The 112,306-nt window shown below is 44.3% G+C and overlaps 4 protein-coding genes across 26 annotated transcripts in view; 2 read left to right on the forward strand and 2 right to left on the reverse strand.

The window, feature by feature from the left end:
- Positions 1-4,583: 4,583 nt before the first annotated feature.
- On the forward strand, positions 4,584-9,686 carry LOC112837197 (uncharacterized). The gene is made up of 2 exons (XM_073880957.1): positions 4,584-4,757; positions 8,383-9,686. Exons 1-2 carry the CDS (start codon positions 4,625-4,627, stop codon positions 8,466-8,468), a joined length of 219 nt encoding a protein of 72 aa, XP_073737058.1. The 5' UTR covers positions 4,584-4,624; the 3' UTR covers positions 8,469-9,686.
- A 2,276-nt stretch (positions 9,687-11,962) lies between these two features.
- On the reverse strand, positions 11,963-45,250 carry ANKRD13A (ankyrin repeat domain 13A). Of its 4 annotated transcripts, none has more exons than XM_073880959.1 (16): positions 44,887-45,250; positions 41,885-41,947; positions 33,827-33,959; positions 32,915-33,039; positions 30,249-30,294; positions 28,925-29,068; positions 27,850-28,039; positions 24,003-24,069; positions 22,555-22,636; positions 21,647-21,705; positions 20,810-20,940; positions 20,143-20,300; positions 18,977-19,090; positions 16,368-16,528; positions 14,609-14,676; positions 11,963-13,983 (listed from the first exon to the last, which is right to left on the reverse strand). In XM_073880959.1, exons 1-16 carry the CDS (start codon positions 44,980-44,982, stop codon positions 13,788-13,790), a joined length of 1,833 nt encoding a protein of 610 aa, XP_073737060.1. In that variant the 5' UTR covers positions 44,983-45,250; the 3' UTR covers positions 11,963-13,787. The 4 variants fall into 4 exon arrangements, with proteins under 4 accessions (XP_073737060.1, XP_073737059.1, XP_025745079.1 ...); XM_073880958.1 differs by having other exon boundaries at positions 21,647-21,708; XM_025889294.2 differs by lacking the exon at positions 41,885-41,947 and having other exon boundaries at positions 21,647-21,708.
- Positions 45,251-47,653: 2,403 nt separating this feature from the next.
- Positions 47,654-97,994, forward strand: GIT2 (GIT ArfGAP 2). 18 transcript variants are annotated; one of them, XR_003211651.2, is made up of 22 exons: positions 47,654-47,828; positions 51,926-52,059; positions 53,558-53,670; positions 54,313-54,418; positions 57,024-57,110; positions 57,223-57,353; positions 59,376-59,470; positions 67,305-67,350; positions 68,482-68,533; positions 71,754-71,826; positions 72,021-72,118; positions 73,870-73,981; positions 76,878-77,020; positions 79,006-79,155; positions 82,727-82,975; positions 84,592-84,681; positions 88,687-88,769; positions 89,362-89,550; positions 93,900-93,963; positions 94,712-95,927; positions 96,168-96,222; positions 96,710-97,994. XR_003211651.2 is itself a non-coding variant. In XM_025889350.2 (20 exons), exons 1-20 carry the CDS (start codon positions 47,777-47,779, stop codon positions 94,922-94,924), a joined length of 2,280 nt encoding a protein of 759 aa, XP_025745135.1. In that variant the 5' UTR covers positions 47,654-47,776; the 3' UTR covers positions 94,925-97,994. The 18 variants fall into 18 exon arrangements, 14 of the variants coding, with proteins under 14 accessions (XP_025745135.1, XP_025745137.1, XP_025745136.1 ...); XR_003211650.2 differs by having other exon boundaries at positions 94,712-96,222; XR_003211649.2 differs by having other exon boundaries at positions 96,168-97,994.
- Positions 97,995-107,790: 9,796 nt separating this feature from the next.
- TCHP (trichoplein keratin filament binding) overlaps positions 107,791-112,306 on the reverse strand; it is a 14,648-nt gene continuing 10,132 nt past the window's right edge. Inside the window, exons 11-14 of one of the 3 annotated variants that reach the window (XR_003211658.2) lie at positions 111,027-111,212; positions 110,287-110,430; positions 109,011-109,098; positions 107,791-108,121 (exon numbers count right to left, since the gene is read on the reverse strand). Coding sequence is in view for 2 of the 3 variants with exons in the window: in XM_025889371.2 (XP_025745156.1) it covers positions 109,066-109,098; positions 110,287-110,430; positions 111,027-111,212 (363 nt within the window). In the remaining variant the exon portion in view is untranslated. Of the gene's footprint in view, positions 109,099-110,286; positions 110,431-111,026; positions 111,213-112,306 lie in introns of all 3 variants that reach the window. The other 2 variants (XM_025889371.2, XM_025889370.2) reach the window with 2 other exon arrangements.

Below are 112,306 nucleotides of genomic sequence, written 5' to 3' on the forward strand. Positions count from 1 at the left end.
GTCAGAGGGGGAGACGAGCCATGAGAGATGATGGACTCTGAAAAACAAACTGAGGGTTCTAGAGGGGAGGGGGTGGGGGGATGGGTTAGCCTGGTGATGGGTATTAAAGAGGGCAAGTTCTGCATAGAGCACTGGGTGTTATGGACAAACAATGAATCATGGAACACTATATTAAAAACTAATGATGTAATGTATGGTGATTAACATACCAATAAAAAAATTTTAAAAAACCTACTAGGATGGAGGTGCCTGGGTGACTCAGTCATTTGAGCGTTGGACTCTTCATTTCAGCTTGGTTCCTGATATCAGGGTTGTGGGATCAAGCCCCATGTTGGGTGTAGGGATTACTTAAATCAATAAAACTTAAAAAAAGAAATATATATAATGGAATATTACCCAGCCACACAAAGGAATGAAACTTTGAAACATGTGATCCTATGAATGGACCTTGAAAACATTATTTGGTGGAATGAGCCAGACACAGAAGGACACATATTAGATGATTTATTTACATGAGGTATCCAGAAGAGTTAAGTTCATAGGGAGAGAAAGTAGAATAGAGTGCCTGGGGGAGGGTAGACGGGAGAGTTATTGTCTGATGGGTAGAACGTTTTAGTGGAAGATGATGAATAAGTTTTGGATATGGATAACAGTAATTGTAATTATACAACAGTATTAATGTATTTAATGCCACTGAATTGTACATTTATGAATGGTAAAAATGATAAATATTATGTTATGTATATTTAACCACAATATTAATTAGTTGATTGGTTAATTGGCAACTCCCAAAATTTTGTCATTTTTGCTTTTGTTGATGCTTTTACAGGAAAAAACTATAACTAGAAATGTACTCCCTGAAATGTAGGGTCTTGGATATCACAGATAAATACTACAATCTGTGATCATGCAAGTATTCATTACACAAGCATTTATTGCTCACCTACTGTGTGCAAAGCACACACCATATCAGGAACTTGGGGAAGAAGGGTACAAAAACAAATGAGTTTCAGACTGTGCTCTGAAGGTAGAATGGTCAGATTTAGCAAATAAAAACACAGGATTGCCCAGTTAACATTTGAATTTCAGTAAACAACAAATATTATATCCCATGCAATGTTAGGAGTGTCCTCTTATTAAATGTTATTTCTTGTTTCTGTGAAATTAAAATTAAACGAATGTCCTGCACCCCTGATGGAAGAAATTTATAGTCCAGTTAGAGAAATAAGATATTCACAAGTCACCAGAGAACAAAGTACAATGAGCTGAGCATCAGCAGGTCAAGGGTGGGTTGCCTGGGTGGCTCAGTCAGTAAGGGTCTGCCTTCAGCTCAGGGCATGATCCCAGGGTCCTGGGATTGAGTCCGGCATCGGGCTCCTTGCTCAGTGGGGAGTCTGCCTCTTTCTCTCCCTCTGCCTGCCACTCTCCCTGCTTGTGTTTTCTCTCTCTCTCTCTCTCTGCCAAATAGATAAATAAAATCTTTTTTAAAAAGTCAAGGGCTGTGAGAATTTGGAGGTAGAAATTGTTAGATTTAATTGTAAGTGGTCTGCTATTTTAGTACTGTACGAATATATGTGAAGTTGCTAAGTGGAGAAAACAGGCTATTTTCAATACTTTTATCGTTTTTCTTCCTCCCCTCCAGCCTTTTTGCTTACTCCACATTATTGCTCTACAACCACCCGCCAGACATTTGAGAAAACGTTCCTGTTTTCAGGACTGTTCCAGGCACCAGGGGCAGATTGGTGATTGTCCTGCCTTCATGGGGTTCACAGGCATCAATGCGGAAAGGTCAAAGGACAGAATCACTTGCGATAGCAATGACAATGATAGGAGAAGGGTGGCTGAGTGTGGAGGCTGTGTCGGGGGCTCCGGAAAGGGCATGCTGAAGAATGGACACTTGGGCGGAGGCCTCAGTGGTGTATAGCTGCCTGCCAGGCACATGCCCCAGGGAAAAGCATTGCAGGCAAAGGGAACAGTAAAAATCCTGAAGCAGAGACCAAAATGAGGCCAAAGTGCCTGGGGCGTAATTATGCACGGTACATTCTCATTAAATATTTGTTTATTCTCCTTTTTCTCCCCCTAATCCTTTTACTGAAAAGTGTATATGTTTCAATCGAAATGGTTAAATGATAAGTAGCCAAAGAAAGAACGTATAGCTAGGCATTGCAGTAAGCCACAAACTATTAGGTAGACTACAATGATTTTTAGGGTACTTTATAAGCCCACTTTTCTAAGGCATATTTTCCAGACTAATAACAGATTAATCCAAAATAACAGAATACTTCCTGAATAATCTCAATCACTTATAATGTATCATGTCATTTACATGCATTATCTCATTCAACCATCTACCAATGCAGAAGCAAATGCTCTTATTATCATCCCCATTTTATTTTTTTAAAAGATTTTATTTATTCATGAGAGACAGAGAGAGAGAGAGAGATCGAGAAGGAGAAGCAGAGGGAGAAGCAGGCTCCCCGCTGAGCAGGGAGCCCGATGCGGGACTCGATCCCAGGACCCTGGGATCATGACCTGAGCCAAAGGCAGACGTTTAACCATCTGAGCCACCCATGCACCCTATCATCCCCATTTTATAGATGCAGACACTGAGACCCAGAGAGTTGATCTAGTGGGCAGCAAGACTGAGATTGGAGGCCTTGTCACTATGCTGTACTACTTCTTTCTTTTTTTAAAGATTTTATTTATTTATTTGAGAGAGAGAGATAGCACAAGCCAGGGAGAGGGAGAAGCAGGCTCTTCGCCAAGCAGAGAGCCCAACACTGGGGCTTGATCCCAGAACCCCGGGATCATGACCTGAGCTGAAGGCTGATGCTTAACTGACTGAGCCACCCAGGCACCCCGGCTTCTTCCTACTTTTGAAGGCAGCAGGAACCCACGGATATTAGGATGCGCTGACTGACCCACCATGAAAAATGAGTCAGGTCCCTGATCTTGGCTAAAGAGAAGTTTTCTCCTTCCTTCTTTGTTGCATGCCCTCCATTCCAGCAATTCCCAGGCAGATCTCTACAAAAGAACTTTGCCAGCCTAACGGCAATATTCCTTGCAGATGCCTAAACTCAGTATTACTATTGTTGATTATTATTGTATTGTATTACTATTGTTGATTATTATTATTGTTATTTCTTATGTCATCTATCCCAATTTTGAATTATGTAACTCTGTGTGATTGTTGAATATCTGTCTTTCTAACTAGCATGAAAGTTATATGAGATCAGGGGCCTGAGAGGCATCTATTATATATTTTTTTAAATAAATCAAGACAGTCCCCCTTGGGACTTCCTGTTAAGGTTTAAAAAAAAAATCAGATATTTGACCAGCAAAATTGCATTTATTTGGGATTAATAGAGATTGCAATTCAGGACCTGCAAGCTATGGCAAAACCATAGACAAGTTCAACAAACAAAGGAGAGGGACTTATTTTATGGCAAAGAAGGAGGAAGTTGGGAGAGGTTGTTTTGAAGGAAAGTCCATTGGAGAAAAGCAAGAATGAAGGGGTTGTCTGGGTTGCAGGGGTCGTCAATTTCTTGTAGGACATGGAATGTGCATCTTTTCCTGCTGGGCCCTGTAATTGATGATTCCTTCCTGTTGAGGATTCTTCGTTGGCTCTGTAGTTGACAGTCCTTCCTATAGCTGACATTGAGTGCTGTGACTGTCCCTTCCAGCCTTCCCTTCTAGCATGTCAAGTCCACACTGACAAGGCTTCTCTTTATTTTCACAAGCTAGGACCATATCGAGAGTTGAGAGAATGCTTTTCCATCTCTTTGCCTCACACATACACTGTGAGGGAAACAGTGTTAACCCCACTATAAATTAGCCTTAAAAATGAGGTGTAGCCTTAAGCCAAACACTTAACTAAGCTCTGTTTGCTCATTTAGTCAGCAACCCTTCCCTGCACCTATTATGTTATCATTCTAGGCTCTGGGACAGAGCAGTGAGCAAGAACGAAAACGCTGCCTTGGAGGACCTTACATTCTAGGGAGGATAGCAGGTACTCAGAAAATAACCAAGTGTACATTAATTGTATAAGGTAAATGGGGATGAGTTAAGAGGGATGGGGGATGAAAGAGGGAACAAGGGTAGGGAGAGTCTATGTATTTCGAGCGAGTGGGAGGGTTGCAATTTTAGAAAAGGATGTGCAGGCAAGGGCTTTCTGAGAAGGTGGCTTTTGTCAAATGGCAATACAGTGTCTATTTCTTGGGCCTGTAGCGAAGATCTAATAAGAAAATACACGGATTAAAAAAAAAGAAAAGAAAATACACGGATTTATTAAAAAATCTTCGATAGGCCCAAAATCGGACCCAAAAGGCCTCTATGGAAAGAGGCCCGCCTGGTGCTCACAAAAAGGGGAACGTTGGTCACAGCGGAATGGTGATCGAGATGGACATTTGTCCCAGACGAACCGGTGATCCAGCTGAAAACTGGCCCGGGCGGAAACGTTGGCCTGGGAGGAATGTCAATCCCGAAGGAACCTCGCGCGACAGGGCAAACGCTGCCCGGGCGTATGGTTACCCTGGCAACGCCCACGCCGGAAGGCGTCACGAGGGCGGGGACGGAGGCGGGGCTTTTGGCGGAAGTGAGCTCTCCGCTGCTGCGGCAGGAAAAGATGTCGCGTCATCTGTGCTGGTGGCTGTGCTTCGGCCTGGGCAGCCTCCTGCCGCGGCAGGCGGAGGCCCCAAGCCCCGTGGAGCCGCCGGAGCGGAGCCGGCCGTACGCCGTGCTGCGTGGGCAGAACCTGGGTGAGCGGCCGCGGGCCGGCTGGCGGCGGGCAGACGGGACGTGGGAGAGGAGGGGACGTGGGGGGCTGGGGGTGCAGGTGCGGCCGGCCTGAGCCCGTCCCACTCCGCGCCAGGCCTGGTGCAAGATAGGCTCCGCTTGTGTCCTGCCTGCCGAATGAGCTGGGAGTCGGGCCCCGTCTTTGGCTTAGTGGGCCCGGGCTAGGCAACAAGGGTAGCTTAATGAGAGAGCTGAGAATTACAGCCCCGTTTTCCGGATGAAAATGAAACTCAGAGAGGTGAAGTTATTTGTCCACGTTTACACAGCTAGGATAGCGGTGGGAGCCAGTACTGGTACCCCACCCCCCACTCTGCTTTTCGAAAGTTCTCGTTATGCCCTTTCACTCTTAGGAAAAACCCAAATTAGTATCTGTTTTCGCTAACCTGAAGAAATCTGAAGAGGATTTTTCCTTTTTACGAAAAATGGCAAAAAGTGAAAAGAGCGCTCAGCAGGTTTTTTAGCAGTGCATGCCCCGAGCTGCGAGAGTGACACCACCAAACTCCGTCCCCGGAACTGCACTCCTCGTATTAGCATCATGCCCCTATAGCTTTGAAATGTGTCTGTGAGTATCTGCGTGTCCTCGATTTATTTTGTGTATCCCTTAGCTAAAATGTGTCTCAAGGTGTAGGAAAGATTAAGACGGGTTATTTTTGGGGTCTGGGAAGCTCAGAATTTTTTCCATGTAAATTAATGGCAACTTTTTTCGCTTTATGCTGTGTCTGCTTACTAAAGGTTTCATGGGCACAGGACTTTCCGAGAGCATAGGAAACCAGCACTGGAACCTAGGTTTTGTGGAGCTTGAAACATACCTTTTGGGAGGAGCTCTCAAAGACATATAAATACACGCATAGGTACATATGGTGTACATGGCTTTGGAAGGGGTCCGGGAGCTAAACGCTTGACAGGATTCACAGTAACTCCTCCTCTTCTGCCAAACCCCTTTCTTTCCACTATACCTCAGTGATGCATCTGTGTCTCTGTGCCGCGTAGTATCATTTTTGGATTCTCTTGTCTCTACATGAATTTCTGTATTGAATTTATGTATTGGCCTCTTATTGTGTACCTAGCACTCTGCTGAGTGGTTTCACGTGTTCTGCTGCTTAGTCCTTTGGAACAGAGTTTCTCCACCTGGGTACTATGACATGGTGGACCTGATGGTTCTTTGTGGGGGAGGTGAGGCACACTCTCCTGAGCACTGTAAGATGTTGGGTGGCATTCCCAGCCTTTACCCACTAGGTGCCAGTAGCACACCTGATTCCAGTCTGGATAATCAGAATCTCTCTGGACATTACCAGCTGTCCACTGGGGCAAAATCCCCCTGGTTGAGAACCATTACTGTACAATAATACTATTCAAAGAGAATAATACTATTCAAGCAGACCATTGGGGTCTCCAAACTATTTATCTGCAGAGAGGACTCCAGAAATGTAGTGTTTAGGAATTTAACAATTTGACCCTGTTGCAACATCCAAGCAAATAGAGACCGGTCCTAGGTGTGCCTGGACTGACATGCTTCGTAGGTAGAGGGAGCTGCTTACTAGTAAGCACATAGTAATGGCCTGGGACAGGCTACAAATTATAAAAACTAGTCCTTTACCACAGGACTAGTTTGGAAAACACTACCCTAAACAATCTTGTGCAGTGGGTATTTTTGTCTCCTTTCAGAGGAGGAAACAGAGAGATTGTGTAACTTATTTGAGAACACATAACCTGTCAGTGAAGAGGGGAGCCCAGACGGTCTGACCCCAGACCCTGGATTCTTGACCACTGTGCCATCTGTGTTGCCTGTTTTGGTCATCAGCTTTCATTTACCGTCTGCATGTTCTGTGTCCTCACTCTATTGAGTGCTTTTCATAGGCTACCATAATTAGGTTTCAGGAAACCCTCTTGAGGTGGGTTTCACTTGCCACATTTTATAGCTGTAGGAAACGAAGCTCAGCAGTGGGAAGTGACCAGTAAGGAAGGGCCTAAATAGTCTTAGGTTCTGCCTGAGCCTACCATTCAGGCAACTAGTAACTATGTGCAAAGTGCAGGAGAGGTAAAAAGATGAAGAATGGGAGAATTGATCAAGCCTCCAATGGATAGCTATCCAAATGGACATTATGTACCTAACAACCCATGATTTTAAACCTTTTCAAATGCCTTTTGAGATTCCATTCTCCACTTCCAGCCCCCTGCATTCCTGCTTTGGGAGTTGGGGGGGGGTTGTTTTGTCTTTGAGAGTCCTTTCAGAATGTCAAATGCAAGAAAATGGTTTAAATGGAGTAAGGCTACTTGAGGTCCAATTGCAGTGAGAACCTTAGAAATTCGTGGAATTCAAGACTTTGAAAATAAGAGCAAGTATTTAGGTAACAAGGCCTGTTTTGAGATAGGACATTTAGCTTATATGGGTAGTAGGTTGTCTTTGTCACCCACGTTCTTTCTTCCCCTTCCTCACCGAAGAAAGTGTTTCTATATGGGTTCCATGTGGGGGCATTTTGTAGGGGTCACAAATACACCCAGATTACTGATTTACATAAAACTGTGGTCAAATCTTGTTTTTTTTCCAGTAGCCACACTGGAGAACAGCCATGGTTAGGCTCCCACTGGAACCTGGGATGGGCCCACATCCTTACAAAGAAATGTACACTTGCTTGGTAAAGGTAACATTTGGAACTCTCCTAAGAGCTCTGAGGTAGTCACACAAATGGGAATGCCCTTCCCTTCAGTGGGTTGCTGGTTATGTTAAAGCCTCAGGTCTAGTCCTATACCAGAGCTCAACCTGAGCGATCAGTGGAGGCCCCATTTCTCACCTTAGCACCCTGGAGATTTTAGACGTGAAATTGACTCCAAAATGGAAGAGGTTTGTGAAGTTAGTTCATTGCTTGGCCTTTGTCTCTTCTAGAGATTGAAATGCTTTACTCTTTTCATCTCCAGTTATTATGAATGGCTTTAAAGACGTTGGGCTCCCTGCTTCTGTTCTTGTCCCCTACAATCGGATGGTTCTCCGTACAGCCAGACGGATCTGTTTTCCCAACTGAATCAGATCATGTCACTCTTTGCCTTTGGCCCTCCCTTTAAACCTACAGTAAACCCATGCTGCCTTCATGGGTACGAGGCCCTGCATGAACTGGCTGCAGCCTTGCTCTCTGGCTTCATTTCCTGCCTTGCTTCTTCCCCCCTCAGCCATGTTTGCCTCTCTCTCTCTGTTCATTGGTTTTCTTGGCTTGTCTGGCTCCGAGGGCTTGCTCTTGCTGACCCTCAGGGCCACAGTGCTCTCCCTGCAGATCTTCATGGGGCTGGCTTCCTCCATTCATCGCGGTCTCAGCTTGCGTGTCCCCTCCTCAGATGCTTTCTCTACTCCCCTACCTACTGTTTCCCCCAGGCCCCTGCCCCCATCACTGTCACATTTCTTCAAACCCCGTGAGATGCTCTTACGTGTTTACATTTCCTCCCCCGAAACATCCCAAGAGAGAATCTGTTGGCTGTTTCTCACACACCTGGCACAGTGCCTGGCACTGAGTGGTACTTGACAAATTATCGTCAAAGAATGGATGAATGACAGAACGTGGAGCTGCCGTTAGGAGGTAACCTGTTTTCCTTTTGCAGTGTTGATGGGAACCATTTTCAGCATCCTGCTGGTGACCATGATCCTTATGGCACTTTGTGTCTACAAGCCCATTCGGCGTCGGTGACAGCCAAGCGAACAAGTTCTTCCACGAGTATTGGGGAAAAGAATAAATTGTGTCGCACATGGGTCATTGGAGAAGTTGGAATCAGAACTTTGCCACTTGGAAATGACCTTCAGTCTGGGCAGTTGGTAAACTTGAAATGATTTAGAAAAAACATCTTGCAGTTATTTTTTCCTAATGCTGTAATGTAAATAACAGAGTCTGCTTCTTGGTGTTTCTTTGTATATCTGGCTGCACTTAACACTTGTTACAAGACCTGAAGCTCCAAGGTTCACTATAAAGATGGGAAAACAGTTAACTATGCGAGTGGTGGGAAAACCATACTGGAAGGGACTAATCCTGAATGTTTGAAAATATTCATAAGGGGAAGACTTAACATGTAGATGTTCTGTCCTTGAGAACCATTTGGCCACAGTGGGGTTAAGAATCACGCCTGTGTTTAGTTAGATTGCCTTGGCCTGGACTGCCTTGGTTGCAGAGCAGTGTCAGCTCCGGGGAACTTAGGCCATCACTCCTCATGCCACATTGGGCTCTGCACTCGCGTGCCCCCCCCCCCCCGAATTCAGGGTCACATCAGCTAGGCCTGTAACCAGGAACAGCCTGGGGCTGGAAGGCTCAGAGTTGGGCTGGAAATGTTACTGGTTGGCCCATCTGAAAAAGCGCTCCATCCTGCTGAGGCACATGGATCTCCCAGGGGCTGCACTCAAGCCTTTCCAGCCCCTGGCCTCAAACTTGTGTCAGCTTTTCAGATTTGGAATCTAAAAGAAACTCAGCAGGAGCCCTTTTTAGCCCTGGGTGGGCAGGTCCTCAACCCACAGAAGTGTGTGTTCCTGGTAGGAGGCTGAGTGGCAGCTGGATGTGTGTTTACACAGATTTCATCTCAACCTTGAAAATGCTATTTTGCACTGTTGAACTGGATTTTTTTTTCCTATTGAAAAGATACTTTTGTACTTACAAAGTGGTTATCGGTATTTATTTTAAAGGTGCTAGGCTTAATTTTGTTATTAAACTGAAATGCTTGTCTTGTATTCCAGTCACTGCACTGATGTGTTTTGTTGTTTTGTTTTTTTAACAACCCACACCGAATGTGAAATAATAATGTGGGATACTGTAACTGTTGGATTTAAGGATTTTGTGTGTAACCCTAACATTGAGCCTCTGAACTGTTCACCATTCTGTGCTTTTGAGCAAAGTGTCAATTAAAATTAAAGTAAAATCTTACATGCTGTTTGACTCCTAGTGATTATTTTCTAAGCATCTGAAATGCAGGTGTGTGTTTGCATCTGATCTACTCAGGGAAGCTCCATGAAGTTGCATTTTAAAATTTGTATGTGAAGTAAGACAGTTGCCCCAAGACAAGGTATTATTTCGGGAGACTGAGCCGTAAGTTCTCCTTCAGGCCAGGCCAGGGGTCTGAAGACCTGAATTTGTGTCCCTGCTTCTCCAGAGCCTCGGTTTTTTCCATCTGCAAAGTGGTGCTGTACACACCTTATCTTTCTTAATTATGATGAAGATCAAACACTGAAACCAGTACCGACAAGGGTGGGGTCACCACCTTGGGCCTGTCCCATAAACAGGGTTATTGATGGACTGCAGGGAGAAGCAGGTGGGATTCTGAGAGGCTGGCACTGACAGCTATGTCCCAGGAGGTTACATCCCCACCTCATCTGGAACACCATCTTTGGATACACTGCCTAAAAAATTCTTGGCATTTTAGGACTTTAGAGGAAAACAGTAAAACCTTGGTAGGCCCCTTAACCAACCTGATAAACTGCCCTTTGCTCAGTAATCACTAGGCAGCTTACAGGAGAATCATGTTCGTTTTCTGAAACAACCTTGCAATAGTTATCCATGTACAAATCCAAAACCCAGCCTACGTCTTCATTTCAACAATACCATCTGTTCAGCATGAAATTTCAAGCTAAAGTCGGACAGAGTAATCTTTGTAGAAAGAGGCTTAGTACAGAGATGAGTAAGGATACAAACAATTCTGGGAGACAGAACATATAACTCTACTGAAAACTTTTATGCACCAAGACTAACCACTAGTACTTTTCCAAGTGGCATTATTTCCTTTACCTGCATCTCTGGGAATATGGGGAGGGGAGGCAGCCTAAGCCTCCTGAATTGAACTGTGCTCAGAATACCTACTGTGTACCCAAATGAACATATTCACTTCATTTATACCAATCATAAAAATGGCTTATCTTAATCAACTTTAAAATTGAGATTAATAAATATGTAAGTGCTGCTTGGGATTTGGGGTCTCTGGAAGTCTTAACATTTTTTTCAGCTGGACCTCAATCTGAAATCCATACATTTCCAGATGTGGGCCTAGTTTGGACTTTGAACCCCATCACTTAACTGCACTGAGAATCGTCCCGTGAGGCGGCTGTCTTGCAGCTCGTGTTCCTTGAGGTCTTTGGCACTCAGCAGGAAACCGGTGGGTACAGTGAGTCTGTCTCTTTCTGGTCATTATGTGGAGCGGACTTCGCTTCCTTGAGAAGCAGACACCTCACGTTACATAGTGTCAGGCTTGCTCGTGGAGAATGTCTAAAGCACCTTGTTATACTTAGTTCCTGGCACTGTCTTCCATGCAGAAGTGGTTCAGTTTCCTGCTGGTATTGAACTGCCTAAGCTTTAATGAACCTAAAGGTGAAGAAACTATTAGTTTTTTCATTAAGTAATCCACAGGTATTGCACCTCTTGGCCTAAGGCGATGGAGTTTTCTTCATAGTGCCCCACTGGCTCAGAGTATTGTCTACTTTCCCTCAAAGCGAAGCAGCTCCTTCACATCTTCCTGGAAATAACAAGCCTCGTTTCTGGAGCCCAAATGTTTTTCACTGGTCACTGCCTCCATTTGCATTTTTATGTGTTTTAAGATTTTATTTATTTGAGAGAGAAACAACACAAGCAGGGGGTAAGGGCAGGGGGAGAGGAAGAAGCAGGTTCCACGCTGAGCAAGGATCCTGATACAGGGACTCGGTCCCAGCACCCTGGGATCATGACCTAGACCAGAGGCAGACGCTTACCCAACTGAGCCACTCAGGTGCCCACCCTCCACCACGTTTTTTAATACCAATGTAACTGGGTATAGGCTAAATCTGGAAGCCCAAATTATTACCTGACCTTCTACGAACAGCCTCACCGAGCACTTCCGCCTCGGAGCATCTTCAGTCCCACGAGCGACCTGATGTTGGCATGGCTTCCTGGACTCCACAAGAGCCAGCCCACCTCCTGCAGGACGACGGCAGTGTCTCCGGCAGCCCCAGCGCTGACTGGCTTTTAGTTCCCGTGTGAAACGAGTAGCGTGGGGCGTGCGGACTGTACGACCCTGGGTGGGAAGGCTGAGAGGAGCAGATCACCTTTGAAACAGACGCCGAGTGTCGCGAGGCATTGCCCTGTGCCAGTCACACACACAAAACAGGAAGCGTGGGGACATTCAGCCACTGGAGAAACCACGTGGAAAGGAAAAAAGACCCAAAGGCTGGCTAGGATACTGTATGAGCACCCTGCCAGGGAGCAGTCTTTATTTGCATTTTCAGAGAGTGAACACATAGATGGAAAGCGCTGCAACTGATTGACACAAGGCTCGGTCCCTTTTGAACCGACTTCCCGGGGAGTCGTCTTCCTCAGGAAGCAGGACAATGGAATGCAAACACGGATATTACTGAGATTCACCTCAGTAAGCGATGCGGCCTGACTGCAGCCGTTCCCAACCCGCGTCTTCACTCAGGGTGAACATGGAGTCAACGGGACACCGAGCTGCGTGTTTGAAACACGCATGACGCCGCGGGACCCTGGCCTTGTGTGCGCAACAGAAGGAATTCGGGTGGGACTGTGACAAAAACGGCAGGCGGTTGTGTGCAATCCAAAGCACGATTCTGTGACCGAGAGCATTTTGCTGGCAACGCTAACTGCAACGTAGTTTCTGTCTCTCTCCCTATCCTGAAAGCAGCGCAGCAGAGAGGAGACAGATGCAGAGCTGAGGAGGCCATTGTGACCAGGTTATGTCAGTGCAGCCTGTGGGGACGAAGAGACGGGCCAGAGTGAGGGCCCCCTCAGCTCTCCTCCCTGGGGTTCTTCTGCGTGGTGTGCGGTGGTGCTTTACAGAAGGGTCAGATAAACTGGTTAAACTACTAAGGTATCCAAAAAAGGCCTGAGAAGATCTGGTGAAAATGTATACCCTTGTATTGCTACCGATGGGGGTAGTTGTTTTTATATCTTTTAAAAATAATAAAAAGATTCTGTTACAAAATATATTTATCCAGAAAGATGTTGAACTCTAAAAAGCTATGCGGAATCCTCATTTTCCCTTTTGAATACGGAGCTATTGAGTTCCGCTCGTAGCTCCACTCCGAACTGCAAGGCCACCCCTTCCTCTCTAGTGAGCCTAGGCCTGGAGCGGGGTCTCCCTTGGCCTCCCCATGGCGGTCTGTCCTAGGGAAGGCACGGAACACACTTGGTTTGGTTCCATGATGTCCAATGATTTGGCCAGCCTGCCTCAGGCTCTTCTCCTTGCTCCTTTGGGGCCAGGATTAGCTGCCTTCGATTTAGCCTGGAGGATCCTGCTCTCAAAGGAGCTGCCTTTAGAAATTCAAATCAGACCCCTCAGTGTGGAGTGAGGTGGTTTGAAACTACTGGTAATTTTTAAGGCTAAGGCAACATCCGTGGTCATTTGTATATCCTGATGTGATGCTGCAAAGAGTTAAGCCTAATCTAAACCACAGCCTGTACATGTCTCCTCTTGAACTCTGGCTGGGGGTGGGAGGGAGCAATAACGTGGAGATGGAGGAGGAGCAGGGATAGTGTCCTAGAAACCCGGTATAAAGGTAAAAACAAAGGACTAGATCTGCACAGATGATCCGTTTCTTTGGTGAACTGTGAAGAAGTCTCATAAATTCTCATAAACCACGCTCTACAAAGGCTGCTGCTGTCATATATAAAAGCACCCTGACTCTGCAGTAACTTGTTTTGTTATCACTCCTTGATAAAAATTAATCTACAAACTTGCGGGGATTGGGGTTTTTGTCTAAAGCTGGTAGTAAAAACGTGACCTGCAAGCCAACACAGCCAATGGAAAGTGCCAATGCTATCCTCCCCTTAGCCTGGAGATGGGGCCTGAGGGTCCCCAGCCCCTCCCCGGGGGAGTGTCGGGGATGGGCCTGGGAGCCCCTGGTCTGGCACCTCTGTGGAAAGGAAGGGCAGCTGCTGTGGGCCGCATCCATGCGAGGTGCAGTCCCTCGGCCCCGGGGCACTGGCAATGCCGCACTTGCATGCAGCCCAGAACCTCTGCTTTGTGCAGCCCGTGAGCAGGAAGGTCTATTTCTCAGTGAGAGACAGCTGTAAGACTTGCTGGAGCTCCTCCTCCTCCTCCCGGAGCCGGAGCTCCCGCTCCTCCAGCTCTTTGGCAGACAGCTCCATGGCCAGCTGCAAGTCGCTATCAAAACGGCTCGTCTCACTTGAGGCCCCGGGGCCCAGGCCTTCTGAGCTGGTGAGGAGGCTCTCCTGGATGGCCCTGTGCGGGGAAAAGAGGTGGAAAAAAGAAACCGATGACCAGCATCATCAGGGCAGCGGCAGCATCTACATTTAACTGCCTCCGGAGAGCGCAGCCTGCCGGGCACTTTATATACGCCCCACGGGCACGTTGCCATTTAACCCCCTATAACCCTGGAGACACGGGTGCTGTGTACACGTGAGAAACCTGAGGCTCAGACAGGCGAACAAAGCTGCCCAGGATCACCCAGCTACTAGGTGATGGGGTCAGGAACTGAATTTGGATCTGTTTTAAAGCAAAACCTATGTTTTCCTTCAGTAGGGTTTCACAGATGCCTGGAGTACCTGAAAATACTCCATAAAACACATCTTTGCAGTCTTTAACCCCTCCTTTAAAAAGATAATCTACTCATCTCCAGATCTATTCCCCAAAGGCTCCTCATTCTTAAAATCGCATATACTTTTCCCACTGAGGACATCTAGACCCTGTGCGAGTATACATTCTTTGTAGAAGATCAGACCACTGAAAAAGCATTTACTGGGTGCCTGTCTGCCAATGGCACTGGCCTGTGAGCTAGTCAACAACCGTATCAACACTAGGTGCCTGTGTCGGCCTCAGTTTCATCCTTAAGAGTCACGCCAGTCACCTCTCATACTGGGCGTCATAGGCATGTGTCTGGCTGATCCCTCCATTCGAAGCTGGTCCTGAAAGTTCCTGCGAAGAACAAACATGATGGACGTGAAGCCCTCCTGGAAGGAACAGGCGTCATACCAATAAGGAGATGAAAGCAGCAAGAACAAAATTTTAAATGTTTCCATGTCCATGTCTGATAACACCGCGTGAAAAATGAATAGGGACTTGGGCGATCTCAAAACCGACACCTAAGTGTCAGGTAGAATGTGGTACACTACCTTGCTTAACGGCCACGGTCTCTCACACTTGACCCAGAATCTGTCCAGAACAGCCCCGGGCAAAGTTTAAAGGAACAAGGAGGTCATTCTTGTAAAGCAAGATGACAATACATAATGCAACATTTGTTGTCTTTGACTTTGGCCCTTCCCCTTTGCAAAATTTATGGTCAGCAAGGTTTATGCAGTCATCAGGGGGTGGGGGGAATAAGCTAACTTACAGAAGGGGCAGGAAGGCGCACTGGAGGGACAGTGAGGTCCGGGAGCTGGGCTTCTCCCAAAGGGAATATGCTGGCTCTGGGTGTGGCCCTTGGCCCAGCAGCTTCAGAAAACTGAATCAATCAAAGAATGGATCGATGAGGAATGGAGGAGGTGATGGGCGCACGTTGTCTAGCCTCGGTGTTTCAAGAACAAAACCAGAATGCCAAAAACCTGAGCTTGGATGCCGGAGTGTGGGTGCCACCGTCAAAGCTTAGGGGGCCTGTGAGTGCAGGGGCTGGGGCTGCTTCACCAAAGAATCCCCACTCTGCAAACATGTGCCGAACGAGTGATGGAAGGAAACAAGAAACCAAGGAACAAACAGCAGAGCCCAGGACATTGAAAGGTGGGGGACACACAAAGAGCCCCCACCCCAGCAGAATCGGGAAGCCACAGGAGAGCAGGGATGGAAGGAGTTGACGTTGGGGGAGGAGGAGCTCAGGCTCGGCACGGTCCCAGGCAGGTGACACCGGAGGAAGAACCACCTGAGGAGACCAAGGGCAGCTGTTCCTACCCTGGTCTGCCCTACTCTTAGCTCTACCCTTAGCTCGAGGCTCTTGACAGTTTGGGATTACATCCTTGCAACAGAATAAAACACAGGAGTAAAAAACAAACTTAACAGAGAACCAACCACCATTTTCATCCCACACTGAGCAACCACAACACAGTGACTGGTTTTCCTTTGGGAGGAAGCTGGGATTAAATCCACATGCCTTCTTACAAGACGGCCGACACGTGGACAATATTCCAGAAAAAAACGGGATGGTGTACGCTAGCGTGGACCTACGCTTTCAGTACTGGCAAATCAGACAGCATGCTCTGAAAAATACGTGATTGTGGGCTGCGTGGGTGAACTAAGGAGAAGGAAAGTCTGTTGGGAGACATCCTGTGAATGATGCTGACTGGGGCTGTGCACATGGTGTCACATAAGAAGCTTTTGGGAAAGACCAGGTGCAGAAAATAGAATCTCTGTAAACACTGTGAATATGCCCAACTTGTGATGTACAGGGAGTCTCACATGGGTTAGCCTGGTGATGGGTATTAAAGAGGGCACATTCTGCGTGGAGCACTGGGTGTTATGCACAAACAATGAATCATGGAACACTACATCAAAAATTAATGATGTAATGTGTGGTGATTAACATAACAATAAAAAATTATAAAAAAAGAAAGGGAGTCTCACAAGTCAGCTACAACTTGAACCCTCCCATGCCCTGCCGTCTGTCCCGCCAAGTGCACCTGACTCCTGCTGGACTCCAGTAAACTCTGCTGGATGGCAAACTGCATTATCTCATAATCTTCGTCTTGTAAATGCACATTTCTGCCATCGTCTTGAACGTGGTAAGAGTCTGGAATTTCAAATACAGACTGATCCACCTCAAAGTTTGCAACCTGGGAAGCTGAGACACAAAGGGTAACAGTCCAGTGCCGGAATCAGCAAAATAAATTTCTACTTCAAACTTAGAATTTAAAATGTATAAAAATTTGATTAAAAAGCAAAAGGATTAAAATGATTAAAACCAAGGTTTGCTACTATGTGAGAGATTTTGAGGAACAATAACCTTGACAGAGAAAGGTACCAAAATACTGCCTTTTTCTTTTGGTCTTGGGGTTTTTTTGTTTGTTTGTTTGTTTGTTTAGTAATAAAATTAACTCATGGTCATAAAAAAATAAAGATCTCTCTCCCTACACCCTTTCTCTTATCTCCAAAGTCCAGAGGTAACCAGTATTTCCTTGTATGTCTTTTGAGAAATGCGATGTATGTACACAGTCACACCAAGGTCTCTTCTGTATTTTTCCCTTTTATTATGAAATGCAGTAAACACGTAAAAGAAAGTATGTAAGATGTCTGTAAATTAAATAAAATAAAAATGATAATAAAACAGGGCACCTGGGTGGCTCAGTCAGTTGGACATCCGACTCTTGGTTTTGGCTCAGGGTCATGATCTTGGGGTCATGGAATCAAGTTCCACATTGAGCCCCACGTCGGGCTCCATGCTCAGCATGGAGTCTACTTGAGATTCTCTCTCTCCCTCTATCCCTCCCTGCTACCGGCTCATACATGCTCTCCCTTCCCTCTCTTTCAAAAAATAGTGATAAAACACAGGGCGCCTGGGTGGCTCAGTCATTGGGCGTCTGCCTTCAGCTCAGGTCATGATCCCAGGGTCCTGGGACCGAGCCCCGCATCGGGCTCCCTGCTCAGTGGGAAGCCTGCTTCTCCCTCTCCCACTCCCCCTGCTTGTGTTCCCTCTCTCGCTATATCTCTGTCAAATAAATAAATAAAATCTTTAAAAAATAATAATAAAACAAATAAATGCCTGTGTATCCTTCAACTAGTCCAAGATACAGAACAGCATTTTACCACAGTAAAACAAATAGCTAAAAAAAATTCAGTTGCACTACTGGGTATTTACCACAAAGATACAAATGTAGGGACCCGAAGGGGTACGTGTACCCCAATGTTTATAGCAGCAATGTCCACAATAGCCAAACTGTGGAAAGAACCAAGATGCCCATCGACAGATGAATGGATAAAGAAGATGTGGTATATATACACAATGGAATATTATGCAGCCATCAAAAGGAATGAGATCTTGCCATTTGCAGCGACGTGGATGGAACTGGAGGGTGTTATGCTGAGTGAAATAAGTCAATCAGAGAAAGACATGTATCACATGACCTCACTGATATGAGGAATTCTTAATCTCAGGAAACAAACTGAGTGTTACTGGAGTGGTTGGGGGTGGGAGGGATGGGATGGCTGGGTGATAGACATTGGGGAGGGTATGTGCTACGGTGAGCGCTGTGAATTGTGCAAGACTGTTGAATCACAGATCTGTACTTCTGAAACAAATAACCAACATATTATAAGAAAAAAGGAAAAGAAGAAGATAACAGGAGAGGAAGAAAAGGGGAGTATGTCAGAGGGGGAGACGAACCATGAGAGATGATGGACTCTGAAAAACAAACTGAGGGTTCTAGAGGGTAGGGGGGTGGGGGGATGGGTTAGCCTGGTGATGGGTATTGAGGAGGGCACGTTCTGCATGGAGCACTGGGTGTTATGAACAAACAATGAATCATGGAACACTGCATCAAAAACTAATGATGTAATATATGGTGATTAACATAACAATAAAAAAATTTAAAAAAAAATAAAAATTCAGTTGTTTCTATATATTACCAAAGAGTAACGGGAAAACAAGTAAATAATCCACTTAGAGTAGCATCCAAAAGATAATTTGGATGGATGGCAAGGGAGCCTGAGGAAATTTTGTGGGATGACAGAAATGCTCTACATCTCGATTGTGGTGGTGGTTACGTGGGCACACACATTTGTCGAAATGCACTGAACTATCGCACTGAAAGCAAGAGCATTTTCTTATATATTCAGTACACCTCAATAAAGTTGGTTTTTAAAGCTATGCCATTTTTTTTCAATACAAGTGGGGTCATACTCTTTTTTTTTTTAATATTTTATTTATTTATTTATGTGAGAAAGATAATGAGAGAGAAAGAGCATGAGAGCGGGGACGGTCAGAGGGAGAAGCAGGCTCCCTGCTGAGCAGGGAGCCCGACGTGGGACTTGATCCCGGGACTCCAGGATCATGACCTGAGCCTAAGGCAGTCGCTTAACCAACTGAGCCACCCAGGTGCCCCAAGTGGGGTCATATTCTTCAAGCTGTTTTTACACTGACGCTAAACAAAATCTAAAATTTTTTCATTCAGTGCAGAAATTTACTTCATAAGATACTCCAATGTCAAACTGAATAATTAGTACATTAACTGGATGTGTGTGTGTGTTTAAACCACAAAGCCCAACTTTTTTTTTTTTTTTTTTTTTTTTTTACCTGAATCGGCCTGGGTCCCTTCCACGTTTTGAGATCCAGTTTCTTCAGCAGTGCTACAGCCGTTAACATTTCCAAATGTAATCCGTGCATTTAAGACATGAAACAAGGGAATTTCTAACAAAATAAAAGCTTTCATAAATAAACTTTACAAGAATAGCCACCGTTTACTGAGTGCCTACTGTGCTAGTACCATGTCAAAAGCATTAACATAACTATCCTTCCCAATATACAGATGGGAAAACTGAGATCCAGAGAGGCTAAGCAGCTTTTCCAAGACCCCAGTGAGTAAGTGATCAAGTCCACACTGAAAACCGTGTTGCAAATATGCAATTATACAAATTCTAAATTCCTCACAAGTTCTACGTATTGTGTATGGGATTATTCATTCCCTAAAACATGCAGGCCCTAAAACATACTTACATATCAAAGAATCTTGGTGTCAGTGGTCTTCCTCAAAAACAATCTAATTTGTTGCTTTAGTTTGACATGAAAACAATGAATGTGTCGCATTTTTATGCCTTTTTACATCTGTTAGCACCATTTGTAAATAGAACTGATGATTGGGGGATCTCTTAATTTTGATATGGAAAGTGAACTAAAAACCACAACACTTTTTTCTTTTATAGATTTGTTTATTTGAGAGAGTAAGAGCTAGAGAAAGAAAGCACAAGCAGGGAGGAGAGGGAGAAGCAGGCTCCCCTCTAAGCAGAGAGCCCGATGTGGGGCTTGATCCCAGGACCCTGGGATCATGATCTGAGCCGAAGGCAGACGCTCAACCGACTGAGCCACCCAGGCGCCCCAACAACACTTCTTTAAACCATATTAAGCTAAAGGATCATTGTGACCTCCTCCATTATATCTACTATCTTCTGCTTTTGCCTAAAATATTCCAGTGCCAGGGCACCTGGGTGGCTCGGTAGGTTAAGCGTCTGCCTTTGGCTCAGGTCATGATCCCAGGGGCCTGGGATAGAGTCCCACATCGGGTTCCTTGCTCAGCGGGAAGCCTGCTTCTCCCTCTCCCTGCCCCGCACTTGTGCTCTCTCTTGCTCTCTCTCAAATAAATAAAATCTTAAAAAAAAAAAATGTTTCAGTGCCCTGAAGCACATTCTGTCACCCACAGAAACGGGCAGAACCTGCAGGTGCTCCTGTGGTTTAGTGGGCAGTACCTATTTTGACAGGAAATCCGGGTGGGAATTCCAATTTGATGAAATCTCTCAGCCGTGCAAAATGAGCGCTGGTTCGGGCCATGAGGTCAATGATGGGAATGACCTGCTCCACAAGAGAGAGTGGGAAGTCCTCACACATCCACAGCATCGCTTTAAACCTGCAAGATGGACCAAGACAAGAGTGAGGCCGTTGCCCCCAGACAGGAAAACTGAATGACTCCTATGCAGCTGGTAGACAGCACCAGCCTCCTCCTTACTGCAGCCTTCCCAGCCACCGTACTTCTCTTAATGTGGAGCGGGGAAGGGACTAGACCCGTGAATTCAGATGACCATGCGATCTGGCCATCAGGAGAAATGCCCTGCACGCTGACCTCACCCTGCAGCAGCCAGAATTAACAGCAAGCATGAAAGAATTGATAGCTGGCAGATCATGGCTTTGGATCAGCTGAAGCTTGCTGGCAGTAAAAAATGCAAGGAATTCTTATATCCCATCTCAACTCCATTTGGAGAAGGGCTAAGAAGAAAGTGGGCAACCTATTTGCTTTTCTCAGATAAAGTAACTTCCAAATTATGTTCAATGGAAAGGGACAGAAAAATGACAACACGACCCCAAGAAACAGCACAACTTCTGAAACAAGAACCCGTGTGGCCACTGAGTCTCTCTTACTTTTGTGTTCTAATCGTCAGCTCTTTCGGCCTTCCAATGTCCCGGTCCTTCAAATCAAACTCTTCATTAAAGTACTCCTCAGGCGTGATGGCCGTGGGGTTGTTGGCGGTGGCACATTCCGTAGTGAGGTCCTGCCGAGCCAGAACTCAGGGGAATCAGAAATGCCAAGTGGTGCTCACAAGTGGAGGCCTACGCACTCAGCCTCTGAGATGGATGCATTAACCAGCTACAGATCAGGAAGTTCTAGTCACCCCCCACCTTTTTTTTTAACCAAGTTACTGCACAGAACAAGAAAATCTACAAAGGTGTGAGGAAAGGACACAGGAAACCTAACGCGTCTCTCCATGTCAAACGTTTCCCCACTCTCTTTAGCATGTATATCTCCTGACTGTAAAAAAGAAAAAAAGAGAAATAGCTGAAAGCACGTAAGATCTGGGAGACCTGGAGTTTATGTTCCAGCTCTGTCAGGCTCTCGCTCGGGACACCGGAAAGGGAACCTTACTTTTCTGACCCTCTGATAGCCATTATATTAACTCCACATAGTTCTCGTAAGGACCAAGTAAGAAAATGTTCAGGTGCTCGGTTAAAGTACAAAGTCCTGAATCCTTTTTAAGTTTACAGATGAGAAAGCACCTAATTTGCATAGTCACGATCCTCCTCTAAAATCTTTATTTGTGAGACTCTCTATTTCTCTTCCAAAAGAGTATCTCAGATTTCAGCTTGGAAGTGCTCTTCAGCCTTGCAGACAAAGAGGCCTGGTCAGATTCAGTAAATGCCATCACAGCACAGAAAAGTCATGTCCTTTTGTGAACGTGAGAGCTCGCTGCTTCCACTTACCCCTTGAGCACCAAACTGGTGTTCCACAGTTCCCAGCAAAGATTCCAGTGGGTTCCTGTCTGCTACAGAGGGGGGGTGGAAAGTTTAATGTCTAACATTATACCTTACTTGTGACTGCAGAAAGAGATTCTCAACCTATTTTAAAGTTCTGGATCCCAGCTACCTACATTAGTAAGTCCATTTATGGGCAGGCAGACTGGTAAAATCATCTACAATAACCATCAGCTAATTTACCCTTACAGAATATTTTTTATTAGGGTCTCTAACCTAGATTAGCAACAGTTACAAGAACTAAAGCAGAAAGAGTTTGGGTTTGGGAATGAGCCGGGGGGGGGGGGGCACAGAGTCCTCATCTGCCAAAACGGAGTCCTAGTTAACAGCGCTGGTGGTGGTGGAGGTGGCCAGCAATGACCACATGCTTGCCGCACTCTGCCGGAAGCTACCAAAGGTTAGTTAGCGTGAGGCAACTCATCCCATCCTCCCAAGCACTGCCATCTCACTGCTGATGAACCTGAGCCACAGGCCACTGGTGGGGCTGAGATATAAACACCACGTATTGGCAGTATTTGGGCTCAGAGCCCGGGTTCTGTCCAGATCTTTCATGGTGCGAGTTTGGACCGAATCGCTCATTCCAGCGAGAACTAGTCTCCAATACCCTTATCTACCTTTTTGGTCAGATCCAGCAATTGTTCTTCAGAAGACAAAAACAAACCCTCCTGTGTGGCTTTAATTCCGCTTGAAGCCAACTATGGGTAACACCTTCAAGAATGGGCCAGAATAAGGACATTTTTGTAAAAAGGAAGTTAGGGTTAGGACGAGCCTGACCTGACCACATTCACCCCAAAACTTAACGAAGCCAACAAAGGGTCTCTCTCTCTCTCTAGGCTAAACAAAAGAGGGAGGATTACCTTTATATCTCTTTTTTTCTTCCTCGGTCAGATGTTCTGTCCGGATTTTGGTTATCACACTCACATTGTTTACTGTGTAAACCTTGAGAGATGTGTGCAAAAGAAAACAGTGACACAGGGAATCAAAACTCAAAAAATAAGCATAGCAAGAGCAAGAATGCTGAAGCCAAAATATAAAAAGAAAGAAAAAAAAGAAAATTTCAGCAAAATAAAAATGAGAAATGGTTGACAATCATTAGGATCCTTCAGAGAAAATATACAAGCTATCAACTTAGAAATGCATCAGCAGTTAATTTGCATCTCTGACAGTTTTAAATACCGAGGAGTGAAAAGGGATGGCTGCATCTTCCCGCCTGCCCTTTGTGTTGCTAAATACCCTCAAACAAAGGTCCTGATATTTAGGTCTCCCAGCTGGATTCCTATCATGCTATCCTATCGTGCTATTCCTACCCCAAAGCTGCGTCATGGGCTTCTGTACTTATCTGTGGTGATCTTATAACAGGACTGACTTAAGACAGCCATCTGCTGGGCAGAAGGAAAACAGAACGAACACAAGGTTCTCTATACCCATAAAAGACTTACGAGGAAACCAGCAAGTCACTATTTAAAAAGCTATGCCATCTACGGACAAAAATTATTCTCACCACCAGAGTCAGGGCTCTGTTCTCAAGGCCGCCTGAGGAATGTGGGGGTCTGGAAGATTGAATCTCACGGTAAGCAGAATTAACTGTGCCATACGTGGATTCCCCACGATCAGAGACTCGAGGAAGCCCACACAGCACTGGAGCGACTGTGTCTAAATGCATCCCGTGGAGCATGATGTAAGTGTCTTTGCCCACTCAGAGGTCACCAGAGGATCCTGCGGTGCCTGGCTCCGGCATCAGGAGCCAGCAATCCCTGCTGGACTGCAGGGCTATGGAAAAGCCAGCAAGCAGAGTGCTCCAGCTGACAAGACGCCGGAGGACCCGACTGACAGCTGTCTCCACTCTTGACAACTGTATTCTTAATGCACTGATGTCATGCGAGTGGGCTGTCAAGCCGCTGGTTACAATTAGACTGACTATGAAAATGGAGGCTCATTAGAGCTACTTTTTTTCTTTAAACCCACTCAGGTTATAAAAAAGATCGACATGCAGGTTTGAGTCTAATCCTTTCTTTTCCTCCTTAAAGAATTAAAGGAACAGTCACTGCTATGGGGACGAGACTGGCACCCGGACTCACTTCTCTACACCACTGTTTCTCTTTGGCATACTAGGGGCCTCCTCGGGATGTGCTATTCTATTTTCTGAAAGTCAGATAAGATACAAATCCAAGTGAGAGATGCTAAGCAGTACTTTATTCCCCAGAGCATCTCCATGGCACAGAGGCATGAAAAAATCTGAACAGACTCCTCATTTGCATAGAAGCTAAATAGCTATATTAAATCTTATTTAAGAGTTTCCTTTTACCTTTGCTTCGTAACCATTAACAACTTCTGCTTTATCTGTCCTCCAGCCCCAGAATCCGGATTTAGTTCTGATAAAAAGTGAACACCACAAATTTCTACATGTACAATATGCCATTCAGATTTATCCCTGCAGCCTTTATAGTTTATTTCCCCCAGCTTAAAGTGGTGAAGGACACTTGATGATTATGGTCCTATTGTCCATAAAACGATGCTCTTGGTGACAGATGGCTTAAGGATCCCCACCCCCTCCCACGGTTATTAATCAACTGGCCTCACCCCTGGCACAGAAAGCCTCCGTTCTTGGCTTCTTTACAAAAACTGCCAGCATAGGCAACAAAGGTGGTGACATTCACTGGACAGCTGTCCTAAACACATGAATGAAGAGAACCAGCGTCCAAGGGCTCGCTACGAGGTGGTATCTGGGTCAGAGCATTTATCTGGATCATTGTAACTGTGGGCATGGACGTCAGCGGCTCTGTCCCCATGAGCGGCCGCATCTCAATCGAGGAATTCTTAGAACAACGGGGCAGACCGTCCTGCTCCTCAGGAGAGAGCGGGTGGGGCAGGAACTCATCACTGTGGCAAGCCACTTGGAGAAGCCATTAATGCCTGCAAAACGGCTTAGGAGTCACATGTTTTATCAGGTCTGGTGCAGCAGAGGAAAGTATGTTCTGTTAAAAGCAGTTTTTCAGCCCAGGCATTCATTCCAGGTCTGTGGAACTGCTTTTAAAGTAGCCCAGCATTGCAGTGGCAGCTACGGCGTTGGTAAAGTGCCGAAAACCCAGTTATTCCACTCAACATACTTCTGGGAAGAAATGCATTTAGAGCCCAGAGCGGCCAAGAGGCTCTGGTTCATTTTCAAAGCAGCTCACCCTGGGAAATACCACCACTCACAGGGGAGCCCTGACCAGCCTGGTCTGCCCTTTTGTCTAGGACATCACATCCTAGCTCCGCTGTGACTGCTGCACTTGGCCCCACAGAGAACAACAGCTTGCCCTCTGCCCTGACCCCAGAGGGAAGTGGGGCATCACGCAGGAAGCTCCAGGAACTGGAAGGTTAGCCAACCCACAAAGAAGATACAGGTCATTTGCATCTCATGTTTCCAGACAGCTTCATTAGTCCAGATGGGGTATATAGGGTTTTATGTGTATGTTATAGCCCATCAGAGAAAGGAGGGACCAGAACTTTACCTTTCTGATTAGTCGTCCACAATTAGGCAGCATGACCCATGGAGGGAGAGAGAAGAGAAACCCTAAAGGAATTACACCAGATGCTAGCTATCTCCACTTCACATTTCAGAAACAAACCCAAAATCCGGGGGGGCAAGGGGTTAGGGTCCCCACTGATTCATAAACCAGAGTCCCCTTTGAGTCATCAATAAGTGAAAATCGAGAGAGTCCTTTTAGTTAACAGATTCAGTCCTCAGTTCCTTGTCTTTCACCAAGTCACTTGATATTTTGGCCTGGGAGGGAACTGTTTTCTGGCACACAGTCTTCCGAGGTACCAAAGGATGACTCCGTCTGCTCTCCTTCATCCTGCGGGCCTGCTGGGGAGACGGAGCTGCGTGGCTCTCCCTGGGGACCGCTGTGCAGCCCACTGCTCTGCATCTGCTCAGCTGGCAACCCTAGCTGCTGCACCCCCCTTTCCAGCCCCGCTCTGACAGCTTGATGATTAAATTCAGCGACCTAATTTAAAACCAAAATTCTAATAACTCCTTGGCCCTTGATCAACATCACACGCAGAGGCATCTGAAAATGACAGGAGGACACCCAGCTCCCCCTCTTGCCATTTTCACCTCTGCCCGTGTCCGCCGAGACTGCCACACCAGGAGCCACTGGGCCAGTGGCCTGGATGCTGCTGAGCCATTCAGAGGAAGGCTCTGAGAGTGGCAGGGAACGTTCTGTTTCAGGCTAGCAGAGCCTAATCTTTCAGAGAAGAGACAAACCCAGACTGCGGCCAGAGGGTACACACTGGCAGGCTGAAAACTCACGCAGGAAGCAAGCCTCAGGCTCTCCGTAACAGATCAGAGGAAAGAGATGGGCGAGAATGACTATCACAAGAGAGCACACCTTCCCGATTCAATCAAACACACACTCCCACCTCCAGTAGGAAGGACGTGTGCACACCTTTTCTACCACTCAAGTGGCTCAATCCTTGCTTGATGCACAAGAAACTCACTGACTGCATATCTAATTCCGAGCACCACCATAAAAAGCATCCGTCTACCAGAAACCCTGTCTCTGAGACCCACTGTCAGTTGCAAAAGGAGGCTAGCTTGAACCTTCTTAAGACCTCGTGGCCATACGAATACCAGATACACCTTAGTCCTCCATACAAATGGAACGTGCCATCACATACCATCTACCCTCCGCAGGGCAGCCGCCAGTAATTGGCGTGCCCTTTGTAAGTTACACTTAAGAACACTGACCAGAGTAACTGCCAATGAATCAGGGAATAGCAGCTCTTCTCATGACATCTTAGGGTCGTGGGGACTTTAGCAACGTCATCTCGAGATTCATTCCTTTGTTTCTTTCAAGGACACGGGAACCCGGAGAGACCGAGCCACCTCCCCAAAGCCACACAGTCATTCAGCGGCCCTGCCAGTGGCACTCAGTTCTTCCCACCCCCGTCTCCACAGCTGGGCTGCAGCGGTGACAGCAGGCTCCTCTATTCCCAGCTTTAGCAACAGAGCCCTAGCCGAAGGTGCTCTCCCCGTCTGCAGAGGTGTGTGCCAAGCTTCAGGGGCCTTCCCAGGACCCTCTCAGGTAAAGCCACAGAGAGTCCCTGGTAGACAGCCATCACCTGGCAAGGCTGGCGATGGAGGACTGACCCTGCCTCACAGGGGTACCACTACCCAAGCAGCAGCAGTATCAGGACACCACACTGACTGGTATTTGGGTTTTCTCTTCTGCTACTAACAGATGTCCTAATTCCACTGCTCTATCTAAATTAGAAGAAAAGGGCACTTCAGTCTTACATTTGACTCAACAGAAAATTCTCAGTCTTAAGAACTAATTTTATGGAAACACAGAAAAGAAAAAGAGAGGAAAGTTAGTATATTCATTAAGAGTAAAGAAAGCCTAAATCCAGGATAATATGTATCCACATTAGCTCAGGCTATGCTGCTTTGGTTTACAGAGAGTTGGATGTGACATCCTAGGCAAACACTCAGGGCTCTTGCAGACTCCCTCAGCTCAGTGTGTTCTGAGGTAAAAACACTCAGGCCAATAGCTCTGACAGCCTCTACTTCCCCTACACTCAAAAGCTCTCCATGCCTCTGCAAGGCCCAGAGGCAGATGACCAGAGACACTGTTCTCCTCCTGGTTAACCAAGGCACAAACCTCTCCAGAAGTTTCTTCTTGTAGAATCTGGAATAGAACTGAAAACTCCTCCAGACTCTTGCTCGAAACTATTAGGCCTCACAGGGGGAAAGGACCACATTAAAACTATAGGTAAGTGTGAATTTGACTAATATTAGTACAACCACAATCAATACTGGGTCAATTCTAGCTTCCAGAAACTCAAAGCTCCATGGTTTGGGACTAGGGAATCTTCTGGATCCCCAAACACCAAAACAAAAAATTCAAATAAAATCCGATCGAAAGGAAAAGAATATGAAGACATTTCTCCAAGACATAACCAACGTGCTATAAAAATGATCTATGAAAGAAGATGTCAGCTATGGCTTCTACTTGGTTAGAACAGAAAGCAACATTAAAACCCACTACTGTTTATTATGCCATATTAGAAAAATCCCAATCCACCCGTAATTTCCGATTCATATCTACATGCCACTAAGGACGGCAGTAAAGGGATTAGACGTTAAAATACAGAACCTAAATGCGTACCTTTCAAAAGCAATATTTTTAGTATCGAGGCTGGTGTTAATGACTGGGCTTGTGAGCCGCCTCTCAACTTCCCTGCCTTTTGGCTTCATCAAGTCCAGAGTGAGGCGCTCCATTTCCTGGGAAAGGTCAAAGTGCTCAGTGGTGACCACTCTGTCATCGTGGTTGACTTCCATCAGCTCCGCCCGGTTGTCTGTTAATGCGAACAAGAACATAACTAAGCGCCACGCAAGGAAGACACAAAAACAAGGAAGCCTCAAAAGTTAAAATGCATCATCTTTCACATTTTCTTCCCCAAGTGCTATCAGATAAAACCCAAAGACTATTGATTATTGACTACCTACTTACACGGGGATTATCTGGCCAGTTTCCACAGCCCAAAGGCCATCTTCCCCAGAGTTGCACGCATTTAAAACAATTTGCTTTCGGGGCGCCTGGGTGGCTCAGTCGGTTAAGCGGCTGCCTTCGGCTCAGGTCATGATCCCAGGGTCCTGGGATCGAGCCCCATGTCCGGCTCCCTGCTCAGCAGAGAGCCTGCTTCTCCCTCTCCCTCTGCCTGCCACTCTGCCTACTTGTGCTCTCTATCTCTCTGTCAAATAAATAAAATCTTTAAAAAAAAAAAAACAAGAAACAATTTGCTTTCTTCATTGGCAATACATCTGTGTACTTTTTAAAATATATGGTTTATATAATTACTGTAAATTGTTTACGCACAACGCTGGGCTGGCAATACCATTTTCTCACCCTCCATTTGGAGGATCACGCCTGCTTATGGAAGGAATGTAAGGAGATACAAGACAGAGTCTCAAACTCAAACGCTCAGGAATGTGGGACAGACACATGTCAAAAGGGTAACAGTGTTGAGTGGTAGGTAAATGAAACGGGCAAGAGAATTAAGAGAACTATCCAAAAAAGAAATGAAATTGAGGAATTGGGAGCTGAAAAGTTAACAAGAATAACCAAAAAAGGAAAAGAAAAAAAAAAAAGCCCCAGAGAGGGTCAGATAAAGCATAAGAATGCGAGCACATTTTGATGGTTAAAAATCACTCTAACTTGAAAACAGAATAGAATCACTCACCTTCTCCCTTAAATATAAAACTACGCCTCCCTCTTATCCAGCTCATGTTCTCAAATCCCAGCAATGTGATATCCACACGTAGTTTGGCACCACTTTTCCAAATGCGACAGACGTCATTCGGGCATATTCTAGAAACCAAGGGCACTAGAGAAGAGAAACGTACTACTGAAAAAAAACCTGAGGGCCAAGCAGAACACACAGGCCCAAGAAATCAGGAGTGGGACTTCAATAAAAGAAGAGCAGTGGCATGACGGTGACCATCAGACAGAACTGGGCTTGGCTCCCACACTGAGGATCCAGGAAGTCACTTCTAAAAAATAAAAGTGGACCTTCTGTTCTATAGCTCTTTATAAAAGGGCAGGTGTATGTCTCGTCCAGAGAAAACTCTAAATGACTCTCCCAAGGGTAGTCTCAATCCCAAAACTGAACCTCTCTCTGTGACCGTTGACCACCATCAGGGTTATGGAGCGTGTCCGTCTGGACTTGTCGCTCACATCTGCTGCTCCGGCTGCGTGGTCATGGCCTGCCTGCCACATTGCCACATCCACCCTTCAAAATATGAAACCTAAAACAGCTAAGATCTGCGGCTGCGTCACCTGCATGTATTGGCGTTGGAAAAGAACTCATAAGGTTTCCAGAAGAACCTGAAGTTCTCTTCTGTTACATACTTTTTACTTCATTTAAATGTTTCATTACAAATATGACGTCTTGCCTGATAGAGAAGTCAGAGTGAAATGGCTGGGAACCTGGGAATTAAGAGCTGTCATTAACTGATCTACAAGAAATAAAATTGGAACATCTATGAAAATTACTGTCAGTCAATTTGTCTTACAGAAGATTTTAGAGAAATACATCCATTTTGTAAAACACCAACCTATCCCGACATTTGTCTCATCTTCTTCCTTAAAATAACAAGTTTAAACAAAGCAAGTTGAACCACATAAGGAAATGAGGAATAAATTATGATAAATCTACTTACTAAAATTTTAGCTCTTTAAAGTGATGTTTTAAAAAAAACTAATAATATAGATAGGTATCAGCTCTAAGTGACAAAAGGAGGAGACCAAATTGTCTATATATTATATTTACAGATGCTCGGGAGAAAAATCCCTATACATGAAGGAAAAAACTAGAAGGAAAATATCCAAAGCATTAACAGTAGTTGTGCTTACGTGGGATTATAGGTGACTGTTTTTCCTTATTCTTTTCTATGCAATTTAGATTAAAAATATATATATATTCAGTTTTTATAAAGGAAAAATAAACTTATATTCAGGCTCGGTAAATGTGGAAACAAATAAATTACAAGCCCAGAGCCACTCACCCCAGCTGGTGAATTCCCATTTCATCTGCACATAGAAATCCGGAGCCTGAGGGACAAAGATTTATAGTAAATGACCCTTAGCACTATTAACTGAACACAAACATGGTAAGGGTTAATGAGGTTTTAAAGGGGGAGAAGGAGGAAAGAACACAGAAAATAAGAAACATAAAATGCAAACCCATCAAAGTAAATGTTTATTTTATATGCAGGCTGTTATTTTATCTCGATATAAAATATGTCTAGACGGTTAATAAAGTTAACTGAGAGCAACAAGGTTAGACAGGGATAAAATCAAATCTGATTTAGGACTCAGTCTGGTTCCTAACAGTCGCAGAAAGATTAGCCTGGAAGGTGGGCCTAAGCACCGCCATGCAATGTGGGTAACAGGCTATTCTGAACAAAAAGAAAGAAACATCAATTCCATCTATTCTATGGGGGAGCTGGACTGTAACAGGTTTTGTGTGCTGGAAGTGCTTCATATTTACTGGATCTCGAAACCAGAAGAGGCTGCCAGACATCACCTCCCCAGGAAGCTGATGTTCCCTCCAGTTAACAGACTTTTGCCCTTATTTTCCTCTTCAATTTTTAGAATTTGACTTTATAAAAGTTTACACCACCAGAGCAGCCCTGTTTAGGACGACTTTCTGACCTGCCCCAAATTCTTACAGCAGGTTCTTGGAGAGCTACTTAAGAAATCCAACAGTTACCATCCAGTAAGAGAAATACTAGAAATTCCAGGTGTTGTTCTGTTCCCTGCCTCCCCCCAGCCCCCGCCATGGCTTTCTCGTGGTTTTTACAGAAGCACAGGAAAGGAAGACCAAGAATCTACCCTAGAATGAAACCAGGATTCCAGTGATGGACAAAAGGCTCTCCAAAGGGCAACAGATAAGAAAGGGGGGCTTGTTTTAAGGAGAAAATGTTGAAAGACAAAACGTGAGCGTCAAAAAAATATATTTTTTAAAGAGTGCTCAGATAATGAGCAGTGATTGTCTTACAGCAAAGTTGTTCCTTTTCTCAATAGAGCCGTTAATTTTTCTCAAGAAACATGTTGACTTAAGTGAAAAGCGGATTTATCTAGCAAATATCTTTGGAGATATTTCGGGAAGCTCACTTATGTGCTTAAGAATAAATGACACAAAAATTGAAGCATGGTACTTTCTTGTCTCCCGTGGCCCTGAGAACATTGCACGACTGGCTCATAAGATGGTTCTTGCAGGTAACAGAGACTTTCTGGAGAATGGCAACCATCATGCAAAACAGTCCATGAGCCTACAAGTAAATTTTCATAAAAATGACTCCAAGTGTCAAGAGTCCATACACTTTAATTCACAGATAGATAACTGTCTTCACTGGCCCAAAGCCAATGGCTGTAAATAAACTAAGCCAATAGATTAGAAGTCACGAAAGGCTAATGGCTAGAGTCAACACAAGTGGCAAGGAGAAGGTGCATACACACTTCAGAGCCTCAGCAGGCCCTGGAAATCTCTGTACAGTAACCAATGCTCATCACAATTTCCTCAAGATGACCTATGCTCAGGGGTGCCTGGGTGGCTCAGTCAGGTAAGTGTCCGACTCTTGATTTCAGCTCAGGTCATGATCTCTGGGTTGTGAGATTGAGCCCTGTCTCAGGCTTCACACTGGGTGTGGAGCCTGCTGAAGAGTCTCTCTCCCTCTGCCCCTCCCCCACCCCCCTGCCCTCACTCGCATGTGTGTACTCTCTCTCTCAAAAAAAAGATGACCGGGCGCCTGGGTGGCTCAGTTGGTTAAGCGACTGCCTTCGGCTCAGGTCATGATCCCGGAGTCCCGGGATCGAGTCCCGCATCCGGCTCCCTGCTGAACAGGGAGTCTGCTTCTCCCTCTGACCCTCCCCCCCTCTCATGTACTCTCGCTATCTCATTCTCTCTCTTAAATAAATGAATAAATAAATAAAATATTAAAAAAAAAAAAAAGATGACCTATGGGGGCGCCTGAATGGCTCAGTTGGTTAAGTGACTGCCTTCAGCTCGGGTCATGATCCTGGAGTCCCGGGATCAAGTCCCACATCGGGGGGGGGGGTCCCTGCTCAGCGGGGAGTCTGCTTCTCCCTCTGACCCTCCCCCTTCTCATGCTCTCTCTAATAAATAAAAATCTTTAACAACAACAAAAAGACCTATGTTCAGAAGGCCACTGTTAAGAAAACAGGCACCTAGACAAACTGTTTGATGTCCATTTGTCTTAAGTTATTTTTAAGCAGCACTTGAAAGGATAGGTCTAGGGGCGCCTGGGTGGCTCAGTTGGTTAAGCGACTGCCTTCGGCTCAGGTCATGATCCCGGGGTCCTGGGATCGAACCCCGCATCAGACTCCCTGCTTGGCTGGAAGCCTGCTTCTCCCTCTCCCACTCCCCCTGCTTGTGTTCCCTCTCACGCTGTCTCTCTCTCTCTCTCTCTCTGTCAATTAAATAAATAAATAAAATCTTAAGAAAGGATAGGTCTAGTGACATAGAAACATAATTGGTGAAAGACCTCATACGTCTAATAGATAAGGAATAATGCTCTTTGGTACTAAACGATTGTATTTACAATTCATTAAACTCTTAGGAAGGTACAAGTGGATGTCTAACCATGTCTCCAGCTATGTTGTCAGCATTTAACTCAAATTATGGCATTGCCACATTTTTTTTGGATACCTCGAGAATTTTCTGGAGCAGCTCAGGAACTCCTTCAAGGGCCATGGATGTGTTGTGGTAGTCCCGATGTTGAAGAACGGTGTACACCATCTCGGGGTCACCGGTGCTCACAGCCTCATGTAAAACTGGAAACCAAGGAGGTGAAACTTCATCACCCAGTAGTCTCAGACTGTGACAAACTCCTAAGCTAGTTTGAAAAGAGTCTGTAGATCAAAGACCAACATTTTCTTCAAAGAGGGGGAGAGGCTACATCCCAACTTACTTTTATGACCATGATTGCTATCGCTAGCTCTTAACTGAGTGAAAAGAAAATAGAGCGCTCGTAGCCTCTCGAGCAAACCAACTTCCATCCTCCCCCCGCACCCCCTCTCTTACCACTGGTTCTGAAATCCTGACAGTGTCTTCAGAGAGCAGGCTTTACCTGTGTGATCACACAACCGTGGTTACATGTGGATCGGGCAGGTAGGGCTTAGGTGTATCTTTGCTCAGCCAACACAGAATTACTCTGACCAACAGTTCATTGCTTGCAAGCAAGTGAAGTGCCCGGATTTCACCGGAAAAGGCTACTTTTAGTCATAATTTCGTTTTGATTTTGGCTATCCCAACAGATTCACTGGAGTTACCATCACATTCCTCAGGAGGAATCTGGCCTCCACACTCATATGTGGTGGAAGGGTTTGAACTGAGAGCTGCTTTCTGGATAGGAGTCGCCCTTCACTGAGGGCTTCTGGCCAGGACACAGTTTGGACCATTGTGCTGCAGGCCCGCATCTCCTCGCCCCGGCCCCTACTCCCAGGAGAGAAAGAGTCTTAAGAAAAAGATAACTTGAGGACAATTATAATTGAGACTGGTCTTTATTCAGAAAGAGATACCGAAACAAAAGGCTTTCAGATATTTTAAAAGCATACTTGCCTGTCCATCCCTCACGATTTTCTTTTGTAACATCTGCTTTATGTCGGAGCAAGACTCTAGCAGATTCCAAATGTCCCAAAGAAACAGCAAGGTGCAATAAGGTTCGACCTCGTGGATCCAGAGCCTCCACATTCTGTTAAGTAAACACTGGCGTTTATAAGATTGTATATATTATATCAAAACATGGAAATGTGTGTGAGAGATAAAATTTAGTATAAAGTGGAAAATTACACATTAATTACAACACTATATGGAAGAAAGAATGCTTGCGTGTGGGAGTGGTTGAAATATTAATTTGAGGGCCATAATAAAGATGATCACTACTGAGTTCCTTTTTCTATAAAGTGAAGTGCCCAATAAGTTAACGTGGACTGTAGGCCTCGATCATCAGGCATGTCTTATGCTCGCAACAGCACTCAAATGAAGTCTAAATGGGGCTAGGGGCTTTCATGAATGCAACCACCCTCTGACACCGAACATTGGGGATTTCTCAAGCGTCTATCAGCACCCAGGTCTAGACCAGGAAGTGGAGGACTTTAAGCAAAACTCAAAGTACAGAAGGTCATTTGGGTCAGAATAAAATCACATTCTCCAGCTGGGTCCCCCTCAGAACGCCACTCTCATTACTGTGTATGGAGTTCTGAGCACCGTGAAGCAGCAGCATCCACAGGTCCTGCAATGAGTGTGATCCGCCAGACGTGGATGTGGGCATGTTTCTAGGTAAATGTGAGAACAAACACATGCCACTGTGGTCTCTTTCCCCTCGGAGGTTTTCTTCCCCATGCTGGGCAGAGCCATTTGGCTTTCACTCTTCATTCGTAGCCCGGCCCTCCTTCCGCCACCTGCACTGGGTGGAGAGCCAAGTGGCAGTTTCTCTGGTGGTGTGAGCCCAGCCTGAATGACCGAATGCTGCCTTCCAAACAGGATTCTGAACGTTCTTCCAAGGACACAAGAAACTACCATGGGACTTCTGGGATGTAAAACGTTTTAAGTGCTCAAATACTTCTCAGGAAATGTGCTTTTATCTTGATTTGAGATGCTAGTTGTTGTGCAGGCTTTAACTGCAGCCTCCAAAGATATCCAGAATGTTCCACTTACTGGCCACAGGGGAGAAAGGTAAGCAGAGCTAAATAGCTACTGCCCAACAGCTACTGAACCTCCCTGTTTTGCAAAGTGCATCATGGCTGGCATGCAGTGAAGACAGGAACTGTTCTCAAGGAATGACAGCAGTGGCCGAAGACATTCTGCTAAGCGAGCACATGTCCTCCTGGACCAATCCCAGGCCTCAGCGTTCTCTCCGGCGCTGGAATACCAACGCATCTCCTGGAATGGGGCCCACACCACCTCCCAGGATTCCCTGGCTTTCCCCAAGGGTATGGCTTTTGTCTCTCTCACTAGAGACACTGATATTCTTCCAAAAGGCCGGATCCAAGTCTCGTATTTCCTAGCTTCCACCACCCTGGTCTCTAATCTGCAGTAAACCATTGTTTTTAAAACAGTAATCTAGCTAAAGATTGAAGTTTAGCAAGAGAGAAATAATTAGCAAATTCATTGCCTCTTTACTTATCTGTTATATAAACTGTTTCCTCACCTAACAAGTTCAGTTTGCGGGAAAGGTGCTGGGTTTAGCACACTGCCTGATATAGAGGAGATGTTTAACAATACTTGTCACACAAAAAAGGGAAATTCTATTTAATGTAATTCACACCCCAAAACAAAACATCTCAGACCAAGGACTGACACTCAAGCTCCTGGGCAACCACTAGAAATGATGTGTAAAATCAAAGCCAAATACATTAAGTAGCTGACTTTTTCCTAGTTTGGACCACAGGGAAAAAAAGTACGTATGAGCCCGACAGCAGCACATTTTGCAATGCTGACTGTAGCTCTTCAGAGCCTCCTGCACCTCTTTCTCATGTGAAAAGAGAGAAGGGAGGAAAAATACTGTATTACGGTGACTGGGATTAAAAATAGTGGATGATTAAAGTGGAAATCAGCAAAACAGAGAGCAGCAAATCAATACAGAAAAATCAACAAAACCAAAAATTTGTTCTTGGTAAATATCAACAAAATTGATAAACTTTCAGCTAGATTGACCAGGAAAGAAAGAGAGAACACTCCAGTTACCAAAAGCGGAAATGAAAGAAGGGATATCACTACCAACTCTACAGAAATACAAAGTGTTTAAAAGGAATACTGTGGGGCGCCCGGGTGGCTCAGTCGGTTAAGCGTCTGCCTTCGGGTCAGGTCATGATCCCAAGGTCCTGGGATCAAGTCCCGCATCAGGCTCCCTGCTCTGCAGGGAGTCTGCTTCTCCCTCTGCCCCTCCTCCCACTTGTTCTCTCAATCTCTCTCTTTCTCTCTCAAATAAATAAAATCTTTAAAAAAAATAAAAGGAATACTGTGAACTGTATGCCAACAGAGACTTAAATGAAAGGCACATATTCTTAGACAGACATAAACTAGCAAAACTGACTTAAGAAAAAACAGAAAATCTGAATAAAGTTGTAACAAGAGATTGAATCAGTAATTTTTAAACTTTAAAAAATGCTCAGGCCCAGATGGCTTCACTGGTGAATTCTGCCAAACATTCAAAGAATTAATATCAATTCTTCACAAACTTCCAAAAATAAAAAAAATAGAAGATAAAGGAAAAATTCCCAACTTGTTTTATGAGCCCAGTATTATCCTGATAACAAACACATTACCAAAGAAAGAAAACCACAGACCAATACCTCTAATGAATATAGGTGCAAAATCCTCAACAATATATTAGCAAAACAAATTTAGCAACCCATAAAAAGGATTATTAAACACCAAGTAAGATTTATCTCAAATGCAAAGGTGGTTTAACATCTGATAATTAATAACACAGCATATTAATAGAATAAAATAAAATAACACATGATTATCTCAATAGATGCATGCTGTGGTCTAACTGTAGTCTACACTCTTTTTTTTTTTTTTTTAAAGATTTTTTATTTATTTATTTGACACAGAGAGAGACACAGCAAGAGCAGGAACACAAGCAGGGGGAGCAGGAGAAGGAGAAGCAGGCTTCTTGCGGAGCAGGGAGACCGATGTGGGGCTCGATCCCAGGACCCTGGGATCATGACCCGAGCCGAAGGCAGACGCCCAATGACTGAGCCACCCAGGCGCCCCACTGTAGTCTACATTCTTATGTTGAAATCCTAACTTTCAAAGATGATGGTAAAGTGGGGCCTTTGCGGGGGGGCACTTAGGTCATGAGTGTGAGGCTCTCATGAATGGAGTTAGTGTCTTAATAAAAGAGGCCCCAGAGAGCTTGCTAGACCCACTTTTACCATGGAGGACACAGCTGGAAAGCTCCTGCTATGAACCAGGAAGAGAGCCCTCTCCAGCCACCACACTAAATCTTGTGAGCCTCCTGAACTTTAAGAAATAAATTTCTATTATTTATAAACTACCCAGTCTATGGTATTTTGTTACAGAGACCCAAACAAGGCTAAGACAATGGAGAAAAAGCATTTGACAAAATCCAACACCCCTTCATGATACAAAATAAAAATAAAAAACAGGAAACACTCAACAAACTAGAAATAGAAGGGAATTTCCTCAAAGAGCACCCAATTATGAACACCCACAGCTAACATTATCTTAATGGTGAAAGACTGGATGCCTTCCCCCTAAGATAAGGAACAAGACAAGGATGTTCTCTTCCGTCTCTTCTATTCAGTACCGTACTAGACGTTCTAACCAGGGCAATATGGCAAGAAAAAGAAAGAAAAGGCATCCAGATTAGAAAGGAAGAAGTAAATCTCTATTCACAGATGACATGATCTTATATATAGAAAATCCTAAGGTATCCACTAAAGGGTTAGAACAAACAAAGGAGTTCAGCAAGGTTGGAAGATACAAGATCAATAATTAAAATCAATTCTATTGCTCAGAGAACAAACTGGTTGTTGTCAGAGGGGAAGTAAGTGGAGAGATGGGTAAAACAGATAAAGGGGACTAAAATATACAAACTTCCAGTTATAAAATAAGTAAGGCACAAAGATTTTGTGCCATATTCCATATGGAACGGTGGTCAATAATGGAATATGGAATATGGTCAATAATATTGTAATAACGTTGTTTGGTGACAGATGGTGACTACACTTATCATGGTGAGCACTGAAAATGTACAGGACTGTTGAATCAATATGTTGTACACCTGAAATTAATACAACATTGTGTGTTAATTATACTTAGTTTTAAAAAATGAAACAAAATCAACTGTCTCTCTATACACTAACAACTGAAAATGAAATTATGAAAACAATTCTATTTACAATAGCACCAAAAAGAATAAAACATTTTGGAATAAATAACAAAAGTATAAAACATAAACTCTGAAAACGGTAAGGCATCGTTGAAAGAAATTAAGACCTAAATAAATGGAAAAACATCGCATGTTCATGGTTCAGAAGACTTAATATTTAAGATGTCCCTACTCCCCAAACTGAGGGCGCCTGGGTGGCTCTGTTGGTTAGGCGTCTGCTTTTGGCTTAGGTCATGATCCCAGGGTCCTGGGATCGAGTTCCACATTGGGCTCTCTGCTCGGCGGGAAGCCTGCTTCTCCCTCTCCCACACCCCCTGCTTGTGTTCCCTCTCTCACTGTCTCTCTCTCTGTCAAATAAATAAAATCTTTAAAAATAAAAATAAAAATCTTTTCAGCAAGTGGTGCTTGAACAACTGGATATCCACATACAAAAGAATGAAGTCTTATATATATGATACATGAAAATTAGCTCTAAATTGATCATAAACCCAAATGGAAGAGCTAAAACGATAAAACTCTTAGAAGAAAACAGAGTTCATCTTTGTGACCTTGGGTTGGGCAAAACGTTCTTAGATATAACACCAAAAACATAAGAGACAAAAGAAAATACAGATAAACTGCACTTCATCAGAATTGAAAATTTTTGTACTTCACGTGATACCATGAAGTAAAAAGACATCCCACAGAAGGGGAAAAAATATTTGCAAGTCATTTATCTGATAAGGGGCTAGTTAGTATCCAGAATGTATGAAGAACTTTAACTTCTCAAGAATAAATAGACAACCCAATTTTTAAATGGGCAAAGGATTTGGAATAGATATTTCTTCAAAGACGATATGCCAATGCCAAGGAGTACATTAAAAGAGGCTCAATTTCACTCATCACTAGGGAAATGTCAGTCAAAACCACAATGAGATACCACTTCACACCCACTAGGATGACTACAATCAAAAAGAATAACAAATGTGGACAAAGATGTGGAGAAATGGAACCCTCATTCTGGTGGGAATGTAAAATGGTGCAGCCAATTTGAAAAACGGTTGGCAGGGCCTCGAAAAGTCAAACATAGAGTGACCATATGACCCAGCAATTCCCTCATGGGTATTTACCCGAGAGAAATAAAAACATACACCCATATGAAAACTTGTACACGAATATGCATACAGCATTATTCATATAACAAAAAAGGGGGGCGGGGACAAATATCCATCAACTGGTAAATGGATAAACAAAATGAGGTACACCCAGACAGGGGAATACTATTCGGCCATAAAAAGGAATGAAGGACTGATATGTGCCACAGTGTGGATGAACCTCACAAACATGGTAAGTAAAAGAAGCCAGACACAAAAGACCACATATCATAGGACTCCATCTATAGGAAATGTCCAGAATAGGCAAATCTAGAGAGACAGCAAGTAGATTAGCGATAGCCTGGAGCTGAAGGGGTGGAGGGGAAATGGAGAGTGACTACAGGGCCCGGGGTTTCTTTCTGGGGAGATGAAAATGTCTGGAATTTGATGGTGGTGATGGTTGCACAACTCAGTGAAGACGCTAAAAACCACTGAGTGAGGGCGCCTGGGTGGCTCGGTTGGTTAAGCGACTGCCTTCGGCTCAGGTCATGATCCCGGAGTCCTGGGATCAAGTCCCACATCAGGCTCCCGGCTCAGTGGGGAGCCTGCTTCTCCCTCTGACCTTCTCCCCTCTCATGCTGTTTCTCTCTTTCTCTCTCTCAAATAAATAAATAAAATCTTTAAAAAAAAAAAACCACTGAGTGATATACTTTAATGGGTGAATTGTATGATTAGTGAATTACAGCTTAATAAAGATGTTTGAAAAAAACCTATCTATGTATGTGCTTTATGTAATACATAAAATGAATCTATCATCTATATACTGTTTGATGAGTTGTTTAATTTCTCCAGAGCTTCAGTCTGCTCCCTTGTAAACTGGGAATAAAAAACCCCGACCTTACAGAGTTCTTACAAGAGTAAAGGCATAATACTAACCCTGTTAAGAAGCACTAAGAAGAAATAGCTCTTATTATCATACACCCACATTATGGAGTGCATATAAGCGGTCAGTTTCTTCCTAAAAGGGATCTGTTCAGATTTCATTACAGTTTATAGTAGGGCTTAGGGTCTCTAACCAATGACATTAGTTCAGTGAGCAAGAGCGTTCAGAGTTAAACTGGAATTCACATTGGAAGCTGATCATTTCAGTTTTTCCTTTATGTTTCTTCAGTCATGAACTATACCAAATTAAAAACACCCACCCCTTCAAACTATAATAGTGCCCCCAAAGAAAAAAAGCAGTGAGATTTCTGCATGTCCCCATCCTAATTGCTAATTTAAGCCCACTGACTTTGCTTGCTCAAAGCCTTGTTTTCATCCTGCTGCCCTCCTGAGGCAGTAAAAGGCCAAGCTTTGAGTGCAGGCTGCAGAGCCAGACAACAGGCCCACGTCCAGGCCCCTGACTAGCCTCAGGTGCATTAACCAACCCTTCTGTGCCTCCAAACCCAACACAATGTAAGTCCTTCATCAACCATCACTGTTACCTCTGGCAGGGGGCGGGGGGGGGGGGGCCTCCAGCAAGAGGCTGCTAACTGGCCTTCCATTCTCTCCAGAAGTCCACCCTCATTCCTGTGCATCTCAGGCTGCCCTGGTCCTCTGCAGCTGTGGCCCAAACTGACCACCCCCACCCCCCGCCCCTGCCAAGTCAGGCAGGAAATGGTATCCATAGGCATAGTTCCTTCAAGTGAGCCTGAGCCCCCGAGGGCCAAGGGGGAGTACGTGAGAGCAGGCTCTAGCTCTTCATCTTGGATGCTTGGCCCCTGGCTCCTGGAAGGCCTCCAGCCAACAGGCACCAACCTGAATGTGTGCCCAGTGCCCCACTTGGCCTGCTGTAGACCGGGGCAACAACCCCAGGGTAGCTCCCCGTCAAGCTCTGAGGACTGCTGCCGCCTAGAACACCCTCTTCCTCTTTGCCTGATGGTACACTCTCACCTGCTGGCTTCCTCACTGGGGCCTGGCCCTAGAGTCAGGCCTCATCTGCCACCCTCCACTCTACTCAGTCCTGGGTCTCCCCCCATCTAAGGTGCACTGAATGACCTTTGCCTATGTCCCCTTAAGTGTTCACTCACTCTCCCAGCATCCATAAGAACGCCAGGGATGTTTAATAGACCTCTCTAGCTAAATGACAGACAACACAAATGTGACACAAAATCATTTCCACTGCACCGACTTCAAGGCCCCATTGAATATTAAAGACAGTAGAGCTGATGCGTTAAGAGGCACTTAATAAAGCGTCTCTGCTGAGCCAACTTGGAAAGCTTGAAACAACTGCAGAGCTGGCAAACTCCACACTCCAGCTCTCAGCAAGACCTTGGGGTGGGGGCTGACTCACGCACACTCGGAAACGCGCCTACCCTCTTCATCTGGATAAACTTGATTCCTTCTGTGCTGTTTTTCCTAGAACAAAATACAATCCTTACAGCTACCGGTGTGCCTGCTTCGAGGCTCACTCGTGGGATGGGAGGAAGGAAGGAACAGAGAGCAGAAGCCCACTGGCAAACAAAACACTAAGTGAAACAGTTGGTTGTATTGCTGGGGTGACAGAAATTTTTTGTTTTTAACTATGCAGCCAGGACACGTTCCTTGCAGAAAAACTGGGGCATACATAAAAGAAACTGAATGCCCAGGAAGATTATCATAATCACAGCAGCAACGATGATAAATGGGATTACTCTCACTTACTATGTGCCGCGCTTCCACATCTGTTCTCTGCCTTATTTTCCACGATTCTGAACTGGAGGGACTCTTACGGAAAGAAGCAGAATGCAAGGGTTAAGAATACAGCATTAGGACAGAGTCTGACTTTCTGGGTTCACACCCTGGTTCAGCCACAGGCTAAGCAGGCAACTGAGCCTCTCCACCTTATCTGGTTTCCTTATCTGTAAAATGGGAATCGTGAAAGCATTCACTCCAAGGCAGTGTGAGAATTAAATCTAAAATTGCACGGAAAACCTTTCAGCACAATGCCTGACAAATGTACGGTAGACTTTCAGTGCTACTCTCCCTATTTTTACAGATGATAAAACAGTTCAGCAAGGGTAAATAACTTGCCCAAGCTCACAACGTTACCAGTATTAGTACTGGCCATTAACCCAACTCCCTCCAAGTCACAGAAGTCCGTAGTTGTTTCATAATCAAGAGGATCTTGACAAATATGAAAGCAACAAAATATTTCCTGCCACATATTTTAATGATATCAATGAATAACTTCTTAACCCTGAACCAGTTACATAATTTGCAGGGCACAGTGAAAAATGAAAACGCAAAGCTCCTTGTTCAAAAAAAAAAAAAAATGAAGAATTTCAAGACGGTGGGGGCGCCTGGGTGGCTCAGTTGGTTAAGGCTCCAACTCTTGATTTCGGCTCAGGTCAGATCTCAGGGTGGTGAGATGGAGTCGGGCTCCACGCTCAGCAGGGAGTCTGCTCAAGATTCTCTCTCTCTCCCTCCACCCCCCTCCCACGCTGTCTTGCTCTCTCTCTCTCAAATAAATAATCTTAAAAAAAAAAAAAAGAATTTCAAGATGGTGACAGCAGAGCATTATACCAAGCATACCCCTTCTGAGCACACGTAGCACACCCTTGAAGCCAGCCCCATCTCTACCCCTTCAATGGCCAAGTTTCAGGATTGAGATTAGATTATGTGGTCATGACAGTCAAGCTTTCACGGTAAAGATGTTCTTTATGAATCGGCTTCAACTACCTCTTACTCAGAGAGGACTGGTATACTATGAAATGATCTACGGGGATAAACAATAACAAAGTCAAAACCAAATAATTAGTAAGTATGCATATTCTTCCTTTGACCCCGCCCCCGCCTTGACAGTATAAAGTGTGAAGGATCTAATTTACTCCAGGAAAATCTGCTACAGAATTATAATTCTCTGATCACGAACGTCCTTAACATTTTTCGAGGAAGAGGCACAGAGAACTTTCAATGAATTACAGCCTACAGGAAAAGGAGAGAATTCAACTATGCCACATTTCAGATTGTAAACCCAAGACCGTGTTCTTATCAAACAAGTTTTTCTATAAAGAAAAACTACACTTCATTCAAGCTCTTTTCTTCACCTCCAATGAATAGAAAGCCTACTGTTTTCAGAAATCAGTATTGAAAGAATATGTGGCTTAATGATGGCAATGAACTTCTCTATCAAAAGGGAGTTGAGTTCTGTGACTTTCTTTGTACTTTATCTCGGTATTTCACAAGAAGCTGGGGCAGCACCGATACTGAGGAAGTGCAGATGCACAACACAGCAGGACTGTCTGGTCGTTTTTCAAGTGTCCAAGGTGAGAACACTTAGAGCTGAGAGCAAAATGATGGAGGATTCCCTCTGCACCACATCTAGTAACAGAAAGGGAATGAAATCACCAGGTATACTGGGACACCCAATGGTGAATCATCTACTCTGCGGGCATGATCTAATTAAGACCAATGACTCTCACAATAAAAGTTCACTCTGTCTGGACAGAGGATTTAAATGAAAAAAGAGCGACTCTTGACTTCCAGCAAGTGCTCAACAGATTTTTTAAAAAATATAGCAGGGTGCAAGAACACGCTCACCTAGCAATAACCATTCACCAAACCGGGTGATGCTGACCTTGCTCAATTTTTGCCAACCAAAAGTGCTCCTTTTTCTCTAAAATTTCTTGACAATGATAGCATCCATTTTGAGCCATTCAAAAATAAGGATTTCAAAGTCAACAAGAAATACACCAAATAATTACAAATCCTTATCCTAACTGCTAAGTATATTAGCTTGTAAGTTGAGGGCACCAATAATTCCCAGAATTGTTGAGATGCCTTTAAAAGCAGGGTTTCTCAAGCATAACACTACTGACATTTTGGACCAGATAATTCTCAGTTGTGGAGAGCTGTCTTGTGCACTGTAGGATGGTGAGCAGCATCCCTGGCCTCTACCGCTAAGATCCCAGTAGCCCCCATTCTGCACGGGTAAGGACCGAAACTATCTCCATGCATTACCACTGGAGGTGGGGAGGTGTGTGTCAAAAATCACCTCCAACTGAGAACCACTGCTTTAAAGAGACGGCAATAAATAAAAGACAAGGAAAGCATTCGAGGATAGGAAGGGATTTTAAGGATCCTGTGCACCCGTGACTCTCAAACTTTGGTATGTATCAGCCTCCCTGGGCCAGAAAGGGAAAAATGCCTTGCCCAAGGTCACAGGGCGAGTTAGAACCTGGACTCCAAACCCAACCAAGCCCTTCCTTACAAAAAGGGTGGGTGGGGTGAGCGGTGTGTGCTGTTCTCACCTCTTTGGGAGAGGCAGTAGAGCCAAACTGGTTAAAACAGTGCCCTCCGGAGCCAGCCGGCCATAGTTAAAATCCCGACTTGGTATTTATCAGGGGGGCGACCTCGCGCAAGGCACATAACCTCTGAGAGCCTCAGTTTCCTTCTCTGGCCAATGTAATAATAACAGTGCCTATCTCCTAGGATTGTTGGAAAGGCAAAAATATTCATAAAACGCTCGGCACAGGGCCTGGCACCCAGTAAGCACTCCGATACATGTCCTCTTATTATTATTGTTCCACGGCTGCAGAATTGAAGGGGTCTGCGGGGCCCCGAAGGCAGAAGGTTGGAGATGGACTCAGGGGGACAAAGCGACCTCCCGATCCGCCCCCCACCCCGGCCCCTCGCCGCCGGCGGACCCCCGCCCCGCCCCTCACCTGGCCCCGCAGCTCCTTCTCCAGCTGCCGGTAGTCGTTGTTCCAGACCAGGAGGTGCAAGGGGAAGTGGCCGCTGTTGTCGCGGGCCGAGGACATGGCGAGAAGGCCGCAGCCGGGCCCTCACCGCCCGCTTGCCAAGCCTCAGCCCCGACGGGGTCTCCGGCGCCCGCCCGCCCGGCGGCTGGCGCGAGAAAGAGAGAGAGAGAGAAAGAGTGAGGGGCGCGGTACACGGCGGGGCGGCCTACGGGCCGGGTGCGGGGCGCGCGGGAGGTCGGGGGTCGCGGGCCGGGTCGGGGACGGGGTCGGCCGCGCCCACCCCGCGCCCCGCGGCGCTCCCGCCCGCGCTGACAGCTCCCAAACCGACTTCTGCGGGCCGAACTGCCCCAAACCGGGAAGTGCGCGGGGCGAACCACCGTGCACGCCGCGGCGGGGGAAGACGAGGCCAGCCACGCGGCCCGGAGTTGGCCGGATCGCACCCACCCACAACTACACACCCGGAAACACAGTGCAGTCCCCAAACAGAGCTAAAATTCTCTCCCTTAGCTCAGGATCTGGACACGGAAAACTCGGCCTATCCGTCACCAGCCCCCTTCCCCCTGCTCCAGCGATTTCACATGGTTCAGTCCACAACTGGGCCTCTTCCATCCGCTCCGAGTTCAGGGGGTGGCAGCTGGAGCCTGGACCAAACCATTCCAGTTACTGACTCCCTTGCAGCCTTTTTGGAATTGGGCAGTGCTTCCATGATCGGCCAGAAGCCATTTTGGAAGTGGGCAACACGGAACAATTTTAAAGAGGGAATATTAAAAACTCTGGAGAAGTGGCACTGAAGATTTGCATAACGAGGGAGTTGTTCCTCCTCAGGGTTTCTCAACATCGGCACGTTGTAAACTCAGTAATTTTCTTTCTGTGGGGATTGTCCTGTGCTTTGTAGGATGTTGGGCATCTCTGGCCTTTCTATCCCCTGGATGCCATACCACTCCCCTGGCCAAAATATCTCCGGACATTGCGAAATGTCCCCTGGGGGAGAAAAATTATCCCCAGTTGAGAACCACTGTTCTATCTGAACTCCAAACCGGGTTATGATTCAAAGCTACATATGATGGTGGTTTCTTCCACATATCAGGGTCATTTATTTTGGGAACTCGCCACTCGAGTTTTGGATTATGGCTAAAAAGACTAATAGATAATACCCAGACTTGATCACACTCTGCAAATTTGGGTTTGAACCTCAGACACTACAGCTCTTTAGATTCAATAAAGAGCCAAGTCAACTTGCAGCTACTCACCAGCCTAAGCTATCCACACAGTTGTCTACAACTAGACCACACAGCTGGGGGAAGTTATTCAGTGCATCCTGAAAGCATACCCTCTCCCTCCCCGGCCTGTGTGCATCCAGCTTTTCAGATGCCTGCAACAACAGCTGTACAAGAATCCTGGCCTAATTGGTTCTCCACACGTGTTGAGTCCAGATTTGTGAGTCTGAGAACCAAAACAGGATGCAGGAGCATCAGGATGGCACCCAGAGGCTCTCACTGTGGAATGTGTGGGAATTATGCAGTTATTCCTACACCACACATTTACCAAAATGGAGAGGTAGACCAACATCCAGAGCTTCTAAGATCTCTTCCAGAACTTCCTATCTTTCCAGAAACTTTATGCGACTTAATCTTTCTCTTCATCATTCAATATTTATTGAACATCTCTCTTATTCATGAGTTGCAGAACTCCACAATGGCTGCTTACCAGGGTATCTAAAGTCAAAACAGTGCCTGGACCTTAATAGGCATCCAATATTTCCCCACTGGAGATCATGGCTCTGTTTACGTATAATACATACAATAAATATTCATTAGCATTAGGGTCACATCTCTTCTCTCATTCACACTGATTAAACTTATCTCATTGTGTTTATCTCACACCATCCTGTGTTACTGTAGGTCATCTATTCTTATTCTCAAAAACAAAAAGTTGTGATTAGAAAATAATAGTGATACCAAATACCAAGAATAATGGGAGCTACTATTATTGAGTGCTTACAATGGGCAGGCACACCACATTTTTCTGTAAATTATTCCATTTGTCCTTAGCCGGATAGTAAATATTTAGCTCTGTAGGCCATATATGAGTTTTGTCGGATATTATTCATCCACTTCCTCTTCTCTTTTTTCTTCTTTACAACCCTTTTAAAATGTAAAAAGAAAATCATTCTTATGTAGCAAGACATGCCAAAAAAAAAAAAATCTTGCACTAGAGGTAGATTAATACATCAGCTCCGTTTTCCACGTGAGACTAAAACTGCAGCCAAAGAAACACCTAGCGTTGCTTATTTGACTTATTTTATTGTGGATCTACCACAGTAGAATGTAAGCGCCATGAGAACAGGAAATTTTGTCTTCTTTGCTCACTGTTATTTCTTCTGCACCTGGAACAGAATGTGGAACATAGTAAATGCTCAATAAGTATTTATTGACTAAGTGAATGAACTCGACCAGTTATACTAAGTAACTTGACTACTGATTGCCTCAGGAAACTTGTGGCTGCAGAACTCTGGCCACGAGATTTTGCAGCTTCCCCTGGTATTACTCAGTGCTGGGACTTCCAAAGAGAGAGACCCAAATTGAAGAAAATATATAGGCAGGGCAGAAGATGCCGGGGCGTATACCTGCCCTCACTCAAGATGGCGGCAAGGCAGCGTGCCCTTTCCGGTCACATGATCTGTTCGACGGCGAAGGGCGCCTCCCCGCGCGTGCGTGCTGCGCCGCGGCTGCGAGGCGCTGAGGGGAGAGGCGCCGCCGCCAGCGCCGCGGGGACCCGTTAGAGCGGAAGCGCCGCCGCCGCCGCCTTCACTGTCCCGGGGACCCTGATTCCTGGCAGGTGGGAGGCTGGAGCCATGTCGAAGCGGCTTCGGAGCAGCGAGGTGTGCGCTGACTGCAGCGGGCCGGGTGAGTCGCACCGGCCGGGCCCGCTTCCCTCAGCTCTGCTCGAAGGGACCCCTGCCCCGGGGCCGCCCCCTCGGGTCGGGCGGGTCCCGGCGTCCGAACCCCACACCTGGGGTCGCGAGGAGGAGGACCCGGGGTGGTCTCGGGGCGGGAGCCGTCCCGGGCCTGTCAGAGCCGGGCGGGCTAGGGGGCCGCCGCCCTCCCGCCCCTCCCTCCGCTCTCATCCCCTCTCCTCCCCTCTCCGTCCCTCTGTCCCAGCCCGGGCGGGGAGGCTGCGGGGTCGGCGCTGCTTCCCCAACAGGAAGGGGTTTGGGCAATGCACAGGAAGGCCAATTACAGAAGTAAAATGCGAGCGTTCTCCCGGCTGCGGCCCCCTGAGGCTGCAGGTGTTCCCCCAGCTCCCCGCGCAGCCCCCCGGACCCCCGCCGCGCGAGGGGGCCCTGCCTGGGGTGGGTGCACTCGCCGCCTCCGTCCACCGATACTCTCCAGGGGACCCCCGTAGATGATTTCCATGCTCCTAAGATCCCGGCTCCCACTCTACCTCCACCGGGGAGAATCTCCAGAAGGTTGAGGTCTTGCAAACACAACCAGCGCTTGGGCGGCAATGAGTGTCTCGAGTTTTGGGATCTGAACGGCCTGGGTTCAACTAGGTTTTGTTTCTGGGTGACCTTGGGCTGGTGATTTCATTTCGTCCAGACTTAATTTCCTCATTTTTCCGATGGAGATAATTGGGAGAACCACATTCAGTGGTAAGGAAGAGTCAGTGAATATTCTTAGGATCATCTCATCTAAGTTTTTTTCTTTTTTGTGTTGTGTTGTTTAGTACAGAACCTTTGCGGTCTCTTAAAGCTAGAGTTGAGGTTCTAAATCATACATTAATTACAACATACAAAGCAAAATCACTGGCAAATAGACACATTTGGGCATTCGGGCAGGATAGACCTGTGGGTGCGTTGAAACCTCAAAACCATTCTTCCCGGGCGCCTGGGTGGCTTCAGATGGTTAAGCGTCTGCCTTCGGCCCAGGTCATGATCCCAGGATCCTGGGATCGAGTCCCGCATCGGGCTCCCTGCTTCTTGGGAGCCTGCTTCTCCCTCTGCCAATCTCTCTCTCTCTCTCTGTCTCTCTGTCTCTCATGAATAAATAAATAAAATCTTTTAAAAAAATAAAATTAAAAAAACATTCTTCCCTTGCATAAGGGATTTAGAGTTTTTAGATTTAGAGTTCAGATATCTTTTAGCAATTGAAACTGAATTGACAGGTCTCCCTGCTTTTCTTGGTGCTTGGATTAAACTGCTTTGAAATTTGAAGTTATTAAAAGGTAAGATGACTTCTTTGGTTACGATAAAGTCCAGTTAACCATAATAATTAAATCATTGAACGCTAGTGTCTTTGCAACTGTTCTGAACTTCATCTTGTTATGTGGCAGTGAAGACCAATTTTAAATAGTACTGTGATAAGTCAAACCTTATGTGGTTCTTTCATAGCCTGTGTAGTGTGCAAGTGGGGTTACCGGTTCCTTTGCGATGGGGAAGGGGACAGAGGAGTTGAAAAAGAGGACCTCAAGAAAGTGTGGGTTATACAGACTCCATCGTATTCTCTGAAAATGTTATTTGTTCCACTTCCTTATTTTCTTATTTTCAGTTGAACTCTCTGTGATGTGTTTGATTCACATGAGTCTAGATTGACTTCCTCTTGGAATGTGTATTCTTCACTCATTAGGTGGTAGGGGACAAAGGAAAACTGCTTCACCATTGCTGCACTAATGACTGTCTTGCCCTTCTGCAGCATTTCGTGCATATTTCAGAACATTCTCTCTTCCATTGTATCATTTTTGTTGTTGTCTCAAATGCCTAATCTACAGAGACTTGAGTCATTTCCTTCCTGTTTTGAATATAATTAGGCTACCTTGAAATGTTGTGTGAACTTGAGCAGCTAGGAATTTGTGCTGCCTTTTCTGCAGAGCCCCAAAGAGTTACCTCTTTCTCGTAGGGGTCCTTTAAAGGTGCTGATGACTGCTGAGGCCTTCTCCCCAGAAAATGCACGTGTAGTCACTCTTTCATACAGAACTCATAATTTCTTAATGGGGTCACAGACGTTTCTGAAGTCCTTTTGTGGTGTTCCTGGAGTCTGGGGGACGAAGCCCCAGCATAGAACATTTAGGTAAACTGGAAGGGTTTCACCCATCGTCATTCGTATGAGCTCAATTTTGATTTTACTGTGTTGTGAACATTCTAGTATTTTTTCCATGGGATTCTGACCCATGATGTTAAAGTAACTCAGAACCTTGCTTGATGTGTCTTACTTCTATTTAATTTTCTCCAGGAACACAGTGAATCCTCTGAATGATATGTGAAAACCAAAGCTATGCTTCAAAATAGTTTTTTTTTAAAGTAGTAGTATGAGTACCAAACTACAAAAAGCAGTGTTCTTATGTATCTTTGCAGGGATCTTTGATCTTGATGTTTTCAATCTTGTGTTTCAGAATAGCACAGTAGTACAGAATTATATTTCATTGAATTATTTTGTTTCTGTTTTATTTCATGGCAAACTTTTAACCATGATCACATCTTAGCAAGTATTTTACTTTTTTTTTTTTAATGAATCTAGGTTTTAAAGGTTTTGTTTTATTCTGAGAGAGAGCAAGTGTGCACCCGTGCATGTTCCTACATACGTGCAGGGAGGGAGAGAATCCCAAGTGGACTCAACCCCGTGCTGAGTGTGGAGCCTGATCCCACGACCCTGAGATCATGACCTGATCCAAAATCAAGAGTCGGTCACTAAACCAAATGAGCCACCCAGGTGCCCCAAATCTAGTTCATTTTAAATAGATGGTTCTCTGAGCTCAACTACCTGAAAACTCCATTTGAGATTTTTCAGTATAGTAATAGTGTTCACCTGGAACAGTTGATGTCTTAAGTATTGACAGTCAAAAACTTCTTCAAGTTGTCAAGAATTTCAGCGGCCCCTTGAAAATATCCGAACGGTACTTAGAGAATAATTTAGAAAAGTTATAACAGCTGACATAACTGAGTACTTAACTATATGCAAAGAACTTTACCCTTTATATGCCCCCTACTCTGAGGTATGCTATTATTCCCATTTGATCCATGGTGAGGATGCTCAAAAAAATAACTTATTTGAGATCATTGTGCTAGAAGTGGCAGAGTTGGGCTTCCAACCCTGGACTGCTTGTCTCCAGAGCCACCCTCTCAACCACCACACCCTCTGACTCCCAGGATTTGTCTCTGATTGAAATCTCATAACTTTTCATTATATGGTTGGAAAGGATTTGAATAAACTGTTAATGGTAAAGATGGTGTACATGCATTTTAGAGATTTTTGTGGACATTGAAGAATTTTTAAATATAACTCTTAGACCAGGCAGCTTGAGTGGTACCTATTGTCACCCCATTGTGCATCTGACGAAATGTAGAAAGTCTGTTTTTATCTGGGATTTCGAAGTATGTGTTCAGTTTACTTGCCCAGTGTGGATTATTCTCACTGCTTACCAAGTGCGAATTATTCCTTGTCTCAAAGGATGTCTGCTGAAGCTCCATGGGACTTCGTGGGGGAAAAAGTATTGTACACGCACCACAAATATTACTTTTATTTTACATCTTTGCCTCTTTGAAGCTGCTGTGATAGCAGTCTTTTCAGCATTTAGTTTAGATAATGCTTTGTGGATTATTCACTGACATGGCTATGTTATCTTGCTGTTTGTGGAGATTGGTTTGAAATGTTTCATCCATACCCTCTCAGTTTGCTTCTCTTATGTTGAATGAAGAAGCATGCATCTGAGATGGTAGATCACATTAAGGCTACAGACTGTGACCCTGGACCAGAAAGGAGACAACTGCTTATTTAGGGCTTCGGCTCATGTGTTTAATCTCAATTAATGTGGTACCCAATCAGCCAAGATAGGTGGTATCATCAGACAGGCTCACCAGCTTGGTATGTTGACTTGCATTCTAACACAACAGAAATGTCTTTTTTTTTTTTTTTTTTTTTGAAAAACCAAACCTCAGTCATCTTTGACCATTTGGCAGCATAGCAGCCACCTGGTATCCTCGCCACTGAGATGTCATTCTTCCTTCCAGATCCTTCCTGGGCATCAGTAAATAGGGGGACTTTTATATGTGACGAGTGCTGCAGTGTCCATCGGAGCCTAGGGCGCCACATCTCTCAAGTAAGGCATCTTAAACACACACCGTGGCCTCCCACGTTGCTGCAGGTAAAGAGTAAGAATTCTCATGGTTTGTAACTTGAGCTTTTAGGATTCATAGTTTTAGCAACTAAAATTTCTTGTACTATACTTAAATCTTACAAAAATGTTTGAATCGTACCTGAACAGAGGGTGCCGTGCCTATTAGTGCTGTATGTAAGAACTGAATTCCTCATTTAAGATTTTTTTCCCCTCCTAACAAATAAATCTTGTCCCAAAAGTTCAATTATAGATAGAAAATAATTCCTAAAATTTCTTGGTAACGTTTCACTGCTGACTTTCTGGACTGAAATTGTTTTTAAACAGTCTGTCTTTTCCATATACCACAATAAATGTTTCTGAAAGCTGCAGTCTCAGGAAATTTTCCTTACGTTTCCTGCTTTGATGGAAGCATGGACTGAGATTCCTCCTCAAAAATCTCAGAGACATCTGATTTAAGTTTTCTTGAAATTCTTGTTACCAATTAGACACCAAATTGGGTTGACATGTTTCAATTGAGTGCCCAACACCCTGCTGAGCGTCAAGTGAGCTCTTTGTTTTATTTGGGGTTGAATGTCATGTCACCTGTACTTCTATTTTGGGGTGCACATTCTTCAAGTTCTATTTGGAAGTCAGAATTAAGCATGTGTTTCGCCTTCTTTTGTCTTGAGTACATATTTTACTAGATCTGTGGCAGCTGTTCAACATGTCCCTTAAACTTGCTTATATAAACCAGCGAGCCAAAACAAGTGGGTTTGGGTCTCTGATATGACAGTGTCTCCACCAATGCAAAACAAACAGATGGGGCTGTGTCAGGAGTCATGCTTTGAAATGAAATTGGGAAGTATGGTTTATTAATAACTTTTGCTCAGAGGTTTCTAACAGCTCCTTCACATGTGAAAGTGGGTGTTTACTGCTTTCAGGTCTCTGTTTACAGATTTCATTATAGGGCCTGAAGAAAGTCCAGAGATGAGTAGTTTAAAATGCCAGGCTTGACCCTAAAAGAACAATTCCGAAAGTATGGCACATGAACCACTCAAGACAGATGTAGGTAATACTCAAATATTTATTTTAATGGTTACATGATTTTAATGTTTATAGGAAAACTTAAACTAGCACATCAGGCTGTAATTGCTAGTAAAAGTTTTTAAAAAGCAAGTGGATTTAAAGGAAAATCTTAGGCAGAAAGTCTAGACAGTACATGGGTTGTTAAGAATCTTGAAAATAGTATTTGAATGATCAGGCTTGGGAAACACTGCCCCAAAGTGTCAAAGTGCTCTTCCTTCATGATCTGTAAGAACAGTTTAATCAAACTCTTTTAGGTACTTAGCCATCCTCTGGTCAGACCTGAATCCTGCATATACGGTTCATCTTTCTCATTCTAGAATCAGAAAGCAATGATTTGTAGGACATCCCCATCATGCTGATATTTGCAGTAGGGCTTGGTTTTCCCAGTTCAGTCACTACAGTTTCCAGTGAATATTTGTGGAAAGAAATTAAAATATGATTTTATACTGCTTGGTTTTAGATGGTTGAAACCTTGTATAATAATGGTGCTAATTCTATATGGGAGCATTCTTTGCTGGACCCTGCCTCTATTATGAGCGGAAGACGTAAAGCTAATCCACAGGATAAAGTACAGTGAGTGGAATGTTTATAAATACTTTTATTTCTTCATAACCCATGGGGCCCACTAAAAGGAGTGCAGCTACTTTGGACCAGCCTCCAAAGGGGTGGCACAGGAGATGGTTACACTCCAGTTGTGCATTGAGCTCTTCGCTATTAGATATGCAGAACAAGGCCGGGCACAGAACCATCTCTTTTGCATGGTTGCACAGCACGAGTCAGTGGCTTCTCCAGTTTGAGACTAAAGCTTGGAGGCTGTTAGTGTAATCAGATTTAAGCTTAGGTGCTCAGACAAGAGGCAGTCAGACCAGAAATCTCAGCTCTGGGCTCCAGTCTGCCTGATGCCTCACCTGTAGGATGGGATGTAATGCTGCTTTCTCACAAGGCTGCTGGGTCAATTAACAAAATTACAAAGAAAAGAGAGAGGCTCTGAAAAGCAAGTACTCTGCAATCCTGGCCATTAGAATGACTAATTGACATTTTGAGACTTCAGGTCTTAAACTCCTGCTGGAACTTATTCACTATTGTTCATTTTCTTTTCAAGTAGGGGATACGGGTCACTTCCTCTTCTTTTTACAGCCTAAAGAATGGGGAATGTTACATCTGAACTGCAAGTAAACTGTTTTGTTTTCTTTTCATTTTTTTTCCTCAAACCAGTCCTAATAAAGCGGAATTCATCAGAGCCAAGTATCAGATGTTAGCGTTTGTCCATCGCTTGCCTTGCAGGGATGATGACAGCGTGACTGCCAAAGACCTTAGCAAGGTGGGTGACACTTTCAAAATCCTAAAACTGCTGGATGAAACAGTATATTGTTTTGTTTGAAAAAAACTTGAGGAAGAAAAAAAAAAACTTTCTGTACCTAAATAATTAATAACAGCCTTTTTTGCAATTGGCTTCATCTTTAATTTTAGTTCAAATGGCAGCCATTCATGTTAGTGGAGGTAAAGGGCAAAGAGGAAAAATAAGTATGTATCTAGAAAGTGATTTTGTTCTTCAGATAATGGTTTTAAAATTATATTTCTGTAAGTTTTTTGTTTAACTTTGAAATAGGAACCATCCTTGAGTTTGTTTCTAGAAGGGACTAGGGAGTTTGAAGGACTTCTTTAGGTTTCTGGGCTGCATACTGAGTAGGATCTTCAGGAAGCAGGATGACTCAAAGCTGTAGTGCTTGGGATTCTTTATTATACTTGTAAAATGAGTAGGTGGTTTTCTTTATGTGGGCCTTTGCATGTTTTTGAGAGATGCCATGAAAAATATGCATCTTTATTTTTATTTTTTTTAAAGATTTTATTTATTTGAGAGAGAGAATGAGAGAGAGAGAGAGCGCACATGAGAGGGGGGAGGGTCAGAGGGAGAAGCAGACTCCCTGCTGAGCAGGGAGCCGGATGCGGGACTCGATCCTGGGACTCCAGGATCATGACCTGAGCTGAAGGCAGTCGCTTAACCAACTGAGCCACCCAGGCGCCCTATTTTATTTTATTTTTTATTTTTTGCTTTAAAATATTTTATTGGAATCCTTTTGATAAAAACAAGTATTTATGTTAAAGAAGTCTAATTGATCTAAAAATACTTAAGCATCTCAAAATTTCTGGGCAGTTTCTTTCCTCCAGTAAGTTGACAGCTGCTCACACAGGTTAATGCAGGAAAGCTAGATGGAAGCTCCTCTGCCCAACACCAGAGAGGAGATATCTTCTGCGTTAACAAAACCCATAGTAGCCAGGGAGAAAGGACGCAGCTCTTCACTTCTCATCACAGCCTATAGGTTCAAGTGGCAGGAGCCATTACCTAGGCATCACAGATATCTCTCCACAGCATCTCTCTCAGAGGGCGAATTCCAAACTTCAGCCCTTCAGCTACCAGATCGGTGCCTAATCTGAAAGGGCACCACCCTAGCTAGGCTTCCAGAATAATCATGCGTTATCCAACAGTAACACACCCGTGGGCTCTTAAGACACCCTCGGGCCGCTGTGGACCAGCCTGCGAGGACCAGGGGCCTACACGCAGGAAGCCGTGCAAAGACAGCACAGGATGCCGTGGCCTCCCCTGGTGTAGGGGAGGGAGCCGCAGGAGCCCCCATGGGCACCGCAGCATTCCCACAGCCTGAGGCAACCAGACCTGCGCACAAAGAGCTGCATCTTTATTTTCAAAGCACTGCTCCTTAGTAAATGTTCACACACAGCATGGGCACTCACAATCAGAATTTTAAACTTTACACACAATATATGTAACTGTTATTTTTGCTAATTAATAAGGCTTGGCATGGGTTTTTTACCACAACTTAAAAATATTAAATACATTAATTTTAAAAATATGGTGTGGATATAGATGTTGGAGTAGATTTCTCTATTCTTACAATAATGGTTATTGCATCTTGGACAATTCTGGGTTAGACCTGAAGAAAAGAAGTTCATCTTCTGCATGTGTAAGAGCTTCTCTGCAGTGGTACAGAATTTGATATACACAGGCCTTTTTCCCACCCTGTAAGACTTCGTTAAAGTATTACATACAAGGCCAAGAATGGTGGAGAGGGTGTGCTTATAAGGCAGAACCCTGTAGTTTACACAGTGTGGGATTCGCAGCCCTAAAGCCCTAGGTTCAATAATAACAACAAATAATAATGATTATAATAACAGCAGCTGTATTCTTTGAGCATTTCCTGTGTACCAGGCTCCATGCTAAGCACTTTGTTCTATCATCGACTCCCTACAGCAACCCTGTGAATAGGTGGCATTGTTATCACCATTTTAGAGCTGAGAAGACTAAGGTTCAGATTGCTTAAAGAACTTCCACAAGGTCACACAACTTGAAGGTGTATGATTTGAACTTCAGGTCTTTGAGGCTTCAGAGCCTGTTCACCCACCTTCTCATACCGCCTCTCACTTCAGGTCTGGTTATGCTACTTAGAAAAATCATGCATCTGGGTGGATCGGCCTTCCCAGCCCTTGTTTCCATTTTTTTTTTTTTTTTAAAGATTTTATTTATTTATTCATGAGAGACGGGGAGAGAGAGAGAGAGAGAGAGAGAAAGAGAAGCAGAGGGAGAAGCAGGCTCCCAAGGAGCAGGGAGCCCGATGCGGGACTTGATCCCAGGACCCTGGGATCATGACCTGAGCCGAAGGCAGACGCCCAACCATCTGAGCCACCCAGGCGCCCAGCCCTTGTTTCCTTATTGGTAAAGTAGACCTGGCCCCACCTTAGAGCCCAGGGGTAGTTGTGACCAGCGAGGGAGAGAGTGCTGCTTCCACCTTACTAAACTAAATGAAAATTGGTTATTACTAATATAACGTATACTAAAATGACCTGCCAGCAGCTCTGGTATACCATTCTTTACACATTTAACAGATATTTTTTTGGTTTGTGTTTTTCAGCAACTCCACTCAAGCGTGAGGACGGGGAATCTCGAAACCTGTTTGAGGCTGTTATCTTTAGGAGCACAAGCCAACTTCTTTCACCCTGTGAGGAAAGCATGAATTGATTCAGATATTAAATTGAAACTAAGTGGGGTGTGTTTGTGTAGCCTTTAGTTTTAATTTGCTTGTTTGTCTACTTTTTATTAATATTTCTCAGGAAAAAGGAAACACCCCACTCCACGTTGCCTCCAAAGCAGGTCAGATTTTACAGGCGGAATTATTGGCAGTATATGGAGCAGACCCAGGCACACAGGATTCTAGTGGAAAAACTCCTGTGGATTATGCGAGGTGAGAGACCTAGATTCTTGTCACTGCCTTGGTTAGGGATTATTTATGCTGGGTATGATTCATTGTTAGGTCGCTAAATTGTGTATGATTAACATTTAATCCCTTTAAGTTAAGGATTTACCATCCTATCATTTTGCAGATGAAGACATTTCAAATCCGTATGAGCTCAGAGCCTGGCAAAGTCAGAGGAGGCAGAACCTTAACGAGTGTGTTTAGCTTCCAGTCTTTCATATGACTTCTAAAGCAATGGCATTTGAGCCATAGGCAGAGTCCAAAGCAAGTATCAAGAATTGCAAAACCCACTTCTCAGTTTCTTAATACGTTTAGTCATTGCTTGAACTTACAAACAGATCTGTACAGATAGGTAGGCAATCAAACAAGTAATAGTAAAATGTTAATTGTTAGGTTTTAGGCAGCAGACGTTTGAGTGCTTGCCGTAAAATCCTTTTAAGTTTCTTCTTGGTTTAAAAACTTTGTGAAATGCTGGAAAAATAAATCCATGAGTTAGTCTTGAATATCATTTAAACGTTAGAAGATGGTTCATCTTTCCTTCTTTTTCCAGATTAACTTTTTATCAACTGCAAAGCACTCTATTCTGCAGAGGATAAAATGGTTGAAATGCCAAAACTGTGCCATCCCAGAATTTCTTCTCTTATGGAGGAGATGATTCATACATGCATGAAAGAGTTAAATGAGGCAAGATAATGTGGAATTCATTGCCAAAAAGGATAACTGGTCTTAAAAGGCATTTGTAAGGTTTCTTCTTTGTGGCCTAAGTCAGTAAGAAACTTCTTTAGTTGATCTTTGAAAAATGGGTTGGATTTGGGTATGTGAAGGAGGAGCTAAGGCATTCTAAGTGAAAAAGAAAGGCATGATTTAAGTTCAGGAAGGAAAGATGGACAGGGCATATTCAGCACAGCAGAGGACTTTACTGGATAGAGCAGAGTGTATCTGGGAATAATAAGATCTTGAGGTATTGAGGAATATAGTATTTCCTGGATCTGAGACTCCACTGACGGTACAGGTCATCACGTTATCTCATATACCACTAAAAATGAGAACAACTAGGCCGATTTAATGATGATGGACCATCAATTGTAGCATATTTCCTGATTTCACAGCTGTTAAAAAAATGAAAAAAGATACGTATCTCAGAAATCAAATATGTGGTAGGTCAGTGGAATATCTTGTAGTGTCTTGAATGGTGGGAAGAGAAAGTGGCAGAAAATAGACTTCAGCTTTTAAGGGGAAGAGAGCCCTCAGTACATGGTACTTATCACTTACCTTGGAGTTTCCTCATGTATACCTTGTGTATATTATAGACTCTCAATGTGATAATTTATTTATATCCCTGGTTACTAAAAAGATTTAAAGCAGCTTAACTATTTACTTCATTAATGAGGAAAGGCAAACCTCATGTTTTCTGTTACATAAATTGAAGTTTAAGGAGGTGAAAGTAGCTACAAGTATGAGGTGTGCATTCTGTTGGTCTGTCTCTCCCTGAATTACAGACCTTGAAGTGGTTACTAAACTGTCATCCAGAATCGTACTGGCTGTATCAGGAGCCTCTAGGGGAAAGACCTTCTTCAAAATATTGATGTTCACACTCATCCCATCCTTACTGATTCAGAATTCCCAAGGTTGGAGCCTGGATATCTACGTGTTTTTTAAAGCACTTTAGTTAGTTTTTGAGAACCTCTGCTCTAGACCATTTATTAGTTTTATTTCCTACGTCATTAGATGAAGTTATTCTTTATTTCTCCCATAAGTCCTTCATTCCCTTATTAAGTATTCTGTTCTGTAAATTAATAAAGGAAGGGGGTAGTTCAGATTGTGAAAACAGTTTATAAAGGTGGGAATCAAAGTAGACCATGACAGTTTACCTCACACAAAAGGTTGATTATTCTAAGAAGTCACATTTGGTAAATTGCTCAGGTGTCTTGGAAGCCATCTCTGTACTTTTTTATTCTAGAGCCAGTGACTGGGGAGGAATATAAATGGTACTTTGTTTTCTCTTGGTAGGCAAGGAGGGCACCATGAGCTGGCAGAGCGCCTTGTAGAAATACAGTATGAGCTGACTGACAGACTAGCCTTCTATCTCTGTGGCAGGAAACCAGGTAAGTGAAAGGGTAGCAGTCTCTCTGCACCTTCAGTCAGCCTCTCGAAAAACAAGTTGGAACACTGTTACCCAAGATCTCTACTTTAACATATCCTTAAGAAAATTGCAAATAAGGATTTTTATTTGAAATAACTGTAGCATTTTCAGTTATATGTGAAAGGTATAAGGTCAGTCAAAACTCCTTGAATTTTAGTTTTTAAGACTTTAGCTCCAGAGGAGTAACTATTTCAAGAATCAAAGAGCATAACTGAACCAAAATTGAACGTGCACCATAGTTCTTATGCATAATGGGACTAGGAGTGGAAGAGCAGAGCAATAACTTACGTAGTTATTTGAAGAATTCTTCTATCTAAGGAATGGAAAAGAGTCCAAAAATGAACTTTGACATTAGCCAAGTTTATTTATGAAGAACTGGGGTCAGCAAACCATGGTCTGTGGGCCAAATCTAGCCTGTCACCTGTTTGTTTAAAGTTTTGTTGCAAGATAGCCATGCCCATTTGTTTACATATTGTTTGGCTGCTTTCATACTACTAGAGCGGAACTGGCTAACTTAGTAGTGCATGTGACTCAATCTTGGGGTCATGAGTTTGAGCCCCACATTGGGTACAGAGATTACAGAAAGAGAGAGAGAGAGAAGGAAAGGAAAGAGTAGGTTGAGGGGCGCCTGTGTGGCTCAGTCGTTAAGCGTCTGCCTTCGGCTCAGGTCATGATCGAGCCCCGCGTTGGGCTCCCTGCTCTTTGGGAAGCCTGCCTCTCCTTCTGCCACTCCCCCTGCTTGTGTTCCCTCTCGCTGTGTCTCTCTCTGTCAAATGAATAAACAAAATCTTTAAAAAAAAAAAAAAAAAGGTTGAGTAGTTGCAACAAAGACTATATGGCTACAAAGCAAAAAATATTTACTGTCTGGCCCTTTACAGAAGGTTTACCAATCCCTAATTAAAATATCCACATACACCCATACAGTGGTTCCCTAACCCGGTTGTATGATGGAGTTAAGAGCCTCTGGTGTGATTCCAGTTCCCTGTGAGATGGGATAAGCACATCCCACCCTTTGTTTCCTACTAAATAAAATGAAAAACCCTGGACCAAAAGCATGGAGTAGCTATCTAAGGACTCTGCCTGGTGGATTAGGGAACTCAAAGTACCATCAAGCTGGTGGTGAGTGTCCTGTTTATTTTACTTCTGATACAGCCTTCGTGACAGCCTGAAATCTGGAACTACATAGCAGGTGCAAAGAAGCCTTCTCTCTCTGGTCTATGGAGCAGTAAATGGGATCCTACAGACAGAGAATTGGGGGATTCCCCTGGGGGTTTTTTTCCTCTTCCTTCCTTTTCCCCCACCCTAGCCCCTAGGCAATCCTGTGGCTGCAGCAGTGGCAGCACAGCTGCCTGGATCTCTGACCAAAGCGTGAGGAGAATCCTGATTGCTTTTATTTATCTATTCCCTCACCACTTGGCCCAGGAGGCAGAGCCTAACCTGGTCAGTTGCCTGCTAAAAGAAAAATATTAACATCCTCCATAGAATTTAAAGAAGACTTAGCATCTCACAACATAATATTCAGAATGTCCGGGATATCAACTATAATTACTTGACAGAAGAAGAACCAGGAAAATCCCAAAGACTTGCAGGGGAACAGGTAGTCAACAAATGCCAACCCCAGATGACACAGATGTTGGAATTATCAGACAAAGACTAAAACAGATAGTAACATCATGCTTTGAGAAGTAAGTGTGAATGTTCTTGAAGCAAATAGAAATATAGAAGGTCTCAGCAGAGAAACAGACCCAAAAAGAAATGCTGAACTGAAAAATACAATAACTAAAATTTTAAAACTCACTGGATGGGCTTAATAGCAGATTGGAGATGACAAAGAAAAGAGTGAATTTAAATAAATCACTAGAAATTATCCAGTTTGAGCAACAGAGAGAAGAAAGAGTAGGAGGAAAAAGAAACTGAACACAGAGCCCAGGGACCTATGGGACAATATCAGAAGGTCATGTTTGTATCCTCAGACTCCCAGAAAGAGATCAGAAAGCTTGGTGCAGAAAAAATACTTGAAGAAACATGGGTTCAAAACTCTAAATTTGGCAAAAGACGTAGACTTCAGATTTAAGAAGCTCAGAATCCCAAATAGGATAAACTCAATGAAATCCTTACTCAGACACATGAAAATCAAAGTGCTGAAAACCAAAGACAAAACATTTGAAAGCAGCCAAGGAAAAAAAATGACAACATATGAAAAGACAGTTGTTTGAATGACTGTGGATTTTAATTGGAAACAGTGGAGTTGAAAAGGAAATCGAACAATTTTTTAAAGTCCTGAAAGAAAACTATCAGTTCAGAATTCCTCTTCCAGTGAAAATAGCCTTCAGGAATGAAGGCAAAATAAAGACATTTTAAGTTGAAGGGAGCTAGTTTTTCTAACAGAAATGTGAAAGAAAGTTCTTTGGGTAGAAGAGAAATGATACCAGAGGGAATCTGGAACTTAAGGAGTGAAATAAGAGCAACTGAAATGTTAAATATCTGGATAGATATAATAGACAGTTTTCCTCCTAAGTCCTTTGAGATATGAGACAGTTTAATGCTTGTCTGGTGGGGTTTTCAGCATATGTCAGTGTGATATGTTTGATAAGGATGACATAAAAAGGGGAGCAGGTAAAAGAAATATGGAGGTGAGGATTTTACATTCTCAAGATGGTGAAATATTCTAAGTAGACTAAAAGATTGCATGTACTATAATGCATAGTACAACTCTTAAAAACAGACTATACAATGATAGGTAGTCAAAATCTCTAGAGATAAAATGAGAGTTAAAGATTACTCAAATAACAAAAGATACTTCAAAACATTCCAAAAAAAGAGAGAAAGGAGAGAAAGAGGAACAAAAACCCGAGGCCCAAACAGAAACTAAATAAAATCAGACTAAATCCAAACATATTAATAATTACATTGTTATGTTAATGATCTTAAATGTACCAAATAAAAAGAAATTGTCAGAACGGATTTAAGACAAAAAAATGAGCCCTAATAAATATATGCTGTCTACAAGAAACCCACTTTAAATATAACGATAGAGGTAAGTTAAAAGCAGAAAAGTATAAAAAGATATATCCTGCAAACACAGTAAAAGAAAGCTAAAATGGTTATATTAATATCAAACAAAATAGACATTGAGGGCAAAGAAAATTAGCGGGGCTAGAGAGGGACATAACTTGGTGATGAAAGAGTCAATTTTCCAAGATGTAACAATTCTAAATGTGTACACACCTAGCAACAGGGTTTCAAAATACATGAAGCGAATTTTGATAGAACTAAAAGGAGAAAAGGTTAAATCCACAATTCTTGGATATTCAGCAGTCTTCATTTAGTAATAGATGGAACTGGTAGATAGAAAATCAGCAAGGATATATGGGACACTTGGCTGGTACAGTTGGTAGAGCATGTGACTCTTGATCTCGGGGTCATGAGTTCAAGCTCCACATTGGGCGTGGAGACTTATTAAAAGAAATAAAATAAAATTTAAAAGAAGAAAATCAGCAAGAATAGCAAACTGAAACCAAACCATCAGCCAACTGCGTCTAGTTGACATTTATAGTGTGCTCTACCCAATATTGTCAGAATACACATTCAAGTACACGTTGAACATTCACCAAGATAGACCATATCCTGGGTTATAAAACAAAGCTTAGCCAATCTAAAAGAATTAAAATCTTACAGATTATATTCTCTGACCATAATGGAATTAAGCTAGTAAAAAATAATAAAACTATAACTGGAAAATACTCAAATGCCTGGAAATTAACAACACAGTTCTAAATAATCCATGGGTCTGGGCGCCTGGGTGGCTCTGTCGGTTAAGCGACTGCCTTCGGCTCAGGTCATGCTCCCGGAGTCCCGGGATCGAGTCCCGCGTCGGGCTTCCCGCTCAGCGGGGAGTCTGCTTCTCCCTCGGACCCTCCCCCCTCTCATGTGCTCTCTCTCTCTCATTCTCTCTCTCAAATAAATAAATAAAATCTTTAAAATAAAAAAAAAAATAATCCATGGGTCTAAGAGGAAATCTCAAGGGAAATTAGAAAATATTTTCAGATGAATGAAAGTACAACATACTAAAATTATGGGATGCAGCTAAAGCAAATGCTTAGAGGAAATTTTAGAGTATTAAATTCTTACATTAGAACACAAGAAATGTCGGGACGCTTGGGTGGCTCAGTTGGTTAGGCATCTGCCTTCCGCTCAGGTCATGATCCCAGTGACCTGGGATCGAGTCCCACATCAGGCTCCTTGCTCAGCGGGGAGCCTGCTTCTCCCTCTGCCTGCCGCTCCCCCTGCTTATGCTTGCTCTCTCTCTCTGTCGAATAAATAAATAAAAATCTTGAACACAAGAAAGATCTCAAATCCTCAACCTAAGCTTTCGCCTTAAGAAACTATGAATTTCTTACTGCTTACTCATCCAAAAAGATGAGTAAAATAAACCCAAGCAAGCAGAAGGTAGGAAATTAAGATAAGAGCAGAAATCAATGAAATTGAAAAAGGAAAACAGAGAGAAATCAATGAAACCAAAAGCTGATTCTTTGAAAAAAAGTCAATGAATTGATAAATGTCTAGCCGTATTATAAATAACTGTACACACAAATTAGACAACTTAGATAAAATGAACCAATTTCTTGAAAGCCACAAACTACCAACCACCTACCCAAGAAGAAAGAGATAATGTAAATACATAATCTTATATTTTAAAGAATTTGAATTTGTACTTTAAAATATTCCGTTCAAGAAAACCCCAACCCAGGGGCGCCTGGGTGGCTCATTCGTTAAGCATCTGCCTTCGGCTCAGGTCATGATCCCAGGGTCCTGGGATCAAGCCCCACATCGGGCTCCCTGCTCCGCGGGAGGCCTTCTTCCTCTCCCACTCCCCCTGCTTGTGTTCCCTCTCTCGCTCTGTCTCTGTCAAATAAATAAATAAAATCTTAAAAAAAAAAAAAGAAAGAAAGAAAACCCCAACCCAGATGACTTCACGGGTAGTACTGTGAACTAGTTGAAGTGGTGTTACCATGTAACAGTTCAACAGATAAGTTTTATGACTCGTGATTTGCTAGCTTTGCTATTATGATTTTTTTTTTAAGATTTTATTTATTTATTTGACAGAGAGACAGCTAGGGAGGGAACACACGCAGGGGGAGTGGGAGAGAGAGAAGCAGGCTTCCCGTGGAGCAGGGAGCCTGATGTGGGGGTCGATCCCAGGACCCTGGGATCACGACATGAGTCAAAGGCAGGCGCTTAATGACTTAGCCACCCAAGTGCCCCCTGCAAATATGGTTCTTAGTGTTAGGAATTTGCATTTCAAGTTTTGCACATAAAATGAGACTATTCTACCAAACATTTGAAGAAATAACATCAATTCTATATGGTATTTAGAAAATAAAAAAGTAGGAAACATTCTGAAGTCATTTTGTGAGGCCATTACCCCGATACCAAACCCAGCAAAGATAGCACAAAAAAATAGCCCTCGTGAACATAGACACCAAAATCCTCAACAAAATGTTAACAGATTGAATCCATATATATATGATATATATATCATAACCAAGTAGGGTTTCCAGATGCTAAAACTAATATGTGAAAATCAATGTGATTCATCATATTAACAGACTAGAAAAAGAAAACCATCAGTCTTACCAGTTGATGAAGAAAAAGCATTTAATAAAATTCAGCATTCATTCCTTCATGATAAGAAAAAACTTAGCAAACTTGGACTAGAAGGGACTTCCTTAACCTGATAAAGAGTATCTGTAGAAGCCCACAGCTAACATCATCCTTAATGATGAAACATCGAATGCTTTTGCTTGAATATCAGGAACAAGGCCATTCCTATTCAACATTGCACTGGAAATCCTCACCAGTGCCGTAAGGGAAGAAGAATAAAAGGCATACAGATTGAAATGGAAGAGATACAACTAATCATAAATAAGATGGTTTCAATGTAGAAAACCCCAAGGTATCTATAATAACGTTCTTAGAACTAATAACTGAGTTTAGCCAGGTTGCACAGTATAAGGGAAACAATAAAAAATAAATCATATTTCCATAGATTAGCAGTGGACGATTGGAAACAAGCTAGAAAAACAATACCATTTGTAATAGTTCCAAATTAGATGCTTAGGTATAAATCTGACAAAATAGTCATGGGATCGGCATGCTGAAAACTACAAAATGCTGCTGAAAGAAATCAAAAGACCTGAATTAGTGGAAGAGAACTGTGTTTATGGGTTGGGATACTCAATAGAGTCGATTCTCCACAAATTGACTTGTAAAATTAATGCAATTCAAAGGAGTTTCTTGTGGACATAGATTTGCTGATTCTGAAATTTACATGGAAAAGCAGAGGAACTAGAATGGGACTGTTTTGCAAAAGAAGAATGTGCGCAGAATCACACCACCCAATTTTAACTCTCGCTGTAAAGCTCTGCTGAACTCAAGACCATGGTTATGGAGAAGAGACAGACATACAAGTCAATGAAACAGTAGAGAGAATCCAGAAATAGACCCACACAAATATGTTTAGTTGATTTTTTGAGAGTTGCAAAGGCAATTCAGTGGAGGAAGAAAGTCTTTCAAGTATATGGACATCCATGTGCAGAAATACAAACTTCAGTAGCTCCCACCTGGTATAAAAACTAACTCAAAATAGATCATAGATCTAAATGTTTAGATGTAACACCAAAAGCACAGTCCGTAAAAGAAAATACTGGTAAATTGGATTTCATCAAAATGCTGCAATTAAGAGAGTGAAAAGACAAGCCACAGACTGGGAGAAAATATTAGGAAATCACATGTCCAACAAAGGACTTGGGTCCAGAATATTTATACCTAAATACGTAAAACTCAACAGTAAGAAAACAAACAACCCAATACAAACTGGGCAGAGACCATATCCAGATGCCAGATAAGCACATGAAGTGAGATGCTCAGCATCATTGGCCATTAGAGAAATGCAAATTAAAAGCACAATGAGACACCACTACACACCTATTAAAATGACTAAAATTTAAAAACCTGCCAAAGAAACTGACAACACAAGTGGGAAGGTGTGAAGCAACTGTAACTCTTACATTGCTGGCTGAAAAACAAAATGATAGAGCTACTCTGCCAAAAAGTCTAGTAGTTTCTTACCAAGTTACATACACATTTACCTAATACCTACATGACCCGGCAGTCCCACTCCTGGGTATTTATCCAAGAGAAATAAAGACTGATGGTTACACAAAAACCTATATGTGAATGTTTATAATGCCTATTTATTCATTGGCATGTGATCAACAACCTCCAAGAAGCTAGGTTGGGACTGGGTCAGTAAGCATTGTAGGAGAAGGCAACCCCACCCAGATCTGCCAGGACCACTTGCCCCAGCCCTGATGGTTTTATGCTAATTGATTAATTTGCAGGTGAGCCACCAAAGCCCAAGGGTGCTCCCCCATCCCACATGGAGAGCTGATAAAAGCCTGCTCTCAGCTAATTTAGCTCCCTAAAAGTTTTGTCCATGACTGAAGATCATCAGTTACACTGGGAATGAATGGAAATGTAGGGTTAGAGCACAGTCTTTTTGTTTAATGACGTCTGGATCTTTGTAGCAGAAGAAAAATGGGAATATGATTCTCGCTACTAGCCAGGTCTTAGGAGTTTGTAGCCAATTTGCAACTTCTGTCCCCCCCCCAATAATTCATAATTATGGGAAACTACTAATTGCCAAACATAAATTGAAAAAATTATGGTGGTGTTCCTTTATCGATCTTACCAATATTTATATAAACAAAACTTTGGCTTGATTTCTGTTTCAGATCACAAAAATGGACAGCACTTTATAATACCTCAAATGGCAGACAGGTAAGCCATTGAAATACCAATCAATTTTATCTGTCACGATTATTTCCTTGGTTGTATAGTGTTTTAAGTGTATTATACTTTGTATTTAACAAAGCCCATACATTTTTCTCTTTTATGGCTATACAATTTGGAAATAAGACGGCTGTAAGTAAACCACCATGTAAAACTTAAGTTTAAAAGAGTACAAGTAACAAATTTACAAGTAAAATTGGAGTTAGTGATATTGTCACAGTTTTAGCCAGTTGTGACAGTATATTGTGTCTATAGGTTGTATCACAGAATATTTCTGTATTGTAAGAGAGGATATTCTTTGTAACAGGGATTGGCAGAATTTTTAAGGGCTAGATAGTAAGTATTTTAGGCTTTGTGGGCCATATAGCCTCTGTCACAACTACTCAACTCTGCCAGTTGTAGATGAAGACATCTGTGGACATTATGTAAATGAAGGGTGTATCAGTTGCAAGAAAATTCCATTTCTGGGCACTGAAATGTGAATGTCATATAATTCTTCCTATGTTATAAAATATTTTTCTTTTGCTTTGGGGTTATTTTCCCCCAAACCACTTAAAAATATAAAAACCATGCATAGCTCATGGGCTGAACAAAGAAATGGGCTATAATCTGCCGACCCCTGGTCTGTGAGGTTAGCTGAGTTCACAGCTGCAGGGATGAACTTTAAAACCTTATTTATCCAATTACCTTTGCACAGATACTGTCAAGAGTTTATGAAACAGATAGCTGCTATTCCAGATGTAATCTTGCCATTCTGGTTTTTCACATTCTGCCCTTTTCATATTTCCTTCTGTCATGCTTTTTTTTTTTTTTTTTAATCACGAATTGTGACTTCTCACATAAAGGGCCGGGGGATGAACCATCAGTAGTTTTTGTCTTTTAGTTATTCAGTGATTATTTTTCTCTGTCCCATGTTACATGACTATGATGTTTCTAAAAGCTACAAGTTCTTATGTTCAAAGTTTTCTCGCTAACTCTAATGGGCTATAGAATTTTTGTTTCTGATCATGTCCCTGAACTGTTAATTAATGTCTTGATGCTTTGGCTATCTTAATGTTCTACAGAGTTCATAAAAATGGTTTTTATTTATTTGCTTATTAGTTTTGTACATTTTCTTAGCAGCCTGGATTTGTCTGAATTGGCAAAAGCTGCTAAGAAGAAACTTCAGTCCGTGAGTATCTCTGTTTCCTAGTGAAGTTCAGTGTGGGAAACCGTGCATCCTGCTAATAATACCTGTCCTCAGCCCATTACCTGCCGCACCAGATGACTTAGTTTCATACTCTGGGATGTTATAAAATCCAAAGCAGAGCGTTGAGTACATAGAGAAGAAGACGGAAAGTACTATTTGTAAGTTTAGTAGATCCAGTTTATCGGCTCTGCTTCAGGTGGTGGCGTTTTTCTCTGTCATTCTGAAAGCGAAGACTGTGCATTTGACGTGAGAGAGTTGTTTCTCCTCCTGAGGGTTCCCTAGTTTCTCTCAATGTAAAAGAATGGGACGCACTTTTAGGGATGCCTTCCGGTACCTAGGGAAAGACACGAGCTGTTGTTGGAGTAGTGAGTGGCGCAGATCTATGTGCTGTCATTTGGAATCGGGCCACCACCGTCACTGTTTTGCATAGCCCATGTTGTCCTTCAGAGCTTTTTAAGTGTTTGTTATCAAGGGCTGGTGGTCCTGCCCCGGGTGCGTGCTCAGAGCTCGCCCAGTTCTGCAGGGCCCGGCCTCCATTCGGCCCCTCTTCCCAGCCTACCCATCTCAGCCCCAGTCAGGGCCCCGACAGAGCAGCTTCTCTGGGCACACTTCCTCTTAGTTTGGTCCCCACAGATGAGGCCTCACCGGGGTGCTTCCCCAGCCGCTTTAACCACCAGATTGCCCGCCTCAGGCTGTTCTCATAGCTCTCTGGATCAGAACCAAGATTCTTAACTTACTGTTGTGACCTTGAAGGGTGTCCTCCAGTGCTCACCGTTCAGTTTTTGCCCTGCTTTCCATCCGGTTCCTCCTGCAAGTGTGCATGCGTGTGCACATGCGCAAATGTTTTTAACTATTTCATTTTGGGTTAACACTCTGAGGCCACCTTCAGGTCCTCTCTGGGAATCTTCTCTTTCTGCAGTGTTCTGCTTTCCCAGCTTCCAGCCCTTTTGTCATTTAGCTGAAATCTGACCACCTTGACAGTGTAGGTGGGAGTTTCCCCAAGCCTGACTCTGAAATTGCCTCTCCCCTTTACTAGCACTTTACTAGCACTTCATATAATATTAAGTACTAAATATCACGTAAAATGAATTTATCGTTACTAGTATTTAACTGTGATATGAAATAAATGTATTTTATGCAATTTGGTGTCTCTGTGTTCTGTATCTGTGGTTTTGTGTGTCTGTGTGTTTTATCACCTTTCTTAAATTAAGGAGGTCATATGGTAGGATGATTAAGATGACAAGCTCTGGAATCAGCACTAAATAGTCTGTGATTTCCTTTTAATTACTTAGAGTATATAAGCCAATTTTTATTTTAAATAATTCAAACATTATTGGTAACACTCAAGCTCCCTTTGACCTACATTTGCTAGGCTGAAAGCTGCATGAAAGTTGGGGTTAGGTCTGTCCTATTTCTAGCGTGTGGCAGGCACTAGATAAATATGTGGAACCGAGTTGAGTACAGCTCTCAAGAACTCGGACTCTGGGTCAGACTAGAGCTCATCTCTGACAAGCTCCTTAGCCTCTCTGTGCCTTGGTGTGCTCTCCTGGAAAAGGGGGCTAATGATCTGATCCATCAGCGGCTTCACATCTGAACTGCTTAGTGAGGATGGGCTGCTGTTATTACTTGTTGACCCCACCCCGTGGTCTCCTCACAGGGGACAGCTGGACTGGTGCCACATCAGTGTTCATCCTACGATATCTCCCTCTGTCCCTCCCTAATGAGAAGCTGAGAAATATAAGACTAATATATTTTTTTAAATTAGTAAGTGTTAACATTTGGAGAGACTTAAACTTGGATCTTGGGTCCATCACTTGCTGGCTTTGTGACTTTAGGCAAGCTCCTGACTTCTGTGCTTCAATCTCCTTGTCTGTAAAGTGAGATAATAGTAGTTATCCTATCTTCGTAGAGGTTTTGTGAGTATTAATGTGATGATAGTAGCACAGTGCCTGGGATGTAAGCCCTCAGTCAGTGTTGCTATTGTAGTTACTGAATAATGATAACCTTAGCTTGTAGCCCCTTACTGGAAAGAGACTGGATATTTATGACGCAAGTTCAAGTTCCCAATCCCTCATCACTTTATCCAACAAAAGGCACTCAGAGTTTATTTTCAATTATAAATATAAACTAACCACACTAGAGAAAATGTGGAAAATGAACAAAGGGGAATCATATTCATTCACTATATTCTTAATGGACTCAGGCTCAATATTTTTATATATTTCTTCTAATCCTTTTATATGCATATCATTTTTTTGAATGGAAGCTCAATCATAATTATAGAATTTTATGTCCTCCTTTCACCCAACAGTGTCCCCATCTTAACAAGCTCCCACGAGGTCTGTGTAGCCAGCCTTTTAAATTGCCACATAAAATAGCTTCTGGGCAGTGTGTGACTGGATATTTACTGGGCCCCATCTCAGTGCCAGGTACTGTGTGGACATAAGGAACACAGTAGGGAATAAAACAAATCAGTGTCAACTAAAAAGTGACAGCCATCAAGCATCAGGGTATGTTTTATGAGGAAAAAAGTGCAGAGAGCTGGAGCTATCCTGGTGGAGGCTTAGCCTCACCTGGATTGAAGAAGACCCTAACTGTCCTCCCCATCCCAGTGGCTGCCAGCGGGTATGGAGACTGTTTTGTTGGCTGACACTGCGCGGTGCGCTGATGAGACAGGCTGTCCTTTGTGGGGGGTGCGGAGTTCTTTCCAAGATTGGAGGCCTGCTTTCTGAAGAATATAGAGAAGAGACTTACTGAAAACTGGGGTTAGTTTCTGCAATGGCATGTTTTATCTTCTCCAAATGGCATGTTTTGGCATCTCTGTCCCACCAAGGGTTTAGGATCCTATGTATTTGGGGGCACTGACAAACGCTCAAGAGCACAGAGGGGGCTTTAAAGGGTGATGTCACGTGGAGAACTGGACCCTGCATTTCAGATGACTCTGCCCTCCTTTATAGCGTACCCCTGTCTGCCTGTCACAAAGGAGTGAGGCTGCTGTGGGAGGCAGATACTGCTAGAGGATCCGTACTATTCTGGAAATGTTATTGTCTGTTTCACAGTGGGTATTTACTAAGCGCTGGCTTTGGATAAGACAGTGGAGATTAAAGGGTGAATAAGTCACAGTGCCCACTCGTTCTCCTAGCGTTAATCCTTGACCCTTGTGTTCCTAATTTTTTTTTTTTTTTTTTTTTTTTACCTGCAGCTAAGTAATCATTTGTTTGAAGAACTTGCCATGGATGTGTACGATGAAGTTGACAGGCGAGAGACCGATGCAGGTGACTGAAAGTGTGGCTCTCTCTTACAAGCTTCTGTTGTTGATGGGCAGTATTTCTACTGCCCTGGTGATGCATGTTGTCGACGTTTACTTTTGTGTATGTTGGTTTCGGAGTGTGCTTCCCCAGAGTCTCCCTAGAAGCAGTGGCACACCCATGGTGATAAGATTCTATCTCTGGCTCTTTCCTCTGGCTAGTCTGGCTTGCCACGCAAAACCACAGCACCCTGGTAACCGAGACGACTGTTGTCCCCTTCCTTCCGGTCAATCCTGAGTACTCTTCAACACGGAACCAGGCAAGTGGCTGAGTCTGAGAAGTAACCAGTGGTGTTATTTTGGGAATGGCTGATACGGTATTTAATTTTCCCAGGACAGGTATTTTAAAGTTTTGGATTGATTAAAGCATTAATGTCCTCTACACACACAAACACGCAAAACTCAAGAAATTGATAAGGAAAGCAATAAATGTAAATCGAAGATGAAAAGAATATAAAATAATTCACAGAAATATAAATGGCTTACAAATGTGAAGAAATGGTTAACCTTACTGGTAATCCAAGAAAGTAGCCTAAAGGCATTCATTAAAATTTCATCAATCAAATACTCCAGGCTGGTAAGGATATAGCAAAATGGGCTTTCTTATGCTATAGATAAGAGTTTACATTGCTATAGACTTCAGAAAAGTGATTTGTTAACTGATTTTAAAAGCCTCAAAATTAAGTCCATCCTTTCCCACAGGTAATCCTTATTTGGGAATATATGCTAGTAAAATAAAAATAACAAAGGTTTATGCAGTGATTTTCATCAAAGCACTGTATAAAATAATAAAGCATTAAAAACACCCTAAGCCTCTGTCAGGAGGAGAAAGGTTGAGTAAATTGGGAAGGCCTTTTAATTTTTATTGATTAACAGCTGTATATAGTGACGGAGTCCCAGCATCTAGGCTATAACTTTATCTTGAAATTTTAAAATTTTCTTCCAAATCAATATTTCATTACTGGGTCTACTTCAGAATTGAATTGATAATGGGAAAAAAAAAGCATCAGGTAGAAACATTTTGGTTTTGTTCACAAAAATAAATGTGCAAGGTGTTAATCTAGTTCTCTTATGTAGATGGCTCTGCCTTGTTTGCAAGGAAAACGTTGATGTGTGCCTACCCTAGACTGCGGTGGTATTCTGATCATGCTTAGAAGTCTTTGCTTGGGAGTCTTGCTCAAGTCTGACAACAACGTGATTGGTTTTGTTTTTTTTTTTTTGTAATGCAAAACCAAATTTATTTCCATGCATAACAGTGAAGATTGGGATACTAGATTAAAAGGAAAGCAGTCTTCTGTCAAATAGAGATCAAGATTCTTAAGTAGCTCCCTTTGGGAACTACAGCAATGGAGGACTTGTCTTGCCTTCAGATGTTAAACCTCTGCCTGATGCTTCCACAGGCTCTTCAGATGTGCCTTCCTCCGCAGTCAGCCTTTCTAATTCCTTCTGATAGCTATGCTGGTATTCCAGATACTTTATGTTCCTCTTCTGTTGAACGAAGAACTTTTTCAGGAATTCTAAGAGATCAGTTTCGCTATTCTTAGAAGCCAAGCTCTTCAGCTCTTGTAGGTGCTTGTGTAACTCTTTTTCCATCTCCAGAGCAGTCACTATAGCTTGTAGGTCAGTTCCCCAGTACTCTATTGTCAGGCCTCTTAGTCACCGGAAGGCAGATTTTACTCTGACGCTCTTTTAGGTATTTTATGAACTGCTTTGCATGTGCTCTCTTCACTTCTGCTTGGTCTTGGAAAAAGGGGACATAAACAGGTGCATCAGACTCTTCATCATAGTAACAGGTCATCGTAAAATAAGCATCACTGATGTTCAGCTCATAAGATGCTACATAATTAACAGCAATCCTACACGCCTCACAGAGAGGTTTCTGAGCCTGGGATGCCATGTCAGCTTTAGGGAAAACCGGGCATAAAAAGCACTAACGTGATTGGTTTTATGTGAATATCTACGCCTATATTTTCACATTTGGGAATATTTCCAATTATTTTCTCACTCTCAGGGCAGACAGAAACTCGCTCGGTTTAATGCCCATGAGTTTGCCACACTGGTCATCGACATTCTCAGTGACGCCAAGAGGAGACAGCAAGGCAGTCCTCTTTCTAGTTCAAAAGGTAACTGTTTCAAGCTGCTAAAATTTGCTTCTTTGGACTTCTAAACTCAACACAGGTATTAAATTTAAAATTATAAATTAATTAAAGCAGTCATCATGAAAAACTTACCTTTTTGAGCCCTGATGAATTATAAATATTTCAGTTTTATTAACTGCTATTCACATTTATCCAGTATATGTTTTTTTCTCTTAGATCACCTATCTTCCTATAAAATTGCATCCTGAAATTAACCCAGAAGTCTGACTTAGGTCTTATTAGAGGGCAGAAGAAAAATCAGCCCTCTTGACTGATACTTCAGCTTACCTGTTGTTGCTTACATACAGAACTGAGCTCTAAATAAGAAAATTTGTTACTATAAACTTGAGATGTCTGTGGTGAGAATTATTGTGGTTTAAAATTGTAGAGAACACCAAGCCCTATTTCCAAGGTGCCCTGTTGAGTCTAGTTTAGTAGCTCAGCGTCCTGGCTCTTCCATACTTCTTCTTCTTTTTTTTCCTAATTATAGAAGTAATGCATTTTTAATTATAAAACAGAAGAAATACATACCATAAAAATTGTTTTCAGTTAGCATAGTATTCCCCAAAGACAGTAATCATTAACTGACATTAGTTCTTGATTTTACTGGTTCAACCAGGAATAAGCAAATTCTAAGACAATGTACTAAATTTTGGTGAAGGTGCAGTGATAAGGGTCCATACATAAATTTGAAATCTCAGAATGTACATACCCTTTGATTTAGTATTTCTATTTCTAGTTAATTAGAGGGGAAATGATCAGAGATGTTATATGTATATGTAACACTGAAAACATTAGAAACAAATAATAGAGTAGTGAGAATCACGTATTTGAATAGTGCAGACTTTTTTTCCCAATGAACATATAATGACATAATATAAAGTAATAAATTAGTTTAATAGTTTAGTCCCTATTTTGTAAGGAAAACATTTATACACACATATATGTACAAGTAAATATACCACATTAAGTACTGTGTAAATACATAATCAGTCCTCATCTTTTGCAGATCCCATATTTGCAAATTCATCTATTCACTAAAACTTATCTATAATCTCGAAATCAGAACTTTCATGGTAACTTGTAGACATGTGCAGAGAGGCAAAAAATTTGAGTCAATCAAAACACACGTTCGCAGCTGAAATTGAACAAGGCCATTTGTATGCCTTTTTGTCTCAACTGTCATGCTGTTAACAAGTGTCCTTTTTAGGTCTACTTAGTACCATGTTTTTATATTTTTGTGCTTCTTGTTGATGATTCTGCTGTTTAAATTGGCCCCCAAGTGTAGTGCTGAAGTGCTGTCTGGGGCTCCTTAGCACAAGAAGGCTGTGTTGTGCCTTTTATGGAGAAAATACCTGTGTTAGATAAGCTTTACTCAAACATGAGTTGTAGTGCTATTGGCTGTGAGTTCAATGTTAACGAATCAACAATGTATATTAAAGGTGTCTGAACAGGGAGGCGCCTGGGTGGCTCAGTCAGTTGGGCGTCCGACTCTTGGTTTTGGCTCAGGTCGTGATTTCGTGGGTTGTGGGCTCGAGCCCCATGTCAGACTCCGCGGTCTGCTTGAAAGACTTTCTCCCTCTGCTCCTCCCCTGTTCATGCTCTCTCACTCTCTGTCTCTCAGATAAATAAATAAATGTGTTTTTAAACAGTGGCGTCTAAACAGAGGCACACGTAAAGTAAGGCTCTGTGCTGACTGGCTATAACAAAAGTGCTATGAGCAAAGGCCGGCAGGGACCTGCCCTGTTTTCCCCACGGAACAGTGCTTCAGGGTTTGCTAATTCAGTCGTCATGGCAGCTCTGTGTACCATACCGCCTGCAAGTGATGACGTGGACTCTTTGTATGTTTAGGGAAGAGACTGGAAAGGTATAGACCAAAACAAATCAATGGCTGTGATTGATTACCATTAGTTTCAGATTTTCTTTTTTTTTTAAGCTTTTATTTATTTATTTATCAGAGACACAGTGAGAGAGGGAACACAAGCAGAGGGAGCATCAGGCAGAGTGACAAGCAGGCTTCACGCCGAGAAAGGAGCCCGATGCGGGGCTCGATCCCAGGACCCTGGGAGCCCACGACCCGAGCCGAAGGCAGATGCTTAATGACTGAGCCATCCAAGCACCCCTCAGATTTTCTGTATTGAGTATTACTTCTGTAAATCAGATGATACATGCATTTTAAATACTAATTTGAAAAATTAAAATTCCTTATTGGAAATCAGAGGTCAGCTTGAGTTAGTTGCCTCAGAGAAATTGGAGAGACTTAGATAATTTGTGAAATCCTTTATTCAAAATGTGTGAGAGCCTTTGGAATCATCCCTGCTCCCCTGTAGACCATACCTTCCTTGTGTGCATGTGTGTGTCCAGTGGGTTGTTCTGTTTTCCCCTTTCTCTCTGGCAGTCAGCCAACTAAATGCCAGCACGCCTGTTCTTTGAGCACCAAGCTTCTAGGCTCCGTTTTAGCAGTCTCCTTTCAGTGACATTACCTTGTAAACAAGTTATAGTTGAAATTGAATCACAGTTAATTTTATATTAGTTATGACTTTAGTTCCCTGATTTGGAACTATACTCTGTCTCCTCCAATGATGAGAAACTCAGGAACCTACCTCCTCAATCTGAGCAGCACTTTCGCAAACCACCTAATTAATTTGCCCACATTTGGTGAGTGATCCAGAGGGACACTGAAATGCCTCGCTGCAGGTGATAGTAGACCCTCTGGTTGATAACTTGCTCTATGATTCCTGTATTGGTGTGAATATAACATGGCTATTTCTGTCATTTTCTTTTAGTCTTTAAATGGCTAAACCCGAAAATCCTCCCAGTGGATTTTAGGGGAAACAGTTTTTTTAAGCCTGAAGAAAAGTTAATTTGCTTCTATTAATAGACAATGTGGAGCTCATACTGAAAACAATCAGTAAGCAGCACAGCGTTGAGAGTCAAGACAATGAGCAGCCAGATTATGACAGCGTGGCCTCAGATGAAGACACAGATCTGGAAGCTACTGCGAGCAAAGCAAACAGGCAGAAGGTGAGGTGACATGTTGTTGCACACAGAAAGGGAGAATGTGTTTCTTTTTGGAATCTTTCCTCCTACAAAATCGCCTTATTTGTAAACCACTGTGAAAAGTACTCTGGAGATAAAGTTGGGTTTACTACTAGCTTGGGCCAGCAAGGTAAATCGTTTTAAAATAGGAGGTCCTGTGTCCCTAAGTTGATTGAATCACAGCCATACCTCAGCTGTGATTTTATAAAACTTGTGAGGAGGGGCTGATGTGTTTTATTCCTTCAGCAAATGTTTACCAAGTGCCTTCTCTGGATCATACTCTCCCAAATGAGGCCTAGTCCCTTTCCTGTGAGGCTGTCCCTGCCTAGTAGGAAAGAGAACTGCAGTCAGAGGTACAAAGGGATACATGTCATAAGAAACAAACGAAAGCAGAGGGTAGGGGTGTGAGAGGAGACCCAGCTTGTTGTCGAGAACAAGTGTCTCGAGGGGCAGGAGGGGGGGCTGTGTAAGTGGGATGTCTGTCAACATGTGCCTTAAAGGATGCATGGGATTAGGTATGTGGAGAGGCAGGGGAGGGTGGTCTAGGCAGAGAGAAGGTAAAAGAGGGCATCTGATACAACCCGCTCATGTGTGGAGACAGCCTAAAAGGAGTGGGACTCACAGCTGTAGCAGAGGCCGGGGGTCACATCCTGGAGGAGCGTGACGTCAGACAGAAGAGTCCACACCTTGGCAGGCAGTGTAGAGCCCAGGAAGGGCAGGAGGGCGATGGTCAGTAATTTTGGTTCCTCTCTTTGGGGAGAACTGTTCTTGGTAGGTCAGAGAGCAGAGGAAGGAAACCCAGTTGGGGTACTGCTGAGAGGCCGCCCTGGAGCCTGTGCTGAAAGGGTCCAGATGGAAGGGAAGTCACAGTAGCCGAGTGAGTGTGGGCCCAAGGAGAAGGCAGTGGAGGCCTGCTGGTGCACCTGCTGCTGAGTCCCCAGGACCTCGCCTCAGATCTGGCCCACAGAGGAGCTCAGCAGACATTTGAGAATGGACAAACAGGAAGACAGATAAAGAGGTCTCAGCAATAAGTTCGAATGTTTGAAGCGGGGACATAGACTTACAGAAGATGTGTCCAGAGTTGTCCAGCTCACATGACTGCAAGAGGGATAGTGCCATCAGTAGATACAGGGAGTAAGGGAGGGACAGCAAGAGTCACTCGTCCCATCTGATACGCCCCTGCCCAGTGTCCCCAGAAGCACCAGATTCAGAGCAAAAGCCAAAGTCATGACGGGATCCTACTGACTGGCGTCCTCCTCTCTGCCTTGCACACCTGCTGCCTCTAGCTAAGCTCTGCTGCTGGCTAGAACGTTCCTCCAGACAGCCACTGGACTAATGTCCTTCCAGCTGTTACTCATGTCTCACCTACCCAAAGGCTTATCCCACCTGTCTCATTAAAAGGCACCCACCTTCACCCCTACTTCTCTCCCCAGCCCCTCACCCCGCTTCATTTTCTCTATTTTCCATTGCATTTGTCACCTGCTATCATACTACATAGTCACTTATTTTTATTTTGTCCATCTCCCACTCTTCTGGGGTGTAAACCCCATGGAAGCAGGAATCTTTGTCTATTTTCTTTTTTTATATATCCCAAGTCCCTAGAACATTGCCGGATGCTCAATACAAATAGGTTGGAATGAAGGAATTACTGAGAGAACGAATTTAAAAAAAGAAAAAGGAGCAAGAGAAAGGCAGGGAATACAAGACAAATGCACCGAGAGTCCTCGTCAGACTAGATTTGTGGCCGCACTCCCTATTCTGTTAGAAAATATTGACTCTAATTTAACTTTTCAGGTATTACAGTAACCCTACCTTTATGCTTTATTTTTGCATTCCTCCCAGAAGCCTTGATTTGGTTTGATTAACTTTGCAGTCCAACTGGCATGGTCAGAATTTGAAATTCTTTAGCTGTGAGTCTTGAATGTTATCATCATCTCAGATTGTGAACATTTTCCCCAATTTATTTTTAGAGCCTAGATTCAGATTTATCAGATGGACCAGTCACTGTGCAGGAATTTATGGAGGTCAAAAACGCTCTAGTGGCTTCTGAGGCCAAGATACAACAGCTAATGAAGGTGAATAACAACTTGAGTGACGAGCTGAGAATTATGCAGAAAAAGGTAACACGTTAATAAATGCCAGGATGATTGACTCTTTAACCCCGTAGTATAAGAAAGAATCCCAGGCACAATGCTGGTGGGCAAAGGGGAGAGAAGCAGTTATTGTAACAGACCTAAAAACCTTTGGGCCAAACTTTTTGGAAGCAGTATGTATTTGGATCTTTCAGACAAAGTGGTTTTGAATAGAAATAAATCCAGAGTAAGTTTCCCAAGCAGTTGGCACAGAACAACCTTGTTGCAGCCACCCTTGCACTATGCCGTGCTTCCTGAGAATGTGGATGCACTCCTTCCTATTGCTCATTCTAAAGAATCACACCATGAAGACAGAGCAGATAAAAGCCCTGAACAGGTGTCTGTGCTTTTCAGCGCTCCATGCAAAGGTTGCCATCCCTGCTCACTCGTATTCTCAGTTGTTACCCACCCAGCTCTGGCAGCTCTGTCCCACATCCCCGCTCTGTTTTTCACCAGTACTTAACTAATTTATGATGTCCTCAGAGCCTAGAGCAGGGCCCGCCACAGAGTAGGGACTCCATAAATATAAGAAAACGTTTTCATTTGCACTAGTGAGAACTGTACACTTAGTAAGAAACAATCCCATTTGCCTGGCATTTTCTCATTTGCTGCCTTTTGGGAGAGTCAGAAATATATGAATATATTAATCCCTAAAAGGAGTGTGGCTACGAGTAGCAAGGAATATGCTTGGGAGGGAGATTGTGTATGTAACTCTTTATGAGACAGCTGTCCCTGTCATTCAGTTCTCCAAATTGAGGTTTTGTGCACTTCCCTTAAACAGAAACAAAACGAACTATGTACCTGTGTCTTAATTCTGCCATTTGAAGTGATGTTTCAGAATCATTATCAAGAACAGAGGATAAGGTGCACTCCCTGTGCAGCTGGGTCCTTCCCAGTTGTGTCCCCTAAAGGAAGCCCAAGGAACTAGAAGGAGGTCTGTCCCCTCTGCCTGTCAGGGAAGGACACTGCAGTGTACTCTCGCCTGGGGCTTGGTCTAGGATTCTTTTGGTGTGGAGTTCTAGATGATTTTTTTTAGATATATGGCCCCAGACCTATAATACTGCCTGATGATCAACCAGATTTTAATTCACCCCTTGTTCTGGGCCAGCCTGGCCCCATCTAGGGCTGGTGTGCAGCTGTGAACAGGGCAGACCAAGAGCCCTTCTGTCTTTTCTGAAATATCTTTTGTTTAATGAATTACAGTTTGTCCCATTAACTGCACTAATAATTTTTGTTGAGGTGACTTTTTCTGAAACATGCTTACTTTGCCAGTGTAAATCAGTCTGCTAAGTATCACTTTTTTTTTTTTTTTTTGCTATAAGGCTCCTTTAGTATTTGTAGAAATCACCAGAGATAACCTCGTATCTCTGAAAGCAAACATCTTGAGACTTAAGAAATGCAGAGTGAAATTATTTACCATTGCTCATGGATTATCTCAATTCCTAGAAACGCTTTTGATTTCTGGAGCTATTGAATTACCTGTAACTTCTCATTTCCTGTTACACTCCTTCCAAACAAACACTATAGTCTGATTCTTATTAAGATCAGCATCAGTCACATTCTAGGACATCTCTCTAAATACCAAGGACTAAAATTTTTTAAAATCAAGACAAGGAACTCGTGCTCAACAAACACATTCAAGCAAAATCTGCACTGGATGTTTTAGAGGCATGACAGGTGTTAAGATGAAGTTTCAGATTTCAAGGCATTATCTAAAAAACTCTTAAGAGAAGGTTTTTGTATAGGCACATGACCAGACACCCTAGTCGTTCGTGGAGGGGCACGTGTCACTTTTGCTCCTCACTCTGGACTGTGTCCATTTCACTTTAAGACATGGGCTCCCTAATAAATAGTTTGACAGGCACCTTATGCTTGTCTCTATCCTGGAATGTAGGAATTTTCAGTGGCTGCTTGTCACTTTGCAGCTGTTCTTTCTTTGGGAAATGAGTTGCAGATAGAAGTTAAACCCTATAAGCCTTTGTGGTGTAGAAGCACTGTCATTCCTTAGTGGATCATACTTGGAAAAAACAGAAATGAGGGTGTTTCTGTGGCAGAGGCAGTATAAATCAGACTGTCCCAAAAATTTAGCACTATTACTATAAAAAGTATATAGAATTTGCTTGTTTTGCAAAGATGTGTTGGTTTTATTTTAAAATTAGGTAAAAGTTTTTATATCTATATAGTTGACAAAGTAGCATGATTTGTATCTGATCTTTCATATTTAACAGTTGCTTGGAAAAGATGCTAATTAATGAAGAGGAGCAGCCACTATTGGTGTATTATTCACAGATCGGTGCTTTCTAAATAAAAATTGAAAGTAACTCCTAACACTGAATGGGTTTGCTGTTGAAAAAGTAATGATCTTCTGGTGCAAATACATTTGCTTGCGGACTTAAGCCTTGGCCCTGGTGGGGAATTTGGTCAGAGTTTACAGTCTCTGTCAAAGAGTAGACAGCTGAACTTACACCACACCCAGCTTATAAAATGTCATGGAAGATGAAGGAGCACCAGAGGGAAAGGACACTGTGCAGACGGGACTCAGTTAATTGTGTTTCAAATGCCAGACGCTAAGGAGTAACACGATTCCTTGCTGATCCCTTAACTCTAATTCATCAAACACCATGAAGCAGCCTGCATGTGAGGAATGGAAGGAGCAATCAGGGTCTCCAAGTGACAGCCTCTAACTAAAATAGGGTGGTGCCAGGCAGATTAGAGTATTTAAAGCCAACACCACCGAGGTCGTGTTTTTGGTTAACAAAGCCCAAGGAGAGAGAGAGGCCAAATATTCCGGCCCTGGCTGAAAGCTGATTGATCACCAGAGGGAAGAAAGCGTGCTACGTGGAACATTCAGACGAAGATGTTAACGTAGTTCCATAGGCCTCCAGTTTTCTTCATGATATGTTAATATAGCAAACTTACCATGATTTGGTTCCCTCTCTTTTTTAAGAAGTTCTAAATTGTTTGGAATATCAAGAGTATTCTGTAATAAAAATTTGTTGATCATAATTTTTCTTGTTGGCTTTTTGGGAAGCAGTAGCCCATCTGATTTTTCATAAGCTGAACTTCACTGTCTTTCTTGCTTTGCAAAGCAACTCTGGTTATCTTTGTGCTGCTTCCATGGTGTCTGCTGGCATTTTTGGCATTTGCAAATTGCTCAGGGCTCATTTGAAAAGCAGGTTACCTAAATCTTCATGATCTCAAGCTCTTGCTTGAAACAGCCTTAGAAGAATCCAGAGTCCGGCTCACCTGCAAACATTTCCCAGGCCCACCATGACCAGTTTTTAAGTGGTTAGACATTTCGTTTTTTAAAAGTCCAAACTGTAACCTTTCTGCAATGAGAAATCAAGCCTGTTTAATTTGCTTGAGTGATGAAGTGAGTTGATGCGTGTCACTCATTCTAGGAGAGCGAGTTCTTGTTTGTAGTTGCCTGTAACTTTCAACCCAGCTAGCTGTTACTGTTCTTACTGTTTAAAGCTGGTAGTTGTATGCGTTTACTTGGTGTTTGCTTTTTCTACTTGCTATAGAAAAACACCGTCCCACTGCCAAACATTTCTTTCAGCTTCAAACACTCCAGAGTGAAAATTCGAACCTCAGGAAACAGGCCACAACCAATATATATCAGGTGCAAACTGGTTCTGAGTATACAGACACTTCCAACCACTCTTCCTTAAAGCGACGTCCGTCTGCCCGGGGCAGTAGGCCCATGTCCATGTACGAGACGGGATCAGGTCAGAAACCATATCTCCCAATGGGAGAAGTGAACCACCCCGAAGAGAGCAGGACGAGACTCCAGCCTTTCCCCGCGCACGTAAGTAACACCACTGGCGCTTCCGCTGTTCACTCTGTCCAGCCTGACTCCTGCACTCCCTCTTCTGAACCTGCAGATCCCTGTGTCTCTGCTTTGCCAAATTGGGCTAGGAGAGTTATCCTTGTGTTTGCTGTATTAACATGTCAACAGATGCTTGTTATACTCCTACAGGCAGACAGGGCCATTGGCGGAAAGTTTTCCAACAAAGTTCAGGATTCTGGCTCCTGTTCAGCACCGCCCCCCCTTCCTCCCTCATATCCATAATATCTTTCCCAGCCAGTCAGTACTGGAACTTTTTTTGTAACAAGCTTTCTTCCCCACTTCTAAAAACAAAAACAAATGGTAAAGGTCACCAGCAAAATTAAGTGCCATCTTCTTTGAGGTAGACAGATAGGTGCGCCTCTGTGAAATGGAGCCCTTAGAATTCAGAGTGCCTTCTCTGCTCCTCCTGGTGGAGCAGGTAGTGTCTGCAGCCTGGGTGTGCAGGGTAGGTCTGGAAGCCTCCAGGCCTCCGCAGCCTCTCCATGTGTGGTCAGCCTGCTTGCTTAGCTTCTGCATCCCCCCTCCTCCCCTTCATGGAGACAGCGTTGCTCTGTCATTTCATAAAAGGGAAATGTAAAACCTCTATACCGATTTTACAAGTATTGTATGCCAAAGATTGCATTCTGTAACAGGCTGCTAACCATCTTGTTTTACAACAGAATAAGTATTGTGTTGTGCGGTTTTCAAATGTTACATTTCTTTCGAATTAATTTATTTTAAAACCCATCTTTTGACAAAATGTTACGGACATTTTGGAACTTACACTTTTTCAGAGAGTAGTATTTATCTTTTATGAATGTGAAAGTTGTTATTTCTTCAGTCAGATTTTATAGGAGTTTCCAAAAAATTCTCAGAGTAAATGCAGAGGAAAGGATATGGTCTAGTAAATTAAGACTTAGTTTAATTTTGTCAGGCTTCAGTGTGGTAAAATTTCAGTGTTATATTGTAGTTGGGGGTCCGTTACTTCCACTTCTTAAGTTGTTTGGGCTAAAACATTCTAAGGCAATTGATTTGGTACATTTGGTGTAATGGAAATGTCATTGAACTAACTTAAGGATCTTATTTTTGTATAACTGAAAACAAAAGTTAGGAAAAGCAACTTTTGTCAGTTTTCACAGTATACTTTCTAATTTTAGAAACATTTAGAATGCAATGTCATTTTATTGCTAAAGTTCTGTATCTGTACTGAAGAGTAGCTTAATAACCTATACCAACTGAACCATTCATATAGTTTCTTATTTCAAGTATATCCTGATTAAAAAACAGACATTTGCTTAAGGCTATCTGACAAAATTAACAAATTATGTTAGGTGTTATCTTTTCTCTTATGGAAAAGTAGCTTTATAAATTCCAAGTAATTTCTGGGAGGCATCTCACTAAAGGAGTAAACATTTCTGGGGACCTGTCATCATCTAGCATGGCACTGAGCCTGCCTGTCATAGAAATTTCAGCATTGATCTCACAGAGTGAGTTTGTTTTTAGGATTCTTTTACTGGGAAGCCCTGGGTAAAGGTGGTGTAGGGTCTTTTGTTTGTTTTGTATTTTCCCGAGTGTGTTTCTTTTTCCCCTTCCAGATCGGGAGGAGTGCGCTTGTGACCTCCTCTTCGTCTCTGCCTTCCTTCCCCTCCACACTTTCCTGGTCGAGGGACGAAAGCGCCCGAAGGGTTAAGTACACTCTGACCGATCTGCTATCTGGAGGAGGGGCAGTGCTCCTGGGCGCTTTGTGCTTCTCCTGGCCCTCCTGTCCCTCCACTAACTGCCCTTCTGTCCTGCATGAGGCAGTGCTTCCCCCAGGTGTCTCAGCACAGTGGCGTGCGGGCACGCGTGCGTGCACACACACACGCACACACGCATGTCTGTAGGAGGTGGTCTCCCTTTTGTCTAACCCCACATTGCTCCATTTCACTTAATATTTAACAAAGTTTGCAATTCACCCTATAACATTTATTGAGAACAATACTGTCTTTTTAAACAATCAAAAACAATTAGCTGGCTGCTGGTTAAATACTATAATAGGGCCACTGTGTCAAATTTGTCCAGAGTAACAGTTGTCAGATTAACACTAGTATATTTGGGCTAACTGAAACACTAAGACACCGTGCTTTATTATTTTGTGTTGTTTTGCCTGTTGACATTTTTTATGTCCATGCCATACCTGACACACCCAGCTTCTGCAGTCCCCCTGCATCAGAATTGCAACACGTGCCAGCATTGGAGGTGTAGGCAGCTGCGAGTATGGAGCAGTTCACTTAATGAGTTGGTTGAGTCCAGCTTGCTGATGTATATTTACATTCCCTATAACAATATGTGATTCAGGTAAGCCCCTTTTAGAGTAGGCAGACAACAGTCTCAAGCGCCTCCTCCATACCCAACCTTTTGGTAAGTCAGAGTGTCCCAGGGACTTAGGTGACATGCCTGCTCCCAAAGGCACTGTCAATTTGAAAAAATCCTTTCCTGTGGCGCCTGGCTGGCTCAGTCGGTTAAATGTCCAACTCTTGATCTCAGCTCAGGTCTTGATCTCAGGGTCATGAGTTCAAGCCCCCCATTGGGCTCCACTCTGGGCGTGGAGTTTACTTTAAAAAAAAAAAATCCTTCCCTCCACAAAGAGTGCATGATGTCAAGCTGGAAAGCAGTAGAGAGAGTGTACAGGCTTGCAAGACCTGCGTTCAGGTCATGGCACACTCTTTAACAGAAGGGTAGTGTGATCCAACTTGAGGGAAGGTGGCTGTGGGTGAGGCACTACCCTCACAGACAGGGTGGGGTTTGCATGAGGCTTTATTCCATCCCCTCCATTTCAGTAGGAATGACAGAGTCGTTCGTTCCCACTGCCAGTGCCATATGGCTCATTGAGGCCCTTTGGCGGTTCTCTTCCACACTTGGAGGTAGTCTATTAAAAGGAATTCTTGTATGATACTTAGTCTTCTGAACAGTTCTGACATCAACTGCAATGTTTTTATTGTAATTTTTCAGTTAAAACTAAGGGACAGATAAATAGAAATGAAACCACTCATTTGAAATTTTGCTAGTAAGAATCAAGTAAACCTCCTTTGCCCACTGTGAAATTTGTTTAAAAAGAAAAAAATATCTATCTTCTTTGGTAGTTTTGAGAATCCTTGCAGGGACTGCTTGCTGAGACAAATTTTATACAAGATTAACAGTTATGTCATTTAAACTGATAATCTCGATTGTTCCTGACAGCTTCATCATGAGTTTAGGCTTTTATGGCATGTCTCTATTCAGAGAAAACTGCAAATCTGTTCGGTAAACTGAACCAGCACCAGCTATAAGGTGACTTTTCTATTAACAGCTTTGAGAGAGCAGCGCTTTAACTAATAGGTCTTAATCTTAGCTCTGCATGTTTACAGTAATTTTCATAAAATTAAATGCTGGCTAATTTGAAATTCTGTACCATGCTTTTACTGACAACGATGAAATACTGTGTAAGTAACTGATTTCCCGGATGGTTATTGCGATATGTTGTTTTCTGGGCTTGAGGAACATTTCCTGAGTACTTGTTGGATATATGAGCTGTTACTCTTCTAAAACGTTTAAATGAAACGTGGTACTTTCGATCATTGCGGGGTAATGCATTTGATTTGTAATTATCACATTTACATCAAGGAAAGCAAAAAGATTATAAAAATGTGAGATTTTCTGGGTTTAATTCTGTTTTCTAGATTTTTCCACTGGAGCAGCTCTGGATGAATTTTCTAGAATAATTTTTAAATGCCAGTTTTTTACGTATTCATTTTTGTATGTGCGTGTGTGTGTACACACACACGCACATACAAACACTCATCCATGTGTATGTGCATGTGTATATAGAAACTAAAGGAAATAAGCATTCCCTGTGAAAGGTAAGATGGGGTATTTTTGTTTGTTTGTTTTGGGGGAGCTTTTTTAAGATCACCTCTAGAAGAGCCTGCTTTCCCTGTTCCCTGCATGAGGTACAGTGCCTAGCTTTGGTCTTCCAGCTACACTTCTAGTGTCTAGTAACTCACTGACGGATTCATAAAGCCAGGTGAGAATAAGGCAGCAGGTAAAACAGAACTGCCTACTGGTAGGAGATATAAACACAGGGATCTGGAAGGTTATAGTAGATTTTATAGAACTTAGCTTTACAGACTCTCCACATAGCTCCAAGCCAACACTTTAAATCATTTGCCAGATGAATTTGAGTGGGTAGAGCATGAGTTCACATTGAATTTTAGGAGCCCAGCAAGCGTCTTATATTAGAATGGCTAGAACCAAATAAGAGCACTCAGAAATATGGGAAAACCTCAGCACACAGTGGAAGGGAGCCTTTGCCCTGGGAGGGGAAAGGGAGGCCATGGGGAGAGTGAAGCCAAATATGGCATGAATAAGGAGTCTTCCCCACCTGGGTGCTGGCAGCCTTGTGGGTCTGCATCGAGCCTTCGGAGGGCCAAGCAGCATTACCAGCAAGGAGCAAATAATTAGACTTTATATAGACTCTTAAACTGGCCTACTCTATGCTAGCCATTCTTTTGGATGAAGATACAAAGTCTCCATAGGTTTGAACAAGGATCTTAAGTTACAGCTATATCTTTAACCACATTTTATTGCAGCATCAATAAAATTCCTTAGTCACATGTTTTGAGTAACTTGGATTGGATTAAACTCAAGGTATAAAGGTAGAAATAGCTCATATTTGTATTTTGCAAGGTGATCCAGTTAGGTTTTGAATCAATTTCCACTGACTTCTGTTCTAGATGAAGAAATTCCCAGACATTGTGGGTAAAATAAATACTGAGGGAAAATCATTTTTATTAAACACTCCGGAACTAACATAGTCCCCTTCAAGGGCATGTGGTCCCCTCCAAATTTGGTCACCCTGGAAGACCCTATGCTTCGCTGTGCTGACATTTGCCCAAAACATTTTTAGGATTCCTCTTTTGAATCTGTGTTCCATTTTTTAATCTCCACAATTGCATCAAGTATTTATATCTTAAGGGATAGATGTTTTGGGAAACATAAAAGTGGTTGGAAACCAAGTGTCATGCTGGGTTAATCAATTTTGGTTCACAAACAACATGCAGCATTAATAATACTGGTTTTCTTGTGTGGCTCATACCAACTGTCTCTGAGGACAGTTCTTGGAGAGCCCTAAGTGTTTTGAGCAGTGACAATCCTCAGGCCCCCAGGCACGGAATACTGGAGATAGTAGGAGACGGGACCTAGGTTCTTGGTGCTGGTTTTCTGCTGACTCTGTGGCCTTGGCTTTGTCCCCCAGCTCTTATGGCCCTTGGTTTTCTCATCTGGTATTAGACTAGATAATCTGCAGCTGGTTTCCAGCACCGAAGGTCTTGGGTATGTAAGTGCTGGCCTGTGTGCATTGTATTATGGTTAAACTCCATATTCCTTAGAAAACTAAATGTGGGTGTGTTGCTTTGCATGTCTGCGTTAGTTTATACCGGGGATCTGTTTATGAAGTTGCCACTGAGCTAAGAAGAAAATGGTGCCAAGAGGGAGAGAAATCATTTCTGGATCTCTTACTCAACTTTTACTAAATTTTCAGTAAAGGGTTGGCTCCTGGCCCAAGTGAGATCTAGGGCCTGAAGGCCACGTAGCGTAACAGGTAATCGTTCCTAGGCAAGGCTCCCAAAGGCCTCGGGCTCAACACTAACAGGTGTTGCCTTTCTCTCTTACAGGCATCCAGGCTGGAGAAGCAGAACAGCACGCCTGAAAGTGACTACGACAACACCCCCAATGACACGGACCCAGACGACACGGGGTACACCTGCAGGACTGCCCTGGGGCGGGCTCTTGAACCCGAGACCTAGCAGCCGTGCTCAGAAGACGCACTTTATCCCCCACGTGCCTCCTCTCTATTTTCAGACCCATGAGCTCGTAAAACATGGAAGCCTAAGTTTATAGTTCAACCTCTTATCCTATTATTACCCCAGGGGCCTGGTTTTCTTTTACCGGCCTATTACACACGTCTCTCAGTGGCTGTATGTGCTTAAAATCAGTACTCTTAAGTCAACGTGAGGTCACATTCTACATTTGTAGCCCAAGGGATGAGCTGGCTTAAGGATGGCTTTGTAACAACACAGCCTCGCTGTTCCACTTGTTTCCTCCCTTTCCCTGTCTTTACCCTTTCTCTAAGAGTCATAACTTCCAGCCCCGTGGTAGCAGCTGCCATGTGAGCTGTGGCTGCCTGTTGAGGAAAGAGCCTCACCGTGAGTCTCCTGCCAGACAGGATAAAGGAAACCACAAAAGCAGCCAGCTCATGCATTCAGCAAATGCACATGCACTGGCTCCTAGAAGCAGAGAAGCAGCTAATAAGCACCTGTCACATTTAGCCACTTCTTTGATGGTCACAGGTCAAGCAGAAAGGGAAGGCGGAGGAGTATGGTGCGGCAAGGCGACGGCGCAGTACCGGATACAGCGGAACCCCCCACAGCCCCAAGCCCCACCCTCCCCAGCACGGAAGACGTCATCCGGAAAACTGAGCAGATCACCAAAAACATACAGGAGCTCTTAAGAGCAGCGCAAGAAAATAAACATGACAGGTAAGGGGGTTGGAAAATTCTGCCTGGAAAAGTGTACCTGCTCTGGAAGAGATGCTGCTCTATTACGAACAGGGATTTTTTTTTTTCAGTATGCTGATCTTTTTAAGGTTTTTTGGAAAATTTCAGGTTTGCATAACAGGCTTAAGAACAAATTTGTAAATTTCGGTGTGTTTTTGTTTTTTACATGCTGTTTTCTATTTTCCGTGTTCTTATGAAGTGCTCTGGAAACATGCCTCTAGAAATAGAACTGCAGCTTATTTAGGGTTGGTGATACTGCTGGTGCCGATCGCGAGAGGAAAGAAAGAAGCTACCTTAGACCTTGCACCTGATTGTCCAGCCCCTGTGCTCCCTGTGGTCTCCCTAGCTAGAGCAGAGTTGTCTGACTTAAAAGGTATCCTGACACAAACATTTCTTAGGTCTCCTTTTCGTGCGTGTATGTGTGTGTGTGTGTGTGCAGCATGTGTGAACATCTAGGAAACAAAGCGGTTTACAAATAAAAGTGAATCTAATTGACACCCAAATAATTCTGTGCTCCTGAAATAACAGTCATCTTACTCTGAACAGAACCACATCCTGCAGAGTTCTTTTTTTTTTTTAAGATTTTATTTATTTGTCAGCGAGAGAGTGAGCACAAGCAGGGGGGAGAGGCAGAGGCAGGCTTCCCGCGGAGCAGGGAGCCCAATGCGGGACTCGATCCCAGGACCCTGGGATCATGACCTGAGCCGAAGGCAGATGCTTAACCACTGAGCCCCCCAGGCGTCCCCATGCAGAGTTATTTCTTACGGTGAAGAAGGGACTGGCTCTTCTTGCTCATTCTTTTGTTCCCTGAGCATGAATTCTCTGAGAACTTCTGGTGAGTTGTTAACTGCTCCAGGTGACATCCTAGTTTCACGTGGCCAGCCATGTTTAGACACACTCGTGGAGTGTGTAACATCCTCCCGCTGAGTTTACGAAAGCAGCAGAGGCAGTCACAAGCCCCGAGCAATCTCACTGTTTTCCGTGGGTCAGTAGAGTGTGGAGCCTCGGCGAAGAGCTCCGTTGCGGGCAGTGCGCCCACACAGGTTGTTCCAGGAACATTGTACTGCTCCTCCTTGGTCCTCCCTGTTCGCTTACGCCTCATAAAGATGCCCAGTTATCTTTTGCCTTCTCTGGGTTCCCGGCACCGCCAGGCTAGACTCCTCTCTCCTCCTTCCCTTTTTCCACAACTCTCACTTCTCCCAGGGTTACTACTTCCACTCAGCGGGAGAGGAGTGGACAGTGTTTGGTGAGGGATGAGAGTTCGTCTTCCTGAACGGACTGCTGGAGGATCCTCGGAGGAAAAGTGGAAGGCTATTGCTCAGCCTCCTTCCATGAGAATTACAGGGCTGTTCATCCCCATCCTTTCAGGCAGCCTCTCTGTCACACACCTCCATGCCTCACGAGCTGCAGGTGCGCAGTCCCTCCGCTCAGCACCACAGGCTTGGCAGCAAACAACTTCAGGAGCTCCCTGCATAAAGCAAGATGTGTCACAGCGCTCCAAAGGGCAGTCTTTTACGGACTCCCGACACCGAGATGGCCTCCCTCCCCAGGGCTCTCCCACTGGTCAACAACAGGCTTCGCTTTTCATTTACTCCAGTTCTGAGGTGCCATGCTTGTATTTCAAACAAACAAACAAAAAATGTTTACATTCCATCGTTCTCTTTGGTAGTTGTCAAAAATAGAAATATCTGCCTGGAGGCCATTTTTGGCCTCTGAGATCACAATAAGGTGCTTGTTTTTCTTTTTCTTTCTTTTTTTTTTTTAAGATGTGCAAACCCATTCAAAAGCGTTACAGTCTGATTTTTTTAAGACATGAGAGAATGATGCAGAGTTTAATCATTAGTTCACTCTTTCAGTGTAAATCAGAATTGATCTAGAGAATTTATGTTTTTTGAATTGTTCAGTGTTCTACTAAAATCTCTGGTTACATACATGTGCAAGACATTTTAATTTATAATTTTGCATTGTAGTGATTAAACCCATGCCTTTTCCGCTTGTTTTCTCCTCTTGTTCATCTGTCGCTTACGCTCATCCTAAGTAGACCAGCAGCCTGCGCAGACACATTCAGGCTTTGCCCTGGTCCCTTGAGCCGGGCGAGCTGCCCACAGCCCCTGGCCTTGCCTCAGCCTGGTTCCTCCCCTGGGCCTCCAGCCCCACTCCCTGCCTGTCTCTGTCTCTCTCTCATACACGCACACATGCACGCATGGTCACACAGCTCAGGAGTACTACATATTATGCACAAAAGCCTTTTTTGAGGAAAGATAACAGCTTGAAGTTGTGAACATGGACTCCCCCGAGCGAGGAGGATGACGACTTTCTCATTAATCTGCATGTGCTTGCTTTTGTGGTTCACTGGGGACTGCCTGAAGTATTCCGTACTGAGTGAGTGTTTGGGAGGTGTCCTTAGGAAAATTGTCTTCTGTGTAGCAGGGGGAAGGTGGAATTACATTTCTGGCTCAAAATGAAAACTGTGAGCAAAAAACTCTCAGGTGTGATTCTCTGTTAACATGTTATTAATGGACATATTGATTCAAGTAAGATTTATGCCTGAGACAGTGGTTGCCATAGACATAACCTTTTTCCCTGAGTATGTGACCAGATGGGTTGTTGCCCCTTCATACACAGGCGAAGTGACTCCCTCTGCCTTGGCCTTTTTGTTACCATGTGGAGTATGGTTTTAATTGCTCACAAAGGTAGAAGTCAGGATTGCCCATTTGAAGGTATTTTGGGATAATATAAAAACCACTTTCTTGAGATACAGTGATTTAATTAAAATGTAGTAGCCAGGCTTAATTAAAATAGTTTTGAGACTAGATTTCTTACAAAGATGAAATACAGGGTTGCTTATTATGACAGTGTTTAAGCAGAACCCAACTTTATGACTTAAAGAATGGAGAAAGAATTTTACTCGAGGGCTTTAAGTGCAAAGCTGGATACCGAACAAGATTTCATTCCTGTCTTGGAAGGGAAAGTTTAAAACATAGCCAACATGGGTGCTTGTGGAAGGCCACACCTGTGTATTCACACCATATTTCCTACCATGCCACAAATAGGCTGCTAGTAAGCTTTCTCATATCCCATTTCCCCCCTGGGCTCTGTGGGTCAGTTGTCCTAAAACCAGAACCCAGGCCTGGTGGCAGCGTGCTCACCAAGAACTGTTGCTCAGTCCCATCTTCAGTGTGTCTCTGTCTCTTGACCTCGTAACACATACTAAGGGCGGAAGCCTAATATTTTGAAGGTGCAGAGAACCAGCCCCATATGCTGCACATCACAGTGCCAAGAATAGGAAGCCTGAGTGAAGCCCTAGTCTCCGTTCCTGCGGTTTTCCTCACCTAAGAAGTCAGAGTCACCAGTCACGAATGAAAAGAGGCCTGCTCTAAAGGAAGGTGTGAGGCTGTTGTGTCTCTGATAGCAGGAGAGGCCTGTGGTGTGGTGTTGAGGGGCCCAGGCTCGGGTGCTGGACAGTTGGGTGTGTGCTCGGCTCTCTCACCAGCTGTGGGAACTTGGACACTCGTCCTCTTCTCTAGGCCTCAGTTTCCCCTTTTGAAAAATGGGAACAGAGCTCTCACTCCATCAGTGCTCCTGAAGCCTCAGCTCTCTACTGTCATCTCGGGGGCCCTGAGGATGCCAGGTGGCCTGGAGGAAAGGGCGAGGACAGGCAGAGTCCATGCACTTTGTCTTCTCAGAGCTCACTAAGCAAGCATAGAAAGTGCTGGTTGTACTCCTAGCCTTTGGTTACAAGCAGAGTCACGGCGGCTTCATGAGAAAGTGCGTAAGTGATCAAGTACGAGCGTGGACCTCAGTATTTTCTCTTTACCCAAAGTAAAGCTTTTTGATTCCCCAGCAGTTGAGATGCATTTGAATAGAAGGAATTGAGAGAGGTCCATCGGTTTTAAGCAACATGTGCGTGTCGAGATATAGGCTCCAGTTCTAATTTTAAGGACTTTTTTTCAGTCCTGTATTTTTAAGTTCCGTGGCCTCTGTGTGGAAGTCCTTCTCTCTCAAGAAATGAGAAAGATGAAGCACATGAGAACCAAATGACCCACTGGAAGAGGTATGAGTGTTGTCATAGACTGGCTGGCTGGCTGTGGCTTCCCCTGGCTAGTCCACGTTCCATACCTGGAGACTGTTTGTAGCAGATTGAATGAACTTTCAGGAAAGGATGAGGACCCTGCTCCTGTTGGCGTGGCATCCGCAGTGGGCTGGTGGCAGCCTCAGCCCCTTCCCTGGGGGAATATAAATGGAGCGCATTCTGGCCCCTGAGTACTCTCCATCTCTGCAGTACTTTGTACTTTTGCTGTCTTTGAATAACTTCTTCAATATTCTTGCAGCTATATCCCGTGCTCAGAGAGGATACACGTAGCTGTTACTGAAATGGCAGCATTATTCCCCAAAGTAAGTCGCTTCCTACTTACTTGGTTCAGATCCTTTTAAATGAACTGAAAGAAATTTTTTCAGGACCCTTGATATTATATTAACCTTTTTTTAGCACAAGTTTTAAATATGCAGTCATAGAGGACATGGAAATCACTTGGTCCTACATGAATATTGGTGGGGTTTTTTTGTTGTTTTTTAAAGATTTATTTATTCGAGAGAGAGTGCATACGCATGTGCATGAGAGTGGGGGAGGAGGGGCAAAGGGAGAGAATCTCAAGCAGACTCCCCACTGAGTGAGGAGCCTGACTCGAGGCTCCATCCCAGGACCCATCAGATCATGACCTGAGCTGAAACCAAAAGTCAGATGCCTAACCGACTGAACCACCCAGGCACCCCTATGAATATTGGTTTTAATAAGACAAGAATGTGTGAGCCCAGTGCTAAAAGGCAAAGCATTAATAGAATAAAATTGTATCTGGAATATTTCATCCGAGTGGGTTACTACTGTTTTTCAAAAACCACCTCAGAGTAGGATATCCTACTAAAATGACACTGCGTACACTTTGACCTTTGACCGAGCACTTTGGGCATCTCTCACGCTGTGGGCCGCACAGCTTGCCGTGTCCCGAGCACCCCCACTGAGAAAGGGCACGACGAAACTGCCGTGCACCGTGGAACAGCTTGAGCTGTCCTCACAAGAACTCTTGTCCCTGCTCTTGGGTGTCCACCGTGCAGCTCACGCAGACAACTGTGTTCTTCTGTTCAGAAACCCAAGTCTGACACAGTGAGGACTTCCCTGCGCTTGCTGACATCCAGTGCCTACCGACTCCAGTCAGAGTGCAAGAAGACCCTCCCCGGGGACCCTGGCCCGCCCACGGACATCCAGCTGGTCACGCAGCAGGTCATCCAGTGCGCATACGACATCGCCAAGGCCGCCAAGCAGCTGGTCACCATCACCACCAAAGAAAACAACAACTGAGCAGCTCAGTGCCGGCCCTTGCATTTTCTAGGCTTTTTAAAGTCCACTTTCAAATTGAGATGTGGAATTCTGCCACTTTTTACAGAAACAAACATTTACTGAAAGTTTAAAACTTTTTTTAAAAAACTCAGTATTATTTTTGCATGTTTTCTAACAAATTTTCGACTGTTAATTTAACCCACTTGCCTTATTTTGTGCCTGTTTGCCAGTTTCCTCTCTGATGTTCTGTTGTGCTGTTGAGTTGACGGTCATAGTCATCCAAATGCATAGTTCCATTGTTTCAAGTTTGTTAGAACTTTTCCATCCCTTTGAAACTGCCTGTTTAGGGTTAAAATTATGAGATTTTTAGTGAAATATTTTCTGGAGAGATTTGGGTTAAAAAAAAAAAAATCCACCTCATCTGTTCCCTAGCAAGCATTGTGCAATAAGTGAATTTTCCAGCCCTAGTGCAAAAATCTCTTAAGTTTGGGGTGTCTCCAAACATGGATATAGAGAAAGGACTATGCCCCTCTCTAAAAGTAGTATAACTGTCTCTCTTGGAAGGAAACAATTTAACTGCTCCATTGCTTTTAACTGTTTTATCTTGTTAGATGTTCTTTTATTTGATGTTTCGGTCTGGATCCTCTGTGTCTTTTACCATTATCCTGAGGTCTCCGTGGTGCCAGATAAGCACTCATCCCCCACGTCACGTGTCATTTGGCCCTGTCCAGGTAGGAGCGGGGCCACGTTATCACGCACGGCTCAGTGCTCCACCTTCCTGCGGAAACCAGACGTGTCATTCCAGATGTGTGGCAAAGAGGAGTCACGTCCCACAAGCCCTAACTAATTCTGTGCCACCCCATTCAGATATCACTGCCATAAACCGTGGGAAGAGAAATCACCTACTCCCTGACATGGTAATGTATCTCTCTCCCAGAACTCGGTTTCTCTAACCACTTAAAGCTTCCTCACACGGCCTCACACGGTTTGGCACATCTCATCACCTTTAAGGACTTCTTATAAGGTAAGGCTTACACAGTCATCTGAGTATGCTTTCTCCTCCATTACCTCGCTGGTACTTAAAAATTAGAGTTTATCTTTCACGAATTCCTCAGAGAGTACTCAAGCTGACTGCCAGCTATCCCAAAACTACAAAAGTACAGGTTTAAGTTCTGGAACATACTGACATTGGTTTTTAAACTACTAAAAAGACCTTTCTTGCTCTGAATGCTAAAGCCTATCCCTGTCCCTGCTTCTTACACAGTTTTGTGGACCAGAGGGGCCAGGCAGCACCGATGGAGATGAATGAAGTGGGCCAGGTACAGAGCAGGGCCAGAGGACCGTGGGGGAGAAGTGGCACACCCAGTAGGGACAGCAGCTCCCCAGTTCCACCCAGGCTGCCTTGTGGAAAAGAGGGCCCGGGGTTGGCAGAGCTTTGTTGTTTTTAAGAGACGCCAGAAATACGGATATTTTTTGTGCCATTTTTCTGTTTATAAACGGCAACAAAACCTTGTCACGGCACATGTGTGGGTGAGCTATGGCCTCCAGGCTGCAGCCCACAGTCTCTGCCTGGGGCTCCTGTCAGCCGCAGCAGGAAGGCCACACCTGCCTTACTGCCGAGGCTTACCTGTACCCTGGCCACCCCTAACCTGTGTCAGGTCGCTTTTAGTCCCCATCTTACCCATATATTGTCCCATAGTGCTCATTCATACACGTGAGGAAGTCAAAGTAATCACAGTTGCCTAAATATGTGTTAAATAAGCCTGTATTTTCACAGAACTGTTTGACTCACAAACATCTTTATAGCTTGACCGGATGCTGTTGTGAAGGAAGCACCGTGATGGTGTTTGGTTTACTAAGTCCTGGTGTGTGGATGCTTTTGCTGGATTTTGCTACACTGAGTAGCGTGGGGAAAGGGTCCACATCTCCAAAAGACTCATCCACTTGTCTGCACAATCCTAAGTGCCGTGTTCCTGTTGGATGCTGAGGGGATGCCTTCTACCTTAAATTCAAGCACCATCTGATAGCCTTGTCTGCATGCCACACTGTCCTTCCTCCTCTTTCTTGCAAACACCTGCCCTCCTGTTGGGCCCGTGCAGGGGCCTCAGGAAAGGCCCAGTGGCCATCTTGAGTTGGTGCCTCGGCCTCCCAGGGAGGACAGGCTTCTAAATGAATCATCTGCAGGGGGTGCAGCAGCGTCCTCTCTGGAACACTCAAGGACGAGTGACAGAGGACCTTGTCTCTGTGCCCCTAGAGAAAGTCAAGGAGTGTGGGGACCAGAGAGCACCCCCAATTTTAAGAGCACCACAGACATTTGCTCTGAGAACCCACAGTGCCAACACTCGAGAGAGAAGTTCTGGATGGAGTGGGATGCCTCCCTCTGCTGCCCTGCACATTGCCTCCACCTTTTCTGAGACCAGGTCCCATTGGCAAGTGGCACCTTGTCTGGATGGCCGTTCACCACCTTTTGCACATGTGTTCCATAGCCTTGCACTAATGCCCACGTTCTCTAAAGTCATTTTTTACTCTTAGTTCTCCAATCTCCCCCTGTCCCCACGCCACAAGCTGATAGGACGGAGGTGCACTTTATGAAACTGACACTTGCCGAAGGAGACCGCTCCACCCCGAAGCTCCTTTAGCTGAAGTTCTCTGCCTCGGAACGCAAATAGTTCTTATTTGCCAAAGAACAGGGAATCGGGCCCAAAGATCAAATACGGCATTCATACAATTGGAACCACAGACACACACCTCGGGAGCTGTTCTCCCGTTCCTCCAATGACTGAAGCTGCAGAACCAAGAGCGAGATGAGTGTGTGTCTGTCCACAGCGGCTGTGAGCTCTCCAATCCTAGATTGTTCCTTCTGTCTCTGTCCCCGTGAAAGTCACCCTAGTTTTTATGAAAGAAGATGCTGCATAGGAAAAACGAAATGCCTTTTGTTCAAATGTGTTCTATCCACGTCACCCATTATTCTGTACCTTTTGTGTCTATTGTACATTCTACCCCTGTAATTACTGTACAACCCTGTAAGCATTGTAAAATCGTTTTGGAATTTGTGCCTGCTAGTTATGCAATAAACAGGCTCTATAGTGTGTCTTTGTGGTAATTCTGTTTCCTGGCAATTAGGTGGTGGTACCAGATTCTCTGTCAAAGTTTCAAGAATGTTTTCCTCCCGTAAGGTAATCTTTAATGAGACAGTAGTGAATGTCTCCACCCCTGGTGTCTCTTGGCCGTTTACAGGAATGGTGACCTTTTTCCTCCTGCTTATTAGCAGGTAGCTCTCTCAAAAGAAATTACACGTCACTCCACTCCATTCTCCACTCCATTGATCTTACGATGTGTTCACTCCTAAAGTTTAATTTTTCAAATTCAGTGACAGCCAGCCGGGCCCGGTACCCTCACCTCCTCTACCAGGTGAGGGGGTCATGGGGTTAGTCTCTTAAGGCCACCAGTCTTCTTTCGGAGCCAGGCCCGTTGTGCAGGTTCCCATAGGGACGGTGGGATATACCTGGGTTCATCGGGGCCACCCTCAGTCCCCAACAATTGTTCTCTAGGGGTGACTTGGGGCTCTTGTCTCAGAAGGAGGAGCAGGGCCTTGCCATCGCAGGTGCCTTCCCAAGCAACAAGGCTAGGGGACATGGAACGTCCTCCCTGTGTGAGCCAGCTTGTCTGAGGCCCCAGACGCAGCAGCTCACACCCAGAGGTTCTTTCTAGGCCAGGGGTTCTCGCGGGTGCCAGCATCGCAGCCCTGGGAGGGCTCGCTGGAACGCAGCCTCCCACTCCAACCACAGCCAGGCTCCCGGGCTCCCGGAGTCCGCGGCCCCCACTCTGCTGTAGGCCATTGCACCCCCCACCACGCACCTCCTGGCCGTCTGCTTTTCAACATGTTTTTATAATTACCATTACAGCTAACTTGTATCAACTGTTGACTCTGCTAGGCGCTGTGCTGGGGTCTGTACCAGTATTAACTCCTACAATCCGGTGTCCCTGTGCAGCAGGCGTGGCTCCACGGCGGGGATGAGGAAGTTCACTCCCTGGGCACTTAACGCTGAGGAGAGGCATGTGAGTTATTAGTAGGCCAGTTTGTCTTCCTCTTAATCGGCCCAGTTGGGTTTTCCCGCCCCTGGCAGTCCAGGACCGCGGAGTCTCATACAGTGTGGCCCCATGGGAGGTGAAACCAGGGGTGACCATGTTCCCCCAGGGTCTGGGTCAGACATCAGAGGGGGGCCCGGGCATGATGTGAGACTACGTGGGTAAGTGGGGCACAGTCAGTTTGTGACCCTTAAGACAGGCCCCCCAAGCAGGGCTGTCTCACCCTTGAGCCCCGGGCGCCGGGACCCCTCCAGTGTTTGCCAAATGACTCCTGGGAAGACTGTCCACTGGCTCCCAAGGACCACGAGCAGCGCTCTCTCACCCATGGGACTGCGTAGGGGTGGCCTCACCACAGGGACAGCTCGGCAACCACCCAAGGGTGACCCGCTGCCCAGGAGGCTGGCATGCAGGAGTGTCGGGGAGCCGGGCCCTCTGGCCCACAGATGCCAGGCGGAGAACACTGTGGTCTATGTCTGCCAGCCGGCCACCCCACCAAAAGCCAGGGCCGCACGAGGTGGGACGGACTCCCTCACTGCTTTACGGGGGCATGGTCAGCTCACCACAGAGCAGGTCCCCAGGGAGGGCTGCTGGGGATGAGGAAAGGCATGTGCGAACCTTGCTCCTTCCCACCTCACCACCACCTTCCCTCCCGCCCAGGCTCTTGCCACACAAACTTCCTGACTGCACTCCCTTTCCAGACCCCAGAGATGGGAACATCTCTGCCCCATTTCCCCCAAATGCAGCTTCTCTCCAAGGACCCACCTCTCCTCCAAAATCCCTCTTCTCACCCCTTCTAGCACCTCCCCTCTTTTAGGACTCCTCTTTCACTTCTCTTCCCTCCCAGCACCCCCTCCCCCACTCTTGTAGCGGGGACCTCTGTGTCCTGCCCTCCCCCTCAGCCAGCTCTGCACCCATCCCCCTCAGAACCCCACCCCCAGCCATAGCCTTTTGTTGGGGCTGAGTCCTGCAAGCCCCATCTGGCTCATGGGCCTGGAACTCCTTATGGACAGGGAAGATTTGAAGTCTAACTTGGACCCCCACTTTGAGCCTGGATCTAAGGTTGGCCTGAGTCTCCCCTTGCACCACACTTGCTATCTGCTTCCCTCTTCCAGCCCTCCCCTTCCCATGCCCCGGCCCTTTCCACCCTTCCCCACTGCACCCCCCCGCTACTCCTCTATGAATGGAGGGGCTAGGTGAATACTAGCACATACTGTGTGTAGCCACCACGCTGGGTACCATTTCATAAAGTAGGAACTGAAACTACCCCCTGTTTTACAGATGAGGAAACTGAGGCTCAGACCTCAAAGCCCAGTTGGTGATGGTGCAGGAAGTTAGAGGACGGGGCCTATGCTTTTAATCACGGGGCTCTAATGGCACAGTGGGCCATCCGAGGAAGGTGGCTGGAGGGACAGGCAGGTGGCAGAGCTTCTGGAAGCAGAAGAGGATGAAGGCCAGCCATGAGCTTGGCAGAGGTAAGGTGGGAGGGAGACGTGGAGCAGGCTCGGCGGCCCTGCTCTCCTGCCACTCCTCCTGCCTGGGAGTGGCGGAGCAGGAAGGCCAATGCTTCTGTCTGTGTGGTCCCCTGCCCGCCTGGGCAGGCTTAGAGGAATGGGGTCTGGGTGGCTGCATGTGTGTTTAGTCTCTCCACTCCTTACTTTTGCCACAAATATTTCCAATCTTTTCGGTCTGTTTCAAATTGAGACTCTTGGTAACTTCTGCTCAAGTAAGACTGATCTGTGAGGGGAGGACATTACCCATTTCACCAGTTTCAGTGACTCAGGGACCTCACAGATTCCACGTGGCATGGGGACACCCCGTCAGCCCTTCTGGAAGGAGCAGCCCTGGACCTGCCGCTAGAAGCAAGAGGGCTCCAGGGCCCAGCACAGGGTGGAGGGGTGTCCACTCATCCCCGGTATAGGGGGAGAGCTCCCCACGGAGGGTGGAAGCTGGAATCTGACCTGCTTCTGCCAGTTATAACAAGATGAAATCCTACCCAAGTCCAACGACAGAGACAAGGGCGTAGGCAGGTTGTTTCCCCAGGGAAGGGAGGCCCCCTCTTTGCAGGAAAACAGGTCCATTTGGGCTTTGCGCTTTCTGTATTTACCTTATCACATCCACACATATGGCCATTCTCCACATTTCACAGATGAAGAACTGGGCCCAAAGAGGGGTCACCTGGGCTCTACATGGTAGAGGTGGAGCCTCAGAAAGGGAACCCGCAAGTTTGGGCCACATGGTCCCCTCCTTCACTCCTACACTTCTCTTTGCCACGGCCTCCCATGTGAACTCTAAATTCAGAAATAGGTCTGCCATGTCCGCATAGAATTCTACAGTGACCACCTGTGTAGCCACAACCCAGGCAAGAAAGAGAACACTGCCTTTCCCCCCAGGAGTCCCCATGGGCCCCTCCTTCCCCGAGACTTCAGTGCTCACTGCTTCCTAGCTCTTGGTTCCATGCCCTGTGTGTGCCCAGACCTAAGGAAGAGCTCTGTCTGTTTTTTGAATGTGTAAGTGAACCCTACTGATGTATTCTCTTCTTTCCCTCAACATTGTGAGTCAACTAGGTCAACGTGCGTGCCCTCTGCTTAGATTTTCCATGTTGTGTAGCATTCATGCAGTGTATACACACAATTTGTTTATCTAGTATTTTACTGATGGATGTTATTTTTAGTTGTTGGCTCTTAAAAAAACTGCTCTAAAAGGTGTATCTTTTGGTATGTGTAGGACTATACTTCTGTAGGGGATATATACAGACCTGGGTGTGGAGCCTCCTGGGTTGTAGAGAACGTGCATCTCCAAACCTGTAACATTGTTTTTATTCCTTTTTCCAAAGTGTTGTACCAGCAGAATATGAGATTTCCCATTGTTCTGCATCTTCATGAACAGTGGTATAAAAGCTGTGTTAATTTTGTCAATCCAGGGGTGCCTGGCTGGCTCAGTCAGTAGTGTGACTCTTGATCTCAGAGTTGTGAGTTCAAGCCCCGTGTTGGGTGTAGAGATTACTTAAAAATAAAACTTTAAAAATTTTTTTGTCAATCCAATGGGTTTGTGGTGGTATCTCAGTTTCAATATGCATCCCTCTGATTATAATATGGTTGTGTGCTTTTCTGTGTTTATTAGCCATTTAGATTTCCTCTTTTGTGAAGTGCCTGTTGGAGTGTTTACCCATTTTTCCATTAGGTTCTATATTTTATTAGTATTATTCTTCAAAGGAGTTTTAAAAATGTTTTGAACACTAGTCCTTTGTTGACTGTGTTAAAACATCCTTTAACATTCTGTAGCGTGTCTTTTCCTTCTTAGGTGTCTTGAAATAAGTTTTTTTTTTTTTAATTTATATTTTTAGAGAGAGCGTGTGAGTGCAGGAGGTGGGGCAAAGGGGGAGGGAGAGGAAGAGGGAAAAAATCCCAAGCAGACTCTGCCCTGAGCAAAGAGCCTGACTCGGGGCTCCATCTCACGACCCAGGAGATCACGACCTGAGCCACCCAGGAGATCACGACCTGAGCCGAAACTAAGAGTCAGATGCTCAACTGACTGAGCCCCTGAAATAAGTTTGTGTTTTTTTTTTTTAAGATTTGATTTATGTATTTGACACAGAGAGAGACAAGAGAGGGAGCACAAGCAGGGGAAATGGGAGAGGGAGAAGCAGGCCTCCTGCTGAGCAGGGAGCCTGATGCGGGGCTCGATCCTGGGACCCTGGGATCATGACCTGAGCCGAAGGCAGACGCTTAACGATTGAGCCACCCAGGCGCCCTGAAATAAGCTTTTTAAATGCGGTCACATTTATCAACCTTTACCTCATGGTTTGTGTTCCTTGTGTCTTAAGAAACCTCCCCTCGGGAGTCTGCTTCTCCCTCTGACCCTCCCCCCTCTCATGTGCTCGCTTTCTCTCTCATTCTCTCTCTCAAATAAATAAAATCTTAAAAAAAGAAAAAGAAACCTCCCCTCCTCTAGACCATTATGTTTTATTTTGAAATAATCATAGATTCACAAAATAGTTGCAAAAATAGTAGAGGTCCCCTGTGCCCTTTCCCCCAACGATAACTTCTAACAAACTGTAGTACAATATCAAGATGAGGACGCTGATTTTGGCACAATCACAGACCTTATTCAGATGTCACGACTTTATATGCATGTGTGTGTGTGTAGTTCTATGCGGTCGTATCCACATGTAGGTTCCCGTTCCTGTCATACCACAGTGAAGACAGACCTCCCGCATCACCACAGACATCTCCCTTATGCTGCCCCTTGAGAGTCACACCCTGTGCCCTGGCCACCATGAATCTGTTTTCCAGCTCTGCAATTTTGTCCTTTCAAGAATGTTATACAAATGGAATCATACAGCACGTGACCTTTTGACACTGCCTTTTTTGTAATACCCCTCCAAGTTGTTCAGTGACCAGGGGCCTCGATAGGGGCCCCCAAGGCCTTCGTAGGACTGTGCCCTCACCAGAAACCCCCACATCCATATTTGGGAAAGAGTCCTTAATTTTCCCTGCTAGAAGGTAGGAAGTATCTCTTTAAGGAACAGAGCAGGGCGCCTGGGTGGCTCAGTTGTTAAGCGTCTGCCTTCAGCTCGGGTCATGATCCCAGGGCCCTGGGATCGAGTTCCGCGGCCTGCTTCTCTCTCCCACTCCCCCTGCTTGTGTTTCTGCTCTTACTATCTCTCTGTCAAATAAATAAAATCTTTGGAAAAAAAAAAAGGAACAGGGCAGAGTTGTTTAGTTTTGTCAGGTAGTTTTGTTAATTATCTCTAGAATTTGCCTTTTTCATTTTTTAAAAAACATTTTCCCCTTGTTTCAAAGGTTATGTTCTCTGTGTAAAATATAGAAAAGCATCCAAAATGAAAAATAGTCATTATCCCAACTTTTAGAAGTACCAACAGAGTGTTTTGCTTCCTTAAAAGGGGAAATATATAAATATTGCTTTTGGACAACTTTTTTTAATTAAAAAAAATTTTCAGTAATCTCTAGCCCAACATAGGGTTCAAATTCATGACTGAGCCAGCCAGACACCCCACTTTTGGACAACTTTTTAATTTAACACAGCATGAACATTTCTCCAGAATTAAAAAAAACCAAAACATTCCATTTCCTTCTAATTCACTGCATAACATCCCAAATTCAAACAGCCTCCTAGTGTCGGACATCCAGGTTATCAGTTTCTCCTACTGTAAATAATGCTGTGAGAAACATCTTTGTCCCAATCCGATTGTTATTTCCCACCAGGAGGCAGCATGGCACATTCACAAGGCCCCTGGAAGGCCTTCCTGGTAGGCCACAAAAGCATCTGAGTCTTGGTCTAAAAGCAGAGGGACACTGTTGAAGAAGGTAGGAGATGTTCATTTCAGGTGTGTGTTTGTAAAAGATCTCTGACTGCAGGAAGGAGAAGAAAGTGAGGTGGATGGGTGACTTCAGACAGAAGTCCGTGGTAGCCATGAAAGATGGGGCAGAGGGAGCAAAGCAGATGGACTTGGAGGTTCTGGAGCTCAAAGTCGCAGGATTCAGGGCCCCTAGGCTTATGGCTCCTGTAGCTGGCAGGATGGATGGGGGTGCCATTCACTTATCTGAGAATACTGCAGAAGAGCCAGGTTGTTGCTGTTGTTTTTTTTAATGAAAGAAAGCTTTAGTTTAGTAGGACAGATCATTTGATAGTCTTGGGCTGAGTTGGAGTTGCCTTTGAGATGCATATCAAAGTGGGGATATCAGGGGTGGTGGATATAGAAATCTGGACTAGAGATACAGATCCAGGACGTACTGATGTGGAGATGATGCTGGAAGCTGTAGGCCTGGCTCACATCATGTAGGAAGGGCCTGTGTGGTAAAGAAAAGCCTGGGCCTAAAAGCTGGCACTCCTTGGGTTACAACTGGCAAAGGTCAGTGACTGCAAAAGTGCCCAAAGAACCTCATTTGTACTGTCAACCCAGATGGAACAAAAAATATGTTAACTGTAAGCCTATTACATAATGTATATGTTAACTAGAGAATTAGAAAACAGGAAATCAATAGAGAAAAATCAACAAAACCAAAAGATGGTTCTTTAGAAGATCAGTAAAAGCAATAAGCCTCTAGCCAGGCTAAGCCAAAAAGAGAGGATACAAATCACTAATATCAGAAATGAAGAGGGGACATCACTACAGGTCCCATGAACATCAAAATCAAAATGACAGTAAACGAATATTATGACCACCTCCTTGCCCACAAATTGATAACCTAGAGGAAATGGACCGACTCCTTGAAATACATAACCTGTCAAAATTTACATAAGAAGAAACAATCTGCACAGGCCCATATCTACTTACGAAATTCAATTAATAATTAATAACCTTCCAAAAATAAAGCACCAGGCTGGCCCAGATGGATTCACTGGTGAATTCTACCAAACATTTAGGGAAGAACGTATATCAATTCCCCCTAGGTTTTTTCAGAAGATAAATGCAAAACCCATTCTATGAGGCCAGCATTACCCTAAAGCCAAACCTAGACAAAGACATTACCAGAGAAGAAAACTACACATCAATCTCTCTCATGAACATAAATGCAAAAATCCTCAACAAAATACTGGCAAATTGAATCCAATAGTATATAAAAAGAATTATATACCACAAGTTCGATTTATCCCAGGTTTGCAAGACTGGTTCAACATTCAAAAATCAATTATTGTAATCCATCACATCTACAATCTAAAAAAGAAAAATCACATCGTATCAATAGATGCAGAAAAAACATGTGAAAAAATCCAATACCCATTCATAATAAAAACTCTTAGCAAACTAGGAAGAGAGGGGAACTTCTTCAACTTGATTAAAAAAAAATCTACAAAATCTTACAGCTAATATCGTACATAATGGTGAGAAACTCAAAGCTTTCCCACTAAGGTCAGGTACAAAGCAAAGATGTCCCCTTTCACCATTCCTTTTCAACACAGAAGTTCTAGCTAATGCGACAAGAAAAGGAAGTAAAAGATACAGATCAGGAAGGAAGAAATAAAACCGTCTTTGTTCACAGATGACATGATCAGCTTTATGTAGAAAATCTGAAAGAATTAACCAAAAAACCCCTGAAACCAATAAGCAATTATAGCAAGGTTATAGGATAGAAAGTTAATGTGTAAATGTTAATCATTTCCTATACACCAGCAATGAAGTGGTGGAATTTGAAATTAAAAACACAATACCAATTACATTAGCACCCCAAAAAAAAAACAAAAACACTGTAGGTATAAATCTAAAAAAAAAAAAATGTATAAGAGCTATATGAAGAAAACTACAAAATTCTGATGAATTTTTACAAAGATATATTCTATGTTCATGGACAGGAAGATTGTTAAAATGTTGGTTCTTCCCAACTTGATCTATAGATTCAATGCAATCCCAGTCAAAATCCCAGCCACTTGGGGGAGCCTGGGCTGGCTCAGTCAGTAGAGCACGCAACTTTTGATCTTGGGGTTGCAAGTTCGAGTCCCACATTGGGAGGAGAAATTACTTAAAAAATCTTTAAAAAAAAAAAATCCAAGTTATTTTGTGGATATCAACAAACTGATTCTAAAGTTCATGTGGAGAGGCAAAAGACCCAGAAGAGCCAATACAATATTGAAGGAAACGAACAAATGATAATACCCAACTTCAAGACTTACAATAAAGCAACAGTAATCAAGACGGTGGTATTGACTATAGAAGTTTGTGGTACTGGCCAAAGAATAAACAGATCAATGGAACAGATTAAGGAGCCCAGAAATACACTGACATAAATATAGTCAACTGATCCTTGACAAAGGAGCCAAGGCGATATGATGAAGCAAGTCATTTTTTTTTTTAGGTTTTTATTTATTTATTTATTTGACAGAGAGAGACACAGCAAGAGAGGGAACACAAGCAGGGGGAGTAGAAGAGGGAGAAGCAGGCTTCCCGCCGAGCAGGGAGCCCGATGCAGGGCTCGATCCCAGGACCCTGGGATCACGACCTGAGCTGAAGGCAGATGCTTAACGACTGAGCCACCCAGGCACCCCGAAGCAAGTAATCTTTTAAACAAATGGTGCTGGAACAACTGGACAGCAACATGCCCCAAAAAATGAATAAAGACACAGACTGATACCCTTCACAAAAATTAACTCAAGGTATATGCTGAACGAGCACAAAGAGTGAAAATACAGAAAATAAGAATTACTTTATATTACTATAAGCTACAGCACCATCTGTTCTAAAGGAACTGAATTTCATAGAATCTGTGAAGAATGATCTAAAAATCACCAATTTTATAGGGAATGGAAAAAGGTGCTAAAGAAAAAAGAAAAAGGTGCTTAAAAACAACAAAGGCAATATACGTACATAATCATGGCATGAACTATAAATGAGAGAAGACGACTCTGGGCCATACTAGAAGCAGTAAGGCAATGGAAGCTCTAAACTTAGAAACTATCATTTTGGCCAAGTTTAGAGAGGAAACATTTAAATGAATTAGGCAGAGAACCAGCATCACAAAAAAAGGCTTCAAAAATAAGAAATTGAAAGAAATAAGAAATATTCAGTAAATATTTACGTGCCTATTTACCAGGCATTCTGTCCACATCAAACCTATAGTGGACCTCAGACAGTCTATGATTCCTAATAATTCCCTGTGGTTTCCTTAAAAGAGGATCCAGTGGAAATTAGAGGGGAAACAACACCACTTCCACAGGAAAAATACTCATTTTTCTTGTGAGCAGTCGTAGGAGATGTGGATTCAGTTAGTAAAGATCTTTCATTCTATAGCGCCCACTCTGCAACAATTACTAAAAGCAATAATAACAAAGCCGTGAAGCCATGCCGTCACACCAGAACTTTATTTCACAATAAATGAACGTCTGAAACGGGAAGCAAATACAAGCAAGCATAATGAAAGTGGTGCTCAGGGGACCATAGCCAAAGAAATTCAAGACAAGAAAACGAAAAACATTAAGGATGCAGTTTGCTGCTCCATTTGTTTTTATAGCACAATGGATGTGGAAGGCAATGCAGCCCTTACGCTCAGGATTTTTTTTAATAAACTCGGGGTTTTTAATAACCTGGCACACAGCCCTATAATTAGCTGTAATTTACTGAGACAGGCAATCTTAAATACAATATAATGAAAACTGAAACCTCAGAGGAAGAATCTGAAAAAAAAAACAAGTCATAAAAATATGATTATTGCTGCAGGGAACTTGTACTCCTTGCAGAGATTACTCTAGAAGTGTGTCATGTTGATAGAACAGTGGGAAGAGGCAGTTCTGGCCAATCTGGTTGAGTGTGATCTACTTCCTTGAGGCTCAGTGCCCCTTCCTCTGCACACACACATCCCACAAGGCTGCATATTGCCAAGACCTTCCCAAGACACAAGAGGTCCAAAGTGTCATGCCCGAAGGTTAGCCACCCAGTTGGCCTTTTGAGGCTCCCTTCTGGGGCTCAGTCACATACACATTGGGATCAGCCCACACAGGGCACTCTATGGAAGTTCTACCAAATGTTTCCTGAAGGAGGAAAGACCCACTTCTTGCTACCTTTCCAGAAAGCATCTATGGAGCACATCAGACTGTCTCAGAATACATAGCTTTTTTTCTTCCAGAAAACAAGTTGTGATCCTTCTGGGATCGCTAAATTAATAAACCCTGAAATACTGCACCAAGACTTACAAGTTTGCTCTTAACCAAATAATGAAATTTAAATAAGCAAGTTTAAGAACTGAGAAACTTCCCTCATCTCTCCAGCGGGAGTCTTCACTGGCAGTGGACAATTTGCTTGAGGCAACAGGAAACCATATATCCTGTCATGGGACACACCCCACAGCTCCTAGCGTGGTTGCAGAGTCTGACTCTCTAAGTCTAGGGACTGCGTGACAGTACTGACAGTGTGTGACTCTAAGAGCCCCATCCTTGGATACGAAAGGCAGGAAAGGGCCTCCTGCTGGGTGCTGCCTCTCTACAACCCCTTAGTCCGGTGAGGCCCTTGCTCTGGGTAACTGTGGACCCGAACACTCGAACAGAACACGGTACAACTGTCTGGCACCTGCGTATCACAGGCCTCAGCGTCCCTGCTCTCTGTGCTTACGGTCTGAATGAAGTCAGTTCCAAGCAATTCTGGGATGTCCATAGGGCTGAGGAAAGAAAGAAAACACAAACCTGATCAGATCAGCCAATCTCTGGAGCACTGGGAATTAATCCCAACTTAAGTAAGAGCTGAAAGCAGAGTATAAATCAATGGCTTTTTCATTTACAAGTGACAAAGCTTTGACCCTAAGCCATAACTGAAACACTTTATTACCTTTTTTTTAAAAGATTTTATTCATTTATTTGAGATAGAGAACAGGAGCAGGGGGAAAGGGAGAGGGAGTAGACTTCCCACCGAGCAGGGAACCTGATGCAGGGCTTGATCCCAGCACCCTGGGATCATGGCCTGAGCCGAAGGCAGACGCTTAACCGACTGAGCCACCCAGTCGCCCCTATTACCTTTTTTAATAACGTTTTCACTTGTGCTCTGTGAAAGCCTGATCCTAGGGCACTCACTGATCTCTGGTCAAGTGAGTTGAGAACATGCTGTTCCCTGCACCCCGAGAGCCCCAGCCGGCCAGGACAAAATGGTTCTGCAGCCAGCGTAGCACCCGCTCCACCTGCCTAGTCAGCTTCCCAGAGTTCTCTGCCTACAAAGGAGCCAGCCTCCTGGTCTTGCAGCGCTTTAGAGCGCCCGGGGGGGGGGGGGGGGGGGGGGGGGGGGGGCCCCGGAACCGCAACAGAGGCGACAGGCCTGCTGGCCGTCCCTCGGTTCCCAGTGCTCTGCTACCAGCTCCCGGGGAGCGGCGTGCTGGCCTTGGCTTGTGTGTGCGCCCTGTGCTGTCCTGCACAGGGCTGACTCATGTACTTCGAGGGACAGGGAAAGAGAAGGAGGAGAGAGGATCGCAGAGCGGGGAGGGGGCAGGCAGAGGTGCTGAGAGGAAGGGAAACCGGGCCCCTGTTCAGCTGGGCTCTGCTGTCTACACAGCGGGGACCTAGCACCACTGCTCCTTCACCTTCCACCCACGGCACCGGAGCTCTTAGATGGCTCCTGGCCCCAGTGGGGGCCACACAGCCCACAGCTCAGCATTCAGGACCAGAGCAAGATCACCTCAAGCCCAAAGAAAGACTGGACCAGCCATGTGTCAAGGTTCCCTACTGGCCGAGAAGGGGTGAAACCGAGGAGGAGCGAGGAAGAACCGGAGCCAAGCACAGGGCTACGAACAGGCCTGGGACAGCAGGGGCCAGGCCGGTGGCAGCTCAGCAGCAGGGCCCATCCCCTGCAGACTCCCTACCTTGGGCCGGTAGCCCCGCTCAGCCATGGTCTTCGCCTCCTGCCGTAGCAGGGTGTCGGTGAGCCGCTCTGCCTGCCTTGCCGCCTCTTCTTCCTCCTCCTGCTGCTGGTCCTCCTCCCATGCCTGCAGCTGGTGCTCTGCAACCTGGCCACCAAGAGCACAGTCACCTAGGACAGTGCCCCCAGGGCAGAGCCCTGCCTCGGATCATGAGGGAAAGCCCGTGGGCCTCTGCCAGCTGGAGAAGCCCAGCTAAGCCACCGTGACGGCAAGTGCCAGAAGAAGGAAGGACATTTATGAGCTTGGAAAGGCTGTGTGTGTAACACACAGCTCATAAAAAGCTCCGGTGTGCCCACGTGCTTGGAAGATTATTCTCTGCTCCCTGTCAGGTCCTGAACTCAATAAACTGTGTCCCAGCGAGCCAGAGGCTTGCAGATACAGACAGGAAAGAGAGAGGCTGGCCAGGCCTGACAGCCTTGCTCCCACACAGAGGACCTGGAGTGAAGCTGGGACTAATCAGGAGGGTCGGGGTTTCAGCTGGAAAGGAAAAGGGGTGCACTGAGCTCACTGACGTGGGCTTCTCGGACAAGGTCCTAGTGCCAGGCTGTGAAAATAAGTCAAGGGTCTTGGCATCTGGTGCCACAGTGGGGCGGGGGCCACACTGAGGCCTGCTACCTGCGGCTCGCATCCCCCTGGCTGAGGCTGCCTCCCCCCAACACCCCCCCGCCGCCGGCTGAGCCCACCTGGGCCTCCAGCTCCTGTTTCCTGGCCGATTTCAGTTCTTCACTCTTCTCTTTCTCACGACGAGCTGACTCTCTTGCTTCCTCAAGATTCTGAATAAGCTGCTCCCTGTGTCTCAGGGACTCCTCTTGTGCCCGTCGGTTTTGTTCAAGCTTTTCTTGTATTTGTTGTTGTCTCCCTGTCAGAACCTACCCGCAGTGGGAAGGCAAAGGGCAGATTTCAGTGTGACGCTAACAGGTACCTGTTCTGTAAGCCGTGGGCAGGCCATAGCTGCCCCGAGACCCAGCCTTGTCCTCAGTCTCAGGCCTGAATACACCAGGTGAAGGCAAGTCCAGATCACAGGACTGACCCACACAGTGTCAGCCCCGCTTCCCACCCGTCCCCAGCACACACAAAATGCACACACTGCGCAGTAGGGAGAGACAGCTGGGCACCGACAAGGTCAGAGGAGGGGATGGAGCTCCCTCCCCAGGGCAGAAACACAGCAACAAGGTTCTGAGTCTCACTCCCCATCAGTTCTAGAAAAAGAAACCACAAGCCACGCAGATGACCAGAGATAAGAGTCTGGGTCCTCCCCCCAGCCTTTTGGATTTACATTTACTGCTTAGAGTGGCAGAAACTTTCTGGGTTTGAGACCTGGCCACAGCACAGGATTACGTCCAAAGCATGGTCAGGCCTCAAGAACTAGGAACGGTGGGAAGCCACCTGCCACACCCAACAATTATGCTCCCTGGAGGGGACACATAAGTGGCCACAACGAGGAGGAACATTTTTAATAGGGAAAATCAACACGTGCTGCAGAGTATCGGTACTCACAAAAGTGAGACAGCACCAGTGGGAACCTGACTTCCCATGGATTCGAAAAGGACATGCACAAAATAGAATTTCCATTTTAAACCACTTTAACTTTCAATACATGGATAACAAAGGCTTTTTCCTAGATTTCTTTTAAAAAAAAATTTTTATTAAGGAATGTCTACCCACAATGTGGGGCTCAAACTCACGACCCCGAGATTAAGAGGCACATGCTCCACCAACTGAGCCAGCCAGGAGCCCCTAAAAGATTTCCTTCTAAATGGGGTATGCCTTTTGTATACTACTTAAATCCTGACAAAGAAAACAGTTATGTTCCTCCAAGAATCCACTTCTGGTTATATACCTCAGAGGAAAAAAATCCTAAATATAGAAAATGGAGGGGCGCCTGGGTGGCTCAGTTGGTTAAGCGACTGCCTTCAGCTCAGGTCATGATCCTGGAGTCCTAGGATCGAGTCCCGCATCGGGC

The sequence above is a fragment of the Callorhinus ursinus genome, unplaced genomic scaffold (genome assembly GCF_003265705.2).
Source record: "Callorhinus ursinus isolate GAN/ISIS: 27379988/994484 unplaced genomic scaffold, GSC_fseal_2.0 scaffold41, whole genome shotgun sequence".
Lineage (NCBI taxonomy): Eukaryota > Metazoa > Chordata > Mammalia > Carnivora > Otariidae > Callorhinus > Callorhinus ursinus.

Coding starts and splice junctions, on each gene's coding strand:
- LOC112837197 (XM_073880957.1), top strand. CDS start 4,625: ATGTCGCGTCATCTGTGCTGGTGGCTGTGCTTCGGCCTGGGCAGCCTC. Junction 4,758..8,382: donor GCTGCGTGGGCAGAACCTGG/GTGAGCGGCCGC, acceptor TTCCTTTTGCAG/TGTTGATGGGAACCATTTTC.
- ANKRD13A (XM_073880958.1), bottom strand. CDS start 44,982: ATGTCCTCGGCCCGCGACAACAGCGGCCACTTCCCCTTGCACCTCCTG. Junction 33,960..41,884: donor ATGTGGAAGCGCGGCACATA/GTAAGTGAGAGT, acceptor TTTACTTAACAG/AATGTGGAGGCTCTGGATCC. Junction 33,040..33,826: donor AAATCGTGAGGGATGGACAG/GCAAGTATGCTT, acceptor CTTGGTTTCCAG/TTTTACATGAGGCTGTGAGC.
- GIT2 (XM_025889350.2), top strand. CDS start 47,777: ATGTCGAAGCGGCTTCGGAGCAGCGAGGTGTGCGCTGACTGCAGCGGG. Junction 57,354..59,375: donor ACTCCTGTGGATTATGCGAG/GTGAGAGACCTA, acceptor TTCTCTTGGTAG/GCAAGGAGGGCACCATGAGC. Junction 73,982..76,877: donor TCCTCTTTCTAGTTCAAAAG/GTAACTGTTTCA, acceptor TTCTATTAATAG/ACAATGTGGAGCTCATACTG.